Source organism: Astyanax mexicanus, chromosome 12 (genome assembly GCF_023375975.1).
Source record: "Astyanax mexicanus isolate ESR-SI-001 chromosome 12, AstMex3_surface, whole genome shotgun sequence".
Taxonomy (NCBI): domain Eukaryota; kingdom Metazoa; phylum Chordata; class Actinopteri; order Characiformes; family Acestrorhamphidae; genus Astyanax; species Astyanax mexicanus.
Window position 1 is genome coordinate 8,665,498 of NC_064419.1, and position 144,179 is coordinate 8,809,676.

The window sequence follows — 144,179 nt, forward strand, 5'->3', positions numbered from 1 at the left end:
ATAGCTTGAAATCTAAATTGGGAATAAGCGAAGATGGTAACATTAGGAGCGTGAAATAACGCTAATACTCTCCTCTCCTGCTCTGTGGAGTCGTCTTCAGGTGAAAGCTGTGCATTTTTTGAGCATTTCTGCTTGTTTTGCTGGGTGGTGTTGGTTTTAGCTAGCCGGCTGGACTGTGGTTAGGTTAGCGTAGCTTGCTCAGCATTAACTTAGCTTAGCCTAGCCTGGCTGTCAGACGGCATTAGCCGAGCTAGCTAAACGCTAGTCTGTGCTAAGCTAACGCTGCTGCGGGTGTCCTGTGTATATACGCCGTTACTCGGGAACGTATCATGGAGTGATACAGATTTAGTTTGAGAAGGCCGTGATGTTATCACATATATCAGCACGGCTAGAACACTTCTCAACCAATCAGATTGTGAGGTCGGAACTAACTGTTGTATATAATAAAACAATACATATAAAATATATATCTCACAAATAAATAAATACATGCTTTCATGATTTTTACATGATTTTCCTTTAGATATTATTTTCTATGTGTTTCATTATTTCATTTTGTTCCATTACGTTCTTTAAAAACTCAGCACTCCCTGTTTCAGTTACAACAGCGTGCAGTAATGGTGAATGATGTCTGAAGCTTTAAGCCACGCCTACACAGAACGTTATTATTATTAAAGTTATTACATCAGATATGTATGAGTACACTGCCTGATTTACAGTTTTACCAGAGTTCTGAGAAGATTTTGAGAAGTTTTTTGTTTTTAAAAAAAGCACATATTATATATCCCTTGTGTGGTGTTCGGGTCTGTGGGACCCGTTTTCATTTTTCATCAAATGATACTAAAAAAATATTTTTTCTAACTCAAACTCATTGGCATTGGCTCATTTCTTGTGAAAAACATATATCAAAACACATTTTCGATAAACACAAACAGTATGTTTGGCCAAGGGCTAATAAACATTGCTTCATTTGTAAATTTGAAACTAAACAAATTTTCTACTCATATCTTGAGTTTAATTCATTGTCTTTTACATTTTATTAAAAAACTAATAATAAAAGAGTAGCACTTTTTGAAAGAAATGTAACATAAGAAAGGTAAAGGGCAAATATTAACCATGTAAGCTGTTTATATTGCTTGCAATTTAGGTGAAGCAAGCATGTGTAAAGCATTTTAATGAAAAATTGCTTAATTTAGCTGAATTAAATACAAGTATCAAAGTAAATGAGTAACAAAAATATGAACACCACACAGGGTTAAAATGGTGGCAAGATACATGTTTCAGGGTGTGGTGCTGCAAGAAAGTTGTCCATAAAGAGAATTGCACTAGATCTATTGCAATAGATGTTCCCCTATATTACCATCATCATTATCATCATCATCATTACTGGACTGGTGGGTTTGGACAGTAAATAAACTCTAATATATTAATTACATGTTATTTATGTTACACTTGGGTGTATTATAAACTGTGCAGTGTTGATAGCTCTGGCTGTGGCTCTGCTGAATTACCAATGAAACCAATGAAGCAGCAAATAAACACATTAGTAATATGTGCTCTGGCGAATTACCCAGAACCCGCCCAAAGGTCACTCACATGAGGTAATCTAGTGAGAGAACGTCTCCAGACATTTAGGCAGTAAGACCGAACAGCTGGTGTTTTCACTGGATGCAGTAGCACCCCAGAGGCCTCACTACGGGAAATATTAGTCAGTCAGTGATCCAACTGGTCGAGCCCGACTCCAGGCTCCAGGCTCTGTGCTGAGGGTTCTAAGAGTCAAAAGCATTTCTCAGCTTTTTGCAGCTCCACTGATAATATGTTAAAATATGTAAAATGTTCTGCAGTGTAGATTATTACTAAAGACATCCAAACTATGCAGCACCTCCTGCTTAGATGACAGCTTTGCACATCTTGGCTAGATTTACTCAGTCAGCTTTATGAGGCATTTACCTGGAATTCAGGCTTTCAGTTAACAGCTGTGCTGCTGAACTCATCAAGAGTTAATTACTTGAATGTATTGCCTCTTAATAAATGTGTTTGAGAGCATCAGTTGTAAAGTTATGAAGAGGTAGAGCTACAGGGATACAGTTAATAACCCTATTTGAGTAATGTTCTAATCCATATTATGGCAAGAAATACTCAACTAAGTAAAGAAAAAAATACTTAGTATTTACCTAGTATTTACCAAAAAAGTCACAAAGGTCATCAAAAACGTTACGATGAAACTGACTGTCATCAGAGTAACCAGTCAACAGAACCCCAGATAAGAGCACCTAAACACTTCTTTACAGAGTGTTTTGGTTTGTTTAACACTTTTAAGTTACTACATTATTCCATATGTGTTCCTTATATAACCTGGATGACCTTAGTGTTGATTTATACAGTCACTAAAACTACCTTCAGGCAGCCTGTACCTGTTTTACCTAATCTTTATTAATCTTTATTACCTACTCTTAATTAATTTTGAACTTTTATTTTTTTATTTTAGTTCTTCTCTTAGTTATTTATTTCCTATTCATTTATTTCCTTATTTTACTTTTTATTTATATGTTTTATAGTTTTACACTATTGCTTTTCAACTTATTTTGATTTTCTTTTATTATTATTATTATTATTATTATTATTATTATTATTATTATTATTATTATTATTATTATTATTATTATTATTTTTCTGATGCAGTGACTTCCATTGAGAAATAAGAATGTTTTTACTTGTTTCTGTAAAGCTGCTGTTTTGATACGATTTGGTGTGTCAGTTTTTTTTTTAATTGTGTGTGTGTGTGTTCGTTTGTCTGTGAGTGAGTGGACATTATTTTTGTTTTAGCATGAACAGAGTATTTTCTTTATTTTTCGCTTTAAGCTTTACTCCAGTTGTTAAACTGTACTGATTTTATAATAAAAATAAACCTAGTTTTTATTTCCTATTTATTTCTTTCCTTATTTTACTTTTTATTTTTATTTTTTATAGTTTTACACTATTGCTTTTCAACCTCTTTTGATTTACTTTTATTATAATTTTCTTTTTCATTTCATCTTCTTTCATCTTTTTTTAATGTTATTTTAAAATGATGAAATGTCCCTGTTTTTGGAAATGCTCAGCTACATTGTAAATGAGGATTTGCCCTCAAGGTACTTCCGAGTCAAAATAAGGGTTAATTGATTGATTGATTGATTGATTGATTGATCTGTTTCTCTGTATACTTTATTATTATCCTCCAAACCATCACAGAGCTTTACATCTACAGGTCTGTCAGGAATAGGTGAATAAGTATCTGAATGCTGTAGTTTAATATGATGGTTCTTGTGCTGGATGGTGGGAGTGTGAGGAGAGATGTGTGAGGAGGGGTGTGTGGGGGGTGAATTCTGTTTCTGATGATAGTGGTTGACACTTCTGGTGACCCTGGTGATACAGCTGCACCTGGGACAGTTATAGCAGTTATACACATTTATGTAAACCCCCTATATCCCCCTGTAACCATCCTCTCTCTCTCTCTCTCTCTCTCTCTAAGAGTGGGCGGGTATGATAAGAGGGACCGACTCCACACTCATGCCTATGGGTTTAGTACTTTATAGAGAGCTTATAAACATTAGTATAGTTTTGTTGCTATATGAAGCCAGATTCTATCAGATTTTATTTAAATATACAGCTCCTTAAAAAAATAAGAGACCACTTAAAAATGATGAGTTACTTTGATTTTACCTTATTGAAAACCTCTGGAATAATAATTATCAAGAAGAAGATGGATGATAACAAGCCATCAAACCAAACTGAACTGCTCATTTTTTTTTGCACCAGGAGTAAATAGTATATAGTTATCCAAAAGCAGTGTGTAAGACTGGTGGAGGAGAACATGCCAAGATGCATGAAGTAAAAACTGTGATTAAAAACCAGAGTTATTCCACCAAATATTGATTTCTGATCTCTGATTTCTTAAAACTTAAAAACAAAATAAAAAAAAAAATGTTATTTCAGCTATTTCTCATTTTATGCAAATAAATGCTCTAAATGACAATATTTTTATTTGGAATTTGGGAGAAATGTTGTCTGTAGTTTATAGAATAAAACGATAATGTTAATTTTACTCAAACATATACCTATAAATAGCAAAATCAGAGAAACTGATTCAGAAACTGAAGTGATCTCTTGATGTTTTTTCAGAGCTGTGTTTAAAATATGTTGTTGAAGTGCTGCTGTAGGTGGAATGTGGACATAATTTTAAATCATTTTGCCAGATTAAAATCACTTAGGATTAAATTTAAGATTAAAGTTTTAAAGTTTAACCCACAATATTTCAGCATGGTGGTGTTTGTATGTGGTGTTGTGTGGGTGAGAGTGTTGTGGTGGAGAGGGTGGTGGGGGGCTGTTGTGTTGCTAAGTGGTTTCTGTGGTGCTCAATAGTGGTTGCTATAGTGTGGAAAACAGGGTATTATAATTAAAGAAACACTTTTTTCTCTTTATATCAGCTGTTGCTCTTTGACTGTTATCACTTAGTTTACATGAGAGTCTTCCTCTTGAGTATAATGATTTAAATTATGTCTTTATAATTACCAGTCTATATTCTACGTATTGGCTTTGTTACATTGTAAAGGAAGGCCACATACAATGCACTCCATGTATAAATATGGTTGACTGAAAAAGCGCTGACTGCGCCCATTACTGAAAGTGTAGAAGCCTTAAAGACGGAGACTGTGTGCATGTTTTTTCTGTATGTTTTGTATGATGTTTGAACTAGATAGACTAGATAAACTACATTGTCAAAAGAGTTCGCTCATCTGTGTTCACATGCTCATGAACTTGAGTAACTTCCCATTCATATTCTATAAAGTGTAAAATGGTGAAACAACTTCTTCTCCTCTGGGAAGGCTTTTTACAAGGTTTAGGAATGTGTTTATTTTTTAATTTTTTTGAGCATTCTTCTAAAAGTACATTTGTGAGGTCAGACACTGCTGTTGGACAAAAAAGCCTTCGCTCGCAGTCTCTGCTCTAATGTCAGGACAAGTTTTTCCACCAATTTTCCAGCACCTGCTGCGCTCATGCAGCCCCAGACCATGGCATTCCCACCACCATGCTTGACTGGACATAAGGACATGGTGCCAGTAATCCATGTCCTTTGTTGACATGTCTTCAGTAAACTGTTTGCAGGCTTTCGTGTTTACAGACTTCAGAAGAGGCTACCTTCTGGGGTGACAGCCACGTAGACCCCCCACCTCTTCAATCTCTGCAGCAAAGCTGACAGCACTGCTGCGCCTATCTTTCAAAAGTGGAGCTATGTATTATAGCTTAGTTTTGGGAATTGATCCAAGCCCTCACTCCTCTCACTTCCTTCTCTTATTAAACCGTCACTTCCTCTGTACCTGCTCGTTGAACAACCTTGCACCCACCTCCTCCCCATCTTCCTCCTTCTTTAATTTAATTATTTTTCCTCATGTTTCTCTTCGTGTGGGGGGGGGGGGGGGGGTGGGTTCTTCGGCTTCACTCTTTACAGCGAAGCTGCCCTGAACTCCACCCCAAATACTCTTAGTTCGCTCCCCCTGTTTTCTTCTTCTCTGCCCAGTCAAGAGCGTGGGTCAATACTAGCAAAGACAGCATTTGGATGTAATGCTGAGCATGTGTACCAATGCGAGGTCTGTTCTGAGTGGACCCTGCTCTTTTAAAACACTGGATGATCTTGGCCACTGTACTGCAGATCAGTTTCAGGGTTGTTGGCCATCTTCTTGTAGCCTTGGCCATCTTCATGTAACGCAACAATTCTTCTTTTAAGATCTCTATAAAGTTCTTTGCCATGAGGTGCCATGTTCGAACTTTCAGTGAACAAAACTGAACACTCCTGCTCCCTATGCACACCTGAGACGTAGTAACACTAATGAGTCACATGACATTTTGGAGGGAAAATGACAAGCAGTGCTCAATTTGGACATTTAGGCGTGTAGTCTCTTAAGGGTGTACTCACTTTTGTTGCTGGTGGTTTAGACATTAATGGCTGTATATTGAGTTATTTTGAGGGGAGAATAAATGTACACTGTTATATGAGCTGCACACAGGCTACTTTTCATTGTGTCAAAGTGTCATTTTGCCAGTGTTGTCCTGTGAAATTATATACTTAAATACGGATCTGCAGAAATGATACATTGTATGTCCAAAAATCTTGGTTTTCCTTTCAATAGAATTAAGAGGCCAAACCCAACCATTATTCCCCCTCCACCAAACTTTACAAGTACTGTTCTCCTGGAAACTGCCAAACCTATGTGGCGCCCCCTTACTACTTATGCCAGACTACGCCACCCCTTGGTTTAACCCTAGAGCAAAGGGGAGCTCCGAAAGAAACAGAATTGATACACAATTTTTAGCAAAAATACATAAATCTTTATTCTGAGGATTACAACAAAACCGGGAACACTGTCAGTTGTTTGGTAAGGTGTTTGTTTCAAAAGCTTGAAAGTTAAGAATGTTGGGGAACCAACTAGGGATACAATTACACACGTGATTATATTCTAAAAAAAACACAGCAACCCCCACACGATATTACACTGCACAATATCATTAGTGAGCAAACAAAATATATCCCACTCTAATTGGTACTACCAAACGTTACAAAAAACCCCAAGCCTGAATACAAAAGATAAAAGAATTAAAATAAAATAAAATAGAAAAGGCTTCTAGCAAACAGGCTGCCCTAATCAAACATTAGTTTTAATAGAAACAGGGCCCAAATGTACCGTAAACTGTAAGTCAACACACTCAAGTTAAAAATGGCTCAAGCCGCAGCATTAGGGGAAGTTGACAAAAAAAAATAAATAAAATAAATAAAATAAAAAAAATAAAATATAAGTAGAGAAAAGCAGCCAGCAACCCAGTCGCTGAAACAATCTAAAACACACAAAAAACAGTTTACTCTCAATATAAATACAATAAACATTAGCCTTGAAATTAACATAGGAACATACCACTCAGTTTACAGGGTAAGGGGACAAGAGTCAGAAGAAAGCACAGTGGTAGGCCTAAATTACAAACAAACACACCAGTTAGTACACAGTTTACATTGTTTTATAATGCCTTACCCCAAAACAGTGCTTTAGATTACACCCTTTTAACCGCAATCTAATGTCCCATAACTGGTTAACCATGATTTGACCAAAGATCAGTCTAACCAATCCCAATATTGGCCATGCCTGCTAAGAGGCTAAATGGGCTAGCAGACCAAGCTAAAAGAAAACTACACAAAGCTAGCAGGCTAGGCTAGAGAGCTACAAGGGCTAGCAGGCTGGGCTAGAGAGCTACAGGGGCTAGCAGGCTGGGCTAGAAGGCTACAGGGGCTAGCAGGCTGGGCTAGAAGGCTACAGGGGCTAGCAGGCTGGGCTAGAAGGCTACAGGGGCTAGCAGGCTAGAGGCTACAGGGGCTAGCAGGCTAGGCTAGAGAGCTACAAGGGCTAGCAGGCTGGGCTAGAGAGCTACAAAAGCTAGCAGGCTAGGCTAGAGAGCCAACAGAGGCTAGCAGGCTGGACTAGAGGGCTACAGAGGCCTAACTTAGCAGTATATAAAAACTGATGTTTTAAAATAAACATACCTGCTCTTTACCAAGTCACCAACACCAAGGAAAGACTGGGTCTATTTGTGTTGACTCCCAGCTACACAAATAGTGGCCTTCTAATAAAAGAGAAAATTTCCATAACTAGCAGGCACACCTTGTACACTCCAGTTAAAACCAAATAAGCAACACAATACCTTAACATGTGGTTCACCATAAACACACTGCTTAAATGGGTACTTCAAACAACTCTGCCGCCTAGAACCCAGCAAGAAAACCACTTAGTGCTAGCTACAAGTTAGACATTAAAACAAAATATTTATCAGAAGGCACATACCTTAAAATCACAAACTCTCAGGGAACTAGGCCCCACGCTCCAAGCAGTCACACACCCAGCTTAGGCTCACCTTGTCTAGCTCTGAGGACTCTGGGTGGCCATAAATATACCTGACTTAACCCATCAGCTGACCTCATAATTGCCTGACCCCTCCCATACACACAGATCTTCTAACCAGAACAGAAATCTAAACCAGGGCTACAATCCACCCCCCCCAAATGAATCGGCGGCCCGACGATGGCAACCTGCACCACTGCAAAGTTACAACTGCTGCCCAGTCTCTTCGTCAGTACAAGCCACAACTGTTTTTGGGAGTCTGTAAAGGTTGGAATGCTGGCCTGCTGTGGCCCTTGCTGAACGTCGTAAGGGAACTTGTAAGGGAAGAGCCTCTGCTTCATCAGGATTGTGGGGTTCTGAGGGCTCATGCACCTCCTTGGGCTCTTCTCCCAAACAGAGAACTACAGAATCTCCCAAATCTTCTGAAGAGATTTGTGATCCGGGTGAATCAGGTACCAGTGCCATCGGGGTCTGTTCTTCCAGTTCTAGCTGTTGTGGTTCTGGGACCGCCCTTAACTCGACCCGGTGTACCTGGCGAACTGGTCCTTCTCCATCAGCTGGTGTCACAGAATACACTACTCCTGTGCCCGTTGGCCTCTGCACAACACGATGGATATCAGGTTTCCAATGGTCCTGAATCTTATTTCTCCCGGGGACATGATTTCTTACATAGACCAACTGTCCTTCCTCGAACCCAGCATCTGTCAGTTGCTCATTGTGACTCCGATTCCTCCTCTGCGCCTGTTCTTCTGATCTCTGCCTCACATGACCATAGACCAACTGAAGACTTTGTTGATGCTTCTGCACCCATTCTTCGAGAGGTTCTGTACTCGCTGTGACTTCTCCAGTTCCCAACAAGAAGTCCACTGGCAATCTCGGATGATAGCCAAACATCAGAAAGTGGGGAGTCTGTCCAGTTGTTTGATGAGGAGTGGCATTGTATGCAAAGGTTAGCTGAGGGAGGTGACGTGGCCAATGTCTCTTTTCCTCTACAGGCAGTGTTCGCAGCAGGTCATGCAGAGTACGGTTAAACCGTTCACACTGTCCATTCCCTTGAGGCCGATATGAGGTAGTCCTACTTTTCTGAATGCTGTATACTTTGCAGAGTTGTTTGATCAGAAGACTTTCAAAGTTCCGTCCTTGATCAGAGTGAATGCGGACCGGTGGGCCAAAACGATGGAACCAATGTTGTACCAATGCCCATGCTACTGTACTTGCTCTCTGATCTTTAGTGGCAATAGCTTGAGTATACTTAGTAAAAATGTCTGTTAGAATTAGCACGTTTTCCTTACCATCACTGGCAGGCTCTAAGATGGTAAAGTCAATGGCCAGGATCTCATTTGGATGAGCGGCCTGTAGAGTCCCCTGGAATGCCCGCACTTTGGGCTGAACAGCCTTTCCCAGTGTGCACCTCTGGCACTGTTGGCACCACCGTTCTACATCTTGGGTCATGTTAGGCCAAAAACACCGGTCCCGTAACAGCTGTAATGTTCTTTCCGTGCCCTGGTGGCCATGGTCATCATGAACACTATGAAGGACCTCTTTTTGCAAACACTGTGGCAGAAGGAGCTGGAAATACTCTGATCCCCTCCCTGAAGGATAGGCACGGCGATACAGCACACCCTCACGCTCGACCAGCCGGTCCCACTGTCGGATCAGCACTTTACTGAGGTTGCATAGGGTGTCTCTCTCCTCTGTCCTGGGACGACGCCCCTCGCTACGGAACTTCCAGACTGGCCCAATTACTGGGTCTGCTCTTTGTAGCACCCCCAGATCACTGGGAGAACGCCCTGGAAAAGCCACCACTTGCCTGCATTGGTTCTCGAGAGCACTTCGTTCTTCATGCACAGCCTCCATCACAAGGGGTGGTACCTTTGTCCCCACAGCAAAACGCTCCAAATATTGCCTAGAAAGGGCATCAGCATTTTGATTATGCTTTCCTGGACGATATTTGATGGTGAAATTAAAAGATGCCAGTTGTGAAGCCCACCTTTGCTCCACAGCTCCAAGCTTGGCAGTCTGCAAGTGACTTAAGGGGTTGTTGTCCGTGTAGATAGTGAATTGGTGGCCCAGAAGGTACTCCCTAAATTTTTCTGTCACCGCCCATTTTACTGCCAAGAGCTCAAGCTTCATGGAACTGTAGTTTTCCATGTTCCTTTCCGTAGGCCTTAAGCCTCGACTAGCAAAAGCAATAGGGCGCACCTTCCCTTCTTGTTCCTGAGAGAGGACAGCTCCAAGTCCTCCATGGCTGGCATCCACTTCTACAATAAAAGGTTTGTTAAAATCAGCATATGCCAAGACTGGAGTGGAGGTAAGTCTATCTTTCAAAGATTGGAATGCTTGCTCACATTCTGCATCCCAGAATGCTGCCAATGAAGTCTTGGGAGTCTTTCCTTTCCGCCTGGGCCCACTTAGCCCCCCTACCAAACGGTGCAGAGGTGCTGCCAACTTTGAGAAGCCTTCTACAAAGCGCCGATAGTAGCTTGCAAAACCAAGGAAGGAACGAAGTTCTGCCAGATGACTAGGGCTCTTCCACTCCTTGACAACTTCAATCTTAGCTGGATCCGTTGTCACCCCCTCAGCTGAAACCACGTGGCCCAGATAACTTACTTGATGTTGAAAGAACTGACATTTGGACAATTTGACCTTTAGATTTTGTTTCTGGAGTCTTGAAAACACCTCTTCCAGCCTTTCCAGATGTTCCTCGACTGTTTGTGAGAACACAATGACGTCATCCAGGTATAAGAGTACAGATTGATAGCGGCAGTCACCAAAAATGCGCTCCATGAGGCGCTGGAATGTACCTGGGGCATTGCAAAGTCCAAAAGGCATACGATTAAATTCGAACAGTCCGAATGGAGTGCAGAATGCTGTCTTAGACTTGTCTTTCTCTTCTACCGGCACCTGATTGTATCCACTAGCCAGGTCAAGAGTAGAGAACCATTTTGCCCCACACAGGGCATCAAGGGACTCTTCTATTCGTGGGAGAGGGTAGGAATCACGTCGGGTCTTTGCGTTAAGCTGCCGATAATCCACACAAAGCCGAAGGCTTCCATCCTTCTTAGTCACCAATACAATCGGAGAAGAGAAGGGACTGCTGCTTTCTCGAATCACACGACTATCCAGGAGCTGTTGAATGTGAGCCTTCACGGTACTATATTGGGATGGGGGAATGCGGCGATAGGGTTGCCGCACAGGGACCTCATCCAGCAATGGGATTTCATGAGAAATCAATGATGTGCAACCCAAATCTCCCTCACTCTTAGCAAAAATGTTACTATACTTTTGGAATAGGGCCCTTGCTCGCTGAGCCTGTAGGTCGGTCAACCCCTCAAAGTCAGAAGTTACATATTCAGTAGGGCTAGTACACTGAATGTCTTGTGTGGATATGATAGCCACACAGTCCTCCCAACAGGATTCCACAGAAACAGGTGCCAATCTTGAAGAAACCACTGTAACAGCCTGCACTGTGCCAAGGACACGTCGCGGTGGAAGCCACACATCAACATTACTGACGTTTACCACTGGGGCATAAAACTGACCCTGCTTTGCAGACACAAGAGTAGGAGACACCAAGAGACCTTCTGGAAGGTGCCCATCTTCGAAGCCTAAAGGCTCCAGCAAGAACTCCATGGCTTCGAGCAGGGGACAAGTAACAGGAACCATGGAAATGGTGCCAGCCTCAACACGAACAGCAGATCTACCTTGTACCTTGGCCTTAAACGGTGTAGCAGCATTCAAAATGGCTTCCATCTTCTCACAGTGGTGCAAGGCACGCCGAACCCCTGGGGCCGCCGACTGCACTGGAGGAGAGTTAAAGAGCTGAGATCCATGCTGTTCAAATAGCACCTGGTAGCAATCCCTGAGCACATTCATTCCTAAAAGCCCTGGTGTTCTTACCTTACTACTCTGTAGTGCTGGGTTCTCTGGGTCTTTAACCACCAAAATTCCCCTTTTGGGAATGCACTGCCCCAAAACAACCACATCCAACTCAAGGTAACCTATGTAGGGTATATCAAGGCCATTTGCTGCTTTTAAACCCAACCACCTACAGTCTCCTGTTTGTAAGTGTGAAAAATATTTAGCAAAGAAACTCTCAGTAATGGTGGTAACCATTGACCCAGTGTCAATTAAGCAAGGAACTGAAATGCCTCCTAGGGACACATGCAGAATAGGACAATTTCCAATCAGCTGATTATAAAATGGAAGATCCTGAGACCTTGAGCCAGAACTATTCTGTCCCAGTGTGTGGCTCTGCACACTGGGGAGTTCTAGTTTTCCGACGGGCTAGAACTGTGACTTCGGACTTGATGAACTGGACCATTGTCCCTGGTAGGAGGGGCGGCTTGGCAGTAACGGGCTATATGACCTGGGTTGTTACACTTAATACAGATGGGTTGCCCGTCAGGAGTACGTTTAAAACGACTAGCTCGTGGTACAGATGAAGTAGGGAAATTTGAATTAACAGGACCTAGACGTCTGACCAACATATCCAACTGGGCTTGCTGTTTCAAGACCAAGTCTCTTAACTCAGCAAGCCCAGCTGGCTGTACCACTGTAGCCTCGCATTGAGAGGCAATCTCACTGTTGTACCCAATTAAACGCTGCCCCCGGTCACGCCCTGGCTGGCCCTCCTCAATCCATCTAATGGCTTCTCGCCGTACATCTAAAAGAGTGACCCCCTCATCTGTGCGTACCAGCCGCTTAAGTTCTCGACGTAAAGCAGAGTCTCTCACATTCTCACAAAATTGATCCCTTAAAACCCCATCCGGATTAACAATGGCATCCCTCTTACATTGTTTAACCCTATCCATTAGCTCCATTAGGGCATGGGAAAAATCAAACAGAGATTCACCGTCCCTCTGCTTTCGGTCAAAGAACCGCTGCTGCCAGTACACATAAGATTTTGCACACCCATAGACTTCTTTTAAAACCGAAATAATTTCCCTTGGGTCTTCTCTAACCATAGCAGATCTGTACTTGATCTCATTACGAGCCCCACCCTCTAAGTGATCATATAAAAACAATGCTTTATCTAAATCAGAAATGCATCTAGATCGCGTACAGCTTTGAACCTCTTCTACCCACTCTTCTACAGACAAGGCCCCTGTAGCTGTGGAGCCAGAGAACTTTGGGCACTTTCTTTCCCTGGGCAAATAAAAGGCCTGCTCTCGTCGTGCAGGTTGGACATGAACTCCTCTACTGTTGTCCCCAGTACCCCCATTTTGTGACACAGAAAGTCTCTCGTTCTCTGTTTGAAGCTGCTCCACCTGCTCCCGCAACCGCTGTAACTCGTTGTCCATGGTGGGGATCTTCAAGATCTTCTTGCTAGGAGTACCAGCTGCTTTTCTCTTTTAAAAAAAAAGAAAACCTACCCCAATGCTGCTCAATCACACTACTCGACACCAAACTGACAGTGTTACAACCTCAGAATTTGTTCGGATCCTGCCGACTACGCCAGAATGTGGCGCCCCCTTACTACTTATGCCAGACTACGCCACCCCTTGGTTTAACCCTAGAGCAAAGGGGAGCTCCGAAAGAAACAGAATTGATACACAATTTTTAGCAAAAATACATAAATCTTTATTCTGAGGATTACAACAAAACCGGGAACACTGTCAGTTGTTTGGTAAGGTGTTTGTTTCAAAAGCTTGAAAGTTAAGAATGTTGGGGAACCAACTAGGGATACAATTACACACGTGATTATATTCTAAAAAAAACACAGCAACCCCCACACGATATTACACTGCACAATATCATTAGTGAGCAAACAAAATATATCCCACTCTAATTGGTACTACCAAACGTTACAAAAAACCCCAAGCCTGAATACAAAAGATAAAAGAATTAAAATAAAATAAAATAGAAAAGGCTTCTAGCAAACAGGCTGCCCTAATCAAACATTAGTTTTAATAGAAACAGGGCCCAAATGTACCGTAAACTGTAAGTCAACACACTCAAGTTAAAAATGGCTCAAGCCGCAGCATTAGGGGAAGTTGACAAAAAAAAATAAATAAAATAAAAAAAATAAAATATAAGTAGAGAAAAGCAGCCAGCAACCCAGTCGCTGAAACAATCTAAAACACACAAAAAACAGTTTACTCTCAATATAAATACAATAAACATTAGCCTTGAAATTAACATAGGAACATACCACTCAGTTTACAGGGTAAGGGGACAAGAGTCAGAAGAAAGCACAGTGGTAGGCCTAAATTACAAACAAACACACCAGTTAGTACACAGTTTACATTGTTTTATAATGCCTTACCCCAAAACAGTGCTTTAGATTACACCCTTTTAACCGCAATCTAATGTCCCATAACTGGTTAACCATGATTTGACCAAAGATCAGTCTAACCAATCCCAATATTGGCCATGCCTGCTAAGAGGCTAAATGGGCTAGCAGACCAAGCTAAAAGAAAACTACACAAAGCTAGCAGGCTAGGCTAGAGAGCTACAAGGGCTAGCAGGCTGGGCTAGAGAGCTACAGGGGCTAGCAGGCTGGGCTAGAAGGCTACAGGGGCTAGCAGGCTGGGCTAGAAGGCTACAGGGGCTAGCAGGCTGGGCTAGAAGGCTACAGGGGCTAGCAGGCTAGAGGCTACAGGGGCTAGCAGGCTAGGCTAGAGAGCTACAAGGGCTAGCAGGCTGGGCTAGAGAGCTACAAAAGCTAGCAGGCTAGGCTAGAGAGCCAACAGAGGCTAGCAGGCTGGACTAGAGGGCTACAGAGGCCTAACTTAGCAGTATATAAAAACTGATGTTTTAAAATAAACATACCTGCTCTTTACCAAGTCACCAACACCAAGGAAAGACTGGGTCTATTTGTGTTGACTCCCAGCTACACAAATAGTGGCCTTCTAATAAAAGAGAAAATTTCCATAACTAGCAGGCACACCTTGTACACTCCAGTTAAAACCAAATAAGCAACACAATACCTTAACATGTGGTTCACCATAAACACACTGCTTAAATGGGTACTTCAAACAACTCTGCCGCCTAGAACCCAGCAAGAAAACCACTTAGTGCTAGCTACAAGTTAGACATTAAAACAAAATATTTATCAGAAGGCACATACCTTAAAATCACAAACTCTCAGGGAACTAGGCCCCACGCTCCAAGCAGTCACACACCCAGCTTAGGCTCACCTTGTCTAGCTCTGAGGACTCTGGGTGGCCATAAATATACCTGACTTAACCCATCAGCTGACCTCATAATTGCCTGACCCCTCCCATACACACAGATCTTCTAACCAGAACAGAAATCTAAACCAGGGCTACACCTAGACATATCCAATAGCTCACCAGACTAAAACACCAGAAAGTTGGTGACCTCTGCTCACTACGATCATTCACAACCACTTCCACTTTGTTATAAAACCACTACCAGTTGGCTGCATCCTATCACAACAGCTCCTGGGAGCAACCAGTTCTTTCACTAATGTTTGCTTTTTCCTAGATAAATTCGGTAAAACACTAAACACACCTGTGCTCCACTCACAGCATCCTGTTTCATGTTGTTGCTTCACAGTACAAATAAAAAGATTACCTCAGATGTCTGTTTCCTGTAGGCTGTGAGGACAATGGGCCTCATTGTTCAATATTCTCCTGAGAAATTCCTTAAAAAGGTATATGATACATTTTGTAACAGATAGGGCCCTATCATACACCCTGTGCAGGGTGTATCGTGATGCTCATCGCTATTTTACAAATCCATCTGCATCATGATGCTTACAAATATAATTATGATGATGGGCATGGTGGTCTGAAAGGTGTGAGATATATTCATGTAAATTTCTTGTGTATTGCTATCTTGGCAACAGAAAACACAGGTGCTTCACTGACTGAACACAACCTAGACAGACATCAACAATCAGTCAAACAGTTCATTGCTATCTTGACAACTCAGCTGAGTTTAACCCAGTCACACCACATGGACATTATTTACTTAATTATTTACACTAACACTTCCACAACCTCACTTACATTCAAGTACACTCTACTCATGATTGGGTATTCACATATTTACTTTCCAGGACTATATTTGTTACGTATGCATATTTATATTCATATTTATATTTATATGGCACATCAGTCACTTTCATAATAAATGTCATTGCACCTTGCCCTTTGCTCTGTTAATTATTTAACGACCATTAGCAACATCTACTGCACTGCTTCATTTACAGATAGATCTTTACCTTGTATAGAAAGTTTTTATGCCCTTACATATATTTTTCTATTCGTCTGTGTTTTTTTTTATGTTTGAATATGTTTCTTGTTGTGTTGTTGTGTTATTGCTGGATGCCTAAATTTTCTTTGGGATAAATAAAGTATCTATCTATCTATCTATCTATCTATCTATCTATCTATCTATCTATCTATCTATCTATCTATCTATCTATCTATCTATCTATCTATCTATCTATCTATCTATCTATCTATCTATCTAACAGCGTGAACAAGCAGGTCAGTTTCCTCTGTTGAATAGCACAGAAGCTCTGCACCATCAAAATACCAATCCACCAAAGTCAGAGCGCACCTGGCTTTTAAAGGCAATGAAAAGTGACACGCTAAATGGTTTATTTCATGTTACGCCCAAAACACATCTGTAATTAATTACAGTTTTTCTCAATTGGTTTGGCTCATTTCTTGAAACTGAGATGACACTCCTATAACTATAAGGTAAATTGGCCAAATGCTTAGATGTTTTGTCTTTATGGCAGAGTTCTAGCTAAATGAATACAATGTACACACCACACACACACTGCACTCATTCTGCTGAGGAAATTGTAACTATTTTTATTTATAAGTGCATCTTTACACATATACTATACTATGCCATCCTCTACACTGATCGCCACAGGACTATATATCATCGTTAAATCATCACAGGACTAGCATCAAATTACTAGCACCAGGCCAAGCTGTATATATACAGCAATGCCAGCATTCAAAATCATAGACAACACCTGTCAGGTAACTTAACAAACTGATGGATTGGTCACCTATAATGTGGGACACTCCTTCTCGTCAAAACCTGCTTTCACCTGTTACCTACTCACCTGACTGTCATGAATTTATGAAATGTTCCAAAATATGTGTTCTGTATTGTATTACAATTTCTTAACAATTATGTACTAAGTGCTTACAGTTTTTCTCCATTGGTTTGGCTCATTTCTTGAAACTGAGATGACATTCTCAAAATAACATGGACAAATTCCCAAACTAACTTGCAGTTTCTCATAACAGAATGGCATTTCTCATTGCTTTCATCACATTTCAAATGCTTTGTACATGTCTCAAGCACTTAGTACATCTTTGCAAATGGTTTTGTACAAGTAGCCTACACTTAACACAATCATCCTACATTTAGTACATTTTCCAAAAGAATGCATCTTGTTGATCTATCTTAATTGGTTAGTTCTCAGTGTAATGGTTGTTCTCTTCAAAACATGTCAGCACAATTTCATCATATAAGTCATCATCTGCAGAATAGTCTGCTCAATTCTCAAAATGAATTAAGAAATTGTAATACAATACAGAACACATATTTTGGAACATTTCATAAATTCATTACAATCAGGTGAGTAGGTAACAGGTGAAAGCAGGTTTTGACGAAAATGAGTGTCCCACATTACTGGTGACCAATGGTGACAAAAAGCAAGACAAATAATTTCATAACTTTTTTCACATTTACTGTGACCTATAACCTGTACAATGCAATTGAAAAACAAACATAAATCTTTACAGCGAAAAAATATAAAACAAAAAACTTAAAATCACCTGGTTAAATACATATAACTAATACTTTGTTACAACATCTTTTGCATTTATTACAGCACTCAGTCTTTTTGGGTAGGAACCTATCAGCGTGACACATCTTGATGTGGCAAAATTGGCCCACTCTTCTTTGCATAACCGCTCAAAATCTGACAAAATGTGAGGGCATCTCCTGTGCCCAGCCCTCTTCAGATTACCCCACAGATGTTCAATGGGATTCAGGTCTGGATTCAGGCTGGGCCATTCTTTTGTTGATTTAGATGTGTCCTTTGTGTCATTGTTGTGCTGAAAGATGAAGTTCTTTTTCATCTTCAGTTTTCTACCAGAGGCCGAAGGTTTTTGCCAATACTGACTGGTATTTGGAACTGTTCAAAATTCCGTCCACCCTGAATAAAGCCCCAGTTCCAGCTGAAGAAAAACAGCCCCAAAGTATGATGCTGCCACCACCATGCTTCACTGTAGGTATGCTGTTCTTTTGGTGACGAGCAGTGTTGCTTTTGCGCCTAATATACCTTTTGGAATTATGTCCAAAACGTTTAACCTTGGTTTCATTAAACCATAACACATTTTCCCACATGCGTTTGGTAGATATCAGATTAATTTTTGGAAAATTAAGTAGAGCTTAGATGTTTTCTGGATGTTTGTTTTGCACAGACATATGAAGAAGTCGGCAGATTGTTGTCACATGTACTACACAGCCAGTACTTGCCAGAAATTCTTGCAGCTCCTTCAGTGCTGCTGTCGGCCTCTTGGCAGCCTCCTTGACCAATTTTCCTCTTGTCTTATCATCAATTTTTGTCAAATGTCTTGTTCTTGGTAATGTCTTGTTGTGCCATGTTTTCTCCACTTGATGATGACAGTCTTCAAAGTGTTCCATGGTATATTTAATGACTTTTGTAGCCTTCACTTGACTGATATCTATGAATAATGAGATACCTCTGATGCTCTGGCATCACTTTGTGGACCATGGCTTGTGCTGAAAGATGTGGCTACAAAAATATCAGGACAAGCCTACTAGAACAGTTAAACTTTATTTGGAGTTGATCAGAGGCACTTTAATTGTTGACAGGTGTGTGCTGACTCCAATTTAAAGTGAGTTTGAAGGTTATTGGTTAAATTTGAACACAGCAACACCCCTAGTTATAAAAGGGTGTGCACACTTATGCAACCTCAATATCTCAGTTGTTTATTTTTACTTCACCTCCCTGAAAGATTTCTGTTTGTTTTTCAATTGCATTGTACAGGTTATAGGTCACATTATAGGTAGAAATTATTTGTCTTATTGTAATTTTTTTTTACATCACAAAAACCTACCATTTGAACAGGGGTGTGTAGACTTTTTCTATCCACTGTATACATCTTGGCCTGGTGCTAGTTCTTTGATGCTAGTCCTGTGATTATATAACGATGATATAGTCCTGTGATGATATAATGATTATATAGTCCTGTGGCGATCAGTGTAGAGGATGGCTCAGGCATTCTTCCCACAGTGCATTGCTAAAGAACATATCAGATGCAATGTTGATGAGAATTTATGGCCAAACAGACTGCAGCGGATGGATGGCCAGGAAGGTGATGGAGAGAGGGGAGTGACACAGAGTAGTCAGAATGTTACTGTATTGCATTTGTGATGCTTGACTATTTTTTTACCTACTGTAATGTATTTTGTTTTGTTTTTGCAGGTTTTTGTAATTTGTATACATAGTATATTTGATACATTTTCCTTAGTATTTTCTTTTCTTTCTACCTACAGTAATGTGTAAAAATGTACTTGTAAATAAAAATAGTTACAATTTCCTCAGCAGAATGAGTGCAGTGTGTGTGGTGTGAACATTGTATTCCTTTAGCTAGACCTCTGCCATAAAGACAAAACATCTAAGCATTTTGACTTGCAGTACTCACACAATGCCAAAGGGACAATGCATTTTGGGGGCACTGATGATTTGTTTGAGAAAGGAAATCAGTTTTGACACGTGGGTAAACTGTTTTTGGAGCGATATGAGCAGTGATGAGGATCCATGTAGTTGTGCTGCACCGTCCAGTTTATTTTGACAGATGGACAAAATTAATGAAAATGTGCCAAAGCAATTGAGAAGGATCTATGCCATTTTTATGGTACTGACTATTTATATGGGAGAAAGACTTCATTTTGAAGCAAGAATGAACGTTTTGGGAGACATATGACATTTTGCTGGTTATCTGAAGTGTTGTGAAGAACTGTAAGTCTGTTTGGCCAATTTACCTTTTAGTTATAGGAATGTCATCTCAGTTTCAAGAAATGAGCCAAACCAATTGAGAAAAACTGTAAGACATGTACAAAGCATTTGAAATGTGATGAAAGCAATGAGAAATGCCATTCTGTTGTGAGGAACCGCAGGTTAGTTTAGGGATTCGTCCATGTTATTTTGAGAATGTCATCTTAGTTTCAAGAAATGAGCCAAACCAATTGAGAAAAACTGTAAGAGAATTAGTACATGCCTTTTGTGTATTACTTTCCCCATCGTTATGATAGCAAAGACACAATGACACGCCCTAAATTAAGCTGAGTGGTGCACAGTTGACGGCTCGTCTATAGATCGCTAAAATGGTCTAAACTACCATAGATTAAATGGATTGGAATAAATTGCTATAGGCTAAATGCGTGCAAAAAAATTGCAGTGAAGGCTAAACTGTCGTCAAATCAGTTGGTGAGGTTAAAATTACGGGAAGCTCACTTGGCCACTGTGAACCAGAAGTCTCATTTTGTAATAGTGAACTGAACTGGTGAAAGTGGAACGTGAAAGCCGCACACAGTGCACTTCCCGTTTTTTTTTTCTGTTTCAGATTCAGTGATGTGTTAGAAATGAGCTAAAGAGCGTCCAGATTTGATATCGTTGTTAAATGATCATGTATTGTAACTGTATCTGCATCTGGCGAGAGATGTGGAAGAGCTGGTTGTTGACAATATAGTACCAAACACAACGAGGAGGAGAAACAGATATCTACCCAGACTGTTTAATATGAAAAGGATTAAAGATGCTTATCATAGTTCCAGTGCCCTCGCGATTGTAGTCTCTCAGAGACAGCTTTAAAGGGCAGATATGATATGATCACATACTTTTCTCATTCAGAAATATGTAAAGTTGAATCAACTTTTTTTGTCTCATTTGTTTAACTGGATTCTCTTCATCTACAGGGGTTGGACAATGAAACTGAAACACCTGGTTTTTCAGACCACAATAATTTATTGTCCCGATGGACAGTTCTGGTGGAAACAGGAGAGCTAAGATGCACATTGAATTCTGCCGTGATTTGATCATTCGTGGTTTTATGTGTTTTGGATACAATCCGGGTTAGCACCCGAACATCCCTTTCAGACAGCTTCCTCTTACAGCGTCCACAGTTAATCCTGTTGGATGTGGTTGGTCCTTCCTGGTGGTATGCTGACATTACCCTGGATACCGTGGCTCTTGATACATCACAAAGACTTGCTGTCTTGGTCACAGATGCGCCAGCAAGACGTGCACCAACAATTTGTCCTCTTTTAAACTCTTTTGAACCCTGCTAATTGAACCTTCATACTCTGCTCTTACTGGTGCAATGTGCAATTAATGAAGATTGGCCACCAGGCTGCTCCAATTTAGCCATGAAAGCTCCCACACTAAAATGACAGGTGTTTCAGTTTCATTGTCCAACCCCTGTACTTTTAGGACTGTTAAAATCTGATGATGTTTGAGGTCATATTTATGTGCAAATATAAAAAAGTCAAGTCAAGTAGTTTTGTTGTCGATGCTGCATTTAAAGTCTATACATTCAAAAATAAGTAAAAAAAAAACAAACAAAAAAACAGGCGCTTGGTAAAATGTTGACCAAAACATGATAAGTTTCAGGAAAAAAATAACAATTCTGCTTCCTTTAACATTTTAAATGATTATATTTTTGAGCAGCTGTATGTCTTCTGAAGTAAAAGAGATCAGGGCATGTGTCTGTCTGATATAATTACTGTGTTATGAGACCTCAAAAAAGAGGAACTGACAAAAATGAAGAAAAAACACCCCAAAATAGCCCAGGGTTCAAAGGGTTAACTTATTTTCAGTGCAATATTATTTGTCAGTATGTCTGTAGTGTAAGTTATTGTGTGTATTGTTATTGTGTGTATTGTGTATGTTGTTTATACTGTAAAGTTATCTGTACATTCTATTCTATTCCACTATTTTTACGTGCCGTAAATACTGTTCTCTGCACAGTTGTGGGAAGCTGCACAACAAAATTGACAGTGTCAAATTAACTCTGGTAGAGTTTAAGTTAACACTGTCCTAGATAACATATGGTCCCACTCACTATAGTGTTAAAATAACTCTTATCACAAGATTTAACATTTTAGAGTTAATTCAACACCGGATGGATTTATATATTAACCCTATGTAACCCTCATCAGTATTAATATTTAACACTGTAGGGTTAATTTAACACTGCAGGGTTGTAAAACAGGGTACAACAACAATTGTTGATTAAATTTTTTTAAGCTGGTTTGAATGTATTTTTATGTATTTTCTGACGTTCATCCAAAAAACTATATACCATAGTATCTATAAAACATTAAAAAAGTGAGCTATACCACAGAATAAATTACCTTTTTATAGTATCTAAGCTTTGTTTAGAACAAAAGATATCATCAAAAACAGCCAAAAAAAAGCAGTGGTTCTCCCATAATAACAATAATAATAACTCTTGTGTGAAGACCCTTATCCATCATTCAACACAACACCAAGAGTGTGAATGACATAAATGACGCTCCATCAGTGGGAACCACCACAACTAAGCTAAACCACACACACACACACACACACACACACACACACACACACACACAGCAGAATCAAGAGGCGGAGCCTGTTAGATTGTTTATCACTTTGAACTCCCAGAGAGTTAAAACATGTTTAAAACACTGTGATTTTAACACTGTGGATTTTACTGTGTGCACCTGTGCGCACCTGAACTTTCAAGCACCATTATATATATATAAATGCTCATACAGTACATACATTGAATGCGTTGATTGCGTCCAGTCTCTATTAGCATGACCTCATTAATCTTCATTTGCGCAGTAGGGCTGTGGAGCAGTGCGAGCGACGGAACTGGCTCAACAAGCTCTGTCAAACCCTTCAAAGCTCAGAGAAACAGGTCTTTGTGCAGAGAAATACCTGTCAAATAAACATGTCAAAAGTCTGAGGAATGCAGCTCAACAGAATAAGATCTAAAGAGCTAAAGAGAAGACTGGGTGAGTCCCAACACTCCTAGTCCTCCCACAGAGGAACACAGAGCCTGCGGTAATTATACTAGCATAGCAACAAAACAATACAGCAAAAACTGCTTAAAAAAAATATTCAGCGGATTAAAAAAGCAGCAGATCTGAAACTGATGAACTTTAAAAAAAAACATCTAGAACACAGGGGAGCTTCACAGAGTCCATCCAGCACGACTGAGTCCATCCTCTTACAACACAAACTCATGTTCTCAATGTCTTCAAACTATAAAATATACTAGGAAAGAAAATTGACGAAATGTATTATTTATTACCATAAGTAAAGGAAAAGAAAAATAGTGAGAGAGAAAGTGAGAAAAAGAGAGAGAGAGAGAGAGAGAGAGAGAGTTTGTGAGGGTTAGTTATGAGATTTAATCCATATTTCAGCATTAATTAAAAAAATTAAACATCTTCTACATCTTCTAGGCACTTCCGACACCTTGTTGGCGCCATGCTTGTTTGTTTAACAAACTGCTAATCCTTCTCCAGGCTCCATTCACAAGTTCTTTCACATCAAACTCGCTTCTTCATGTTCTTTTGGACCTTGCTTTGTGCTCTGCTGTGCAGTCAGGTTGAAACAGGGAGGGGCCATGCCCATCTCAAAATCTTTTGTTACGCTGAACCATTAAGATTTCCTTTCACTGGTGACCGAGCCCAACTCCTGACAAACAATGCCACACCTTAATCCCCCCTCCACCAAACATTGCACATGGCACGATGCAGTCAGACACAGTGATGGTATAGTTACTTTGAAAATGCAATCCGATTACTGATTACTCCTTTAAAAAGTAACTTAGTTACTTTATGGATTACTTGATTTTAAAAGTAACTAAGTTACTTTACAAGTTACTTTATTAGTTACTTTAAGCAGCTGCAGACACCACCTCCCGCCGCCTTAACATAAACATTATAACCAGTTTTGCCAAAACTCCCTTTATTGGAAAATGCATTTTTAACAGCAACAATGTATCTCTATTAAGTTGACCTATTTCCTAAAAAAATATATATTTTTAATAAAAAAAAAAAAAAATTTAACATATAAAAAAAAAATACAATAAAATATGGTCTTTCTTGATTTTACTAAACATAAATACTTGTTTTTATAAAAAATATATAAAATAAAGAAAGTCTTTCTTGACCTGACATATTTAACACTGTAAAACTGAACATTGAACTTGTTGTTCTCTGCAGGGCAGCAAGGAGTGGTTTTATAAAACAGAACCGTGTATATGGTCTAGACCAGGGATCACATATTTGCAGACTGCGGTCCGGGTCCGGACCCAGACGTTGTCCAATACGGACCCATACCGGACCCAACTACTGAGAAGGATTTAATTCTGACAGTGTTCATTTAAAGCACCGGAACTTTTCTTGTCTTTACGGTGTGTGCGCTCTGCGCCACAGTGAACTTCCAATCACGTGTGGTGTAAAATCTTTAAATGCTCTCCTCTGCCAATCAAATTTGTGACAGACCGCTGCCCTGGCTAGTGAATTGGGACGCGGCTGCAAAAAACGCCTTTATAAAGAGATAGGGAGCCCGAGAACTGGCGAAAAACAAAAACGGGCGGAAACTTAAGACAGGGGAGAAAGCGAGACGCGTGTGATTGGGGAAGAGCGGAGGGGGAATGGGTAAGGGCCATTGCTATGCTTTAACTGATATTTACATGTTTATTCAACATTCAAGCAGATTGTTTAATGTTCCCAATAAAAAACTAAAGGAATTATCATTAAAAACAAGAAATCATCAAAAAATGGTTGGCGCATGCGCAGTGCCGTAAAGAAGCACATATCAATGGGTAGCATAACTCGACAGAACACCGGTTCCCCCGAGCCGCGCACACAGAGCCCAGGCTACACAGCTGATTCACACAGCTTCTCTCCCGCTAACCGAAATAAACACTGCATGGACAATTTTTTTTTTATTCGTTTTTTTTCCCCAGCGTTTCATTTTTTACTCAGTAACAGGGAGTTTTCCAATGTAGCGAAGTAAACTACTTGTGTCAAAATGTACTTGAGCAAAAGTAAAATTACCTCATTTAAAAACTACTTTAAAAATTACAAATTATTCATGAAATCTACTCAATTACAGTAATGTGAGTAAATGTAACTCATTACTTTTCACCTCTGGGTGGTGTATGAGGTGTTAGTGTGTCTTGTGCTGATGGTACAGTAAGTAGATCAGATACAGCTGTGCTGCTGGAGTTTTTAAACACTCTGTTTATTACACACTCCCACCCACAGCTGCTCCAAATTATATTTGTAAGAAAAAGAAACAGAAGGTCATGTGTTGCTGCACAGTTTGTGGGTCATCTTCCTGCCCTTCTAAACGGTCACAAGGCGCTGCCCACATGACTCCACCCACCCACCCAAGACATTTCCTACAGGATGCCACCCACAGGAGATTGATGCTGAATCTTTCTGACTGGTGGACTATTTTTAGTCAATCAAACCTAATCAAAGAAACTATACTATAAATCTATAAATCCATTTGATTTCATTGCCAAAACTATATTTTCTTTAATAATTGAGCATAATTGATTCCGAACTGATTCAGTTGAACCTTTACTTCTGAGTCACAGTGCAGTGACTTCAGTCATACTGCGAGCGTTGGGTGTTACCGTGCCACACTCTGTTACACCACATTTCCTCCCTCAGACAGTGTGGGATTTCGCAACCGTGGAAACGTGCTGGGAGGTTTGGAAACCAGTTTCCTAACGAACTAAAATACATGCCATAATACCGAAATTACAGTCAAATAACAGGAAATAGTATCGTGTCCCATGACTTTTGTCCTTGCGTCATGTAAGCTAAAAAAAAAAGCTGCACTGACATAAAATGCAGTTTATTGCTGGGTTTTTTTGTAAATAAATTAACATTATTTGTGAGTCAGAGGGGATTAAATCTGATATTGGTTAAAAATAGGATTTGTAATTTACAGAAACATATTTAAAAATGTTTTGTCTTCCTGGGCAGTAAAGTATAGAAAGTATATTAAGTTTTTACACTGTAAAAAACAATTAGTTGACTAAATTTTAAAACTCTTGCTGCAACCGATTACCTCATAAAATTCAAGTTTATGTAATATCATTTTTAAGTACAAATACAAATATATATATATATATATATATATATATATATATATATATATATATATATATATATATATATATAAAATAAGATTTTCCTGAACTCATATATTTTATTTACTCAAGTACTGCATACTACATCGTTTTGTTTTATAAAAATGACATAATTCATATAATTTCCGCCAACTTAACCAGAACACAAAATATATGATAGTATATTATTTTTTCAATATTTATGTCAATTGCTTTGCATAATAATTCTACTTTGATTGTGATGGACAGGTGAATAAAAATTAGTATGCAGATGAAGATTTGTATTTAGTCTTCTTTTATTATTTCATTCAACTTTTTTTTAATACTCAAAGAAAGTAGATGAAGAAATAAAAAACAGTAAAGAATTAACTGTAATGGGAGCACAGCCAACACAGAGTTACTGCAGCTCATAAAATAAAATGTTGCTTGTTCTTACAGCCTACAACACAGAGTTTAAGCAGTTAATCATAATTAAAATATGATCTAAAAATGTACCTAATGTAACCCAGGGGGGATGGACTACACACTGATGGTGAGTGTCTGTCAGAAACTGTTGGACACACCCAGTATGCAAATAGATTGTGACAGAGGCCAATAGAAAAGAAGTTGCCAATGGCAACTAACAGACTAAACTCAGTTATTTTAATCTGGTTCAACTCAAAGATCTCTGTTTGAATGTAAATGTGGCGACAAATGTTCAGCAAACTCAAAATAGTTGAATATTGTTTAGAAATATCTTTTTTTGTATTTTTGAAAAACAGACTTAATTTATTTGAGTTCAAACAACTTCTGGGTTTACAGTGTACTTAAGTGAGGTAATGAAGTTTTTGTATTTAAGGGACACATAAAATCACGTAGTAAACAGTAAAAAAGTTTTTGTCCTCCACATTAATCCCCTGATCTAAACCTGATCAACTAAGATGGTGATTTGGGATGAAGGAAAAGCAGCAACTATTGTTCAGCACCTTCAGAAACTCCTTCAAGACGCTGAGAAAACTATATATATAGTCCTGTCCTCAAAGGTAAGTATGAAACTTAGAAGAATCTAAAGTATAAAATATATTCTGGTTTGTTTAACACTTTTTGTTTACAGAATAATTCCTCAAAATAGTTGAGTATTGTTTAGAAATATTTTTTTTGTATTTTTGTAAAACAGACTTAATTTATTTAAGTTCAAACTACTTCTGGGTTTACAGTGTACTTAAGTGAGGTAATGAAGTTTTTGTATTTCGTTACTTGACACCTCTGAGCGTGGGAAACATATTTTATGTACAGCAGTTAAACTGGTTACAATGAAAGTCTACAATGCTTTCACTTAAATACAGCAGCACTGCTGTGTCTGATAGACTCGTACCAGCAGCACAACACACACTAACACCATATAACCCACACAATGCTTATCATAATGATAATCACTGCTGTGCTGAGAATAAATCACCCACCACCCAAATAATAATAACAGCTGCTGTGTGGTGGTTTTAATATTAAAGAACAGGGTGAAAGAAGGATAATAATAAATTATACAGAGAAACAGATAAAGTCTGAAATTATTATACAACTATTACACAAGTGTCCTATATGATCAGTAGAGCTAAAAAATTGTTAGAAACAGGTGCAGACGGGCGCCGAGTGGTCCAGCGGCCTAAAGCGCTGCCACTATGAGCGGGAGGTCGCAGGTTCCAACCCCAGCTCATGCAGCTTTGCCATCAAGCTGCCGCCGTTTAGAGGGAGCAAAATTGGCCCTGCTCCCTCCGGGTGGGTAGATGGTGCTCTCTCCCCACATCACTCCTAGGGTGATGTCCACAGCACAGGGCAGCTGTAAGCTGATGTATCGGAACCAAGCTGCTGCGCTTTCCTCCGAGTGCGCTGTGATGCTGCTCGGTAATGCTGCATCAGCAGCAGCTCGAAAAGAAGCGGTGGCTGACTTCACATGTATCAGAGGAAGCATGTGTTAGTCTTCACCCTCCTGGTGTGTTGGGGCATCACTAGTGATAGGGGGAGTCCTAATGAGTGGGTTGGATAATTGGCCGTGTAAATTGGGGAGAAAATGGGAAAAATTAGAAATAAAATTATAAAAAAAGCAAAAGAAAAAAGAAACAGGTGCAGAAACAAAGAAATTGGTTATAAAGTTTTGGCTTGATTGTTGTGTATCTTTTTTCCAGCTCCTGTGGCAGATGACTGATTACACAACCCCGACTCATCCTGAATCTAAATATTTTAAAGGTTAATTCCAAACGGCTGGAATGCCACGATACCGGATCTCTTACTGGTACATGTTACTGATTTACTGAGCTAAAAGTCAAAGAAAACAGAGCTGAGAATGAGAGCGGGCACAGCTGTACCAGCGGCATGACTGCCTCTCCCTAAACACAGGCCACTTTCTGTTTCCGGGCTCTCTGTGAGTTTGAAAGTAATTATTGATCTTAATAAGCTATTTAACATTGTTTAATCTGCTAATAGCAGTCTTACTTGTATTAATTACTACAATTACATTTTGTTATTTTATGTATTGTTTATGTACACTGTAATGAACTGCTGTAAATTTACTGTGGATTTTTATTCAGCATCACACCTCACATAGAGGTTACAATAACTGTAATGCGGTCGTTAATCAATAATAACTGTATAGTAATAAATGAAGTTTATCAGCCTAATCAAAGTTATGAAAGTCCTCATAATGAATATAATACAAATCAATTGTTTAACATTTACATGAAAAATACTTAAGTAAGCAACTGCAGGGAGAATGTTGGGTACCTAATATTCAGCAGTAACATATCCTAAATTTCACACAACTATAGACAGTAATCAATTCAATACATCTGAAGCAACAGTTTTACTTGCATTGTTTTAATAGTTTAAGAGTTCAACTCATATTTAGATTCCCTACTACTGTATTTCTTGGGCTATAAGATGCACCGGATTATAAGGCGTACTTTATTAAAAGTAAAAACTCACAAAGCTTAACATATATATATATATGAAAAACCAAATAACCAAATAATAACAACAGTTTAATTGTATATATTCTGTCTGAATTGCTTCTTTTTATTTATCACTGTTATTCACCTTTCCCCAATTTCCTAAAAACAGTCATTAATTGTTCATAATTTTTAATATATAATTACTACAATATGTTTATGATAATCTCCAGCTGGTTTCCTGGTGTCAACAACAACAAAAAAAAAAACATGAAACAAGAGAAAAGTAAATATTCCAGTTCTTTACTGATCAACAGACAAGAAACATATATATAAACATATATATATATATATATATATATATATATATATATATATATATATATATATATATATATATATATATATATATATATATATATACATATATAAACACAGTGTACAATCATATGAATCCCCCACTATACCAAATAACAGTTTGTTCAGTTAATAAAATAAATGTATTTGTTTGACAGTGTGGGCCTTACTGGTTTGTGTTCTACAGAAGAAAAAAAATATGCAGGCATGTTAAATAATAACATATAGAGTACCAGTCTGGACACACCTTAGTTTGGACACACCTTATCATTCAATGTTTTTCTTTAATTCTTTATTTAATATATTTTCTATATTGAAACAATTAAGGGACACATATAAAACCACGTAGTAAAGAGTAAAAAAGTTTTTGTCCTCCACATTAATCCCCTAATCCTAAACCTTAACAAATTAGATGGTGATCTTCATATATGAAATGAAATGAAATGAAAACAATACAATTGTGCAACATAGAATATACATTCTACTGTATACTGTTGTCTTAAGTTCCAAGACAACACACGTACTGTACATTCATGAATCGCTTTGGGTTATTGGAGCAAAGTCATTAGTTCTGTTCATTTTCAGTTTAGTAACTTTCAGATCTTTCCAATCAGCTCACATGCAATCAGTTTCCACATTTAGGTTACTTTCATTCCTGCCATTTTTTGGTTCAGACTTTCTGACTTTTGGTCTAGTTTGGTGCAAACAGAAATACCAAGTATGAGAAGTGTGAAAATTTGGTCCGCTCAAAAGAGGTGGTCTCTGTTAGGGTTAGCAGAACCATGGTCTGGTTAACTTCTGCAGTGTGAACACACTTTTTTTGCACGGTTTTAAATTTCAGACCAATTAGAGAATTACAGGAAGTTAAGGCAGGCTATGGTCACTCATTAAACAAAAGATTAAAAAATAAGCAGTGCTGTTATGTGCCATGACTTGCTATTACAACATGTGCATTAACTGAAGTGTAAAAACAAAAGCTAAAACTTTATTTTTACGAAGAATTTTCCCAGCTGCCATGTGCTTCAGCATGACTTTGTGACTTGTTTGTGTTATACTCAATTTTATAACCTTTTATAATCCTTTTACAAAGTCATAAAAACGTGGTCCCTAAAAAAAACAGTATGCCGAAGCTTTAACATACATAGTTAAAGGAGAACTCAGATGTAAAAAAATATTATCTTTGTTGAATAGCACACCTCCACTCTCCTACAGCTTTCTGAGGTCCAGTTATTTTGTGCTTTTTGCCCAACAATCTGCACAACGGCTGTATCGTGGCAAGTTTTGCCCCAATAAATCACTCTTTACACCGACATCCAGGCTCAAAGTAGCTCCACACCTCCTTGCTAGAATCCAGAGAGCCCTGACGTTTAAATTGAGGAATTAATAACTTTAAAAATGAGCAAGAAGCTTATTAAAAGCATTGTTTACATCCCATAGTGCAGGTAAATCTTTGGGCGCTGTCATCTTTGTACTGATAATAACATAGACATATACACATATAGACTTCACATAGCGTAGTAGCCGCCGACGCTGGGAGGCAGGCTATGCGGAATCTATGTATATATGTCAATGTCATTATCAGTACAGTGATGACGGTTCCCAGAGCTACAAAGAAGCAATATGGGATGTAAATAGTATTTTTTAATAAGCTTTTTGTGCACTTTTTAAGTTACTATTGCCTCAATGTAACAATCAGGGCTCTCCGGATTCTAACAAGGAGGTGTGGAGCTACTTTGAGCCTGGATACTTGGAGTCTGTATGGCTGTTGTACAGAGTGCTGGGCAAAAAGCACAAAATTACTGTATCTCAGAAAGCTATAGGAGAGCGAAGGTAAGTACTTTTTATCATGTTTTACTACACCCAAAGTCAATTTTACACCGGAGTTCTCCTTTAACTAAGAAGGGCTGTGGAGATGAAAGGTCTGGTTCTGGGAAAACAATAAGAAGTGACCCAATTGGTAACCAGCAGAACTTTACGGTTCTGGGTTGAAGTTTGCTTTGTTCCTTTTTTGGGGGAGAGTACTTCATACCAGCCTCTCGGATGCATTTGTTTTAAGCTTTACATTACACCTCCCTCCCCCTCACAAAAAAAAAAAAAAGGGAACCTAAACTTCCGAGTTTGCTTTATTAACAGTGCAAATGATAAAATATAAATAAATAGTTTGACACTTACCTACAGCTTGGCTTGGCAGCCATTTCACTTACTAGTTACAGTAGCTTAAATATACTTCAATGATACGCTGATATAGTGATTAAACCACTAGTTCCATATTCCTCACTTACACACTCACTTGAACGTCTAAAGTTACACAGAATTGTGTCAATTGAGTCAAGCATAGTGTCCGTTATAATCTAAAAATATGTGCACTTGTTCTGCAAAGGCTTAAAAGTTTGCTAACTAGTTTGCATTTTACAGAGAATTTTAAAGTTGCAAAATGATCCTTTGAAAAATAGCAAACTATAAATTATCACATTCTTCCAGTTAACATTCTTGACTACATACTTGGCTCTTAATGATGATATCTTCACCAGGAAGCATCAAGAATTTGCTCAATCATCACTGGCTTCACTGTAAATTTGATTATTACTCTGTTAATAGTAAAAAATATAGGTACCACTTTAAAATATGACTACCTTTATAAAGGGTTTATAAATGGTTTACAATTAGTTTATTAATGGTTACTAAATAGGTTGTAAATGCCTTAAAAATCATTAATAATAAGTTATAACACATACGTAGAAAGGGAAACAATGACCTGTTGTTTGTCAAAAAGTGAACCCACAGCCATCTATATTGTTGCCCTTTTGACGTATGTGTTATAACTGATTATTAATGATTTTTAAGGCATTTACAACCTAATTAGTAACCATTAATAAACTAATTGTAAACCATTTATAAATCCTTTATAAAGGTAGTCTTATTTTAAAGTGGTACCAATATATATATATATATATATATATATATATATATATATATATATATATATATATATATATATATATATATATATATATAACATATAACTGGTAGGGTATTGGTGGACTGGTGGCCAATGAAATAAGCCCACGCTCTTAAAAATAAAGTTGCAACTTTATTTTTGAGGGTTCTTTCTTTAAGCTTTGCCATTAAAGACAATTTTTTATGTTCCATAAAGAAAAAACTATTAAGTATGAAGTAGAGATGTTCACAAGCTGCAAAGCGTCCATGTCACAAGGGGCAAAGGCTAGAGTCAAATTCAAGTTCTAAGTCTTTAGGCTGGAATTCAAGTTAAGTCATTGGTTTTTAGACTAGAATCCAAGTCAAGGCACAAGTGTTTGGCTAAAGTACAAGTCAAGGCACAAATCTGAGTCAAGTTACGAGTCTTTAGAGTGGAGTCTCGATCAAGGTACAAAGTCTTTTGACTGTAAATTCACTTAAGTCACAAGTCTGCAAACAAGAATCCAAGTTAAGTTTCAAGTCTTCAGTTTAAAATCCAAGTCAAGACACAAGTTCTTAAGCTAGAATCCAAGTCAAGTCACAAGTCTTTTAGGTTGGAGTCCATCATTGGCGAGGTTAAGATGTATTGGGGCATTATGCATGGTGCCAACAGCTTCATGCTCATCTCTTTTTCAAACATTCTTCTTTATGAAACTTTTTTATATGGCATCAATCAAAAAACCCAATGTATCACCTTTATTTTTAAGAGCTTCTACTTTTAAGCTTCTACTCAAGTAGTCTTTTTGAAAATTAAGTATTTTTTACCTTTTTACAGCAGGGAAGTTTTACTGCATCTTACATGTATAACTTGGGTACACTGCACCCCCCTCACCACTAAATATATTAATGCGAGTTTATCCCACTCTAAACAGAAATCATATTCTTCCCACAGATCAGGTCTGGTTGGTGGACTTCGTGCCACATGATGTAGATCTGATGAGGCACGAATCTGTGTACTAGGATTACCTCTCGATAATAGCAAGGGTCGTATGGGTCTGCCAGTTTGGAGGGAACGTGTAGGCCGGCGGTCCGCACACCCATGTGGGACGACGGTTTCAACCCGGCCTTTTCCAGACACATTCCCATGTAAACATCATCTATCGGCAGTATGGTGATGGATTTAGACATGTTATAGATGGTGCTGGCAGTGAAACCTGAAAGCAGAAAGCCTCCGCCGCCGCAATACGGAGGATAAGATTCAGACTCTTGCACTTGAACTGGGATGTAATATTTGCTGGCCCTTTCTCGAATTGGTCCGACATACTGGATCAGGTGCCCAACAAACAAGTGTTTGCTGCCGTCGTTACCGTCTAATCCTTGCAGATACACCACCATGTTATCTGTGTTGGCGAAAATGTCATCGTCACCATTGAGAAGGAAGTGGGCATTGGGGCACCACTTCTCCATCCATTCCAAGAACATGATCTGCTTTAGCGTGAGGTTAAAGAAGGTATCATCAAAGTCCCACTGCAGAATGTCCTTGTGTTCATTGTTCTCTGTTATCAGGAGCTTGTTCAACCTTTGCTTTTCAAACCCTCGTCCAGTAGTCCCGGATATGAACACTGTACGGATATTCTTGCCATTCTGAAGCCTCTCTGCAGCCCACGTTTTTCGCAAGACCTCTCTTCTCTCATAATTGTGTGGAGAGCTTTTGATGACCAACAAAAGGAACACGTCCCCAGACTTCTCGGGACCGCCGCACTTGTCAGGAACATTAAGCAACATTGGGAATTGGCGACAGTGGCGATAATACAGGAAGTCCTGGATGTGTCTCGGCAAAGTGGAAAATCCTGCAATGTCGGAAGCCGATAGATTCCGTTCACATTCGGGTAGAAGTCTTGGGAGATGCTTTTGTGTTTCAACTTTAATGTCCTGGTTCTTTATGTCTCTTCTTTCTACACTCTCCTTTTGATCATAGTTCTCAATGTCTGACCTCAGCAGTATGAACAAACACAGAACACTAGCAATGAACAGGGCTGCTGTCTCCAGCCTCCGCCTCTTCATCCTGTTGTCTGGAGAAAAAGAGGAGACAGATAGCAAGTTAGTTTTTTTAGAAAAAGAGAAAAGGTTTGATTAAGTTGAATTGAGTTGGATTGCCTGAATCTGAAGTGGTGACTGTTCATTACTATTTCCAAGTTAGTTTACTCAACCTAAGCTAGTCCTAAAAATAAAGGTTTTTTTTTTGTTGCAAAAAAACACTTTGAGGTGTTATCCCCAGACAGTCATTGAGCTTAGTCCACTACTATGCAGCACTATATATGGAAGTTCCCCAATAAAATGAAAATAGAGTCCAGACTTAATCCTGTCTGGGAAACTGTCCCTTAAAATTTTAAGAAGTTTAAACAAGGCAATGAATGATTGAAGATAGGTATTAATGGTTTGGAGATTAGGTGGCAATAATTGAAGATAGGTGGCCATGATTGAAGATAGGTATCAATAGTTTGGAGATAGGTGGCAATGATTGAAGATAGTATCAATGGTTTGGAGATAGGTGGCAATGATTGAAGATAGTATCAATGGTTTGGAGATAGTTGCCAATGATTGAAGAGAGGTATCAATGGTTTAGAGATAGTTGCCCATGATTAAAGATAGGTAATAATGGTTTGGAGATAAGTGGCAATGACTGAAGATAGTATCAATGATTTGGAGATATAGAAAGTGGACTGGCAACATGGAGAAAGGCAAAAAAGGCAAAAAGTCATGTTTTTTATAGTATACTGTAATTTGTGTTATAAAGAAGCCTGAACTCCAGTCAACTCCAGTCCTTTACTTTTTAGTTATCTTGGTTGGTGTCATTCATGACTATGAGCCTTTTCCGATTATTATGAAAAAAATGTAACCTTAGGATAATGAAAGGAGCTCTGTCTTCCCCTCTTTAGGATATCCTGTTCCTCTCTAGGATCCTCTGGTGTACATAGCTGTTCACAGGGTTGACAGGGTTTGTGAGCATTTTTTCCAGTGAAGTGAGCTACGCACCAAGTGAGTAAACATACTGTGGCTTGAAAAAGTATTCATACCCCTATTTTGCAACCTTACAAGTACAAACTTAAATATATTTTATTAAGACAAAGTAGAACATTACCAGAAAGTGGAGCAAAAATGAACATGGTTTTCAAAATTCTGATAAAAAACAATTCTTAAAAGTCAAAAAATGTGACAAAATATGATATGAAAAAATGATAAAAATATATCAAAATATGATAAGAGATTTTTTTTGTTTTCTTTTGTATTATAAACTGTAGTGAATTTAAATTTGCAGTAGTTAATTTGAACACATCTAGTCTCATCAAAAAAAAAAAGAATTTAATTCAGAATGATGTTTGAAATTTCCTTAATGGAGGTACAGGCACATGTGGGACGATAGTGAACGTTTCCTGGCCAGATTTTATCAGGTTGGGCACTACTTATGCAAATAGCGTGACTAAAAGCTGTTTCATTGATAAGAGGTAGATAAGTGAATGCAATTTTGCAGCGTTTTCAGCAGGACAGCTACGGTTTGTCGCTGTTTTGACTGGGAAATGTACGTGACTGAAGAAGGAACTGTGTCTTTCTGTTATTTAATACTGTTCTGTTGTTTTAGCAGCGGATATGGCGGATATGATTATGTTTTGTGGAATCAAGCTGCCGTCAAACAGTACTGTACACATTCTTTAAAACAGAAGAAAACCAACAGAGCTCTTTGAGTGGCAGTCAATATACTACCACCAGTTTCATTTCATTTAAAAAAACATTTACATAGGAGATTAAAGGTTCTTTACACTTAAACACATTTACACAACATTTTACACTTGGGCAACGCAAGTGTTTTGATAGTTAGGCAGGAGTGTGTGTGTCTTTGCCATGGGCAAAGTTGTTAACATGTTGGGCGTTTGTTTTGCTTGGGTCACGTCAGCTAGACCGATTTTAATATCAGAGGTTTCATTTACATAAGCATTTGAATCTGTGTGTGTGTGTGTGTGTGTTTTGTAACTGGGTGAGGTCAGTTGGCAAAATGTCTAAAAAAAGGAAAGTAGAGAGAAGAGATTTCTCTTTAGAACTTAACTTTATTATTTAACTTTCGATTCAATTCATGCAATTTATATGTTCATATTACGTAATTGTAACTGTTTTATTATTGTAAAGTGTCTTGGAGTTTTATTAAAAGTTCTGACAAAAATAATCTATAATTATTAAGATATTTTTCAAGCACCGGAAGTACGTAAAACCCTATTGTTTTTGCTCAGATTTTTCTTCTTTCTCTTGTAAAAGTGACACTGCAGAGTAGACTGTAAGACATAGATACACTAAACTTGGTAGGTACATGTAGGTTGACACTGATTGGCCAATTGTTTGAAGACCTACTCTCAAAAAAAAATGTATGTGATCCTTTAAGTCAAATTTTTTTTAAATAAGTCAAAAAGATTTTTTGTTAATTTACATACATACGCAAGTTTTGCGAACTAGTCCTAGGAGACAAATTTGGTCTCAAAATACTTGGTAGAGTATTGTATTTATATTTATATATAACATATATTTAAACATAGTTGTGTCTATGAGATTTCTGTTCATTACAACTTTGCATTTAAATGTGTCTAGACTGTAATATTATACATATTTTAGACTTCATAAAGCTTTAAAGTGTAGGGTAGATATCACAGCACTGTTTAAGCTGTTCGGCATCCTGTGGGTGGCTGAATTTATCTAGCTATGAGTGTGTAATAGAGTAGAAAACAGTGGGTGATTAAACACAGCGTTTAAAAACTCCAGCAGCACTGCTGTATCCGATCCACTCATACCAGCACAACACACACTATTACACCACCATATTTGACAGGTGATGTGGTATCACTTCAGATTAAGAACACTTCAATCTCTTCTCTATAATCAAGTTAGTAACTTGGTGTCATCTGTTTAGATAATTTTTTCCTTGATCTGATCGGGGTGTTTTTATATTTATATACCTTATGTCATAACAATGAGTGAACAGGCCACACCTTGTCAGATGCTTATCAGTTAATTTCACACCTGACTTCACTTCAGATTCACTAAGGTGGTGCCCACAGTCAACATTACAAACACTGAGTAATCTATTATGTATTTTTTACTATATGTGTCACTGTTTAAATACTTATGCGCCTGACTAAATGTGTTAATAGGTCACAACACAATTAGTTGAGACGATGCTTACATGTTTTTACCCATGCTGCTTCATGAACTAGATGGATTGGCATTAATTTCCACACAAAATAACACTGTTATTTTAAAAATACTAAAAAAAAAAACATTAAAAATACATTTTGTTTTGATTTATGAATCACGATGATCCCTCAAATATTTGGTGCCTCTTTACTAATTGTTCCTTAAAGCAGGACAAAACTTTCAGCCATTACTCTCTAAAACAATGGAGCTAAGAGGAGGTTAAAATATTAATATCTTTAAAATAAATAAAACATAACTTTTTGTAGAGTTTTATAATTTTAAAATGAAGACTACGTTTTTAAATAACCGAAATATGAGTGGACAGTAGAAAAACCTCAGTTTTATAAAATATTTTTAATATCTGGAGACATCTGGACAGGAAATACAGATGGTAAACTAATTAAAAGGTATCAGTATATGTGTAAACAGGAGACCAAAATATGTACAAAAGCCACATTTTTGAAAAAATGTCTGAATACATGTGGGCATGCCAATAAACTCACAAAATTGACAAAGACTTGTGTGGGCGGGGCCTGAGGCTGTGATTGGGGGGATTTGTTAGTTAGTTCTGAATCTGTTGGATCGGGTCGGACCGAGTAGTCTGAGTATGGCGGCTCAGTACTGTGAAGGTTTAGAGTATAGCTGGCGTCATACTGAAGAAATTTGAGAGGTGTGAATGGTGTGTGCGTGTGTTTTTTTAAGAGAGTGTGTGTGTGTGTATGTGTTACTGCAAGGCTGCAGTGTATATAATTAAGCGGTCAAGCGCACTATAGTTTAGTAGTCTAACACTAACACACTTGAATAGGCTTCCATGATGTCAGCATTTTCCATTTACACTGACCCAGTCATTAAAGTTTAGCTGAAAAGTAAGACTTTGGCTGTTGAGCACTGGCAGACTCAAGGGATGGGACAGGCGGGGGGTGGGTGGGGGTGCTAGTACCCTCCCTAGCGACCATGCAGTTGAAAATGGGTCGCCTAAGTGCCCTGTAGAATGGCAAAAACAAGACAAAATGCCCTATTGGCTGCCCTTTCCATTGTAAAAAATGATTGCGTGCCCCTTCTTGCAAAAAATTAATTCGTTAATTGTTCAAAAATTAAAGCTTATTTAAATTCAAATATTAGTGCCTTTGTTTTAGCTTTTTTTTTTTCATTAAAAGCCTTTTTTACATTGATAAATAAAATCATTATTTAAAAACTGCTAATTTTATTAACTCAGAATATTGTCTGATATATGTTTGATAATCTGGAAAGTCTAAGTATGAGAAAAAAGCAAAAACAAAAGAAATTTGTAAAGGAGAAAATACACTCACAGTGTGTTCAAAGAAAGCTGTTTTAATGTGTTAATGTGTGATTATGAGAAATCTTTAAAAAACACAATGTTCTTCTCTAATCTTCCTCTATTTTCACATCTCTTTTACAAAATAAGTTCTTTAGGGAAGTGAAAGTGGTTCACTGTTCTTATTTTCATTTTTTGGGGTGCAGCTTCTTGCTGGTCTCAGGGGAAGCTGTGTTGTTTTAGGTAGGTGTGGTAAGGGGATTTTGAGCTGGTGGGTTCCCACTGAACATTAGATGTCTTATTGCATGTGCAGATTATGTCTATATTGAGTTTGATGGTCCAAGACCAATTCTAGACTTCTAAACAACATAAACATATGTAATAAAAGGTCCCGTATTTGGACAGATAACTATGATCCTACTTTTCATGTCAATATGCAGTTAAACATTTGAATGTGGTACTAAGCAACTTTTGTGGTGCAGGAAATTGACATTATGAATATAAAAAAGATGTTGTCTGGTGTCAGTGTCTGCACTTTCAAGGGACCAAAAATGGGCATGCACAAAATATCTATATAAGACATTGTTTCGCAAGATGCACTAGAAATAAGGTCTTGGGTTTGAATGCCAACAGAGACAGTGTTTTGATATTCTTTCCATGTCTGGATGGGAAACTTCATAGACTGCGGATTCTGAACTGGTTCAAATTAAATTGGCCTGATATGCGAAGTGTGAGTATATGCCAGTATGCCCAGATATGAATTGCCACTCTGCCCTGGGAAAATAACCTTTCCAGGTGTTGTGCCGAATTCTGCATCCCTGCCAGTCCCCAATTTCTTGTGCAGGCACGTCAGGGTTAATCTACAGTTAAAGTAGATACGGGAATCCCCAGCGTAATTTTTCCACCCATACTTCTGTTTGACGTGCCTGCGCAGTAAGAGGAGACGGATTTTGGCACAACACCATTTAATTTTCTTCTTCTATTGTTTAATGGGTGTCAATAGCCTGACTCAACTTCCTGAAATTGTTGAAATAAGTGCAAACTTGTTCAAAAAATGCGTTTTCACACTGTAGACCAACTGCACTGGTGTGTGACACCTTTCACACAAGTCTGAAAAACACTGTTCTGCTGAATGAGTTACCAGTATATCGGAAATTAAATTTTCAAAAACTGAAACTGAACTGTTACATTCTGCCTATCTAATAACACAGGCTTTACAAAACCAGCTATGTGGAAAAACATGTTTGGAGAACCAAAAGCAGAAGTGTGACATTACTCACTGCAAAACTCCATGATCAGCTGGCGTCACCTGAGAAATAAAAACAAGAAACAAGGTCATTAAACTCGAATGAGAAAACAAGGTCACATAAGAGGAAATTCAGGGCATAAAATGAATAAATAAGGCACATTTTAACTCACACCAGTACTTTCAAGTGTTTGTTTATTACAGTGTTTCCACAGCATTTCTATCCTATAATGAACACATTCTTACTTTAGAACATTTATACAGCATGACACTGTAGATCCTGTGCATCATGATCAAAATTCAGTGAAGGGTGTATTCTACAGTAAATATGATTTTTTAGAGCGGGTTTCCCTCTAAAAACTTTACTAATCCCTCTTTAATGATACATTATATTCTAGTTTTTATCATAAAGCAGACAGTAACAGTTGATATATCTTTATATCCTCCATAACTGTATAACAGACTCAGAAAGCTGCAGCAGGTTAGATTAGTCTTTTAGTTTAGCAGACGTATGCTAGTGCTCATTTACCTCAGCGTGCTAACGCTAAGCTAACCTTTTCAGTTCTTAACTTTTTCTCGTAAACAGTCAGTCTGTGTCTGCAAAGACGTAGTAACTGATATTAAGCGTGAAAAGTGAAGTGTAAAGCTTTATTTCTTCAGTTTATTTGAGTAGAGTTTATTAATTTCCTTTAACTTGGTGTTTTTTGGCTCCCTGACGCCGTTCTGTGGTGCTGCTCTGTGTAGCTACATAGCTAACGCTAACTACACTGCACTGGAAGAAACTCTGGAAAGAAGCTCCTTCCTTAACCAGTAAGCAAATTATTACCAAAATAAACTATTTATACATAAACATTTTTATAGATTTTATTATATGGAGACATTTAGTTAATAACATCATAGGTTTTTTGTAGGAGTTACAAGTTTGGTCTAGTGTTTAACTATTTAATTATGTCTCCTACCAGATTAATATATCCCTGCTAAAAAATCCAGCTGGTTCTCCAGAGAAAACATACCATTTGCTAGTTAACAAACTAGTTAAAGAGTTATTTAAAGACATAATTAACAAGCCAGTCAACTTATTAGTTAAAGAGCTAGTTAACAAACTAGTTAAAGAGATATTTTAAAAGTTAGTTAACAAGCCAGTTAACTAATTAGTTAAAGAGCTAGTTAAAAAAAACTTGTTAAAGAGCTTTTTATTTTAAAGTATATAATTATTTTACAGTTCATAATTTACAGGTGGTAAATAAATGCAGTACTGCATTTTTTATTAGTCTATTATTAACAATATTAAAAATACAACAGCCTGCTATAATAATAAGAGCACTGTGATTATTACCTTAATAAAATAACTAACTACAGTAACTTACTAACTAGAAACTAACTGCTATAATTATTCTACCCTGATCTTTTTACATTGTGTATACAGTGCTCTTAAAGTATTTCCCCCCTTACAGATTTCTTTTGTTTTTGCTTTTTTTAAATCATAGTTACATTTTTAGGTTAGTACATTTTAATATCAGACAAAGATATAATAAAGTAAAATATAATAAGTTTTTATCCCTTAATATTATCCCTTAATAAGATCTTAGTTTTTGTTGTGACACAGGGAGTGCTGCTGGATCTGGTAGACCCATTTTGGGGCTTTTAATTCAAAATAATAAACTTGTTAAAATACTCAGCAGAGGTTTTATTTTATCCCATTTGCAAACAATATAAAAAAACACACATGTTAAAGTTGTTCCCTTTACCTTTGTTAAATTACATTAAGATATGCCTCTTGTTTTTTTTTTGTTTTTTTTTGTTTTTTTTCTAAACAAAAAAACAGCTAATGTTCAAGTGTAGCAAGTTTTTCCCAGAACTATAATGTATTATTTACCTAAATTTCATTACAAATTGTACCTGCTCAGGTCAGTTTACATGAAACAACATGTTAGCCCCACTGAACACGGTCATTTTTATATTTGGTTCTCATATTCTGAAACTTCTTCTACTGTATCACCATCAAAGTTTTCACTCTTCCAGTATCTACTGTAATTCAGTCTGAACAGAGAATTGCTTTGCCATCATGACCAGTTATGGTATGTATCCATGCTGACAGAGCTATTTTTAGTGTCAGGTCCCCAAGATTGGCTTCCACAAGAAAGAGGACCCTATCATACACCCTGCGCAAGGGTGCATGATACAGCATACAGCACTGCCACATGAGTACTAGAAATATGTATGTTCTTAAACTTTTTACCGGTAGTGTATACCAAGCTATGAATATTTTTTCTATTCAATTACTGTTCAATTGTGTTTGTGTTTTGTCTAAATACCTTATGAAATGGTTTTATGTGTTGTTTCAGAGTCCGAGTGTTGTGAGTATGGATGAGGGGAAGGGGTGAAGATGTACAGCGTGAAGCTATAATCGTTAGGTACAGGATATTATCATCCTTTAGTATTTCCTGTGTGTTAAACATCAAGAAATGTTCAGAAGGTCACAGAAAAGCCACTGATCAAATCAGAAACACAAACAGCTAGAGCAGCACAGTATTTTTTAAGAGATTATAACAACAGTGGCTTTTATTCAGGAGCCGACCCAGATTTTTCCAAATGTAATGCATTAAAACAGTGTTGATCTCCAATTTTAGAAATTATTTATTCACACATATTGAATTTAGGTTGATTCAATATTGATTCGCTGTTTTATTTATTCGGTTTTATTTGTGGTTTTACACATATTTTTTGGTAACACTTTGCAAAAGTTTAAATCAATTAACTGTGCTATAACCATAATAAACACTTTTAAATGCTTAAGTACTGTCTTAAATAATTATTAGTTGACTAACATGAATTAGTTACTATCTTATTAAACGTAAGAATGTTGTACATAATTACATATTTTCTGAGCCTGTCCGTCACGTTTCATTCCTGTTGGTTGATTCCTTCTGATTGCAACATTTTTTTTTATTATATGTGTAAATTAAATATAATATTCTAATACTTAAATTTAGGATTTGTCACATATAGACACCCCTTTTTGTATTTAAACATATTCAATCATACGGACATGACGGCTTAATTTGAACAATACTGAGATATATATAACGAAACAAATAAAACTTATAAAAAAAAATACCGTTAAACATATGTTGTAAAATGCAAAACTAAAAATGTATTGTGTGGGAAATGTTTTGAAACCTTGTGTCCTAATAGCATTGTAATGTGGTAGTTCTCTCTTTGTCTAAAATAACCTCAAATAGACATTTACTATAACCATCTATCTGTCTCCGACATCGACTAAAAGAAAGGGTTTCCCACTCCTCCATACAGAATTCTTTCAAGCTTTGTGATTCTTTCTTTTTTAGTGATTGTATTGATAGTCTCATAGCTTCCTTAAACTTTATCTGTTACAATAAAAAAAAAAACTTGCCAGGCCCTACTGTCGCAAGGCGGCCCTAAACCCTAACATTTCAACCTCTATGCTTCACAGTAGATGTGGGTTCTATTGTGAATATTTGGTTAATAATCCAACTCTGGGTTCATCTGTGCACCAAAGAAAACCAGAAGTCCTGGTCTTTGTCTAGGTGTTCTCTGACAAACTGGTTCTCCTGTGTTTTTTGACAGCAAAGTGACCTTCAGCACACCTTCATTAAAAAAAAGGAAACTTGTTTGGTCTCTTTCTGATTGAAGATGCTGTACCATGGCATCAACGGTGGCAGGAGCTACCTGTTGATCCTACAGTGACATTTTAAGATAGTTGAAGACTTCTGTGCTCAGCCTTTTTCCTCACCGCAAAAATGTGATTCTGCTAATGATGTTTCAAAAATGATTGACATTTCTTTAGTTTTTTTATTTTTATTTTTATATAATACCTCCTCTCAAAAGGAGGTATGCAATAAATATGTCCAAATGTCCATATGCTGAAATATGTAAAAAAAAAAAAAAAAAAAAAAAGACAAAATTTAATAAGGGGTGTTCTTACTTTTTACAGAACTGTATGTTTAATATTGTTCCATATTTTTCAAAATAAATGTATTTAAAATGTATTTGGTATATGCGCAATATATCTTATGGTGTATATAATCTGTGGTGTGTGAAATGTATTTAGGACATAATACAGTGCATTTTTATATGGGTATTTAAATACATCAGCTGTTTAAAGTGACAACACATTTTAATATGTTTAGTAATAACATTTTTATCATGCGTTTTATTCAGTCTCAGAAACACAGCGTCCCTCAGAACTTTAGCTCACTATGATCTCACTAGCATTTGCACACTACACAGTTATGATGTTTGTTTTGCTGAAGGACTACTTTGGTTAATATCATTAATGTACAACTAAATATGATGTCATAATATTAACTAGGGTGACCTGATCTCTTTATGTCTGGATGTGAAAAACGTGTCTGACTCGTCAGTGTTGGATTTTTACAATCACCTCATTTTCAACAAACAGATTTATTTAACTTCTCCTCCTCAGTTAGAAGGTATTGAGAACATTGACAAAATACACAATTCAGTCATAAAACCAGGAAGATCAAATATTCTGAAATGTCCAAATCACCAAATCACTAATCAGATCAATGTCACATACAGTTAGAGCCAGTTGCTCAGACATGTGTAAAGTGCATGGTTTAAAATATATGTATATTATTATATATTTTAAAACACTATACAAACACTCACAATTTACTCACACATTGCATAAACACTACTAAAACACCATAAAACACAACTCAAACACTACCCTACACTAACAGCACAAACACCACAGAAAAATCCATAAAACACAACTCAAACACAACACAAACTATACTCAAACACTATACAAACACTAACAACACAAACACTACTGAAACACCATAACACAACTCAACACTGAGAGCACAAACACTACTGAAACACCCATAAAACATAAACCAAACACTACACAAACTATACTCAAACACTATACAAACACTAACAACACAAACACTACAGTAACAGTATAAAACACAATTCAAACACTACACAAACAGCATAAAATACAACTCAAACACAACACAAACTATTCTCAAACACTATACAAACATCACAAACACTACTGAAACACCATTACGCAATTCAAACACTACTCAACACTAAGAGCACAAACACTACTGAAACACCCATAAAACATAACTCAAACACAACACAAACTATACTCAAACACTAACAACATAAATACTACTGAAACACCCATAGAACGCAACCCAAACACTTCACAAACTATACTCAAACACTATACAAATATTACACAAATATTACACAAAGACTTACCAAACACTATTCAAATATTACCCAAAGACTAAACAAACACTACTCAAATTTTACACAAACCCTACCAAACACTACTTAAATATTACACAATGACTAATCAAACACTACTCAAATATTAAACAAAGGCTAACCAAACCCTACTCAAATATTTCACAAACCCTACCAAACACTACACAAATATTACATAAACCCTACCAAACACTACTCAAATATTACACAAACCCTACCAAACACTACTCAAATATTACACATAAGCCCTACCAAACACTACTTAAATATTACACATAAACCCTACCTAACACTACACAAATATTACATAAACCCTACCAAACACTACTCAAATAATACACAAAGCCTACCAAACACTACTCAAATATTACACAAACAATTCTCAAATATTAAACATAAGCCCTACCAAACACTACTTAAATATTACACATAAACCCTACCAAACACTACGCAAATATTACACAAACCCTACCAAACACTACTCAAATAATACACAAACACTTCTTAAATATTACACATAAGCCCTACCAAACACTACTTAAATGTTACACATAAACCCTACCAAACACAACACAAATATTACACAAACCCTACCAAACACTACTCAAATATTACACAAACAATTCTCAAATATTAAACATAAGCCCTACCAAACACTACTTAAATATTACACATAAACCCTACCAAACACTACACAAATATTACACAAACCCTACTAAACACTGCTCAAATATTACACAAACACTTCTTAAATATTACACATAAGCCCTACCAAACACTACTTAAATGTTACACATAAACCCTACCTAACACTACACAAATATTACACAAACCCTACTAAACACTACTCAAATATTACACAAACAATTCTCAAATATTAAACATAAGCCCTACCAAACACTACTTAAATATTACACAAACACTTCTTAAATATTACACATAAACCCTACCAAACACTACTTAAATATTACAAAAACACTACTTAAATATTACACAAAGACTAACTAAATGCTTGCAAAATTATGATTATAATGAAGACACTGCCCAAGCTATTCGCAAATACTACTCCAAAAACACACAATCAATCAAACCACTACTAAATAAACACAGTCTAAACACACACAACCCGAACACTGAAAACTAAAACTAAACACCGCACAAACAATGCTCCAACAATACCTACACACAAACAAAAAAAGACTTAAACACTAGACACCACAGACGCTAATTAAAATGTACCTAAATTAATCCAACACCACATAGACACTACAAAAACTACTCCCAAATTACTCAAATACCACAAAAATCTACTCAAACACTACCCAAACTACCCCATTACCACACAAACCCCCCCCCCACACCCCCCCCCCCCCCAACACACAAAAAGATACTCAAACGCAGCACAAACTGGCACTGTGAAAATGACCAGGTAAAATGACCCAACAGTTAAGATTAGGCAACAGACTGAAGAATACGCTTTGAGTTAATGAATTACAAATTAACTCCAGACTGTGAAAAATGTACAATAACATTGAACAAAAAATAAATAACTGTTACTAGATATAAAAAGTTAGTAAAAATGAGGGTAGTGAGTGGTGTACAGAGTTTTGGTATATTTGTGTACCAATATTTTGTTTGCTGAATAATTAAATAATCATAAGTTAGTAAAAAATAATTACATGTTAAAAAATAATACATGTTAAGATGAAAAAGGAGTTATTTATAAGTCAGCAGCAGTTTGTATAAGTTGTGTTAAGTTTACTGAAATTATGTTGTGTATGTGTGTTTTAAGTATGATAAGAATGTACTGACACAAAAAAACTGAAAAAAAAAAAAATTAATGAATTAAAACTAGAATTTACCATCACCTTCTTCAGCATCAGGGGCAGACCCAGGTTAAAAAGAGCAGTATTCACTCCCATTACTCCACTTTCAATGACATTACTTTAAATTACATTAAATACACATCTCTTACCTCTCCCCAGAGCTCACAACCACACACTGCAGCATAATCTCAGAACTGCTGACTGACAGACCAAGTGTGTATGCACTGCTTTCACATCTCTCCCTCTCTGTCTCTCAAACACACTCACTTAGCACACTCCCCTCACTGTGCTGAAAAAGGAGGGGGGAGAAAACACAGAAAGAGAGAGAGGCAAAAAGTGTGTGGAGGTAAGAGAGAGAGAGAGAGAGAGAGAGAGAGGGAAAGAGGGAGGGGGGAATGGGTGTATGGGGGAAGGTGTTGTGAGAGAGAGGAAGAGAGAGACCAAAAAATACAAGGAAACAAAAAAAAAACAGAAACAACAACAAACAACAACAAACACGTGTAAACAGGGATACACAGAATATTTGGCAACCATAATGATTTAATAATGATGGCAAAAAAAAAAAGACACATTGGACAAATATTTGTAAAATATATAAAAGAAATATATGCACCATTCCACTAAAGGGGTGGCATTTGCTTGATGTTTTCTTTTTTCAACTCTAATCTTATAACACATATAATTAACTATTCAAAACATGTACTGGTCAAAGGTTTCTAAGCCAAAGATGGTTACTTGTTTTTTTCATTACTGTTATCAAAACTCATGTGACATTTAAAAAGTCCACTAATTTCTTTGATTTTCTCTCAGATAAGTGTTTATTTTAAATAAATGGTTGACTGCATGTTCAAATAATTGATATTTTAGACAAAAAAAACCACTATATATGTATGCACATTGTACTTTTCTAAAATATGCAAAGCCATTTTTATCTTTTCAAGAAGAACCAAAACTAAAACTGATTTGTTAGCGTGCAATTTATTAAACAAATAAATGATGAACCAAACAGAATTGGAAAAAGTTGTTTACATTAACTAATATTCACATTAATAAATCAATAAACCAGGGGAAAATACTCACTCCTGTTACTGGCACTCATTCCTGTTACTGGAACTCACTCCTGTTACTGGCACTCATTCCTGTTACTTTTTATGTTTTGAGTAACACGAATGAAAGTAACAGGAATGCATTTTAGCATAGAACTAGCAAAAACATGAAAAATAGCTAAATGGCGTCTATGCTAATAGCATGAGGACACTGAACACATTCTAGTGATTTTCCCAAAATATGTACTTAAAAAAATAAACAAACAATATCTAAGAATTAATTTAGATAACAGGAACGAGTGTTGAGATTGAGCTCCTCAGTCATAATTAAAATAAGATCAAATATAAAGAAAAACAATCGAGGGAACTTAATTTTGGTCCTCACGTGAACTTCAGAAGAACCAGCTGATGTAACTTCCTGTTGTAGGTGTGACTTGTCGAAAGTTCGGATGTTTCAGATGTAGTAATGTGTTACGCTAACAGGACTGAGTGAAACCCAGGGACACAGCTAAAATGTGTGTTTTAACTTAAAAATTATGGATTTATTTCAAAAATATTTTTTAAAGCATAGCTGGGATTTGGAGACACACAACAATGCAAAAAAAAATCTTTTAATTATTAAATTACATGGTAAATGTATAGTTAGAGAGTGTGGACAGGTAACAAAAGCTATTTTTTAGTGTTCAAAGTAGTTTTAATTCACGTTTTTAATTATACGTCTTACTTTTGCAGTCAGGTCAGTGTACAAGACACTATGCTTTATAATAAATGTATATTAAAGTTATTTTTTGTGCACATGAATACATGTAATTTCCTGGGGACAGAAATGGCAACGATTTAGCAGAATACGCCATATATTGTTGGTAGGTCAACTTGCAAGGGAAGAGAAAATACATTAGGGCTATTTAATGGACACAAGTGTACAATTTATTTAAACCCTACTTTGATATTCGGCCATATGTGTCATTTTGTTTGCCGTCTGTCAATTATTTCCAATGCATCTCTAACAAGACCAATAACAGTAATAAAATACACAGAGAATCAGTAACAGAGAGATTACAGCTTTATTTCACTCCACACTTTCATTTACAATAAAGATAAATAAATGTTCCCCGTTTCTCTAACAGTTAACACAACGCTGATACTCAACACACACCCCCCCACACACACACACACACTGCACAAACCAGTTCCCATCTTTAAAAAAAAAAAAAAACTATTATGATTCCTGATTCATCACTTAAATAAACACTGTCACTGTGAGCACCTATAATGACTCTGATTCAGAGTCAAATTCAAGCTAATGAATCAGTATAAATCAGTAGCTAAACAGAAGCTTCAGCAGGAAGGTTCCGATTCATACACATTCAAAAGAGTCAAACATAAAGATCCAGGATCATCCTAAACAATACAGACTGTGTACAAAGGATTCATCAACACAAACTAAAACGATTAAATCAGAACAAACAATGTTTAACCACATGATTCATTTAAAGAGTCAATATCTTTCTTTTTCCACAAAAGATTTATTTAAGCAGATTGCTCTCCAATTCATATTCAAGAATGAAAACAAGAGAAAGATTAATGTAAATAAAGGCATTAATTTCAAATAAAATATTAAATCATAAGCTAAAGAAAATCATTATCACATTGTCACTACGTGACTAATTAAAATAACTATTTTGATCCCACAATAGGGGGAAAAAGACTCAAATACAAAAAATAAATATTTTCTCAATTTTGCAAAGAAGACTTGGAGATTAGAGAGAAGATTCAAATTCATTCCAAACCAAAATGAACTCAAATATAAATAATTCATTTACACACATGACTTCCTCAAGATTGACTTAAACTGATCCATTTAAAAGTTTACTGAATGTTTTTAACCTTTTAGCCCAAAGGTAATGAATAGAAATGACTATGATTCAGATTCAAATGAATTTCAGAACATTCGGAGTCAAATATACAGTAGATCAAACATACAGAATGACTTCCATTAAGCTTCAATGAACGTATCAAAAACTGAAGGAAAAAATGATTTTGCAGTGTTGCATGAGTCAAATTCAGATTCATTCAAATGAAAAAAAAGAGTGTAATATAGGTAGTTGCAAACACTTTTTTACAAGTGATTTTTTTTGTGATGGCTGAATCAGATTCACAAATCACTTTTACAGAAAAGATGACCTTGATGAAACAAATGAGATAAATAAACTCATGAGGCTCCGCCCACTTCAGTGTCTCGATCACCAGCAGGAAGTGGTGAGCAGTGACCACACACACACACACCCATACACACACACACACACACACACACACACACACAAAGTTTCCAAGAGTGAAAGGTACGTTAGCTTTTGTTTCCTCTGATGGGGAGGAGGAATTTCCTGTATCAGACCGCTAAATCATTGTGTGTTCCATCCTGCAACAAAAAAAACATTACATTAATACTGACAGCACTGCACACTACAAACCCACAGTTTACCATTTGTTTTTTCTTTACTAAATTATTTTATATAAGTATTTAATAAATACTACTTACTTTAAAATAAAAATAAAAATGGTTTATCACAGTACCAGAAATTTGATTGTCCAAATTTAAAAAACTACTGAAAAAAATAAACCAATAAAATAAATGTATTTTAACAAGTGACTACAAAAATAACACGGCACAACTTATTTTAAAACTGAATTCACAACAGAGGTCTGGCGCCTCTGCTGGCTGGTTGCAGTATGATGTGTAGCTCTGCCTATTCCCCTATACATCGTTTTAATGAGGGAAAACAATAGCAAAGCTACTGCGCATGTCTATTCCTTTGCCGCTTCCGGTGGCGCTATTTTCAAATATTCAGCTGTCAAAATAACGAAAAAAACTTCCTTCGCTCATGAATATTCATCTGAAACGGTCTATATTTCAACAAAAAAACAGCCACACCAATATTCCCATCTCATTTTCACCTCTACACTGCCTTTCCATCACCAGTATCTAATTCCAGCAGTTAGTTTCTCCTGTGTTCATTCAATTTAATACAGTAAATCCGTCTTTAAACCTTATTCTAATACAGTGGTTTGCTAAAATATTCATACCCCTTGAACATTTCCAAATTTTGTCACCTAACAGCCACAAACTTAAATTATTTTTTACATTTTATTGAGATTTAAAGTGATAGACAAACACAAAGTAGCACATATGTGTGAAGTGGAACGAAAATGATACATGGTTTTGAAAATTGTTATGTTAAATAAAAATCCGAAAAGTGTAACATGAAAAAGAGCACAGATTAGAGTAGTAGTAGTAGTAGTAGTAGTAGTAGTAGTAGTGTGTGTGGTTCAGTGTGTTTCAGGCTCAAGTCTTATACTGCTAGTCCTAGTCAAGTAACCAAATGTATTGCCATTTGCTGATTAGTAGCATATTAAACAGTGGTGTCAATCCATTAAAAAGCGGATTATTCACAATTAATCACTACTAATCCTTTAGTATATTTAAATGGAAACAAAATAATTAGAGTTAAATATTTGACATTACGTTAATTTTAGCAATGCTAATTATTTTAAACAATAATTAAATTGTTAATCACAATAATTATCTGATTTTAAATACTTGTACTTCCCTGTATTTTTAGGAAATAGGAAAACATAAAAAAATAGGATTTTTTTTAGGAAATAAGGAAACAGTAATAATTGTGTAATGCATGGCCTCCCAAAAAAACTCTAATACACACTCTAATATTTGGTTGGACCACCTTTAGCTTTGATTACAGCATTCATTCTCTGTGACATTGTTTTAATAAGCTTCTGCAATGTCACAAGATTTATTATTTCAATCCATGGTTGCATTAATTTTTCACCAAGATCTTGCAGCAGCATTGATGATGGTAGAATCTGACCAACTGCTGCACAAAGCAGCTCTTCTCCATCCAGCACATCTCAAAGATTCTCAATGAGGTTAAGCTCTGGACTCTGTGGTGAACTCTCTCAATCCATGTGTGAAAATGATGATCTCATGCTCCCTGGATCACTGAATTTCACAATTCCAGCACCATGAATCCTGGCATTGTCATCTTGGAATATGGTCGTGTTCATCAGGAAAGAAAAAATCCATTGATGGAATAACCTGGTTTATATTCAGTATATTCAGGTAGTCAGCTGACCTCATTCTTTCTGCACATACTGTTGCTGAACCTAGACCTGCAGACCAACTGCAGCATCATTAACCCCTCATCATTTACTTACTTAAATCCAGGTGGTGAATTTTTTTTAAGGGGCCTAACAGTGTATAATCTTTAGTTAAACCTCTCAATCTCTTCCGCTGCTTTCTAAAAGCACTGCAGAAACTCCTTAGCGAGTTCCTGATTACCAAACTGGTTACCAAACCAGTCATACGAGGCGAGAGGCTGAGCCAGTGAGCCAGGCTGAGCCGCAAGCCTTGGTAGGTGGAATGTAGAGCCTTTTAGGTTCATTTGCATAAAAAGCACTAATATTAAACTTATCAACAATAAATAAAGCATAAAAATAGGTACTATTGTGCAAATAGTTTTAAATAAGCTTATTTCTTGCTTTCCAACAGCTTTAGAAAACATTTGTATCATACAACAACAACCTTTTTTTTTGGACAGGCAGGGTGGATTCTTTATTTACATATTTTCTAAAAATAAGAAATATGAAAAAAACTTAAACAAGATCAGAGGTTGCACTCTGCAATGCTGCTGCTACACTCTAATATGCAACTGTTTGATGAAATGGTTATTGGCCTATAGACTGTACAATCTGTACTAGTACAGATAGTACTGATCTAATTCTGTATTATTTCTGTAAACAAAAAAAAACAGAATGCTGTATTCCAACTCATATTTTTGCGCTTTGCTCATGCAGTCAATGTAATACTATGTGCATCTAAAGTTAATTAATATCAGGTCGTATTGCGCTTTTAAAAGCAGTCTATTAGTTACTGTGAAGCTTTAGATAGATTAATTCCAGGGACGTGCACAGGAATCTTGAAGGGCAGTTGCTCTAACCTGAAGAAAGGGCGCCCCCCCTCTCTCTGTCTCCTGTATTCGTCTCTTTTCTGTGGGGATTTTGAATTTTCTGCATTAACACAACGTGCATGTGAATAATTCGAATAGTGTTTTATGTCCGTCATTCCTCTTGCTTGATAAAATGAAATGTTATCAGCTGCATGTAACTTAGTTTGGTTAGCCTTCCACAAAACAACCTGAGCCATGTAAAACGTTGACTGCAAGCTAGCTGGCTGTCGGGGTTTTTTGCTACCTAAACGTGGCACAGTAGGTGGCTGTCAGATTATTTAGGATCACTAAACTTCCTCAACTTGACGACATCGGATTTTAGAGAAGTTGATTGTGATCATGTCTTGTAATACTGTGAAGGCTACATTTCAAGCTCACCTTCAGGGCAGTCGCTCTACTCTCACGGCATCTTCAAATTCCTCTATGCTAGTCGGCTGAAGCGCCGCCCGGTCGTGTGCTGCTCTTTTTTTTTTTTTTCTAGTGAAGCATGCTGCGTGTCCCCCGCTACGCCCGCGCCCCTCCCTTTTGCCTCTCGAGGTTTCTGAATCTGAATGATTGACTCAAAAAAAACTTTTTTTTACGAAACTTCAATCAAAATTACGAATTATAAAGAAAATCTTGTTGAAATATGAAATCATATTTGCCTATATTATTTTTTCCCCTCCCTCGGAAGGGCAATATCAGCCAAGGACGGCAAAAGGGCAGTTGCTCAAGCACATTGGGCCATAGCGTCTGCACGTCACTGTTTAGTTCTATATATTTGCGGATTATATATGTGCACTGAATATAAGGTATTGTAGTAGTTTTTTTTGCTACATTTTTGTTACATTATTATTATTTTATACAGAATCAGACTCTTGGTAAGTTACTGTTTGTAAAATAGACAAAAGTTTACAGATTTTTGAAACATTTACTACTTAAATACCAAAACTTCTATTTTGTTGCAGTAGTATAGTAGTTTTGACATGAATAATTTTTTTTTTCAGTGTTTTCTCATATTGCCAAGTATATCACTATCGCAATACGCTGGAGTATCGTGATATTAATTTAAGGCCGTATCGTCTAGTCACTGAATGTAAAGTCAAAGCTGAGTTGCAAGTAATGTGACTCAAGTAAAGTCCACATGTCTGTTTGTGTGTGTGTGTGTGTGTAAGTGAACGTACTTTGTCTGGGTGTGAGTCGGAGTGTGTAGATGGTACGAGTGGGTCCTGAGATTCCTTCAGTGAAGCAGCTGTAAAGGCAGTTAAAGAGGAAGACGAAGAGCTATCGGTTCTCCACCAACACGACAGGAGAACAGCCAACACCACACACAGGAACACTGCGGGGACACACACACACACAAACACACACACAATTAAAACTCCATAAATCTTGAGTTGAATTCGCATTTAACGGTCTAAATATCATCTAAATGAAAACAAAACAAAAAAACAAATTGTAAACCAACCAATCAGAGAGAGGATCCATGGGACAACAGTATCAGCAGCCTCAGCCTGATTCGGAGACAGAACAGCACCTGAGAAAAAACAAGACAACAAAGCAATGAATGAACACTGTATATAAATTAAGAGACCACTTCAGTTTCTGAATTAGTTTGTCTGATTTTGCTATTTATAGGTATATGTTTGAGTAAAATGAACACTGTTATTTTATTCTACAAACTACAAACAACATTTCTCCCAAATTCCAAATAAAAACATTGTCATTTTAGAGCATTTACTTGCAGAAAATTAGAAATGGCTGAAATAACAAAAAAAAGGTTTAGAGTTTTCAGACCTCAAATAATGCAAAGAAAACAAGTTCAAATTGAAAACCTTTGGAATATAATCAAGAGGAAGATGGATGATCACAAGCCATCAAACCAAACGGAACTGCTTGAATGTTTGCAGCAGGAGTAAAGGCATAAAGTTATCCAAAAGCAGTGTGTAAGACTGGTGGAGGAGAACATGATGCCAAGATGCATGAAAACTGTGATTAAAAACCAGCAGGGTTATTCAACCAAATATTGATTTCTGAACTCTTAAAACTTTATGAATATGAACTTGTTTTCTTTGCATTATTTGAGGTATGAAAGCTCTGCATCAACAACAACATTTATTTTACTCAAACATTTAATAGCTACATTTAAAACATTAAAAAACTCATTTAGAAATCAGTAATTGAAGTCCTCTCTTAATTTCTTTCAGAGCTGTGTATTCATGCTCTCTGTGGCATCGTAGTTATTGCATTGTCGCAACATTTATTTCTGACTAGAGCTTCATTAATTCACCCCAAGATCTTGTATTGCTGATGGGAGCAGAGGCGGTCTTTGCATAGAGGCATTGCTAGGCAACTGCCTTGGGCCCCTCCCACTGCAGCCCACTGTAGGGGCCCCCTGACTAGCTGCAAACTTTCCATAGGCCTACAGCTGGTAATTGGGGCCCTTTGGACAGTAATTCACAGATAGTGCGTTCAGAAATTGTGATTCTTGTATGTTTAAAATGGAAACAAAGACAACACAATAAATTACAAAGAAATACAGTTCAGTCCACACCCCCTCTCTTTCGTGTTAAAATGGAATATTCCATCCATGCCATGTGGCCATGCCGTGAACCACGAACCAGCGGAATTAAGGAGAAATTAAGTGTACAAGTGGGTTTTGAGCGAAGCCATGAAGCACCACTTGCTACAAAAAGAAAAAAAAGAAGGAAGAGGCTAAACTAAAAACAGATTCTCTTCCAAAACTGATAACCTTTTTTTTTATAAATAAAATACTAAAAATATTTAAAATTAATAAAAAGTAATTAATATAAAATAAAAACTCACTTAAAACACAATCAAAAGTTATCTAATAGTGCACAGAATAATATAAGTTTCAGTTAGTTTCAGTTTCAAATAATTGAACCAGCTCCCCAAACCCTCAACCTGTACTTTATATTTGACAATATTTACTTACTTTACAGGTCCTCACCCATCTTAATTTTAGTTGTTATATTATTTTTAGCCTCGCGCTGAATGTAGCTCCGTGCTGCGGGAGGGAGGGGGAGAGAGAGAGCGCAGCGCGGCTCATTTTGCCTGATTTCTCTTGATTAAATATCAATAAACATGTGAATTTAATACCTTTTAATACCATATATTTTTATTCACTTGATAGGACCTTATTTATTAAAACTTTTTTTTTTTTTATCGCAATGCCGCGTGCGCTTTCCTTTTGACTGACACGCCCGTTCCTTATGACTGACGCTAAACTGTTTGATCCAGTTGTTATATTATATTATATTAATACCATTTTAACGTTTTTCGTTTCTATGTTTTGAAATTCGTTAGATTCTATTTTTGTCAACATTTTGGGTTTATTTTCGTTTGTTATTTTTCTAATAATAATAGAATTTACATAATTTATTTTCAAAGTACCGTGCCCAACACTGGCTGACAATGAGCAAGTTTCCTGGCACAACCAGCATGAATGACATGAAATGTTTAAAATGAATACAGACATGTAGAAAAACAAAGACGAAAACAAGCTGTAACCTAGATATAAATAATAATAGGATAATAATAGAATAATAATAGAATAATAATAAATAATAGAATAATAAGCTAATTAGGCATATTTGTAGCAGTAGGGTATTTTAATTTTCATCCCTGACTCTAATTCATTTAAGTTATATTTGATCTTTTTCTGTACAATCCCTGCTAAAGTTTTAGGTGAAGGAGACCTAAAGAAGGTCAGTGCATGTTTCTGGGGAAAAAAAAAAAAAAACCAGTGGGTGTTGCATCGCAATGGTAACCATCCATCGCGATGTTGGGTCATAAATGAGAATGGACGATGATATCATCCATCGGCACAACCCTATTTCTCGCATATTAATGTTGATGGGCCCCCTAGCTAAATTCGCCTTGAGCCCCCAAATTGCTAAGTTCGCCACTGGATGGGAGATTTGGGCCACTGTGCAAAGTCTTCTCCAGCTCATCCTAATGCTTCTGAATGGGGTTCAGTTCTGTGGTGGCCGGTCCATGTGTAAAAAAATAATGATCTTGTGCTTGCTGAATGTCTAATGCAAGGTTGCTGAGCTGTTCACACTACACGACTGGTTGTGCTAATCATAAGTCATTTTAATGTTGTGGCTTTCACACTTCGTGACTGATCTGCGACAGAGAGTCACAAATAACACATTTTATCGTGGGAAATAACTGACTCATCAGGCCACTGTCAAAAAACACATCTTGTAACAAGAACAGCCAAGCACTACATGCATGTGAGAACTAGCGATGCCCTGCAGAAGATATGTTGGTGGACATGTGGTTCTCTCTAACCATTCTGGTTCTCTTTATCCCATTGGCTGTAGGTGCTCTTGACTCTCAGTTGCCAACTGGTCCAGATATTAAACCAGCTAGATGTTTACCGGGTGATTTTTGTCAGCAATCTGCCAGCAAACAGGCGTGAAAACAACAGGCTAAAACTGTCTAGTGTGAACCAGGCATTATCCAGTAAGAGTTTTGCAGCTGTGAAAGCAGCCATTAGTTAATTTCTTTGCCATTATTATATTATTTAAAAAAAAAAAAACTTTAAACTCTAATATTGTTGATATTTTAGAAGTAAGCTTCTCCCAGCACACTGAGAGTGACTGACAAAACCAAAAATAAAGCATAAAAGTCCCTAATAAATCACAAAACGGAGACAGTATCAGGTGCATGTGGTTTCTATTTCCAAGGAGTCTGTTTGTTTTACTGTATACTTGACTTTCCAACCATTTCTGTGTGATTTTTGAAGTATGTTTGGGGGTCATTGTCTTGCTGGAAGACCCATGACCTAGAACACAAACCCAGCTTTATGACACTGGGCTCTACATTGAGACTCAAAACCCTTTGGTAATCTTCAAATTTCAAAAGTCTAGCTAGTCTATACTCTGTCAGCAGTGTCAGTCCTGGATCTTCTGCCATAGCGTTTCTTTTCATTCAAATGTGAATGCTTTGTTTGCGCTGATACTGATGCACCCTGAGCCTGCAGGACAACTTGATTTCTTTGGAACTTTTTAGGGCTGCTTATCCACCATCCAAGCTATCCTTTGTTGCAACCTTTCATCATTTTTTCTCTTCTGTCCACGTCCAGGGAGCTTAGCTATAGTGCCCTGGGTTGTAAACTTCTTAAATATGTTGCACACTGTGGACAAAGAAACATCAAGATCTCTGGAGATAAACTTGTATCCTTAAGATACACAGTTTCCACAGTCTCAGTTCTCAAGTCCTTAGATAGTTCTCTTCTCCTCTTTCTGTTCTCCATGCTTAGTGTGGTCCACACAGATGCACAAGGCAAAAAAGAGCCAGCAGACCCAAAATGGAACTATTGAATAGAACTACTGGTCAGTCTGTTCAGAGCAGTAAATAATATAATAATATGCAATAAACATGTAAGCTTATCAGAAGCTTTTTGTAATAAAATATAAATCAGTGTGATCCCTGGGAGCCAGCTTTGTCATGACTATCTCTAATGGCCACACTAGGGCTGGGCGATATGGAAAAAAATCTTATTACGATATAGTTTTTCATATCAGCCGATATCGATATGTATCACGATATAAATCAAATCACTTTCTGTTACACTTAAAGGTTTCTATTTTTACTCAGAAGTGACAGAATAAGGGAGTTATGGACAAAATCACTAGCAGGCTCAGAGCCTTGTGGACAGACACTAGGATGTTAACATCTTGCCAGGTGGGTACAGCTTTTAAATTAATTTTAAAAAGGGGACAAATATATAAACTAAAAAATATGTAAGACCCTTTACATTATATGTCTGTTTAATTTAAATTGCAATAACACTTTATTTATTTTTATAAAATTATATTTAATCAAAAGATCATTCCCCTCCCTGAATGCAGGCAACTACATAAAGCAAAATACAAGAGTATATCACAGTGTTCATTTTGACAGGTGATTTTGATACAGTCTTAGTCTTTTCACTAAAATGTATAATAGTTTTAGTTACATTTTAGTCTATCGGATATTATTAGTTTTAGTCAGATTTCAGTCTAGTTTAATTTTGGTCATATAAAAAGTATGTATTACATATGTTTTACTGTTTTTCTATTTTCTATTTGTTGTAATTTTAGATAATTTACTGCTTATGTTTTTTTTTAAATAAGAGCCTTTAGTTTTTTTTTCATTTAAATTAAGCTAACATTTAAATATTTAAAAAAAAAAGTGGCCTATAATGGAGGTGGGAGGAATAAAGTCAAGTTTCTAAAATGATCCACTTCTACTGCAGTACAGATTTATACTAACATTACTGGCTTTCAGTAGACTAGACTTACATTACTTAAGTGTATTTAAAACTCCAGTTCAGTAACAGCAATGTTTAGCTCAGTTCAAATACAGCTAGACAGATTATATAATCTTCTGTATTTAGTAAAATATCCAGCATAACAGACTCTCTATCTGTTAAAAACTATAAAACACAAAGACAGAGGAGAATGCTGCCCTCAGGGTTTTCTAACAGAAACAGTGAGAGTTAGGAAAAAAGATGGAAAGTGCTTCCTTTCTGTGTGTTTATATACTAACCCCTCACTCGTGCTGAAGTTAACCTTAATTTACACGAAACGTGGATTAACACGGCTAACGTGCGTTACCCATTAGTTTATTAGAATGTAAAAAGCAGTGAAAGCATCTTAGCTAATGATGACAGATTGCACAGATCCCTTTTACACCTAAACATCGCTAACTTTAAACTGGAGACAAGCTAATCTAACTAGCAGCAAACAGAGCAGCGTTTACCTGCCTTCAGAAATCTGAACAAGCTCACCTCTCTAAATATCTTGGAGACGCATGCCTCATATTTAAAAGGTGAGTTTTCCAGTGTAGCGCCGCTGAATAGTATAAATGAAGTTTATCCAGTAAATGGGAGAGAAGGAGCCGCTATGTGAGGAGTTCAGAGTGGAGGGGCTCGGGGGGTGGGGCGGAGGGGGATGGTGGAGAGGGGAGGGGAGGGGTTGTACTGGGCTGAGCAGCAGTTCAGCGTGCTGCCTGATCTCGTGCTGCGCCTTTTCACAACGCTACTTAAACGGGAAATAGAAAATTTAGTTTATCGAATTTCTCGCCCCGACTTATCGCGATATATAGTTTCCTCGATAACTATCGATATCGTTTTATCGCCCAGCACTAGGCCACACTAAAACTTTTAAATACAATTTTATGTCTAAACCAATCAAGGAAAGCCGGCGGTATCTTCTGTCTTTATTTAGGGACTTTATTCTTTTTAAAAGATAAAAAAATAAGAGATCGCTTAAAAATGATGAGTTTCTTTGATTTTACCAAATTGAAAACCTCTGGAATATAATCAAGAGGAAGATGGATGATCACAAGTCATCAAACCGCTAAGCTGAACTGCTTACATTTTTGTACCAGGAGTGGAATAAAGGTAAGTTCCAGTAATTCACAGATAGTGCGTTCAGAAATTGTGATTCTTGTATGTTTAAAATGGAAACAAAGACAACACAATAAATTACAAAGAAATACAGTTCAGTCCACACCCAGTCTCTTTCGTGTTAAAATGGAATATTCCATCCATGCCATGTGGCCATGCCGTGAACCACGAACCAGCGGAATTAAGGTGAAATTAAGTGTACAAGTGGGTTTTGAGCGAAGCCATGAAGCACCACTTGCTACAAAAAGAAAAAAAGAAGGAAGAGGCTAAACTAAAAACAGATTCTCTTCCAAAACTGATAAGCTTTTTTTTTTTATAAATAAAATACTAAAAATATTTAAAATTAATAAAAAGTAATTAATATAAAATAAAAACTCATTTAAAACACAATCAAAAGTTATCTAATAGTGCACAGAATAATATAAGTTTCAGTTAGTTTCAGTTTCAAATAATTGAACCAGCTCCCCAAACCCTCAACCTGTACTTTATATTTGACAATATTTACTTACTTTACAGGTCCTCACCCATCTTAATTTTAGTTGTTATATTATTTTTAGCCTCGCGCTGAATGTAGCTCCGTGCTGCGGGAGGGAGGGGGAGAGAGAGAGCGCAGCGCGGCTCATTTTGCCTGATTTCTCTTGATTAAATATCAATAAACATGTGAATTTAATACCTTTTAATACCATATATTTTTATTCACTTGATAGGACCTTATTTATTAAAACTTTTTTTTTTTTATCGCAATGCCGCGTGCGCTTTCCTTTTGACTGACACGCCCGTTCCTTATGACTGACGCTAAACTGTTTGATCCAGTTGTTATATTATATTATATTAATACCATTTTAACGTTTTTCGTTTCTATGTTTTGAAATTCGTTAGATTCTATTTTTGTCAACATTTTGGGTTTATTTTCGTTTGTTATTTTTCTAATAATAATAGAATTTACATAATTTATTTTCAAAGTACCGTGCCCAACACTGGCTGACAATGAGCAAGTTTCCTGGCACAACCAGCATGAATGACATGAAATGTTTAAAATGAATACAGACATGTAGAAAAACAAAGACGAAGACAAGCTGTTACCTAGATATAAATAATAATAGGATAATAATAGAATAATAATAGAATAATAATAAATAATAGAATAATATGCTAATTAGGCATATTTGTAGCAGTAGGGTATTTTAATTTTCATCCCTGACTCTAATTCATTTAAGTTATATTTGATCTTTTTCTGTACAATCCCTGCTAAAGTTTTAGGTGAAGGAGACCTGAAGAAGGTCAGTGCATGTTTCTGGAAAAAAACACAAAACAGTGGGTGTTGCATCGCAATGGTAACCATCCATCGCGATGTTGGGTCATAAATGAGAATGGACGATGATATCATCCATCGGCACAACCCTATTTCTCGCATATTAATGTTGATGGGCCCCCTAGCTAAGTTCGCCACTGGATGGGAGATTTGGGCCACTGTGCAAAGTCTTCTCCAGCTCATCCTAATGCTTCTGAATGGGGTTCAGTTCTGTGGTGGCCGGTCCATGTGTAAAAAAATAATGATCTTGTGCTTGCTGAATGTCTAATGCAAGGTTGCTGAGCTGTTCACACTACACGACTGGTTGTGCTAATCATAAGTCATTTTAATGTTGTGGCTTTCACACTTCGTGACTGATCTGCGACAGTGTGGACACTGGACATGTGGTTCTCTCTAACCATTCTGGTTCTCTTTATCCCATTGGCTGTAGGTGCTCTTGACTCTCAGTTGCCAACTGGTCCAGATATTAAACCGGCTAGATGTTTACCGGGCGATTTTTGTCAGCAATCTGCCAGCAAACAGGCGTGAAAACAACAGGCTAAAACTGTCTAGTGTGAACCAGGCATTATCCAGTAAGCAGCCATTAGTTAATTTCTTTGCCATTATTATATTATTTAAAAAAAAAAAAACTTTAAACTCTAATATTGTTGATATTTTAGAAGTAAGATTCTCCCAGCACACTGACAGTGACTGACAAAACCAAAAATAAAGCATAAAAGTCCCTAATAAATCACAAAAATCACAATTTTTTTTGTACCATTTTGTACCTTTATCCACCAAAACATAGAAGCTGATTAGTGTTCCCTAAACACATCAACTGAAAACTATGCGTGTAAATGGATGCACTGTCTGAGTCACTCTGCATAGATATTATGCAAATAAGTTTCCTGGAACCACCTCAAAGTTTGACATATCCAAAAGAAGGAAGAATAGAAACAGTGCTGTAGTGTGTGTTATTACACGCATTAATATCTTCTTTAAAGTGTGATTTCTGAATTAAATCTGAGTCAATCTTCTTCCTTGTCAGCAAATCTAAGCAGCTTGCATGCTTATGGGGATCGTTTAGGCCAGGGGTGTCCAAACTATGGCCCGCGGGCCATTTGCGGCCCATTTCCTTTTTTGAAAACGCCCCGGGAGTTATTTTAGAAATAGAATGAAAGTTGGCCCGTTGTTAAGCAGGTTTTTATAATGTGAGATTCAAAGTTTGAACGCTAGGTGTCAGAAACGGAGAGGGTGCGCATTTCTAGCGCAGAAAAACGGGCCAAAGAGTCTGAAAGCGGAGAGGGTGCGCATTTCTAGCGCAGAAAAACGGGCCAAAGAGTCTGAAAGCAGAGAGAGCGCACGTCTCTAGCGCAGAAAAACGGGGCAAAGAGTCTAAAAGTTGCTGTAATTAAGGAGTTTAATATTAAGAGACATCATGAAATTAAACATCAATTTGAAAAATCTTAGTTTACACAACAATGTCAAAGATAAAGATAGTAAGTCAAGTAAAATGGTGTGTAAATGAAATAATCAGGAAAAAAGTATTATTTAAAGTGGTATATTTCATTATTTGTTTTATTACGGAGTGTGGCCCATGACTTCAAATATATTTCTCCTTCTGGCCCCCAACAAAAAAAGTTTGGACACCCCTGGTTTAGGCCATAAATCCTGGAGGGGGAGTTCTGTATATCTGCATGCAGTAACATAATCGCCCCTTAATCACAATATTTTATTTAACATTATTATTTAAAGTAATAGCTTTTAACTTTTTTTTTTCTAGATAAACTAAAAACAAACATCAGATATCAAAATGTTTTTACTGATGGACTGAAATTTACTCTGATGTTTCACTGAACTAATCCTTTAAACCAGGGATGGGAACCTCTGATCCTGCACTGGATGGACTGGATCACACCGGATTTAACTCACCTGGGCGGTCAGGATTTGTCTAACTGACTCTGGCCCTTCGCCCCACCCTTCCTTGAGCACATCCCTAACAAGGAATGTTAGTAAGGTCTTCAAAGGAACTTGAATTCCGAGATGTCAATCTCAAAAGGCTCTTTTCACATTTATTTAAACAGGTTCTCCCAGTCGTCACTAAACTATTTTAACTGAGATAAATGCACTTCTCAGCACTCATATATCTTACATTAGCTCTTAAAACAACCAAGATTTCACAATTGTTGTTTGGATAGCGGGGTAGGGTGTGCTGATTCTTGTTGGGATAGAGGGGTAGGGTGTGATGATTCTTGTTGGGATAGAGGGGTAGGGTGTGCTGATTCTTGTTGGGATAGAGGGGTAGGGTGTGCTGATTCTTGTTGGGATAGAGGGGTAGGTTGTGCTAATTCTTGTTTAGATAGAGGAGTAGGGTGTTTTGGTTCTTGTTGGGATAGAGGTGTAGGGTGTGCTGATTCTTGTTGGGATAGAGAAGTAGGGTGTGCTGATTCTTGTTGGGATAGAGGGGTAGAGTGTAACTGATTCTTGTTAGGACAGAGGGGTAGGGTGTGCTGATTCTTGTTGGGATAGAGGGGTAGGGTGTGATGATTCTTGTTGGGATAGAGGGGTAGGGTGTGCTGATTCTTGTTGGGATAGAGGGGTAGGGTGTTTTGGTTCTTGTTGGGATAGAGGAGTAGGGTGTGCTGATTCTTGTTGGGATAGAGGGGTAGGGTGTGCTGATTCTTGTTGGGATAGAGGGGTAGGGTGTGCTGATTCTTGTTGGGATAGAGGGGTAGGGTGTGCTGATTCTTGTTGGGATAGAGAAGTAGGGTGTGCTGATTCTTGTTGGGATAGAGGGGTAGGGTGTGCTGATTCTTGTTGGGATAGAGGGGTAGGGTGTGCTGATTCTTGTTGGGATAGAGAAGTAGGGTGTGCTGATTCTTGTTGGGATAGAGGGGTAGGGTGTGCTGATTCTTGTTGGGATAGAGAAGTAGGGTGTGCTGATTCTTGTTGGGATAGAGGGGTAGGGTGTTTTGGTTCTTGTTGGGATAGAGGAGTAGGGTGTGCTGATTCTTGTTGGGATAGAGGGGTAGGGTGTAACTGATTCTTGTTGGGATAGAGGGGTAGGGTGTTTTGGTTCTTGTTGGGATAGAGGGGTAGGGTGTGCTGATTCTTGTTGGGATAGAGGGGTAGGGTGTTTTGGTTCTTGTTGGGATAGAGGGGTAGGGTGCGTTGATTCTTGTTGGGATAGAGGGGTAGGGTGTAACTGATTCTTGTTGGGATAGAGGGGTAGGGTGTAACTGATTCTTGTTGGGATAGAGGGGTAGGGTGTGCTGATTTTTGTTGGGATAGAGGAGTAGAGTGCGCTGATTCATGTGGGGATAGAGGGGTAGGTGTTAGGGTTACACGGCCTTCACGAAAAGGGTTATGAAAAATCACAAGAAAGGTGGCTGCACATGTGACCAAAGAAACTTACAAGAGTATTTTCTTGCATTATCTTAATCTGAATCGCTACCATTTTCCAAAAAAGAGATCAGTAAGTTCCTCCATGCTATAATAATTGCTCCTGCAGCAGAATAAGAAATCACTGTACTAAAATGTTATTAAACCCACGAATATCTTCTTTAAAGTGTGATTTCTGAATTAAATCTGAATCAATCCTCTTTCTTGTCAGCAAATCTAAGCAGCTCGCATGCTTATGGGGATTGTTTAGGCCAATCACTAGAATTTTTTCATGTTTTTGGTATAGTTCTATGCTAAAAACTAATTCCTGTTGCTTTAATTCCTGTTACACAAAACATAAAAAGTAACAGGAGTGAGTGCCAGTAACAGCATTGATGTTTTGTCATAAATATCAATTATTTGATATGCAGGCAACAATTTATTTAAAATAAACACTTTCTTGAGAGAAAATCAGATGAATTAGTGGACTTGCTTTTAAAAATGCTTTTTAAACGTCACGAGTTTTGGAATCACATAAAGCTTAGAAACCTTGTACAAAATTAAGTAAAGCTGCCTGAGATTGATTAGTACATGTTTGAAATAGTTATAATACTGTTATAATACTGTTATAATACTGTGTTATTAGATAAAATGATTTAAAAAAAAAGATTAAAAAAAATGGAATGGCTCAATTACATTCCAACACTTTAACTAACTTCTTACTGTGTTATAATTTTTTTTTGTTGCTAAATTTATAATCCTCATAAAAAATAAACATTTCTTTTATGGTCGCAGCAGGCAGCCCCCACAAACCCCACTTTGCCCTACTCTATATAGAAAACCTCAGCTCTTCTCGGTAACTGACCGCAACCTGCTTTCGTTCTGACAGAGAGAACACTGTCCTAACCCACAGACATCTTCACCCATTAAACAGAACAACAGGTGTAGGTTTCTATAGTATATACTAGTGCTGGGCTGTATGACCAAAAATGTATATCACAGGTTTTTTATTTTATCTTATTTATTTTTTGGCATGACTGGGCTTTTATATAGGTTTATGACTTTCTTTACTGTTATACATATAATATCAAACATTAAGTCTTTAAATAAAGGCTTTGATTACTATTGTATTTCCTTTGTCACAAAATTAATTAAATCAAACTTCATTAGCAGAAAAACAGCTGAAGAATGTAAGATAGGGCAACAACTTTACAGGGCTTCCTTTTTAAATTGTTCCATAAACACTATAAATGGACCTAAAATACTAAATTTTTAAATACTCAATATTTAAAAGATATATTTTTTAAAAGCTCTATTATACAAGTCTGACACACGTTTAATATCAATTTATAATGTTTTGCTTAGACATTAAATGCATTACAGTATTAAATTAAACATTATTAATATATATATTCAAAAGGACTATAACTTAGTTACTTCCTCATTTTCAGAGTTTTAGGGAGTTTAATTTCTTGTGCTGAATAAATGACCGTTTCTGGGCTCGTCTGGGGCACGAGAGGAATATTTCACAGAGCTTTTCCACGTAACTCCAGTATGTTAGCTTGTTATGCTAACTGGCTAGCTAGTTATCTAGAGAGCTGTGTGTCTTCTTTGGGGGTGCTGATCTACACTGTGTGCTTCTGCACAGCGCTCTGCAGCGCCTCTAGTGGTATGGCAGTATGGGAAAAATCCATACCGGTTCAAAAGTCTCCTCCCGTATACCGTGTGAACCGGTAAGTTATACCGCTACACCACTACTATATACTATACTTTCTCTAGATAATTAAAAAAAAAAAAAAAATATATATATATATATATATATATATATATATATATATATATATATATATATATATATATATATATATATCAGTATCAGTGAATGTGTCTACATGTAATTATTTCCTCAATATGACATTAGAATAAACCCAGTCAGTGATCATATGGTGTATTTATAGAATTCTAAATAAAACAAACTATATAAACTCTATATTTCCAGATTTCCAGATTTTTCCTGTAATGTCAGAAGCATTATTAAGCTTGACATTTTGATTCCCTCCTTGTTTCTACACCCATTATCCATGTTTCTCTGCATATTCTTTATTATTATCCTCCTTTCACCCTGTTTTTTATACTCAGGAACCCACAGGATAGATCACCACAGAGCAGATATTATTATTATTATTATTATTATTATTATTTGGGTGGTAGGTCATTATTCTCAGCACTGCTTTGATTATCACTGATTAGCATGGTGGTGGTGTATGAGATGTTAATGTGTGTTAGGCTGGTACAATTGGATCAGAAACAGCAGTGCTGCTGGAGTTTTTAAACACCTGGTCTCTTCAGTGGGGTCCTAACCATTGAAGAACAGGGTGGAAGGAGGATAATAAAGTATGCAGAGAAACAGAAGGATTGCAGTCAGTAATTAACACAACTACAAATGAATATATTTTCTTTAATAAGATCAATAATGTATACATCTAGTTATCCATCTATGATCAGTAGAAGCTGGATACAGAAACGAGCAGGTGGTCATAATGTTATATATAATCAGTGTGTCTGTGAACTGTAATGTGTATGCGATTACTACTCCTATAGAAATGTCTGCGACTGTGTATACAACTCTGCAGCCTGTGGTCTAGGAGGCGGAGGAGAGATGGGGGGTTTCATGCTTTAGTTAACACATCCTTCTTTCTGAATACATATGTAAAATATATATTTAAATTTAAATTTGTTTTGTTCCAACCACATACAAAAATAATCACATACATATATATATATATATATACTTACGAGATCTCAGACTGTCTGTAAGTGTTTAGGATCCCCTGTGCACATCCAGTCATAAACATATTACTTTAACTATTTCTATTTTTATTTATTATTACAATATTATTCATCATGATTATTTAGCATTTATAATTTAGCATCAAAGAATATTTATAGCATTTATATTACACTTGCTAATAATTATCATTTAGTTTAACGTTATTGTCTTTATATTTATTTATTTATTTATTTTTACTTGTCTATTTCTGTACGTGAGAAACAAAACCACAGCATCTCTTCTCAACCAGAACACACCCCTCATGTAAGGACTGCCCTGTTGTGTGTGTAAGTGGGTGAGATTGTGTGTGTGTGTGTGTGTGTGAGAGTGAAAGAGAGAGAGACACTGTGTGTGAGATTGTATGTATGTTTGTGTGTGTGTGTGTAAGGTCTGAGAGATTGTGTGTTTGTGTGGGTGTGTGTAAGTGTGTGTGTGATTAAGAGATGGTGTAAAAGTGTGCGAGATTGTGTGAGTGTGTTTGAGAGAGAGAGTGTGTGATATTGTGTAGGTGTAAGTTTATGTGTGATGGAGAAAGTGTGTGTATGTGTGTGTGTGTGATAGAGAGATTATGTAAGTATGTGAGAGATTGTGTGTTTGTGTGGGTGTGTGTAAGTGTGTGTGTGATTAAGAGATGGTGTAAAAGTGTGCGAGATTGTGTGAGTGTGTGTTTGAGAGAGAGAGTGTGTGATATTGTGTAGGTGTAAGTTTATGTGTGATGGAGAAAGTGTGTGTATGTGTGTGTGTGTGATAGAGAGATTATGTAAGTATGTGAGAGATTGTGTGAGTGTGTTTGAGAGAAAGTGAGAAAGGGACTGTGTGCGAATGTGTAAGTTTGTTTGTGATGGAGAAATTGTGTGTGAGTGTGTAGGAGATTGTGTGTGTGTGTGTGTGTGTGTATGAGATGGAGAGATTGAGTAAGTGTGTGTTTGAGAGAGAGGGACTGTGTGTGTGAGGAGAGAATGTGTGTGAGAGATTGTGTGTGTAAGTTTGTGTGATGGAGAAATTGTGTAAACGTGTGAGAGATTGTGTGTGTGAGATGGAGAGATTGTGTGTGTAAGTGTGTGAGAGATTGTGTGTGTGTGTGTGTGTGTGTGTGATTGAGAAATTGTGTGTGTGTGTGTTGGAGAGTTTGTGTGCATACGTGAGTGTGAAAGTGTGTGTGTGTGTGATGGAGAGATTGTGTGTGGGTGTGTGAGAGATTTGTGTATGTGTGTGTGTGTGTGTGTATGTGTGTAATAGAGAGATTGAGTAAGTGTGTATTTGAGAGAGAGAGTGAGCAACAGAGGGACTATGTTGTGTGTGTGTGATGGAGAGATTGTGTGTGTAAGTGATTTAGAGACTGTGTGTAAGTGTGTGAGAGTGTGTGAGAGTGTGTGTCCCTGTGTGTGTGTCCAAAAGCTCTTAAGAAACATCAATGTAATTGTGTATTAACTCTGCTGGACATCCCAATATCCATTAAACTTGATCATTTAGGATGCTAATTTAATTTCAGAGGCTCTCAGAGGTTTTTGGTTTGGCTGTACTAATTTTTCCCAGGATAAGAAGCAGTTTTGTGTGCGGACTTCACTGTGGACCTCAACCCTGTTATGCCTCACCATGTCTTGCTTTACCTCACTCTACCTCTCTCTGCTTTACTGTAGCTTGCCCTCTCTCAATCTGTCTCAATCTGGATGACTCTGCTTTGCTTTTCCTCACTCTGCCTCCAGCCTTATAATGTAGCCTGATCACAGTCTAAAGCAGAGACTGTAAAAAAGATGGACGCCGTGTCGTCGTTCCCATTCATTCAATGAAAATGAAGCCAAAATCTTCCGGCATGTTGGCGATCCTGAAACCCGAGTCTGCGCAGTAGAGACCAGAGGAGGGAGAAAGACTGTGGAGAGCAGCCTACTCATTTAAATAACCCCGCCCCTGAGGGCTGCCTCGAGGTCACAGGCTGCAGAGCAGAGCAGAGCTGACGGTCTGTTATTGGTCCCGCCCATAACCAGCCCTTTTACAATAACCACACCTTTTTTGAATAGAGCTGAATAACAATTTAAAAAACAAATTCTGTGGGGATATAAAAATTTGACAATATAAGCAGAGGTAACACTAGCTGTTGCATTTAAATAAAGGAGGTAGAATTATAGTTTATTAGAAAATAACGTGATTGAAAGTTGTCTGTTTTGCCATTGATACCTATGGGAATGGGTGGGGTTACACACAGCTTTCTGAAACCGAACAGCAGGGGGCGCCCGACCTGTGGTGGCTTCACTTTTGTCACTCTGTCTAGCTATATACAGTCTATGGTCTAAAGTGTGAAGAGCTCCCTCTGTTGCTGGATGACCGAAATGCAGTGCGAATATTATTGCAGCTCTTTCAATGTGTTTATTGTAAAAATGTAATTTAGGGAAAAGGTTAAAAATAGTTTTCATGTTTCAAGTCAGAACTGTGTGGAATTTGATCATTAAAGCCGAAACCACAATGGTGTCATCTCTTTACAGTACAGGATACCAAGAGGGGGAAATGGACACGTTTATTAAAAGTAAATAGGAAGTACAGTTCTACACCACAGACAGTGTGTACACTGTCTCCCACTCTATTAACCCTCCAAATATAGACATATGCAAAATGATGAGCCCTGTTCAAATGACAGGTTCTATTGATGTTCTGAGTGCTTCTTCACACTATAACCATACTTTAACCGCAGCAAATTAAAGCAGTCCCCCCATCTCTCCTCCGCCTCCTCTCACCAGATGCTTTAGACCACAGGCTGCAGAGTTGTATACACAGTCGCAGACATTTCTATAGGAGTAGTAATCGCATACACATTACAGTTCCCAGACACACTGATTATATATAACATTATGACCACCTGCTTGTTTCTATATCCAGTTTCTACTGATCATAGATGGAAAATTTGATGTATACATTATTGTTCTTAATAATGGAAATTTATCCATTTGTAGTTCATTCACCCTGTTCTTTAATGATCAGGACCCCACTGAAGAGACCAGGTGTTTAAAAACTCCAGCAGCACTGCTGTGTCTGATCCACCTGTACCAGCACAACACACACTAACACCTCATACGCCACCACCATGCTGCACCATGCTCTCTGCTAAGCCGCACACACAACATTAAACAGCGCACTTTATTCTGTTCTGTCCCACTCCTGATATGGCCTGTGTGTGTCCACGAGCACGTGTGTATGTTGTTACAGTCAAATGAACTGTGAGTGCCCTGTAGTTTAAACATTTGAAATAATATCAACAATATGATATTCAAACTTTTGACTTCTTTCTGTAATAATCACACAACACAGTACTTGTACTTTTACTTTCAGAACTAAAATAAAATAAAATATACTACTTGTACTTGCTGCAAGTACAAAACATGTTGAATACTTTAGTACTCAACATACTAACAGTACTGACAGTATAGTTCTTAAACAACACTTTAACTTTTACTTAAGTCACTTTTTTGACTTTTTTGAGTCCTACTACTTTTATTTAAGTCTGAATCTCTAGTAATTTATACATGCCTGGCAGTCCTTACGAAAGCAGTAGTATGTCTAAATAAGGAAAAGCCAAAATATTATGCTAACAGCCCAAGTGGCCCGAACACACTCACAACAGACAAAGTTGGGATGATGTGGCAAAAGAGTAGGAGGTCCAAATGCATGCCTGTTACGAATATCACAGTGTCTCTCAGACATATCCGCATGGATGAAGGAACATCACCTCCAACTAAACCTCTCAAAGACTGAACTTCTGGTCATACCAGCAAAACCTTCTATTCAACACAACTTTGCCATAACCATCGACTCTCTCCCTCTCTCACCGACAAAGGTTGCTAGGAACCTGGGTGTCATGGTTGATGACCAGCTTCTCTTCACGCACCATGTGGCCTCAGTTGCTCAATCCTGCCGCTTTGCGCTTTACAACATCGGAAAAATTCGACCGTTTCTGACGCAACAGGCCACCCAACTCCTGGTGCAAGCTGTGGTAATCTCACGCCTCGACTACTGCAATGCCGTACTAACTGGCCTCCCGGCCTGTGTAGTAAAACCACTACAGACGATTCAGAATGCAGCAGCACGTCTGGTCTTCAACCAACCAAAACGGGCACATGTCACTCCGCTGCTCATTGAGCTCCACTGGCTACCGGTTGCTGCTCGCATCAAATTTAAAGTGCTTACAATCGCCTACAAGGTGATGACAGTACAGGCTCCTTCCTACCTGCACTCGCTCCTGAAGGTTTACGCTACCTCCCGGCCGCTGCGCTCCTCCAGTGAACGTCGCCTCGCTTTGCCAAACAAACATTCACACAAAGCAATCCAGACTGTTCTCATACAGAGTTCCCCAATGGTGGAACAAACTACCTTCCACTACCAGATCAGGAGAATCTCTCGCTATCTTTAAGAAACTCCTGAAGACAGAGCTCTTCAAAGAGCACTTACTATCCTAACACCTCTAACAAACTAACTAATTCTAACCTCATCTCCTTCTTCCTCTTCTCTACTCCTCTATCCCATTATTTCCCTCTGACCTCCTTAAGGCCCTATCTATAGATGCTTTATTTTTAACTTCTATTTTTTTTGTACTTAACCTCTTCTATTATTTGCACTTCAATATTGTAAGTCGCTTTGGACAAAAGCGTCTGCCAAATGTAATGTAATGTAATGTAATGTAAAATGTTATTCAGAATGTGCACATGTTGGAGCCATAAATCACTCAAAACATGTTAATTGCATTTGCTGAAACATTTAAAGGCAAACATAAAGTTCAGCATATTTTAAAGCATGTTTAAAGGTTTTAATGAATGGAGTAATGCAACTTAAACTTACACAACATGCACTTTCTTATTATTGCTTTGTATTTGTGGACTGGGTCCTGGTTTTACCACAAAGGGTCATCTGATATTTTTCATTGAGGTGTATATTTAAAAAAATATGGGGGCTTTAAAAAGGTTTATTGGTGAGGAATTTAAAGGGTTAACCTCACTAACCGGATATCCCTCTCCAGAGTGCATCTTTTAACTTATACAGTGAGAAAACTATTAGCAGCTGCAGAACTACAAACACTGCTAACCACACTGACAACCAGCAAACAGTGAAGAGCACATTTACCCAACACCTAAATACAGCAGCAGCAGCCGGAAAGCTTTTTAAACTCATTCAAAAAAGAGAATTTAGTGCTGGATAAACAGCTTTTTTTGGTTATAATGTAGCATCTGGGCATTCCCTCTATAAGTATCGGCGATCAACCAATGTAACTAAAGGCTAATCTGTGATTAAAATCTTCCCCAAAACACTGATTTGTCCATCTTTAATTCAAACTCAACTAACTTTTAAAACTTTTAGCACAACAAGCAGCAGCAGAACTAACAAACACTGCTAACCACAAAAAACAGCAAACAGTGAAGAGCACATTTACCCAACACCAAAATAAAGCAGCAGCAGCTGGAAAGCTTTTTAAACTCATTCAAAAAAGAGAACTTAGTGCTGTATAAACAGCTCTTTTCGGTTGTATTGTGGCATTTGGGCATGCCCTTAATCAGTATCGGCGATCGAATAATGGAACTAAAGGTCAAATCTCTCACAAAATTAAATCAAAACCTCCAGAAAAAAGTAAACACACTGGTAAAGTTAATGGATTTATGGTTTATTTTATGTTATTGTGTTGAACTATCAGTGACTCTGTCATCGCAATAGTAATTATGTGTTTGGTGCCCACCTGTGTGCTGGAGTAGTGGGTGGTAGATGAACAGTCCAGCAGCAGAATGTGTCCTAATGTTTTGGATCACTCTCAGAGATTTCCCGCTGTGTTTATCTGCACTACAGACGGAACCCGTCAACTGGTCAGTCCAGTACACACGATCCTGCACACACACACAGACACACATTAAGGAAACTGCAGAATGAATGATGTGCTGATGAAGACCACCTTCAATATCTCTTATTTCAATTTATACAAAACTCGTATTTTCATGGTGACTAATAATAATAAAAAAAAAATGAATAAGAAACATTTGAAAGAATGAAAGCTAAAGTGAACTGATAGAGAACATGAACGGTTTTGTTCTGATGATAAATCATCCCAGAAATAACTGCAATAAACGCATTTTGGTATGATTTTAAGACCTTATGCCACTGATGTAATTAATAATAATAATAATAATAATAATAACAACAATAATAATAATCATAATATATATATATATATATATATATATATATATATATACATATATATTAACAAAACAATGCAATAATACTTTAAAAGTACAATGAAATTTTAATTATTAACAATAGACATCCGCACTAGCAAATAAAATTGTTTAAATATCTTAAATAAAACATAAATAAATTTGATCCACTGTTTTTTTTTAAACAAAAGTTTTTTTTTTTATCATTTATAAACCTTGCTAATAAAGGCATTATATTATACATAGGCATTTCGAAAAAAAAAAAATAGAAAAATACTAGACGAAAGCTTTAAATACTGTACAATAAGTCAATAATGTAATGAATAAAACAGACCTAACAGAGAACATCAAATCCATGAGGGAGTCTGTAGCTATTACGTTATTCCTCAGCTGTATTTCCCTGCTTTTCACTGGGTTTTAGTTTGTTTCCTCAATAAAAAGCTCCCAGTTTATTGCACATTACAATATTCTAAATTCTTAAAAGCATCAGCAGGCCTGATATATTATAATACAGTAAAAAACAAGACTGTAACTATATTATATACTTAATACTTTATTTATATACAGATCAGCCATAACATTAAAAGCAGCTCCTGATCAGCCTCAACATTATAATCACCTTTCCCTGTAGCTGCTTTTAATATTACCCTGAAACATTAATAATTCATTTTTGCATTAATCATTTGAGTAATTACATATTTTCGAGTACATAGAACTAGTGTCAAAGAGCCTATTAAATATACTTTACTTTAAAGAAACAAGTAGTCATGAAATGATAAAAAAGAAATCCTGTGTAGAAGAAAAAGATGCATCAAGACCCTCCATAATCATTTTATAATTACATTGCAGACTCCTAATTATAATCTAATCGAAAGCTGCCTACAGATTCTCACCCCTACATTTGGGTATTCGAGTTTACTCTTTACTTTAATGCAAATGTAGAGGAAGTGGAACAGACACAGCAGAAAATGTGTTTTGAATGAGGAACATTTACATGGAACTGAATTACAGCATATAGCCTGAACAGTCAGCACTGTTAGAGAGAATTCCAACTCTAATATTTTGGACCAGTGTTCAAATTTGTATTTTAAACTTGACAGACATACTGAAATTGACAACTGTATTTGAAACAATATTAAATGTATCAACCTTTCAAAATAACCAACAATTATTTAAAATATATATATATATATATTGATTTTCCAACTTTCAAAAAATATTCAGTAAATGTCTTGTTGGTCATTTACTATGCACTTTTAATATAGAAAAAAAAAACTTTGGAAGCAGTTAAAAATTACAAAAACTAATATGAGGGGTCGGAGTCTCACTAATCGGTTAGCTATATTAATGTCATAGCCTCAGCTGTAATTTGAGAAAATTACCACCGTATTTTTCACACTATAAGACGCACACGATTATAAGGTACACTATCAATAAACATATATTGTCTATTTTCATACATAAATCGCACCAGATTATAAGGCACATAAAGTGACATTAATAAGGAACAGGGGTGTCGCCATGTTTTAAGCTAATTTCAGTAAAGGGAAAAAAAAACACATTTTCTTTCAAACAAGTGGTGAATGTTAATCCACACAGATTTATCTTATGAAACTGTTTATTTGGGTGAGTAAAGCACTTCTCTTTATTTACACTAAGCTTGGATTTCCAGATTTTTCCACTAAGGCTAGCTGCAGTTAGCGGCTAATGCCACCCAGTGTTGGGAAGGTTACTTTTAAAATGTAATCCCTTACAGATTACTGATTACATCACTCAAAATGTAATTTGTAACGTAATCAGTTACATTACTTCAAGTGAGTAACGTAATCTGATTACTTTGGATTACTTACAATATTGTCGTTTTTTTAAGCCTGAATGAATGTAGCAACCACATATTGCATATTATCCTTTTATTTTTCTTTCCAGTTAACAAATAGATAAACAAATAAAAAGCCTTTTCAATCACTCTATAAACATACTTATGAAACCATTTCATCAAACAATTTTATGAAACACTTCTACAAATTGATAATAAAACAATTTAAAACCAAACAATGTAACAACAACTGTAAGCTATCTATTTGCAGGTTTGCCACCAGTGTTAATTTTGACAACAAATTTTGATTTAGTCTTAGTTATAGTCTTGTGACGAAAATAGCATTTAGTTTTAGTCACAATTTAGTAATTTAGTCAACTTAGTTTTAGTCGACTTAATGTCATAAGAATATAGTCGACTAAAATTACAGTAAATTTAGTCGACTAAAATGTAAAGGGTGTAAATGTAAATGCTTTTTCATCAGTTCCCTTGAATTATTAACTCTACACTTATACGAAATGAAACGTTTAATAACCACTTGAGTAATATTGTTAATGTTTGAATGTGAAATATATTTATATATGATTTAATGTATATTATTATTATTATAGGTGTGTGACTATATATATTTTACATTTAAAATTTTGCTCTAGAAATCAGGTCATAAAACAACTGAATAGTTAAATTATAGTTTAAACAGAGCTGTAGATGCAAAAACAGCTTTTAAATGATCTAGTTTTATCTCCAGCAGTAACCCAGCACACCTACTGTAGCTACAGTCTATAAATGAGATCAAAAACACACATTCACACACTGTCCTGTAGAGATGCTCTCAGGATGTACTGAGAGACTTCATGAGTTAATGTGAGAAACTTATGAGAAAGTGCTGTAAGGAACTTTACACAGACTTTTGGGTTCATAGATTGACTTATTTTATTGTTTTATTTTGGATATATTATTGAGTTCCTTTCTGACCTGCTGCTGATTTATCACTAGCTATATCTTTCCCACTGTGAGACTAAGCAGATGATCTGATCTTAATGAGTGAGTTCTGTATCAGTTCTGTGTTTTAGTGCACTGCCGAGTTAAACACCCCATCAGCTCATGAAATAACATCAGTATTAAAACGCGGATCTCTGCATGGAGATCTGTGTGACTCTGGTCTGCAGAAGCTGAAAGATTAGTGGTGTTTTTACCGGAGATGGAGTCTCTGTTTACACATTATCTTGTTTTTCGCGACGTCAAAGGAGAAATATATTGCCTCTCCCCTCTCTCTCTCCCTGCTGAACACTGTCGAGTTAACTTCCAGTCGAGCTCCGTAACGACAGTTTAATTCCCGGGTTTGTAACTGAGCGCGCGGCGCTACTGCAGGAGAGGCGGGTACTGATTGGATGAGTACCCCGCTTATCCCGCCTCTCCACCTTCGCTAAAGTAGCAGTGATTGGATCTCTTCCTAACTGGTCCCTACCTTTCACAGAACTAAATCAGTTCTGATTGGATTTCGTCCCTGCCAAACATTTTCGTCTTGTTTTTATTCGTTGACCAAAATGTCAGTTAATTTCGTCTCGTTGTGTGTGCGGAGCCGCTGTCTGCCCCTCCTCCCTGTGTGTGTGTGTGTGTGTGTGTGTGTGTGTGTGTGCAGCGAGATGGGACGAGGGGCAGACAGTTCCCTTTCATATCAGAGCGATTTCACCGCAAAATGTTATTTGCGTTTTGTCAGTGTTGGAAGAGCAAAAATAGGAAAGTACCGCAATGTAATCCTTTAATTTTAGCAGAGTAACTGTAATCTGATTACCATTTATTGAAGCAGTAACTGTAACGGATTACAGTTACTTATAATTTGTAATCTGATTACGTAACGCCATTACATGTAATCTGTTACTTCCCAACACTGATGCCACCCAACAGCGCTACACTGAGGAACCCTTAGTGTCCCGGTAAGCCAGGCTGATATTAGCTAGCGGTTCGTCCCTTGTGGGTTGTTTTAAAACAGTAAACATGCAAGCTGCAGTCTGATATACTCCCCTCTAAACGGTGAAAAAGCTAGCGCTTAGCTCTGTAATTGACTAATGCTAATACTGCTCCAGCAGTGCTAGTTCAGGTCAGCACTGTTATTAGAGTGAGGTTTAATGCAAATGTCGTGAAAGTCAAACAGCCACAGCACAAAATGTGTTATAAATGAGGAACATTTACATTGATTTGAATTCCAGCAAATAATCAGCTCCTCTGACCTGAACACAGTCAGCACTGTTAGAGGAAAATAAATACAGAATTCCTATTCCAACTCTATAATATTTTGGACCAGTGTTAACTTTTTATTTTAAAGTTGACAAAAATACTTTTAAAGTAAATTCCAAAGCTGTACACGAAACAATATCTAATTAATCAACCTTCCAAAATAATCAACTAACATTTAAATTAGGAAAAAAATATGCATTTTCCCACTTTCAAAAAATATTGAGTAAATGTCTTACTTTGTAACTTTGTAAGCAGTTAAAAATTACAAAAACTAATTTGAGGTGTACAAGCTTCACTAATTTGTTAGATATATTAATGTCATGGCTTCTGCCTTAGTTTGAGGGGTATAACATCCTATTACTAGTTAGCTACATTAGCATTGTAGCTCCACTGCGAATTTAAGGACTACTTGTGTCCATAACATCTCAGCTACTTTAGCATTGTAATTCCAGTGTTAAATTGAGGGCTTTATGTGTACATAACCTCTTAGCTACATTAGTATTGTAGTATCCAGTGTTAAATGAAGGGCTGTATGTGCCCATAACTTTTTATTTACATTAGCATTGTAGCTCCAGTGTTAAATTGAGGGCTGTATGTGCCCATAACTTTTTATTTACATTAGCATTGTAGCTCCAGGGTTAATTTGAGGGCTATATTCGCCCATAACCTGTTAGCTACATTAGCATTGTAGCTACAGTGGTGATTTGAGGGCTGTATGCTCCCATAACCTGTTAGCAACATTAGCATTGTAGCTCCAGGGTTAATTTGAGGGCTGTATGCTCCCATAACCTGTTAGCTACATTAGCATTGTAGTTCCAGTGTTAAATTAATGGCCGTATGTGCTTATAACCTGTTAGCTACATTAGCATTGTAGCTACAGTGGTGATTTGAGGGCTGTATGCTCCCATAACCTGTTATCTACATTAGCATTGTAGCTCCAGTGTTAAATTGAGATGTAAAGTAAGACAGAAGCTTAACTGTTGTGTTGATCATCCCCTAGTCCTTCATCAGTTGTTACAGGATGCCACAACAAGACACTGTCCACAGGATGCTGTGAGTGGACTATTTTCAGTCCAGCAGTGACAATGAGGTGTTTAAAAACTCCAGCAGCACTGCTGTATCTGATCCACTCATACCAGCACAACACATACAGACACCTCATACACCACCATCATGCTAATCAGTGCTAATCACCAAGAAAATATGCAGAGAAACAGATACAGAACTACAGTCTGTAATTGTTATGCAACTACAAAGGGTCATATAATTACTGGAGGTGGAAAATTTAAAATGTATAAAATAGATGTTGCATACCTCAAACACAGACAGTCCAAATGGCTTGTCCAGAAAACCGTTTGACTCCACCACCGTCTTCCGATGCTGGCCATCGTATCTGACCCGTGAGATGGTGTGGAGTCCGGAGTCAGCCCAGTACAGCAGCCCACGAGGAAGATCTGATTACAGGGGTAAAGAAATGTTTATAATCAATCAAGACGTTTAACAGTTAATCACATAATCATTCATCATTCAAGCTCTATGTATAGTTTATGTTGTAAGTACAATTAATATTGTTTAATTACTGTTAATTTAATGTATGCTACATGTTACAAAGTAAAGTTTATTAAATAAACAAATATCAAAAAAATTGAAATAAAATATTGTATTGATGTTTATTAACCCTTGTGTGGTGTTCATATTTCTGTTACTTGTTTACTTTGTTACTTGTATTTAATTCAGCAAAATTAAGCAATTTTACATTAAAATGCTTTACACATGCTTGCTTCACCTAAATTGCAAGCAATATAAACAGCTTACATGGTTAATATTTGTCCTTCACCTTTCTTATGTTACATTTCTTTCAAAAAGTGCTACTCTTTTTTTTTCCATTAGTTTTTTAATAAAATGTAAAAGAAAATGAAAATTTGTTTAGTTTCAAATTTACAAATGAAGCAATGCTTATTAGCCCTTGGCCAAACAGACTGTATGTAATATAAATGTGTAGAGTGTGGGGGGGGAGGAGGATTTGTCAACTTCTTTACACTAAACATATTTGATATATAATTGGACCACAAAATGACTGGTGCACAAACTTTAACATAAGTCTAAATATATAAATATCAATATGCAATCAATTTTTTCTATATAATATCTGAAGATTGTGAAATAATGCTGTACATCATCACTGTACAGCATCTCTAAAGAGTGTTCAGAACTTTTAGTTCTGACCTAAACAGATGGAGACCGGGTTCTGTATGACTGAGGTAATCAGAGCTGTTCTGTCAGTTCCGTCTAGTCTGGACCTCTCAATCTTTGGCAAAGCCCCTCCGTCCGCCCAGAACAGCAGCCTGAGAAGAAAAATGGCAAGTTACATTTCTATAACAGTGATACAGAAACAGAAAGACACCAAAAAAAACAAAAACATCCAGCAACACTACAGCATCCACCTGGGATACCTTAGCAACCACCTAAGATATCAGCATAAGTATAGCAGCTACCTACTAACCTAGCAACCTAGCACAGTAACTTACATGCAACAATATAGCATTGCTATAAAACATAGCCCCCACCTATTATATTACAGCACCTGCCTAGCAACCATCTAACAATAACCACCTAGTAATAACACAGTTGAAGCCACTTGAAATATCACAGTAAGTAGAGAAGCAGTGACTGACCCCAGTAAAGGGTGTACAGCGACGGCGGTGGGTCGGGTCAGGCCGGTGATGAGCGGTGTGTGTTCTGATCCTTTCAGAGAGGAAGAGTGTACAGCCCGAGTGCTGTTACTGGTCCAGTAGAGGAGTTTATTCACCCAGTCCACAGCCAGCCCCAAAATCCCACTGGTGTTTTTAAACAGTAGCGTGGGGGTCTGATCTTCCCCAGCCAGAGACAACCTGAAACAAAGTGCAGAACATCAGGCTTTCTGCATCATTCAGAAGTGGTTTAATCCCTCAGCGCGTTTCTCTGTTCATGTTTACAACTGATGAACGCTAATTATAATAGTAATTTATACAATATATGAAGCTCTGGAAAAAATGAACCACCTCAGTTTTTGATTCAGTTTCTCTGATTTTTTTTAAGTATAGATATATGTTTGAGTAAATTGAACATTGTTGTTTTATTTTATAAACTACAAACAAACAACATTTCTCTCAAATTCCAAATAAAAATATTGTCATTTAGAGCATTTATTTGCAGAAAATGAGGGGAAATGGCTGAAATAACAAAAAAGATACAGAGCTTTAAGACCTCAAATAATACAAAGAAAACTAAATCATAATCATAAAGTTTAAGAGTTCAGAAATCAATATTTGGTGGAGTAACCCTGGTTTTTAATAACAGTTATTTAATGCATCTTGGCATGTTCTCCTCCACCAGTCTTACACACTGCTTTTGGATAACTTTATGCTGCTTTACTCCTGGTGCAAAAATTCAAGCAGTTCACTTTGGTTTGATGGCTTGTGATCATCCTCTTCCTCTTGATTATATTCCAGAGGTTTCTTATTTTTTCCAGAGCGGTATATATGTCCATGTCCAGTAGGAGGATGACGTTGTGGTGAAACTGGCTAAGAGTTATGAGCCTCAGAAACTGCAATTATGTGTTTCTTTTTGTTATTCTATTACTGCAAATCTCAGTAGAATATATTTCAGTTTGTGGTTGTAATATAACAAAATGTGAAAACGTTCAAGGGGGATAAATACTTTTGCAATAAATAAAAACAGTGAGTGAGAAGGTCTGTCTAAACCTTTGATTGGTATTGTATTAGAAGTTGATGATAAATGAATGTACCAATAGAAATGCTTAAAAAATACTTGTAATAAAATCTTTTTTGCACGGACTTTCACTAAATATTGGCATTTTGGAAATACAAAAATACTGTGCATCAATGATGATCTATATGTCAATAATATATAATGACAGTACATAATCTCTATTGCAACTAAATATACATTAATTTATTACATTTTATTGTTCATACTGTGCACAAATTAAGTAAAAAGGTCTGGGTACAAAAAAGGTTTAAGAATAAAAACGAACAAATAAATGAACAAATCCTCTACAGCATTAAATTACTAAATAAGATGATTAAATTATGAAATACTTAAAAAAAATGTTTTTTTCAAATTTTGGAATTTATATTTATTCACTGAATTACATAGATTCTGTATTAAAACGTAGTGTTAGTGTACCTGTAGAGGAGGTGAATATGTGCGGTACCTGTAGATTCCTGCATGTTCAGGATTGCTCCAGTAGATGGTGCTGTTTTCCATGAACGCTGCTAAAGGTCCAGGAGATCCTGTACTGTCTGAGATGGTCCTCTGATCTGAACCAGCAGTGCTCATCCAGCTGATCCCAGAACTGCTGGAGAACACCAATCCTGCAGCGCCACCTACAGGTGTATAGAAGCCACAAAAATATATATAGATACTTTATATATATATATATATATATATATATATATATATATATATATATATATATATATATATATATATATATATATAATGATACTTAATAAGAACACTCTACAACATAAATATAATGAATGCCTAAGCTGTATATATGCAATTAGCCCTTAAATCACATTCGGTAAAATTTATAATAAAATAAATCGGTACCACTTTAAAATAAGACTACCTTCATAAAGGGTTTATAAATGGTTTACAATTAGTTTAATAATGGTTACTAATTAGGTTGTAAATCCCTTAAAAATAATTAATAATCAGTTATAACACATACGTAGAAAGGGCCACAATGACCTGTTGTTTGCCAAATAGTGAACCCACAGCCGTCTATATTGTTGCCCTTTCTACGTATGTGTTATAACTGATTATTAATGATCTTAAGGCATTTACAACCTAATTAGTAACCATTAATAAACTAATTGTAAACCATTTATAAACCCTTTATAAAGGTAGTCTTATTTTAAAGTGGTAATAAATAATAATAAATAATAATAATAATAAATCTGTTCAGACAAACTGCGGTATCTCCAAAAGTTCCAGTGTGAGTTCAAAATCCTCACCTGTAGCGAGGCACCGCCCACTCTCTTGACTCTTCAGGTAACCATCGACACACTCGCACGTAAAAGAGCTGTTAGACTGGACACACAGCTGGTCACATATATCTGCATCCAGACAGGCATCCACCTCTGAGAGAAACAACATAGGGGAGATCTTATTAAAATATATATAACAATTAAATACAATATTTTTTTTAACAATTTCTGTTTTTTTTGTTTAAACATTTACATAACATATGTATTAGAGGTTCTTCTAAGGCGAACTGGACTTGGAAATGGACTTGGGTTGTATTAAAACATAATAAAAAGTGCAAACTTTTGTAGAATATTTTATCCTTGTTCGTCCTCAGCATTCCCAAATATAGAGCTTTTAGCTGAAACTCCCAACAGGTTTAGAATTTAAGCGATAGGGACATAGAGTTTCCCTTGCAAGCTACTTAAGAGCTACTGAGCTTGTTAATGGTGTAGTGATTTAAATTAGTGATTTCTTTGCATGGTCAACGCTATGCCCCTATCACTAGCATTGTAAGTCTGTTGGGAGCATCAGCAAAAGTTTTAGAATGCTGGAGGAAAATGGAGGTGGGCTGTTCCACAAAAGTTTGTACTCGTTTTCATGTTTCACTACAACTCAAGTCCAATTCACATCAGAGTTCTCCTTTAAGGTTTTTTTTAGGAAGTGGTTAAATGAGAACTCATAGAACCACCTAAAATTCTACAATTTAATCGAAATCCTAATAATAACAACAATATCTTTGGACCAACGAACTTTTGCATAAAAGTTTTGGCACCCCACATTTCATCCAAAAATATCTGGACACAATTTTATTAGCCAAATGCATGTATATTCTAACACTTAGCCGAATGTTTTTTTACACAGCTTTTTTTGCATTCCACCACCTTAACCAATACCTGTCACAGCAACACTTGCTGTAGCCCCCATGTCCTGAAATATACCCTCAGCCTAATCCCAGACTGGCTGTTGTTTGTGTTCTAAAACCTGCCTGTATATTTTATTTGGTTGCAGAGCGCCATCTATGAGGGGGGAAAGCATTAGAAATAAATTTATATAAAAAAAATATATTTTTTTGATTAAAAACATAGTTTCTAATCATTTCAAACCATCTTTAAGAAGATTTCGACCACGAAGATGTAACATTTCATCATTCATAGGGCTCTTTGAGTACACTCATACTGCTGCTAGTTCTAATCTTATTCTGTTACTAAAGAACCCTTAAAGAACCTCCTTTTGGAGCTTTAGATTAACTTTATCCAAATACCAATAAATGTTAATCCAGATTCATTCACTGATTAAAAAATGTAATCTTTTGTGGTAACTCCATCCATTTGGTCATTCACAATCTCTGGTCTAGAGTACATATATAGAGTGAACTTCAAGTTTTAGATGATCAGAGTAAACAAAAGCACCTTCACAGTGTGTGTCCTGTACCAGCCGCATGCCGGGGGGGCAATCACACATGAAGCCCAGCTTCAGATCCAAGCACAGATGGGAACAACCTCCATTATTCACCTTGCACTCGTTCTCTTCTACATACAGAGAAAGAGAGAGAGAGAGAGAGAGAGAGAGAGAGAGAACAAGCACAGGGGTCTTAGGTCCAATCCCATTTCTCCCCTTGGTCCTACCACCTACCCCAGCCCCTTCTTTTTCAGTGTACCCCTCCCTTTGGAACAGAGTTATACATCATCAGGAGCACTAAAGTTCAGTAACCTAGCTGCTGCTGCTGGTTAACTAGATAACTTTAGGGCTTTATTGTATGTTTTCAGAAAGGGGGCGGGTGGTACAGAAATTAATTATTATTGTCCATTCCTTATTTCCTCTATGATGGGGAGCTGAAATTAGCTTTAATTAGCTTTTATTTTATTTTATTTTTCCGTTCCACCCTAAATGCTGCAGTTTCTGCCGTCTTTTGCACCGTTTAAGGTGGAACGTGGAATGGGAAAGTTAGCTAACTAGCTACTGAGACAAACTACTAGTGATCTTTTGTATGCGTGTTATGAAGAATTTGATTATAAAACATTGAAACGGCACATTAAACTCTGGTAAAATAGTGCTAATTGTCACTTTGTGTTGCCATTTAACTAGTGATTCTCATACCACTTCCTTTGAAGTGTGCCTCTAAAAACTCTGTATGAAGGGCTAACAAGCCCTATCCCTTCCCCTAACTTACCCCTTCAGCCTAACAAGAATCGGGACACCCCTACCCCTTGGTGCGAACGTGCAAAACAGTGGGGTAGGGCCAAGGGGTGAAATGGGATTGGGCCATATTGTCACACATTTTCTGCTCTTTTACATTTGCGACTTTCAGCTGACACTTCTATATTTAGAGTGACTCCTATTTCAGAGGTATAGTGTAGAAAGTTCATGTAGTTGTGTGAAAATGTAAAGAGTAGAAGTAAAAAGTAAAAAAAAAAGTCATTACTCCAGTAAAGTATAGAGAACCACAACTACATCCACTTAAGTAAGGTAACCAAATTTTTGTATTTCATTACTTGTTACCTGGAAAAATAAAGTTTAAAACTTTATTTATCTTGGCAAAAAAGTGAAAAACTAAAAATCTTTTTACAGTAACAATACTCTTAGAGTAGTAATAGCTGTGTAATGCCCGCAGTTTGCTTAATATGATTATGAAAAAATAGCAAACAAACTAATAAACAGGCCTGATTTACCGCAGTTTTCCTCGTCACTTCCATCCCTGCAGTCCAACGAATTGTCACAGCGCCACGACTTTGGTACACACTGTCCATTAGAACAGCTGAACTCAAAACTGCTGCAGGACTCCGTTCTCCCTACACCTACACCTGCACACACACACACAGACAGACACACACACGATATGTTAAATATAAAACATTTATATATAGCAATATTATGTTTTGCAATCCTGTATCAAATCTCAGAGACAGTACTGATATTAATGAACAGTGTGTGTGTGTGTGTGTGTGAAGGCTGGAGGCAGACAGTGGTTCATTAAGGCTACATTCACAAAGCAGGTAAAAAAAAGGGACTGATTTCCTCACAAAAGCTAATATTTATTTTTGTCTGTTCACACTATGTTTTTAATGTGATCTAGATTAAATTATATTTAACTTTATGGATCCCACATCGGGGAAATTGACTTGTTACAGCAGCACAAACAATTTTAAGCATATAGAAAAAGTAATGTAAACATTGTCCAAATAAACAATAAATACGAGTATAAAAAGAACGAGTAGAAGATGGACAAAAGAACATAAAAAAAAACAAGAAAAAATTTGAAAAAATAGATCTAAACACCTCAAGACCGTAAACACTGGCAACTTTTAACTTTTATCACTGTAACTTTTAGTGTTTTATTAAATACTATTACAGCTGTCCTAAACCCTAAAAAAAAATCATATATATGATGTTACCTTGCTTACAGTTAACCTGTCAAAAGAACATTGATTTTGTTGAGGATATATCGGCCCAGAAAGTATTGCAATAAACAATATAACTTTAAATGATCATTTTAAGATCATTAAATGCCACTGAAATAATGTTTATAGAATCGAAAAAAACATTTTAAAGACAACAACATTTTAAATAATTATATTTATATTATATGTATTGAAATATATATATAGTTTATTCTTCACCTACTGCCGTCACTGCATGCTGTGTGTATGAAGGCACAGATGTTGAAGCATTGGTCTGGTGTTGCATGATTGCCTAAAACACTGATCACTGTTGTATATTTGTTTAAAAAAAAACTAATAATCACAATAGACAATATCATGATTATCAAAAATGATTAAGATTGCCCATTTATTGTACAATAAGTCGAGTTGCCAATACGCAACCCTAACACATTCACACACACTCACGCAGTGTTTTGACTCATTAACCCACACAAACAGCCTCTCTAAATCCCTCAGTTCATACAAACTCCTTCTCCTTCTCCACAGAGCTCAGGCTAATCTACTTTATACTGCTCTGATTTAGGATTAACCAGTCAGTGAGTTCATTATAATAATATTTATAATTACTTTATTAAAGTGTTTCTGGTCCTAATACATTTTATATGTATTTTTATTTACATTTTATTCGTTTTTGACATCTTTGTATTTTTCTCCTAATTTAATCTTCTATTAACATTTAAATTTCCTGTGTATGAGACCCCATATGGATAAAAGTATTGGGACCCCTACACATTCCACCTACAGGAGGTTTTTATGAGGTCACATTCTAAACCCATAGGAATTAGAAGTATTGGGACACCTACTGGAGCTTTTGTGATGTCTCTTTTACTTTTAGACATAAGTCTATGTTCAGTCAGTTGTTCTTCATATTGTATCGGAGTTTGATTATGAACGTTCTTTAAAAAATGCTCCAAAATGACGAGTAAAAATTATAAAATAAATCACTTTGAATTCTATTAAAGGTTAAGAAGGTTGTATGTTTTTTTTCCACAGAATACAGTGCTAGTCACAAGTTTGGTCACCCCTCTTCTCACTAAATGTTTTTTAAATACTTTTTTAAAATAACTTTTTTGTTTGCTATATACGTTTTTTTTCCACTTTTTCTGCCAATCACTGAAAGTTTTTTTTAAACATATATTTGGTGCATCCCTACTTTATATCCAATCAGAACAGTTGAATCTGAAGACAGAGTACAACAGAGAGTTTAAACACAACACTGAATGAACCACTGCCAGCACCAATCTAAGTATCTAAGTTGGAGTGTAAGATATAAATATTGAAATTGTGTTTATTCATATGCAATATTGTGTTTTGTGTCAATACTCTTTCGATTTTCAAAAGCACATAATATATATATATATATATATATATATATATATATATATATATATATATATATATATATATATATATATATACAATATATATATACAGTATGTTTACTTTACATTTTATTTCAAAATATTTTTTTAATAGCAGACTTTATATTAAACAAAGTGCAATGATAAACTGAATCTAATGGTTTAAAGGGCCCTTGCGGATGTCTGTCTATAAAACGTATTAACCTATTTATTTTATAGTGTTATTAATAATAAGTTAACACCTTAGATAACAATTTAACAATGTTTATTACTGTTGTTAGCTCTGTAAATTGATGTAGCCTTTATGTAAAGTGTTACCAGATGTTAGAATATCAGACTTCATCTCTATAAACATGATTTAAATGTAAGAGCTGAAGACAAAAATCAGCACACTCCATAGACCCAGCCTGGGTCACCTGGACAAGGTCAGGGAGCAGGTCGGGTGCACTGCAGCTGTCCCAGTACTCCCAGTAGAAAACATGAAGGCAGGTAAACAGAAACAACACAGGTTATCAGTTCTACCTGCACGTGCACCCATCCGTAATGGGACAGTGCCATGTGCAGCTGAATGACAGCCCACCTCCCACTCAGCCCCGGTCCACCCCTAACCCGGCGCTGAATACACACTCGCGGTGTGTGTGCGTGTGTGTGTTTCTGTGTGTGTGTGCGTTTGTTTACCTGCTGCTGCAGAAGTGTATGACAGCAGTATCCCAGAACACACTAACAGACAGAACTTCAGCTCCATGCTTCATTCAATACAGCGACCTCTGCTGCTGCAGCTATCGCGAGAATATGACGCAACGAGAGGGCTCACCTGGGCGCGTCTCAAACTGAGTGCTAGTGCCCTACACAGGGGATAATTTTCTAGGGAAGGAAACCAAAGCAGGCGGTTGCATCCATACATTTTTGCCTTTCCTCCTCACCTCCTTCCTCCTCCTCCTTCTCTCTTCATACTTCTCCTCTCCTTTTCATCCTCCCTTCCTACTCCTACTCTCCCCCTCCTTTTCTACTCCTTCTCTTCTCTTTCTTCTCTTCCTCTCCTTCATCCTCCTCCCTTCATACTGCTCCTCTCCTCTGCCTCCTCATCTCCTCTTTTTCCTCCCTTACTCCTCCTCCGTCCTTTCTACTCATATTCTTTTCATCCCTTCATACTCTTCTTCCTTCTCCCTTCCTTTTCTTCTTCCTCCTCTCTTCATACTCCTCTCCTCCTCCTTTTCCTCACTTTCTGCGCCTCTTCTTCTCTTTCTCCCCTTACTATTCCTCTTCACCTCCTCCCTTCCTACTCTTCCTCTCCTCCTCCTCCCTTCCTACTCCTCTTGTCCTCCTGCATTCCTATACTTCAGAACACATTTACCAACATTGGTTACTATTCCTGAAATATAATAATAATAATAATAATAATAATAATAATAATAATAATAATAATAATAATAATAATAATAATAATAATAATAATAATTTATTATTATTATTATTATTATTATTATTATTATTATTATTATGAAAACAACGATTATTATTATTATTACTATTTGAATTTGTCTTAACACCAACCACAGAATGAGAAATGTACAGTAATACCAGAAACCACTGCTGTGGCTCCCCCTGCTGTTTATATTTTCAGAACAACACGTTTCATAATATAATCAATGAGTAACGAACTGCTTTCATAATAATTACCTAATTTCAATAATATTCAACTCATGTTTACAGTAAAGAAGCTGTCATATAGGATATAACAAAACCTGTTCTGATCAGATTAAACTACACGTACAGACCCACAGCTCTGATTAGAAATATCTCTATGTTATGGCTATATGGCATTCACACCTGATTTAAATTAAGTTAGGCCTAAATCATTCTCTAATTTCAAGTCTAATTTCATCTCATTGTTTGTTATTTTAAAGTATAAAATATTATTGGTGCTGTCAAGTGGTTAAAACTCTACATCTACATTAGTTGCGTATCACTTTTTGCTGTAAAATAATTTCAAATTGTGCAATTCAAATCAATGAATGAAATAATTGTCAAATTCCACACATTTTTATTTCAGATGCATAAAATATCAGACATCTTGAGGTCACAATTAAAACCTGAATTAAAAATTTATTAACACTCTTTGTACATGTCAAAACTAAAATGCCAAACCAAAATCAGGTAGCATATGGTATTGTTATTTTTTAGCAATTAACATTATAATTATATTTTGAACAGACCTGGAAAATCAAATTCATGTATTTCTGAACTATACTTAATTAATGTCAGACAAGTAACAGTTTCTGAAATGTTTGTTATTCACTTACACATCTCTCTCTCTCTTTCTGGAATAGAGACTTATTAAACAAAAAGTTGAATGAACTAAAATAAACTGTCATTCCACTTATGCTGTTTGTGTAATAGACAGACCCACACTGTTAACATTGTTAAAGCTTGTAAAGGCTTGAAAGCTTGGTGGTTCCTTTACAAGGCACCTCGACGTTTCTAAGCAATGCTGCTCTGTCCAAACATGTTACTTAACTTTAGAGTAGTATTTAATTCCCCTTCAGTTTCAAACAGTGTAAAAAAACAGCAGTAAAAACAGTAAATAATAAATACATGTTAAAAGGGAGAGTGCATGAGTCAGTTATGTTATGTAAAAAGAAATAAAGGCAAGTATGTTATATGACTGTTTTGTAAGAGCCGGTTACAATAAAATGACATAACTGGGACTGTTGGTGAGGGAGGTCATTAGGGGTCAATCTGGGACTTTCTGCACCCTCACATTATACACTAACATTATAAACCCTGAATAAAAGCAAAGAGTAAGAAATCCAGAGAGAAGAAGCCGCAGAGTCTATATTTATTACAAACAAATAATCTGGACTGATCTGTGTTTTGCAATTTGACCTAAATGTTACATGACTCTCATTCCAGTGCTCTCATAACTCAGGAGCTGGGAGTTGAATGCGCATGCGCAGACACACTGCCCTAAAACAAACCCGGACCTTTTTTCGTTTGTTTCACTGCCTTAAAAATCACCGTTTATTACGGATTAAAGTTCCCGCTGATGAAATAAAATAAATATCAGCCAAAATCGCCGACATGTTCCTCACATAGCTGTTTTTTTTTTTTTTTTGCGTTTTCGCCGACTAACACTCACGTGTCTGTGTTGCTATGGGACGCTTAGCCTGGTGCTGCTAAGCTAACGCTTGTTGTGCTAATGTTTTGACAGGAATAAAAGAAGAAAAAATATTCATTTTCTTTTAACTTAAAATAAAAAAAAATAAGAAGGTTTAATTTTATAAACTTAAAGTTAAGAAAAAAGGTTTCAATGAACATTATGTTAATTTATGTTTTTTTTTTTAGTTTAACTGTATTCATTTAAATTTCTGAATAAAATTGTTTACTTTTATTATCTAAATTTCATGTTGAATTATATGTATTCCTCTGACAGTTTGTTGACACTTATAAAAATTTTTATATACAGCTCTGGAAGCAATTTACAGACCACTTCAGTTTCTGCATCAGTTTCTCTGATTTTGCTATTTATAGGTGTGTTTGAGTAAATAAACATTGTTGTTTTATTCTATAAACTACTGACAACATTTCTCACATTTCTCTCCAAATAAAATGTTGTCATTTGGAGCATTATTTGCAGAAAATAAGAAATGGCTGAAATAACAAAAAAGATGCAGAGCTTTCAGACCTCAAATAATGCAAAGTGAACAAGTTCATATTCATAAAGTTTTAAGAGTTCAGAACTCAATATTTGGTGAAATAACCCTGGTTTTTAATCACAGTTTTCATGCATCTTGGCATGTTCTCCTTCACCAGTCTTACACACTGCTTTTGGATGACTTTATGCCACTCCTGGTGCAAAAATTCAAGCAGTTTAGCTTGGTTTGATGGCTTGTGGTTATTCTTTCTCTTGATAATATTCCAGAGGTTTACAATTTGGTAAAATCAAAGAAACTCATTTTAATTATAACACAATTATTGTAAGAACATCAAGAAATGCAACAAAACTGTGCACTTGCATACGTAAATGTAATAAACACTATTAATGTAAACAAACTACCTTCCACTACCAGATCAGGAACATCACTCTCTATCTTTCAGAAACTCCTGAAGACAGAGCTCTTCAAAGAGCACTTACTCTCTTATATCCCATTATTTCCCTTTGGCCTCTTTTAGGCCCAGTCTTAAATGTTTTTTTTTTAACTTGATCTTCTATGTCTTTTACTACTTAATGTACATCATTATTGTACATCGCTTTGGACGAAAGCGTCTGCCCAATGTAATATAATGTAATATAATTAATGAATGAGTATTTGTGATGGGAAGGCTAACCAAGGTATTTTGTGGTTGTCTCAAATATTGCTGAAACAGCCACAGCCACAGCAATTCAGGTGTTAGGTGTCAGATCTTCATGTGTGGTTAAGTGTTGCTGATTGGATCAAAAAGCTACTTAAGAGATGAGATTAGAGTATAGGGGAAGGGAATGGGCCCTATGAGTAACCTCAGATGTTAGGTGCATCAGTCATCATTTTCCTCTATTATGTTACTTACTACATAATGTAACTGTAGTATAACACTAATAAAATGTCAAATGTAATGTGTGCTAATTATACAACGACGCATTACAACATTATTGAATATGTGACATGTTTTCAAGTTGATGATTTGTAATAGCTCGCCTATTAGATTATTGTGCTTTATTTAACCTTTTGGCTGAGTTAAGTGAAAAGTTACACTTTGTGACAGGTCGGTAACTCTGTTATCTGTATAACTCTGTGATGTTGTGGGATTTGTCAGGGTCTGGTTGTACTTCAGTGTCCCGGTACACCGTGCCGTCTGTCTATTGTGTGACGCCTCATTTCCAGAGTTACAAAACTCACCGAGCGCACGTTTTGTAATCGTCGAGTTCTGACCAATAGGAGCGCAGGAATCTGCCCTCACGTGACCGTGTTTTTTATGTAACTCGCTTTCAGCGCTTGTTCTCGCGCTGGGCAAGGATGGCTGTGATACTATTAACAGTTATTATATCTCTGTGCTGAAGTTATTACGGTGATAATACTAGAGTTATAACACTAATACGCGGGCTGACCGCTCCAGCATGTCGGTGGAGAAACGCAGCGGGGCGCAGGCGACGGAGGCCCGGGCAGCAGGCTTCTACATAGCGGCGCAGGGAGAGGCGGAGTGGGGCGAGGACTCCAGCGTGGACCCGCAAAGCGTGATACTGCGGAAAGCGGACTCACTGGCGTCCCAGAACCGCCTGAAAGAGGCGATAGACATGTTCTGCGCGGCACTGAGGCACGACCCCATCCGGCCGGAGCAGCTGGGCGCGCTGGTGGACTGTATCCTGCGGAACTACAAGCAGGGGAACGCCGGGGAGACTGTAGCGACTCTGCTGACCCAGGGGAACCGGGGACAGGTGGGGGACTCGGGCTGTATGTTTGACTGTCCCGGGTGTGGCAGGTTCATGTGGGAACCTGTGACCGCGGCATGTGGACATTCCTACTGCAGAGGCTGTTTACAGCGGATACTGGTGCCCCGGTGCCAGGTGTGTAGCGAGAACATGGACCGGAGCCCTTCAGAACACAAACCCAACGTGGTTCTGAGCGGACTGCTGGAGAAGTGTTTCCCGGAGGAGGTGAGGAAAGCCCGGCGGGTTGGAGAGGCTGAGGGGCTGATGAGGAGTAAACACTGGGAGGAGGCTGCAGCGCTGGCCAGTGAGCTTTTAAAAAGCGGTGAGCTGTGTTTTTAACTTATTTCGTCTTTATCCTTCGCCCTAAACAAATTATGATATAAAACAGCACTGTTGTCCTTTATTACTGACAAAAGTGGAGAACCCCCACACAGTTTGGGCTTTTCCAGGCTAAACGATTACATAATTTATTCACATCGCCCGAGTTCTACTGACCAACATTTCAGAGAACCGGCCCCGCCCACGTCGTTCCTGGATTCACGTGACTCCGCCCACCAGCCTTACGAAACGCGTTTTTACGCGCGCATGCGTGGAGAGATGAAGGTTGTGTAAGGTTAAGTGTTGAGTTTTGTAATGTGACATGAGGTGAAGAGAAAGTGAGGCCTTTATTAATGGTAGTAATAACAATAATACGACGTATGAATAATGCTGATACTAATATTTTACTCATAATAGTTTACATGCTTACTTGTATGTAGGTATGCTTTATATAATTATAATGTATATCCAAATGCCATTACATAAATAGAATATATACACTCACTAGCATTTTGACAACTTTATTAGAAACACCTGCTCACAACCTTGTGCTTAAACTCACTAACCACTTTATTAGAAACACCTTGTGCTTCCACTAAGGATAAACTGAAATTAATTTTCTCAGGCTGAAACTGAACAAAATGACTGAAATGTTTCATTAATGTTGCCAATTCTTTCACCTTTACATACATTTGTCTGGATTTTTTAAAAGAATCACCTAGAACAATTTCTAGCTACAGTGTAAAGTATTTATGGAACTGTCAACATTTTTAACATCCCAGCAGATGCAGCACAATACAACAATATGACACAATATACAGTACCAGTCAAACGTTTGGATACACCTTTTCACATTCAATTAGTTTTCTTTCTTTTTATGATTTATTTTTACACTGTACATTTAATATTGAATTAAGTAAAGCCATACAGGAATATATGCAGAACTATACTGTGAACTAAAAGTGTTAAACAAACCAGAAGATGATTTATACTTTTTTTTTTTTAAACAGCATATTTAGTTTTGAGGACAGATCTGCACACATTTGGTATTTTAATCTCAGTGTCTTCATGAGGGAGAGTCACCTGAAATAGTTTTCTCAGTGTCTTGAAGGAGTTCCTGGAGGTGCTGAACAATAGCTGCTGCTTTTCCTTCACGCTGTGAAGCTCCAGCTCATCCATCCCAGTTGATCAGGTTTAGGTTAGGGGATTGTGGACAAACACTTTTTTTTTTTACCATTTACTGCGTAATTCCATATGTTTCCTTAATTATATTTATGTCTTTAATTATAATATACAGTATAAAAAAATAAATGAAAGATATAGGAAAAGCATTGAAGAAGCATAGAAGGTGTGTCCAAACTTTTGACTAGTACCGTAAATTAGTCAGAGTTTAGTATTAATTGTTTTTTTTTCACATATTTTGAACTCAAAAAGTGCTTTTTTTGGACATTTTTGGATCAAAACCTTTGGTTGCCAAATATTTGGCGCACCCTAGCTTCCACTCACTGACCACATGTAGAGAGAAAGCACATTGTAACACTTTATAGGTCAGTTATCGGTCATCTTCAGGGTCACCACACTGCGTGTACACCGAGAAACAGGCCACGGGGCACTTCAGGTCAAACCTACTGGCCAAGGTTTCCTTGCATTAGAGTCATGTAATCACATAATTATTTTATTATGCAATTAATTATATGTATTCCTCTCTGCATGTTTTCAGCAATGGTATAATGTTGCTGTAAATGATCAGAATCATGACTCATGGAGTGAGTGGTGTGTCACTGCCACTGCCAGCTTCTGTGAGTGTGTGTGGGTGGGTGAGCAAGCTGCATTATCAAGGTGTCCTAGTCTGCCCTCTGTTTTGGGCGCTTTTGAATAAATGTATGTTTTTTTTTTTAATCTGAAGGCTGACGCTTAAATTCCTCAACTCTGTTTCTGAACATGAGGGCTGACAAGGACACCCTTAGACTGCAGCACACACACACAGACCAAACACATCAAAAAATGTTAAATAACAGCAAGGTAAACTGCATTGCCTGCGTGCAACAACAGAGGTAGCTCTTTACACTGCAGAGTGGGCTCTTGTAGCATCATGAGGCTGGAGGCAGAGTGAGGTACAGTAAGAGAGTGAGGTAGTGTGTGGTAATACAAGGAACAGTCTATGTATCTATCTGTTTGTCCATGTATTTACATTACATTAAGTAATATTATTAGTATATTAAGTTGTCATTATTGTTAATATTATTATAAATTCTCTCTCTTCTGTCTCTTTTCCAGACCCTGGCAATGTTAGACTGCGAGTATGTCGAGCAGAGGTGTATCAGAGTCTGCAGCTCTATCAGCTGGCGCTGGATGACTGGGAGGTGTGTTTAAGCGCTTCACCCTCACTAGAGGTGAGCATGATTGGTTGTTTGATTGACTGATTGATTTTTGATAATTAGGTAATTAACTGAGGTACAGAATGCTGGGCAACACTAGGAAGGAACTGTGGCTGCTTTTGGTTTCCTGAGTGAGTGACTGATGGTGAATGATAACAGGCTGGACTGTGATTTGTCCTCTCTATTGTATGCTAGGTGTTTAGCTAATATAACTGACTACAGTACTGACAAGAGGTCAATTGTAAGTTAACTGATTTAAGTATTTACTGAAGGATTTGATGTCCAAACTCTTACATACAGAATTAAAAATATGATTAAGGGCGTTTTTAAACCTGAAAGTTCAAATTTGAGTCTGCACCAAGGTTTGTGTGTTGCTCGTAACAGATTCCCCTCGTATTCCTTTTATTTCTATTATATATAAATGTAAATCTAGAGTTACAGTAGATACAGAATCACTAGTTTATTCTGTTGTACCCATACTACTGCATGATGCACCTGCACCCCAAGGGGAGTCAAATTTCAACACAGCACCACTTCTTTTTCTTCTTCTATTGTTTGTTGGGTGACAATAGACTGCCTCACCTTCCTATAATTAACAAAAAGTTCAAACCACCCACAAAAGTGTTTTCAAACTGCAAACAAATTAGTCCATGATTCAGCTGATCCGGAATGAGACCCCCTCTTTATGTCCCTTTTCACACATGCTATTTTAAATTAGACCAAACAAGGTAGGTGTGAAAGCATCCTAAATATGTGCTATAGGCTTCAGATGTTTGCAGATCATCTTTTGAGCTGCTATCTAGTGCCCATTTCCCCCAGTTTTAGCTTGAAGCTAATGTGAACGAAAAGCGTAAGAAAGTTGGCACGCCTCTGCCATGTCTGACTGGTGGTGTCATGTGTCCCTCATCTTCCTCTTATTTCTTATTGGTTTATTCACTCTATGTTTAGTGTGTAACTGACAAATAGACACTCAGTAAAACAATAAGGACACGCCCACCATGTTGGAAACCTGTCAATCTTCATCAGAGAGAGTTAAGTTTAAATACTGTTTAAAGAGTTTTTGCGTTGACAGTATTGATACATTGATATATAAGATATCAGTTAATTTAAACTATGCTAGAATAATTCTTAACCATGCTTGTTCTCTCTCCCGGTCTCTCTCTTTCTCTCTCTCTTTCTCTCAGGGTTATTTCTATAAGGGGAAGGTTCTGCAGGAAATGGGTCAGGTGGATGAATCACTACAGCTTTTCCTGCAATGCCTGGCTGTGGATGAGAACTTCCTGCAGGCCAAACAGGAAGTGGAAAAGGTGATTATTATATATATGGCATTTTTTTACAGTTTTAAAAAATAACTGAGTGCAGCACTGTTTAAAATAACAATCACCGCCCAAAAAATAGCTGAAATGAACAAGTAATAGAAGCTTATACTCCACCAATTAGCCTGATGCTAATGCATGTTGTGTGGAGGTGTTTACTAACCTCTAATAGACTCAGTTATATGGGGATAGTTGGAGCTGTGTTCTTTGCCTGGCTGGGGCTCTCTTCTTGTCCAGGATGGAGGACTGTTATTGGCCTGGTTGACCCAATTTTTTGCTTTGGGTCTGTTTTGTTTGAAAATGTAAAATTAATACTGATTAAAATAGTAAAGTAGTGTGTGATCGTTACCTTTTTAGATTTAGATTTAGTCCTACAAAACTCTTTGTAAAGTGGTGTTCTGTATAGAAACGCTCAGTGCTGCAGTGGATAATCATATTATACTGGTTAGTTCTTGTGTGTAAGCCTTTTGACTGAGTATGTGTGTGTGTTATATGGGCTGAAAGCGCTCTTTTCATCCTGCTTTGATCTAGTTAAATGTGGAACACACATATGCCTTAAATAGACTGGGCTGTTTACACATACATGCTGTTGATTAGTGATGTAACACTGAGATCCAACAGAGATCCACACGCTGAGGCTGCCATGATTAGTTGACATATTTGACAATTTGTTGACTTGAAATTTCAGTGTTAACCAATCATTAATTTGTAACTGCAATGCAATAATATTTTGGATTAGACATGAGTGGATCAGACGTAGCATACGGTCCGCCAACAAAATCCTATAGGCAGACCCTGTGAGCAGTGTCCAGTGTGAGCACTGATGAGTTTAAAAACTCAAGCAGCACTGCTGTATCTGATCCACTTGTACCAGCACAACACACACTAACACCTCATACCACCAACATGCTCTTTGGTGGTTTTCTCTCTTATGGGGTCCTGAGTATTGGGTGAAAGGAGGATATTAACCATATGTTTTGCAGAGAAACAGATACAGGACTACAGCCTGTAATTAAAGAACTACAAAGTGTCCTATATGATCAATGGAGCTGAAGAAAAGGATGGATGCTGGGTGAAACAATGAGATGTTCATAATGTTTTGCTTTATCGCTTTATAATGAAAATATAATTCTATCCCTGAAACTAACGCAAGAGTGGGCCTGGAAAAGTGTTCTTTGCTGCCCTCTGTAGGCAGATATTAATTAGCACACAGCTAATTGACACAATACGCTCTTATATTAATATGTGAATGAGATATTTATGTAATAAATGTAGGTCATTTCCTGTTTAAAGCTGTAGCTGTTTTCCCTAAACTAATCCTCTCCTCTTACGGCAGATTTTGCATGACCTGCTGTCCCCGGCCTGTGAGAGCATGCAGGCCAGCCTGAGGGAAACGACCCACAAGCCCTCAGCTCACCTGCGCAGTAAATCTACGCTGCTGGACACTCACCTGGACACTACCACTCGCTCTGCTTCTGTAGACTGCCCGTCAGGACCCAGTGAGGTAATCACACAGTTAAAGAGCAGATTTTATCTCTACTGGCTGTAGCCAGGACTCCTCAGAGCTAACAGAACTTTTCCTGTTTCCCGTCGGTTCCGCAGGTCTCCTCGGATGAGAAGCTTGGCCGCTCCGAGAGTTTGGAACGGTCGGGTTTGAGTAGAGCTCACTCTCTGCGGGCTCACCTACCAGGCGGGGCCAGGGAGGAGGGGCTAAAGAGAGTGTGCTCTGCCCCACAGCTTGGGGATCAGGAGAAAGGGGCGTTGCTGAAGAGGAAACTGTCCGGCTCGGAGGCGGGGCCAGGCGTGGTCAACATGCACAGCAGCAAACACAAAAAACAAGGAGGTTAGTCTCACACTGATGAAAATGATTGTGCATAACGCTGGACACTAATTCTGTTATAGAATTATAAGGCGAAAGCTGCACCAGATTAACAGTTTCTTCTCCCTCGCTTTCTGTTCTGTAGCTGCTGCCTCCACAGCCCCAGCGGTCAGTGAGGAAACTGGACCCGGTCTCACCCTCCCAAGAGACCTGCTGGATCCCAACGACTTTGAATGCCCGCTATGTATGAGGTATGAACACACACACACATACACACACACACACACTGTATTTATTTACACATTAATTCATACAGTTTTAATGAAGGAAGCTCTTTATTAGTGTAATTGCAATATTATTATAAAGACCACAGGCTATGATTCACAGACATAGAATAAATCATAATTGGACATTAACAGTTCTCTTTCTAATTACTTGTGTTGTCTTGGTTCTAGACTGTTCTATGAACCAGTGACTACCCCCTGCGGACACACGTTCTGTAAGAACTGTCTGGAGCGCTGTCTGGACCACAGCCCCCAGTGCCCACTCTGCAAAGAGAGCCTCAAAATGGTGAGAATCCACCACTACACACTCCTACATTAAAATTAATAATATTTCAGACCTTAGGATGGCTGTGATATAAGCTTCTATTTTTTAAAGAAAAAAAAATATATATTGTGATTTCATAATAATAATATAATAATAGTAAGTATTAGTAAGAGGACTATAACATGTTTTATACTGCTGTTTTATACATCAAGCTCCACATTTCCACACAATGTGAAATATAAGGATGTGTAAGTCAAACATAAAAAATATGTATTTCAGGCAGGGGTTATTGGAAATTGGATTGTTACAAAATTATTCCTTTAATAATATTTGTAGAAGGTAATTTTTCTGTAAACCTGCCCGAAGGTGCAATGTGATTTTAGGTTTAGTTAATAAGAAAGTTTAATTAATTCTCTCTCTCTCTCTCTCTCTCTCTCTGCAGTACCTCGCCACTAGGAAATATTCTATTACGCAGGTTTTGGATGACATTATAAAGCAGTACCTGTCTGATGAACATGCTGGGAGACAAAAAGTCCACATTGAGGAAACTAAAGAGCTGTCAGAGTAAGCAAACACACACACACACACACACACACCCCTTCTCACTCCCAATGTCACAGAGAGAAAGATCCTTATTAGATATTTTTTTCTTTAGTTAAACATCCTTCATTTTCCAGCAGAACTGAGTACTGTACTAAGACTAGACTTTACTCAATAACTATCAGATACACTCACAAAAAAGTCTTTAAAATACATTAATGTCACAAAATCCACCTTCATAGTTGAAAACATTTTAGCCTAGAGATATCAATCATAGATCATTTTTTCAGTTTAGTTGGTTTGATTGTCGATACTGATCAAGGATGTTGCCAGGTGCCACAATAACCTTTCCAGGCAAACTTGTATCCGAGCATTTTTACACATTCTACCAATGTGTGAATTTACTAATTCCATCTAGTGGTTGAAGATTCTTAAATCCCCAGAAATCTTTCATCTTTTGGCTAAAAGTCGGACAATTTCCATCTATGGTTTAGCCACACCCATTCACATTGATGTTTTGTGTTTTTGGTATATAAAAGCCCACAGATAAACAAATAAAAGAATGCCTTTATGCCTTTTTTAATGATTATGTTGTGTTTCTGTTCCAGTCTGCAGAACAATGTCCCGATCTTCGTGTGCACTATGGCCTATCCCACTGTGCCTTGCCCGCTGCATGTGTTTGAGCCGCGGTACCGCCTCATGATCCGCCGCTGCATGGAAACGGGCACACGCCAGTTTGGCATGTGCATTAACGATGCCCAGAAAGGGTGAGTGTGTATGTGTGTGTGTGTGTGTGTACAATACTTAAATTTAGGACATCCTGCAGTTTAGCCCCACCTGCTCAGGCTATAGTAGAATATGTATATGTGATTGTGTACAGGTGTGTGTAAGTATTATAAAAGTGTTTATTACTCCTCAGCTTTGCAGATTATGGCTGTATGCTCTATATCCGGAGCGTCCACTTCCTGCCGGATGGCCGGTCTGTAGTGGACACTGTTGGAGGGAAGAGGTTCCGGGTTCTGAGCCGCAACATGAGGGACGGGTACTGCATCGCCAACATCGAGTACCTACAGGACCAGCGGGTAAGAAAACCATAACCATCACACTGCCTTATTGAAGAGATAGTCCAGTCTAATATTCACCAGTTCTCCCATTATCACCAGTACAGGCCATCAGTCAGGGCAGGGTTAGGTATAGGTCTGATATTTTGGGTAGTATAATCAGGGATATTTTTCGCACTATAAGGCACACATAAAATCCTTTAATTTTCCCAAAAATCATCAGTGCGCCTTTTAATCCAGTGCACCTTATGTATGAATTTTAACAATTTTGAATTTTAAAGCCACTCCGTTGAAGTACAGAATTATACAGGAGTTCCAGTTTAGTTCTCCAGCACCGGTGCTGGAGTAGCATTAGCATTAGCCGCTAAACGGTATTTCCTCGTACAGAAGTGAGTATTTTCGGCCTGTAGCCTGCTCTTAACCTCTGCTAGAGGTTAGCCGCTAATGCTAATGCTCCAGCCTTAGTGCTGGAGAAATTTGAGAATCTAAGCTTACTGTAAATAAATGAAAGCGCTTTACACTTTAAAAAATAATCTTTTTTAATTACAGTTTTGTTTACTTAGTTTAGCTTTTTAATTTAACTTTACCCCCACCACCACCCAGCGGCAAGACCTGCTGAATTAGAAGTTCCTTATAGTGTCTCTTAAAGTGCGCCTTATAATCCGGTGTGCCTTATGTATGAAAATAGACCAGAAAATAGACTTATTGATAGTGCTCTTTATAGTGCAAGAAAATTTTCAGTATAGTTAGTGTGAGTGTGGTTAGGTTTATAGCTTGTACGATCAATTTTAGGATTAATAATAAATCTGTGTGTGTGTGTGTGTATGTGTGTGTGTTCAGGTGGCAGATGAGGATGAACTGGGCCGTCTGCAGGATCTGTATGATCAGGTCTACAATCAGGCCAAGGTTTGGTTCCACACGCTGGAGAACCGCTTCAGGAACCAGATCCTTCAGCACTTCGGCCCCATGCCTGAGAGGGAGGCGGACATACAGGTAATACACACACATTATGATCATTATTAGGGCTGGGCATCAATACCAAAAAGGCACTGATCTAAATGTCTCTGCATTACTAAGTATTAAAAAAAAAACAACAACACTATTTTCAATACTTTGCATGAAACGCACATAAACGTGCCAAACGTGGAGAATGCACACGGCGAGGTAAACATGTTGAAGTGCTCTAAAGTCTTGCTCTACTTTGAAAGATTCACCCGCACTTCATTGCACTTCACTATATCTCTCTTTCTGTATCTTTCTCTCTTTCTGGTGACAGTATGAGAATGAGATTACTCAGTTCAGCTGTTAAATAAATACAATTAAATGTGTGAGAATATAATAAAACCACAATTAAGAATTCAAAGTATCGTATCAGTATCGAATTGTTCTATTCTACTGCTCTAGTCATTTTTGTCATTTTAAAACAAGTTAAAATGCATGAAAAAATCATAAGGTAACTATAGGTTATTTATTCTTCTCCAGGCGACCCCTAATGGTCCGGCGTGTTGCTGGTGGCTGCTGGCTGTGCTGCCGGTGGACCCTCGGTACCAGCTGTCACTGCTCTCCATGACCACCCTGAAAGAGAGACTCGTCAAGATCCAGCACATCCTCACTTACCTGCAGAACACACACACAGAGTAGAGCCCTCACACACACACACACACACACATATACACACCTACATATCTGACCACGGTGTGGGCCAGCAGCCTCGCCCATACTGTGGGCTTGACCTGAGAGATGAGCTAATGAAGTGGAAGAAGCACCAGCAAAGCACCCAAGAGACTACCAGCCCCCCTCCACACACAGACTGATATGCATCAATGAACTTTTCATTAACATTGCTTTTGTCTCACTGACTCTCTCACTTTCTAAAGCTCTGTGACCTGCAGAGAGAGAGTGTGTGTGTGTGTGTGTGTGTGTGTGTGTGTATATATGTGTGTGTCTGAATCACAATCCTAAATGCTGAAGTGACTCTGAGGGAGTGTGTTTATTGTATTTTCCTTATTTAATGTGAAGAAGCTGCAGCAGACTGAGAGGGAACACACTGATTGTGTGTGTGTGTGTGCGTGTGTTTCAGCGCACTCATACTCAATCTGTGTAAAAAGAAAAAAACACGCACAATCCTGCTCTCCATCACCTCCATCAGTTCTGCACTTCTCAGAACTTCCACAAGTAGGCGCTGTGTGTTCCTCCTGGTCTGAGTGTGGAACTATAGCTCTGAACTACAACAATGCTAGTGTTAACTGTTTAAAAGGGGATCTCAGAGTTAGGTTGGGATGGACATGTTCACAGTGGAGGTTTGGTGTGAAATTGTGCTGCACTGTAGATAATTTTACTGATTATACCAATTGATTCGTTCTGTACAGTGGGGGTGAATTTGAGCAGGCATCAGTCACATGAAACAAATATAGCCATTTTAATGGTATGCGATTTTAAAACACATCAGCTGTTGGCAGTTAGAGGGAGCAAAATTGGCCTCGCTCTCCCCACATCACTAAAGGGTGATGTTCACAGCACAAGGCGTCTGTGAGCTGATGTATCGGAACTGAGTCGCTGCACTTTCATCCGAGTGCGCTGTTATGCTACTTGGCAATTAAAGTTTTAAAAGAAGCGGTGGTTGACTTCACATTTAGAGAAAATGAAAAAAAAAACACCAGTTGATTTTACACCTAAAAGTCTGAACCAAGATTGATTGTTTGTAACATTGTTTTCTGTACATTTAGTTCAGTTAGTTTTGTTTTTACGCTGCACTTTAGTGAGTTTAGTGACTTATTCACTAAACTGTTCCTGTAAATTCTGAACCGTCCAAAAATGTGTTTTTACACCGCAAACAGACCAGACCTTGGATTTTCTCAGAATTGCCGTAAAACAGTGTGCCAGGCACCAGGCAGTGTATTCACAACCATTGGTGTATAAATTCATTCCATTTTCCTCCACTGTGAACAGTTCTAACTGCACCAACCCCACTCTGAAAGGACTTTTACAAAAATGACTAGATTTCTCCTGTAACTTTTGTAAGCCACAAGATCCAATTTGTATCCAGGACTTTATGACCGAAATCACTTTTCAGACAGAATATGTATTATAAACATAATAAATATATATTTTGGCAGAATGTTGGGAGCAGTACTCTGTGATCTCGCTGTGCGCTGGCTCGGCGTGCGACGCACTAACTTTGCCTTATTAAAATCTCTGCATTCTGCTTATGTGGCATAATGCACTAGCTTGGAGGTTTTTGCATTTGTTTTTTATTATTCCTGAATAATAATTCAGTGTTTTAATTTCTTCCGTCGCCTTGCGGCCAAATTCCTGTGTGTATGTGTTTGTGTGTGTGTGCGCGTGTGTGTGTGTGTGGAGTTTGTGAAAGAATGACTCAGCTGTATGAAGTCAGTTTGTCTTTGGGGCGATTATTGTTATTGTTTTTTGTTTTTTACACAACTGTGCTCTTTGCTTGAATATTTATGTTGTCAATTTTAAATTAAAAAAATAAAACTGAATTGAAAATTAATTAAATGCCCCACTCACTGACTCACACCCTGCGCTACTGGATCTGTCCACCGGGCGCTGCCAGAATTAAACTTTTCATCTCCTGCTGATTCTATACAAAGCAAACTCAACACTTTCCATTTTAAGTTTTAAGCACTTTATCAACTTTATTTCATAAACATTCATCATTAATTATACACAGCAAATGAATAGTAAATGCACACTATAGTCAATATATTCTCAGCACATTAAAGATTAAAGCTTAATATAAGTGATTGTTTTAAAGCAGGAGGCCTCTGGCACGCGGCTATCGGGCCAACAGCATCATCACAAACTCTGCAAGAAAACAGAACATGCAGTTTAGTCCCAATAAAATGTGCACACACAGATATTAATATTTTTAAATAATATTGAGAAATATTTTATTCACTTATTACAGAAGCTGTGAAAACTTTCCACCATTGTGCTTACTCGTATTCTTTAAATCATAATTAATTGTCGCATTTTGTACCCTTAAATATACTGCATTTGTTTTTTGTTTTTTAAGTGTTAATTAAAAGTTGCACAAGTATGTAGAATAATGCGATAATTATCCTGTAGTATTTATACATATTTTTGCATGTGTTATATTTATGCCTATTTATGACTATTTTTAAACATAATGCATAAAGCAGTTTTAGGTTTTCTTTTTAAATACCCTACAATTTCAAAAGTTTAGCAGCATTAAGGTATCAGACATAGATAGAAGATATACAGTATATCCTCCATAGAAAAAAACACAAACCACTAGAACAGGACACTTTAGAGCAGCCATGATCACATGACCCTCTGAAGTGATGATGGTGGTCCATTTTCTACTTTCAGGATGAGCTAAAGGTCAGAACTAATCACCTTGCATCAAAACCTGACCTTGCTAATGCTCTCGCTTTCTTGGGACTGAGTGCAATCAAATCCTCCTCACATAATTGTTCTAATATCTAACATAAAGCCTTCCCAGAGAAGTAAAGCCTGTTACTGCAGAAACTTCCTACACTGAAAAAAATGAGTAAAATTTACTTCAAAAAAGTTTAAGTTTTTTAAGTAAATGTAATTTCAGATAAATTTAAGAAACTTCAACTTGCTTTCAAGACTTAAATGTTACATAAAGTAAATAAGTAACCTTTACTTAATTTCTGCATACAATATTACCTAATTGCAATTACTTAATTTATACAATATTACTCAAATAATTAAATTAATATATATTATATATATATATTAATATATATTATATAATATATATATATATATATATTTTTTTTTTTTTTATACTTTAGTTATTTATTTTGTAAACAGACCAGGTCTCACTGTCTCAAACCATGGATGGCATGTAATACATTCATTTTAGTATACTGTAATATGTGTGTTTTAACAACAGGAATTATAATATATTATGTATCATAAATTATTTGAGTATTATTGTATAAATGAAGTAATTGTAATTAGGTAATATTGTACGTAGAAACTAAGTAAAGGTTACTAAAAGAAAGGATTGATTCAGCAAAAATAAATGAAGTAAAGTTTATTAAAAGAAAGGATTGACTGAAGTTCAGTTCACTTTTTTACTCTATGCAACATTTAAGTCATAAAACCGAGTTAAAATTTTATTTAAAAAAAAGGAAATGCAAAAAGTTATGAAACTATTTTAAAGTAAATTTTACTCATCATTTTTTCCAGTGTATTGATGCCCTTAATTTCAGAAGGAACATGTTTTGGACATATGGGTTGTTGATCTGTGGTCAGGGACGACCTCTCGGTTTGGAGCAGCGTAGTCTCAGGGTTTGGGTTCGGGCGCTGTTTTGGGTTTAGTCAGTCTGCTTTCAGGGTGGACTGACCTCAGCTCGCCTGTCCATCACTGTCTCTTTAGCTTAGCGTCATGTTTGGGGTCAATTCCTCACCCACTGCAAGTCTGCCCTGACCTTAAAGCGATAGTTTAGCTAAAAACTAGCACAAAGACTTTCTCCTGACATTACCTTTAATATAGTCAATCAGCTGAGCAGGGTTTCCGCGGGTCCTTAAAACGTCTTAAAAATTAAAATTTGAATAATTAAGATCTTAAATTGTCTCAAATTTACTGTAAATTTGCTGTAGGTATTACATTTTTAGATGGTGCGTTTAATGCCAGTGGAAAAGCACATACTAACATTAGCGGTGAGTTACTGTGGAGAGAACTAAGATTGGCGGAGAGCTAGCTAATATTAGCCGCGACCTAGCTAATGTTTTTGGGGAGAAAACTAATGTAAGCATATGTAGCTAACATTAGCCGTGAGCTAGCTAATGTTACTGGGGAAAGAACTAATGTTAGTGTCTAGTTAGCTACATTATCGGAGAGAAAACTAGAGTAAACGGAGAGCTCTGTAACATTAGCGGTGAGCTAGCTAATGTTACTGGGGAAAGAACTAATGTTAGTGTCTAGTTAGCTACATTATCGGAGAGAAAACTAGAGTAAACAGAGAGCTCTGTAACATTAGCGGTGAGCTAGCTAAGATGCTAACATGTTCTGCACCACAATGGAACAAAATTGAAAAAGAAAATTTATAAATTGTAAATGTTAAGTTTAAATTTTCAATACAATAAATTATTTTCTACTTAAGGCAAGGCAAGTTTACTTTATTTACTTATATTTTATTTTATTTATTAAGAAGTATGTAGTTATGACTACATTTTTGTGCATTCAATTATATTTATTGAGGTCTTAAAAAGGTCTTAAGATGCATTACATTTGGCAAGACGTTGGCTGAGATGTTGCTTTGTGTGTTGTTTTAGCTAAAGTTGGATTTTAGGTGCTAGGCTAATGTGGTGGACCATATTTTGCTTTTCTAGAAAGAAGACTGTCTGAACATGCTGGTTAGGTGTTGATAGGTGATTCCAACTGGTGTTGCTAGGTGGTTGCAAAGGTGTTGCTATGAAACTGCTAAAGTCTTACTTGGTGGTTGCGCAGGTATTGCTATAGTATTGCTATAGGTTTTTAGAACTTTACTATGTGGTTGCCAATATGTTGCTAAAATTGCATAGCTGTTGGGTGCTAAGGTGCTAAGATATTCTGTAATATTCTGTAGTATTCATTAAACTGTCTAAAATTGCAAGTGTGATAGTAGCTCAGCAGTGTTGCTGTGATATTGGTGTTGCTAAGTGGTTGATTGCAATGATATTCCTTATCAATCACCTATAGCCACACATTAGCAATCAATAGCTATGCAATAGCAATATGTTAGCAAAGCCTTAGCAACCACATACCAATACCTTAGCAATCATGTTAGTTTTAAACAGCTATAGTATGTATGTTTAGGTTGTGCTGGAAACCAATCAGAAAGCAGGTTTGCACTCCATCGGAACCCCACCTAGTGACATTAGTTTTTACTCAAGATTTGTTTCTTTTGCAAAATTCAGCAAATCCTTCCACTACTTGTTAGCTACATCCAAGCTGACAGAAAATATTATAACATCTATTGCAGCCACATTACCAGAAGGTTTAAATACATTAGATGAAAAATGTTGTAAGAACATCCAAAAACTTGACCGATTGAACGTTCTAAGAATGTTAATGGTAACATTCAGAAAACCTTCTGCTTAAGGACTGAGGGGACTTTATGTTCTGTTCAGATTGTTGATTTAATGTGTTGCTCGTGTTCCTGATTCTGCAGCTCACCATCAAAATCGACGGTTCCGTCTCCGTTCAGGTCGATATCAGACAGAATCTCCTCCAGCTCGCCCTTCTTCAGCTTCTCCCCCAGCAGAGTCTTCATCGACTCCTTCAGCTCATCAAAACTGATTCGCCCATCACCGTTACAGTCAAACTGAGAGAGAGAGAGAGAGAGAGAGAGAGAGATGACCAAAGAGCCACTAAACACCAGATAAATGCAGACCAAAGACCCCCCAAATACTGATTAAACACAAGGCAAATGCAGACTAAACACTAACAAAGAGCCACCAAACACCTGACAAATGCAGACTAAACACTAACAAAGAGCCACCAAACACCTGACAAATGCAGACTAAACACTAACAAAGAGCCACCAAACACCTGACAAATGCAGACTAAACACTAAATAAAGAGCCACCAAACACCAGACAAATACAGACCAAACATTAACAAAGAGCCACCAAACACCTGACAAATGCAGACTAAACACTAAATAAAGAGCCAACAAACACCAGACAAATGCAGACCAAACATTAACAAAAAGCCACCAAACACGTGACAAATGCAGACTAAATATTAACAAAGAGCCACCAAACACCAGACAAATGCAGACCAATCACCCACCAAAAAGCCACCAAACACCGGACAAATGCAGACCAAAGACCCCCACAAACACTGATTAAACACATGCTCAACATTGGCCAATCACAGGCGTTTTGCTTACCAAGCACAAAACACTGTCCAAAGAGCCACCAACCACTGACCAAACACAGAACACTCATAAAACATTCACTAAACATGCACCAAATACCACCCAAACATAGATCAAACACTGACCAAACACAGATCAAGCGCAGGCAGAACACCGATCAAACAATGAGCAAAAACTAACAAACACACACTGACAAAGAACAAAATCACACACGAGACAAACACTGCGAAATCAATGACCGAATACTGATGATACAATAACCAAACACTTACCAAGCCTTTCTCAAAGCCTGCCAAACAGCAACCGACCTTTCCATCTCTATTTCTAAACAGTGCACACAAATCTGTTAGAAATAAGTGTGCAAACTCCCCCTGCTTTTTAATACACACCTATATAGAATAGTGCTAGGTAGTGCACACTTGCAGACTCTGTGCTAGGTAGTGCTAAGTAGTACCTGTTTAAAAGCACACTGAAGCTCCCTCAGCCCCACCATGTGCGCCGTCTCCATCAGCATCCGGGGACCCATCAGCTCACAGAAATCATCAAAATCTACATGACCACCCCCTGCACACACACACACACACACACACACACACACACACACAAATAAATAAATAAAAGTGTATAAAAATGATATCATGAAAGCTAAGATATGAGATTACACAAGGAACACATTTATCCATTCGTTCACTGATGTAGAGAGAGGAAGAACTGCCATTATCTGAAATTAAAATCTTCACACACACACACACATGCACGCACACACACACTTACACATGCACACACTCACACTTCATCTTAATTTGCTGAATGATCTCGATCAGCTCCATCTCAGTGGGCATGTAGCCCATGGTCCTCATGCAGTCGGCCACGTCCTTATAGTGCAGGTATCCATCCTGGTCATAGTCGAACTCTTTAAAGGCCAGCTGAAGCTCTGTATACACACACACACACACACACACACACACACACACACACACACACACACACACACACACACACAAAAACAGGGTCACAATTAACTACAACAGTAGGTTGCTTTTTATTTTCTGTATTTTTTATTACTATTGTTTATGATTCTTTTGATCTTTCTTAATTATCTTTCTTAGTAGATCTTTCTTTCTTAGTTAACAATGCAGTTCTTTGTGGAAAATTTGAACACACACAAAAGGGTGTGACTTAATTCTCTGCTCAGTATGCTTTTACTATAGAGCATCTTTACTTTACAATAACTGTTGACTTTGATATCAATGTTTAAATAATCACATTTAGGTCCTTTATGTATTTTAATGAATTAAAAAAAAACAAAAAACTTTTTTTTAATTGTATGTGTTTTGTAATATTACATCCATCTTTCACTATACTGTTGTGTAGCATAAGGACCTAAAGGTTGATTATATAAGTCACTGACTGTGATCTACATTCTGCGGCCTATAGCCTTTAAAAGTAGCTCAGTTAAAGGGCTGCGCATACATAATTTCATCAGATTACAGCGCACGGCTCATCTCATAGGACACATCTATTGAACGATTAGGGCAAAATTATCATTTCCTGAATGGGAATGTCCTGACCACTGGCCTTCTTCAAAGGTCTTGGTGTCCACGAGTTACAGTCATCCTGTAGATTACTGCTGCTCTAATTAAACAGAGCATATTAGTAATGATATTAATATTAATAATAACATTTATATATCGTTTCAGCATTCAACATCACTTTCAGATACCTTGTGCTTACACTCACTGGCCAATTTATTAGAAACACCTATCAAACTTGTGCTTCCACTCACTGGCCACTTTATTAGAAACACTTACCAAATGTGTGTTTCCACTCACTGGCCACTTTATTAGAAACACTTACTAAACGTGTGCTTCCACTCACTGGCCACTTTATTAGAAACACTTACTAAACGTGTGCTTCCACTCACTGGCCACTTTATTAAAACACCTACCAAAATTGTGCTTCCACTCACTGGCCACTTTATTAGAAACACCTACAAAACTTGTGCTTCCACTCACTGGCCACTTTATTAGAAACACTTCCAGATACCATGTGCTTACACTCACTGGCCACTTTATTAGAAACGCTTACCAAATGTGTGCTTCCACTCACTGGCCACTTTATTAGAAACACTTATCAAATGTGTGCTTCCACTCACTGGCCACTTTATTAGAAACATCTACCAAACTTGTGCTTCCACTCACTGGCCACTTTATTTGAAACACTTTCAGATACCTTGTGCTTCTACTCACTGGCCACTTTATTAGAAACACCTACCGAACTTCCATTCACCAGTGCCCAGTAAGTGTGTGTGCTCTGTCTATTACTCAGTGTTCAGATAAACACCTCACTCGTTATATAAACCCAGTAAACGTCACTCAAAGCTTTAAAACCAGCATCCGTTCTCCCAGTGACTCATGGGATTGTGTTTCCAGATTAATATTTACGACAGGATTAGCAGCGTTCCTGCTGTGAGAGATGTGTGAGGGTGTTCATAAGATATTAAAGTGATAGTTTGTTAAAAAAAACAAATGTGCACATTCTCCCCCAATACAAATGTGGTCCACATGTTTTGGGCATGAAAATGACTCTTCATAAACCTGGATTTGATTCTAAGATAAGCTAAAAATGTTTGTCATGTTGTTGAATTTTCAGCTACAGTCTGTGCATTAGAGACTTGAGGCAGAGACACCCCTACCCCTGTCCCTCAGACCAAGCATCTCAGACCGCCTTCACTGAGTTTTACATTTTACAACACAGACTAAAGCACCAGAAACAGAGCAGATATTTCCCTTTTTTCCCAGTTTATCCAGTAAGTGTAATGTCCCAACAGTGCCAAAGCTGCTATGGTCCAGTTTAAAGATGTCATCACACACCACTGACCATTAAAAGAAGAAAAGAATGTTTTATTTTTTTATTTTATTTTTTTTTCAGATTTTTCCCATTTTCTTCCAATTTGGCTATCTAATTGTCCCTCCCCTTTGTGCATCCCCATCACCATTGGCGCCTGCAACCCTGATGAGGATAGAGCACCATCTACCCAACCAGAGGAAGCAAGGTCAATTTAGCTCCCTCTGGGCGCCAGCAGCTGATGGCAGAACTACATGAACAGGATTTGAACCTGCAACCTCCCGTTTATAATAGGAGCACATGAGACCACTGGTACAAATCCAACATTTAATGTCTAAAGTCTAACTACAGTAACATTAGCTGACTGGCTAAAAAACGGTCTAATAATGGAACCAACAGCTCAACAGAATCATATTAATCAACCAATCAATGGCTCAATAATAGTGTGATTAACTAGGAAGTTGCCTGAGAGCTCGACTACAACTCAGCTACTCCATGTAGTGCCAAGTGTAGCCTCACCTTCTTACAATATAGCAGAATAAAGTTTATTATTTATAACTGACTTCTGGGGGAAAATAAAAACGTGGCAATATTAGCAAAGGGAAAACTAACTGCTGAAATGAGGAACTAGAAATAAAAAAAAAGACTGGAGGAGAAAAATAAGATGGAAAATGAGTGGGGCTGTTTTGTCATTAAAACATGGTAATGGGCGGAGCTAGACATTATACTGCAACCAGCCAGCAGAGGCTCTACACCTGTGGTGGCTTTACTGAGAGATACTGTAGTCAGTGGTGTGTAAAGTTAGTTTTTAAGATTTTTAAGATTTTGAAGACTTTTTTTAAGATTTATTTTAAATTTTCTACCATTTTTCTCTTAATTTAGCTAGGCCAATTGTCCCACCCATTCAGTTGCTACTCAGACACAAGTGATTCCACAACACCAGGAGGGTGAAAACTAACACATGCCTCCTCTGATACATGTGAAGTCAGCCACCGCCTCTTTTTAAACTGCTGCTGATGCAGCATTAGCGAATAGCATCACAGCGCACTCGGGGGAAAGCGCAGCGACTCGGTTCTGATACATCAGCTCACAGACACCTTGCACTGATCGACATCACCCTAGGAGTGATGAGGGGAGAGAGCATCATCTACCCACCCAGAGAGAGCAAGGCCAATTGAGCTCTCTCTCAGGGCTCCGGCAGCTGATGGCAAGCTGCATGACGGGGATTCGAACCAGCGATCTCCTGATCATAGTGGCAGCGCTTTAGATCGGCTTGGAGGCTTTTTAAACTGAGATACTCACCATCCAACTCCTCCGGCATCAGCTCCCTGTCCTACAGACAGTGAAAGAGAGAGAGAGAAAGAGAGAGCGAGAGTTTAATGGGATTTATACTGTAACAGGTTGAACTGTCCCTTTTGTCAGTGTAAACACACACACACACCCACAAACAACCAACTGTGACTAATGTGATGACAAGAAGAAATAATGAGGCATGCTACAGTATAAACACACACACACACTCACACACACACACACACATACTTCCACTGCTCACATTTTAGCACAAATTTATACAAACGTCAAGCTACGAACACAGATGTTGATACCCGTACATATACATACTATTCAAAATAATATTAATAACAATATTATTATTAATAATAATCATACACTGCAATGCCACATCATGGGACAGGAATTAGCATTGTGTCCCGTGACTTTAGACATGTACCATGCAGAAGCTAAAGAACCTTGCACTGAGCGTTGGGATACGTGGGCGGGGTCTCTGTTTCGAATGTAAGCTTGATTTCTGCTAGACACTCTGAGCAGACTTACAAGATAACACCTCACAACGTATACACATGAGGAGGTTTTAAAGCAGTAGGCTGGGGTAACACTTCATCAACACATCAATTTACAAACCATGCTGTCCCATGACTTTTGGCATTGTCAGTACATTATTACAATTGCTTGTTGTTATTATCATTAATATTATTATCACAGCACATTTCATACAGCTTCATACAGGAACCCCCTCATCCATGTAGAGAAACTATGTCAATTTAAATAAAATAATGATGTTACATAACACGCACACACACACACACACACCACACACACACACACACACACAGGCAGGCACACACACACATTTTCTCATCACATTAAGGTGTTATTTCCTGTTTGCGATGTTATTGTTGCTGGGTGAAGAGTGTGACAGTGATTCATCAGTGGTGCAGGTTATTAATACTGTCATAATCCTCTTATCATTCATCGTAGAGGACAGGTGACTGTCAACAGACACACACGCACACACACACACACACACACTGTGTGAGTGCATTCATGGTGATGTAATTCAAAGTCTCCTCTATTTCACTAATTGCACGTTTCTGTTTATTGAGACGTAATAAAATAATAATTAACGTCCCGTAGCCAAATCAAAAACACGATTTTAATCCGTTTCTATTAAAATGAGTCACATATCCATAAATAACCTCCATCAGACCACACACACTAATGCATTCTGGCGCAGCACCCACTGTATAAACCTCAGAGCCCATAGTTCTGCCCTGTTCTTGCCTGCTTTCACACAGGTATAAATACAAATAGATATATCAATGTAATAAATCGTTATTATTTGTGTGAATATAATGATGACATATGTAAGTTTTATATTTTATATAGTTTTATATTTCGATATTAGAGTGAAAGGAGTGAAAAATAAGTTTACTGGAGAAAACTGTACGCCTCTAGCCTGGATACAAGATGAGATACGGTGGGGCATTGAGGCATACAGGTTCTGTATGGTATCCTGAAGCACATGTACCTACAGATGTTGCTACAGCTGGGCCTGTAGATCCTGCACAACACTATGTTTTAAGGAGCGCAGGTTGAATTTTTTGCGTTCTTATGATACCAAAGACACACTGACACGCTCTCTGACGCAATCCAGCTGCACGATGCGTGGTTAATGACTCGCCTGTAGATCGATAATATAGGGACCTCAGTGCCTAATATATATATCTGCCTGATACGTAAAAGAATGGTGAGTTTTGCAGCAATCTGTTTTTTTTTAATGAGTGTATGCCCAACAACCCAATCATAGGCCTCTATTGGACCATGACTTCTTCGACTTCTAGATGTTTAAAGAAAGATAGTTGGTGAGTGCAGAGACTGTAAAAAAAGATGGACGCCGTGTCGTCGTTCCCATTCATTCACTGAAAATGAAGCCAAAATCTTCCGCCATGTTGGTGATCCTGATACCCGAGTCTGCGCAGTAGAGACCAGAGGAGGGAGAAAGACTGTGGAGAGAGGCCTACTCATTTAAATAACCCCGCCCCTGAGGGCTGCCTTGCGGTCACAGCCTGCAGAGCGGAGCGAAGAGAAGCTGACGGTCTGTTATTGGTCCCGCCCATAACCAGCTCTTTTACAATAACCACACCTTTTTGAATAGAGCTGAATAACGTTTTAAAAAACGAATTCTGTGGGGATATAAAATTTGACAATATAAGCAGAGGTTACACTAGCTGCTGCATTTAAATAATGGAGGTAGAATTACAGTATATTAGAAAAAAAACGTGATTGAGAGTTGTCTGTTTTGCCATTGAAACCTATGGGAATGGGTGGAGTTACACAGCTTTCTGAAACCGAACAGCAGGGGGCGCCCGACCTGTGGTGGCTTCACTTTTGAGAGATGATGCTCTGTCCAGCTATACACAGTCTATGGGTGAGTGTAAGTGTAAAAAACAATTTACTGTTAATAGTATTATTACCAACTAATACTAATACTAGAGCTTAGATTCTCTGCCCGAATCCGACCTGACCCGAGGCCCGACCCGAAATCGGGTTTGTTCGGGCCGAGATTTCCCACCACATTCCTCGGGCCGGGTCGGGTCAGGCTCCAGAAAATAGTCTTAGATGTAGGCGTCTGTTTTTTAATTTTATTTTTATTTTTAAATAAAATAACGAAAACTGAAAGTGAAACTAAACTAATTTATTTATAAGCGCTGTTTTCACTCCCGCAGTTGTACAGCGGGGGGTGTTGTGCCGATTCTGTCCGCGAAGCGGGAGTCGGATTCAGCAGGGAGTCGGATTCGGCACACCAGTGGCAGCGTGGGGGCACCTCGCGGTCCGCGGTATTAGTTGTAAGCGCTCGCGCTAGCCGCAAAATATGACAGAAAACACTGAGAGAGCTGCAGAATTATGTATGGGATTAGAATATGAGCACGAGGAGATAAAAGAGAACCTTTACCTGTGAGTAGCTCACATCAGAACAAGCAAATCTCTCTCTCTCTGTGTCTCTCTCTCTCTCTCTCTCTCTCTCTCTCTCTCGCACGTGAACTCCTCCGCGTTTGACTTGCAGCATTGTGTTTAGCTGTTCTTAAAAATCATTTAAATTCAATAATAGTTCTATGCTTCTATGTTACAGAGTTAATTAACATAATTCTGATCATATTTCGCTCATTCAATCAGCCCGAAAACAGCCAGTTTATGGGGCGGGGCGGGTCGGGTTGGGCTCGGGCTCATGATGACAGTTTATGGTTCGGGTCAGGTCGGGCTCGGGGAGAACGTGCACGGGCTCGGGCTGGGTCAGGTCGGATTTTTTGGGCCCGATGTAACCTCTAACTAATGCACTATTAATCATGGGATAGCATAAAAAAAATATCATGATAATTTTTATATAATGAAGTTTTGACAATCCAATGCTGATATTTCTTAAAAAGAACTCAAACACTGAAATGCATCCAGTAATATGCTTAGGAAAAAATATTTGTAGCATGCTTAACGCTGTTTATGCTGCTGTTTTTGTTCTTAATAAAGCGCCACAATCATGATTAATGTTTGTTTGTTCCAACAAGATCCAAAACCCTGACTGCAAGTATTTAATAAAAGGTGCTCGAGGCTGTTACAATATTCCATCCCCCAAAATTAAACACGGTTATAATGAAGATTCATTGTTATTATGAAGTTAATAAAGGTGAGGATATACAGAATGCCTCACCCTTATTAACTTCATAATACATAAGGCAAGGTGTGAACTGAACCGTGAATTTTCTGTACTGTTAACTTCCTTTTTATACTGTGTGTGTGTGTGTGTGTGTGTGTTTTTGTGTGTGTTTGTGTGTGTACAGTGTGTTGTAGCTGACCTGTCCGAACAATGCATTGAGGTAGGGCAGGTAGACAGAACCCTGGGTTAGGCTGCGGCGGCGGCGGGAGCCTTTAGAGTCTTTAGAGTCCTTTGAGTCTTTAGAGCCGTGCTTCAGAGCCGAGCGCAGCGGGGGGTTGTCCGAGGCAGAGGAGGGGCGAGAGGAAGAGCTGAGAGAGGACAAACACATCTGTCATCACTGATCACCCATATCTCACACACACTGTTCACTGAGTCGTTTCATACCTTTAAAATCAAAATCAAGGCCAAACACAATCACCTGACCTCACCCCTGACAGCAGATTTACAGATGTTCCAAGTTGCAAAAATTAATTTCTGAGAGGTTCCCCCAGACCTGGACTTGGACTCTCCTTACATTAACTCACCTCAACATGCCTTTTGCAATAATTTAGTCCCCCATGGGCAATGCTAAAGGCCTTCATTGTTTTTTACTTTTGACAGAAATGGATATACTTTAGAGTAGTCAGAGGTAAAATGAGTTTTGATGGGAGCCATGATGCTCTTGAACGCATCCCAACCAGGAGGGGAAAAAAAACACTGCTCGCTCACACTATAATCTAATTGGACTCAGAGACTCTTTGCAGAGAACAGGCCAATCAGAACACTCTCTGTTTTGCATGCTCTTCATAAATATGCACATGAGGGGAACACGTTTTTCTCTCCCTGTTTCTCTTTCACACATGCAAAATGTGTGTTTGTGGCTCGTTCTAAATTCTGGGATATTTTATCTGACTTGCGGTCATCAGGTGTAGTTATTGATATGCGGTAGACTCCCGCAACTTCCAGGAGACTTGGGAAGTCTGGATTTAGCTTTACTATCCTGAGTGTTATCATGTCACTTGACTTGTTAGCCTACCTACAGTTGCAATCAAATGTAATTATCTCTGATTGCAAGTTAGGTTTATTAGCAATATGTACAAACTTTCAACAATAGTTGCTCCCAGTAGGAAGTTTGGGATTGCAATGCTAATGGGAAAGAAGATAGAAATTCCAAGAAACAATGAAGATTAAACTATTGTGACTGATACAGGCAATATTTATTGAGCTACACACATAAGTAGAAGTATTGTGTAACGCATGTGTAATGCATATGCAACTACAAAACATGCCAGATGTCTCAGCATGGAGTTTCCTAATGGGATCCAATGATAATTCCAGCAGATTTGTTGGTAGGGCTGGAGTATTGATAGCACATCCAATAGCATCCCACACATTTTTAATGTTAAATTTGGGGCTTTTTCAAGTGCCACTCCATGACAGTCTTGCATGACTAGCCACCAAGTTTCACTCATGTCGATAGATTCCTTCTGGGTGCAACTAAATAAATTATATATATGTTTACAGAAATGTGTGTGTTACTAATGCTACTACATACCTCTGACTTGAGGATGCTTTGCTCCTCTGAGACATGCTGAGAGAGAGAGAGAGAGAGAGAGAGAGAGAGAGAGAGAGCAATCAGTAAGACATTGACAGAGTGAATATATATTGGACAGAATGACAGAGTGAGAGAGTGATATTGGATGGTGTAAACAGGAGGGAGAATGAAACAGTGAATTAGATGTTGATATTTGCAGTAGGATCACACACTCACCGGCCACTTTATTAGAAACACCTACAGTACCTACAGTACCTTGTGCTTCCACTCACAGGCCACTTTATTAGAAACACCTACCTACCTTGTGCTTTAAATGACTGGCCACTTTATTAGAAACACTTACTTACCTTGTGTTTACATTGACTGGCTACTTTGTTGGAAACACCTACTTACTACCTTGTGCTTTCACTCACTATCCACTTTATTAGAAACACAGACAGTAGCTTGTACTTCCACTCACTGGACACTTTATTAGAAACACCTATCTACCTGTTGCTTACTCTTACTGGCCACTTTCTTAGAAACACCTCATACCTTGTGCTTCCTCTTACTGGCCACTTTATAAGCAACACCTACAGTACCTTGTGCTTTCACTGACTGGCCACTTTATTAGAAACACCTACTTACTACCTTGTGCTTCCTCTTACTGGCCACTTTCTTAGAAACAGTTTTCTAACTTGTGCTTTCACTCACTGGCCACTTTATTAGAAGGACCTACCTAACTTGTGCTTTTACTCATTGGCCACTTTATTAGAAACACCTCCAACCTTGTGCTTCCAATCACTGGCCACTTTATTATAAACACCTCCAACCTTGTGCTTCCAATCACTGGCCACTTTATTAGAACACCCCCCTTCCCTTCCCCCTGTATGATCTATTATAGTCAATACAACTAGACAGGATGCCTATTCAGCTGATTTATATCCTTGGGAACACACACACACACACACACACACAAATGCATTTAATGAACTCAGCAGCAGAGCTAAACCCACTGCAGGCCGGAGCTGATCAGAATAGGAGTAGACAGTCCCGTCACAGACAGCCGATAAATTACAATCAGCGCTTCAGTACAATCCTCCACCCATCACACCAGCCATTACAAATGTCAGCAGCTTCACACACACACACACACACACACAGGCATAGTGACAAATAAACTGACTGTTGGACAGAGAAAGCGTTTAGCTGCGTGTGATTGGATTGGAGTGATTGGATACTTTGGTCTGATCTGATCAGTCTGCTTCAGTCTGTCTCTTATGTAATGGACTTTTGTTCCTAGTAGAAAGTCCTCTCTGGTTAGGAGAGACAGTTACTCAAACAAAAGCAGGATTAACTGAATTTAATAGCTTTGATTTCAGAAGAAATAATGAATGATCAGGTGTTCCATTAATCAGATCCAGACATTATCCAGAGTCATCCTTTCATTAAATCACTCGACTCAATTTGATTCAGATTCACTCATCCACGTGAGTGAATCTGAATCAAAAGCTTTTAAAAGGAAGAATTGGAAGCAAAAACAAAGTAGCCAGAATCTCCCAACTCCACAATTTATATATGAATCAGGATTTTCTACACATACAAATACAGATCCTGTCTCACTGTACAAGATCATTTGCAACTGTTCCTGAGCCACTAAGTTACATGTGGACAACCTAAATGACTTGAAGGGAATGACTTGTTTGTTTATTTAAATTCACACTGAATAATTGTTCCTTAAATGTCAAGATTTTGACCCCCATGTGAATTTAGGCCTCTAGAAATTTTAGGCTGCACAAAAACCTATTTTTTATAATATTAATTTAATTTCATATACCTGCAATATTTTTGATGCTAGCATTACTATTAATTTAGTTTTATATACCTGCAATTTTTTGATGCTAGCATTACTGCTACTGTGAGTGGACTAGCTGGTGAACTAATGCTGGAGTTACAGCCAGAATTTAAATGTTTTGTGTTGAGAAAATGAATGCATTTTTGAGGTCAGTTTGAGGTCAGGCTGAGGTCAGTTTAAGGTCAGTCTGAGGTCAGGCTGAGGTCAGTTTAAGGTCAGTCTGAGGTCAGGCTGAGGTGAGTCTGGGGTCAGGTTGAGGTCAGGATAAGTGAGTCTGAGGTCAGAATAAGGTCAGGCGGAGGTGAGTCTTAAATGAGTCTGAGGTCAGTTTGAGGTCAGTTTGAGGTCAGGATGAGGTGAGTCTGAGATCAGCTTGAGGTCAGTTTGAGGTCAGGTTGAGGTCAGGATGTGGTGAGTCTGAGGTAAGTCTGGGGTCAGGTTGAAGTCAGCTTGAGGTAAGGATGAGGTGAGTCTGAGGTCAGGTTGAGGTCAGGATGAGGTGAGTCTGAGGTGAGTCTGAGGTCGGGTTGAAGTCAGCTTGAGGTAAGGATGAGGTGAGTCTGAGGTCAGGTTGAGGTCAGGATGAATTGAGTCTGAGATCAGGTTAAGGTCAGCTTGAAATCAGGCTGAAATGAGTCTGAGGTCATTTTGAGGTCAACTTGAGGTCAGTGAGCAAAGTAAAATGATATTTTATTTTTGATCGGTTCTGAAACCCCAGGCTAATGCTGCTCAGTCAGGGATGCTAACGTGGCTAACGGTGGAGTGTAGCAGGAGGGTTTGGACAGAGCGCATATGTTTGGTCTCATCGTGTTTAATAGGATGGGCTCATTTTGAGGACGCTCGCCGCAGGACGTGCACACGCTAATCTACAAGATTCATTAAACTAAAAGGCCAATCACTGCCAATCACCAGGACGACACAGGCAATTTCAGCTGCTAATAGCGCTAACTGGGATAGCATATCAGAGGATAAAGAAGATAATTATAAAGCAAACTGCTAAAAAACCCCAGAGATGCTCCGAGCTGTTCTGTTTTCTATCTGATAGAGAACACCGCAGCCCCTTTAACTGCAGCGCTGCAGCCGACAGTGTTCAGGTGATATAACACAGACCTCAGGCTTTTAAAAACATATTGATTACACTATTTAACATGTTAACACTATCATACTAACAAACTTGTATGCCTGTAAGCTACACCATATCAACCACCTGACAAAACCATTGTAACCTTCTCCTTTGCATGACTTTTGCATCACTTTTAATAACACATTTTTAAGAATCACTTTCAGCATTGAGTTTCTTAACCTTGTTGAGTAACCCTGCTGTATTGAGCAAAATACACTAGTAACATTAAACCAAACACATGGTGTACCATTTGGCAACACCTTAGCAACCACCTCCATTCGTCTGTTAGAGAAGGCACTTCTATAAGACAAATAATAAACAATAATAAATTCGATTTCAATCAGCTCCCAGATGTTTTGCGCTGATTGACATCACCCTTTTGAGTGATTAGGGGAAAGAGAGCGCCATCTACCCACCCAGAGAGAGCAAGGCCAGTTGTGTCTCTCTCAGGGCTCTGGCAGCTGCATAACCAGGATTCAATCCAGTGGTCTCCCAATCAGAGTGACAGTGCTTTAGACAACTGGAACACTCGGAGCCCCCATATAATCAAAATTCTAATTTTAAAATAGTTAATAAGAAAAATCTTGTTCTATTAATGATGATTTTATTATGATATTAACATTTATTAGATTCTAATTATTATTAGTATTGTCACTTCTACTTATTATTAATTAATGTCATTCAAGTTAGAACTGTCTGAAAGAACACCATCTACTCACTCCGAGAGAGCAAGGCCAGTTGTGTCTCTCAGGGCTCTGGCAGCTGCTGGTAAGCTGCATGACCAGGATTTGAACCAGCGATCTCCCGATCAGAGGGGCAGTGCCTTAGACTGCTGGACCACTTGGAGGCCCCAAATAATCACAATTCTAATCTTAAAACTGTTGATAAGAAAAATCTTTAAAAATCTATTAATGCTTATTTTTTTATTACCTTTCATTATAATATTAATGCTTAAAAGATTCAAATTAGTATTACTATTGTCAAATCTACTTATTATTACTTTAATGTCATTCAAGTCAGAATTGTCTGAAAGAACACCATCTACCCACCCAGAGAGTGCATGGCCAGTTGTGTCAAGCTGATGGCAAGCTGCATGACCAGGATTCGAGCCAGCGATCTCGCAATCATAGTGGCAGTGCTTTAGACTGCTGGACCACTAGGAGCCCCTATTTTTTTTCAAAGAGCACTTACTCTCTTAACACCTCTAACACACTATCTACTTCTAAACTCATTTCCTTCTTCCCCTCCTTCACTCCTCTATCCCTTTTTTCCCTTCGACCTCCTTTAAGCCCTATCTAAAAAATGTTTTACCTTTAACTTCTATTACTTTTGTACTATTGTAAGTCGCTTTGGACAAAAGAGTCTGCCAAATGTAATGTAATTTAATGTAATGTAAAAGCCCCCATATAATCAAAATTCTAATCTTAAAATAGTTAATAAGAAAAATCTTGTACTATTAATGTTTATAATTAACAAATTACCTTTTTATTGTAAGTACGTTTGATAGATTCAAATTATTATTACTATTGTCAATTCTACTTATTGTTACTAAATGACATTCAAGACAGAACTGTCTGAACTGAGCTATAAGCATCTAACTGCATGCAGAGTTCTGGCCTGATACAGGATTCAGGATCAGCGTGATAACCCAGCCCAGCTCTGCTGGAGGTCCACGCTGCTCGGCCTCGCTGAAAAGATGCTAATTTCTCACAGATAACATCAAATGAGCTGCAGATACCTATCTGACACACACACACACACACACACACACACACAAAATACACACACACACACACACACACACACACACAGTGGCCAAGGGCACCAGACTGCAGCCCTCAGCGCCGCTCTGAGTTATTGTTGGACTTCTGAGTTCTGAGGTTCTTATTGGACGGTTTTGACTGTGGGTGACTTTGCTCAGGTTTTCTATATCTGTTTAGAAAATGCAAAGTCAGACTGTAAACCCCGCCCACTTACTCAGACTAAAGCCTCTTAATCAATACTGCATATACTGCAATCTATTATTTATCAGCGTGAGATTGGATCTCTGTTTATTACTGTTTCTTTACAGCTCTGCATGTTTAAAACTCTTTTTATACACTGTTAAAAGAACATACTGTAGTAAAATGTGCAGTAACTTACCCTCAGCAATGCAGTGCAGTTTAATGCACACATTCACATTAATATAGGTTCTTTCTTTGTATGATTTACTGTATTGTAGATTAATATTAACCCTTTCAGACTCTGCATCCATTACAATGGACATCATGTATTTTCTTTAATTTTAATTAAATGTTTTGTTGCACATAAAACACTACTGGAGAGCTGTTGTCCAATAAGAGTAGACCAATGAACAAGTTTATTAACCAACGAAACAGTACCTTGGCTTTGCACTAGAAAAACAGTAGTACTGGAACCACTGAGGCAAAGCAACAGCTAATTTCTACTAATTTATTGTGATTAAAAAAAACACTTTTTAATCATGTTTTTTGGGATGGTTTATGTTTATGTTAATGTTTGTCAATTTTTATTTTTCTGCAAAATATAAACACATAAACTGTCCCTTACTCTGTATAAAAAAATCTTAATGAACGGACCAATATAAATCTTCCAAAATTACATAAAATTAACTCTTTTTATATTGACATTTATTAAAAGTTAAGAAGATTTTTTCTTTCTCTTCTAAAGTTACTTGCTTTTTTATTGGATAGCGATAATATACGCTTTGTATTCTAAAACCTTTATATACTCTAAATATTCTATAGTCCTTCCATACTTCCCTTTTTCTCCAATGTATTATATACCTTCTATATAGGTTAAACAATGGGATGTCCCAATAGTCTTGAGTCTAAGCCTGGGTGAATAAAGCTTATAGATTATGAAAGAGAGAGAAGGAGCGGTCATTCGAGGTGCCCTCCAGCAGGTCAGCATACACTGATCTGTCCAGGTTATTCAGATTAACAGTGATACTCATGTATTCATATACTCTTGCATTATCAGTACTATGCTGTGTTACGTTCCAAAGAATCGGGACACCTCCTCTACTGAGAGAGTTCAGCTGCTTTAAGATGCAGCATTCAGTCGAGCTAACACAGCTTCCAGGAAAAAAAACACTGACCAATAGAACAGGACGCTCCAGAGAATATTATGACCCTGAGGTCACCAAGCCAAGTGCTGAGTGTGGGCTAGAGGGGCATAAGCTGCCTGGGAACTGGGCGATGAACCATTCAATAGCTCTTAAAATACAAAGAAAACCTCAGAAGAAAAATAGAAGCTTCTCTATTTACACTGGATGTCTAAATGACACCCAAACACTTGTTTAGACCCTTTAAGGTTTTGAGATACTGTCAATAGAATAGGACTAGTTAAACAAACATGAACCTATAGGCACCATTCCTAATGCCGTACATGGGCTAGAGAGGTTTAAAGCCCCCAGAATTGTGCTGTAGAGCTGTGGAACTGTGCTCTCTGGAATGATGAAGATCTCCAATACTTATGAATGGGATGAGTTGGGGAGATGGGGATGAGTTGGAGTGTTGGGGAGTTGGGGATGAGATGGGGAGTTTAGGGTGAGATTGGGAGTTGGGGAAGAATTAGACAGTTGGGGTTGAGTTGGATAGTTGGGGATGAGTTGGAGAGTTGGGGGTTAGATGTTGAGTTGGGAATAAGTTGGGAAGTTGGGGATAAGTTGGGGAGTTGTGGATGAGACAAGGAATTTGGGATAAGTAGAGGAGTTGGAGATCAGTTGAGGAGTTGGAGATGAGTTAGGCAGTTGGGGATGTGTTGGGGAGTTGGGGATTGAGTTGGAAAGTTGGGGATGAATTGGGGAGTTGGGGATGAAGTGGGGAGTAGGGGATGAGTTGGAGATTTGGTGATGAGATGAAGAGTTGGGGGTTAGATGTTGAGTTGGGAATGAGTTTGGGATTGAGTTGGAAAGTTGGGGATGAGTTGGGGTTGTTGGGGATGAGATGGAGAGTTGGGGATGAGATGGGGAATTGAGGGTGAGATGGGGAGTCTGGGATGAGTTAGAGAGTTGAGGGTGAGATGGGGAGTTGAGAATGAGTTAGAGAGTTGAGGATGAGATGGGGATTCGGGGATGAGTTAAAGAGTTGAGGATGAGTTGGGGATGAGTTGAGGTGGTTATCATCCAAAATCCGACATTTTTTATTCTTATCTCATGGCTGGATGCTGATTAACAGGTGTCACAGTCCAGAACAATTGAGATGATCTCAGCCTGGATCAACTGAACCATGATCCAGTTTGTTTGCAGTGTGAAAACACTTTTTTGGATGGTTCAGAATTTCAGATCAATTCCAAGTTGCGGCAAATACTTCTTATCTATGAAGTTGAGAAGTTGTCTATCATTAAACAATAGAAGAGGAAAAAAAAGCGGTGTGCCGAACCTTGTCTTGGTGTGCACCAGTATGTGTATTGTAGTACTGTAGTATGTATCTACTGTAACTGTAGATTAACCCTTATTTATAAACACAAATAAAAGTAATCTGAGTGGAAACTGTTATGCTCATCTGCATTTAAAGGTAGTCGGTTTCTGGTAGAGAGGCAGAATTCAGCACAACACCTAGAAAAAATACTCGCTGAACTGAAAGCTGTCTACAATCCAATCAATGTGGAGTATAAAGAGACTATGTCCACGTAGGTGATGAAGACTGGATGTAAAGAAAGCTCTTTAGTGGTTTCTTTAGGGAAACCAAAACTAACTGAACTAAATGTACAGTATACAATATAACACACACATAAACCTTGGTTCAGCCTCTGGTTTGGACTTTCAGATATAAAAACTTCTGGCTTCAAGATGTACCTTTAGACGAGTGTCAGTACTCACCCTCAGAGTAAAGTTGTCGCTTTAGATGTTTGAGGTGTGAACTGGCTTCAGTAGATGCTCTTCTTCACTGCTGGACTTCACTGCCCTCCTCCTCCTCTGTAATTCTCAGAGCTGATGATAATCTGTCTAACTATGGACGGATTAGCAGATGAAGTATGAAGCACGTGTTGATGAAGAGCTGGGATTAAGACATGTGACTGTTCTTCTGCTGAATGTGACTCCATGCAGCAGACACGTTGCTTTCTTCACCAAATTTAGAGAAAAATGTATTGATTTCTTTTTTTTTTACATTTCACTTTCTGCCTACATCAGTCTATATTCTAGAGTCAAACAGAGTCGTTCTCCAGGGGGAAGTGGTTGAGAAGGTTATCCAAGGTAAAGGCTTTTGAGAGCACTTTCAAGGTGAAGAGTGTTCTCAAAACCCTTTAGAGAATGTTCTCCTCCACTCTGCACATTCTAACAGTCTAATGTTACAGTGTAATTTATGCTGTTGATAACATTGGTGTAGTCTTTGTTGTGGATACATCAATACCATTTATATATAATTTAGAATACAAGTTTGAGGACGTGTTTTTGTATTTGCTAATCCCAATACCAACTTAGAATTAAGTCATCATGGGCATTATGTCGTAAAGCAGATGTTAGTGTAAAACAGGGGTGTCCAAACTTTTTTTGCTGGGGGCCAGAAGAAGAAATATATTTGAAGTCACAGGCCACACTCTGTAATAAAACAAATAATGAAATATACCACTTTAAATAATACATTTTCCTGATTATTTAATTTACACACCATTTTACTTGACTTACTATCTTTATCTTTGACAGTGTTGTGTAAACTAAGATTTTTCAAATTGATGTTTCATTTCATGATGTCTCTTAATACTAAACTCCTTAATTACGGCAACTTTTAGACTCTTTTTCTCCGTTTTTCTGCGCTAGAAATGCGCACTCTCTCCGCTTTTAGACTCTTTGCCCCGTTTTTCTGTGCTAGAAATGCGCACCCTCTCCGCTTTTAGACTCTTTTTCCCCGTTTTTCTGCGCTAGAACTGCGCACTCTTTCCGCTTTTAGACTCTTTTGCCACGTTTTTCTGCACTAGAAATGCACACTCTCTCCGCTTTTAGACTCTTTGCCACGTTTTTCTGCGCTAGAAATGCGGACCCTCTCCGCTTTTAGACTCTTTGCCCCGTTTTTCTGCACTAGAAATGTGCACTCTCTCTGCGTTTAGACTTTTTGGCCCGTTTTTCTGCACTAGAAATGCGCACCCTCTCCGCTTTTAGACTCTTTGGCTCGTTTCTGACACCTAGCGTTCAAACTTTGAATCTCACATTATAAAAACCTGCTTAACAGCGGGCCAACTTTCATTCTATTTCTAAAATACCTCGCGGGCCGCTCCAAAAAAGGAAACGGGCCGCAAATGGCCCACAGGCCGTAGTTTGGACACCCCTGGTGTAAAACAAGTGTGCAATACAACAGTTAATTTCTTAATTTTTTTGAAGCTGTTGTTGTTGTGTGTCACTTTATATTTTCACTAAAATGAAAAACATGTATCTCCAAAACTTTACAGGAGAGAGATAAAACCTTCTTAACTTTTAATGCAAGTCAATGTAAAAAGAGTTGATTTCAAGTAATTTTGGAGAATTTCCATTGGTTCATTCATCAAGATATTCTGACACAGTGTGTAGAAAAGTTTGTGTGTTTAAATTATGTACTAAAGTAAAAATCAGCAAAAACAGAGATACTTGTTTTTTATTGAACAGCAACAGTAAACACATTATTATTTTACTTTCTCATAGAGTACTTCATAAATTACGGTTTGCTGAGCTCCTGTGTTTAGACAGTTGTGCTCTCTCTCTCTCTCTCTCTCTCTCTCTCTCTCTTTCTCTCTCTACGAATAATTTATTAATAAGAATACTTTGTTACTAATATATACTCAGTCCAATTGTGCTACTGTTGTATAATAAAAACAATTAGTCTGGTATTTGCCATTTGACCAAATGTCTCATTTTGTTTGGTGTCAGTTTTGGTAAGGCTTTTCAGGTGAGCTGCTGCTGATTGCTCTGTTCATGTATTTTTAATGACAGGCTGAACTGATGGGGGAATATGCAGTGGAGGAGCAATAAGGATTTAATGATGGCTTGTCACAAAGACAATATGAAATTAAAGGAACATCAATGCTTATGTCATGATTGAGCAGGTCTCAGACACATGCAGATGCAAATCAAAGAATACTTTATTATATATATATTTACAGGGGTCGGACAATGAAACTCAAACACCTGTCATTTTAGTGTAGGAGGTTTCATGGCTAAATTGGACCAACCTGGTGGCCAATCTTTATTTATTGCTCATTGCACCATTAAGAGCAGAGTGTGAAGGTTCAATTAGCAGGGCAAGAGCACAGTTTTGCTCACAATATTGCAATGCACACAAAATTATGGGTGCCATACCAGAGTTCAAAAGAGGACAAACAGTTAGTGCACGTCTTGCTGGTGCATCTGTGACCAAGACAGCAAGTCTTTGTGATGTATCAAGAGACACGGTATCCAGGGTAATGTCAGCATACCACCAAGAAGGACGAACCACATCCAACAGGATTAACTGTGGACGCTGTAAGAGGAAGCTGTCTGAAAGGGATGTTCAGGTGCTAACCCGGATTGTATCCAAAAAAACATAAAACCACGGCTGATCAAATCACGGCAGAATTCAATGTGCATCTTAGCTCTCCTGTTTCCACCAGAACTGTCCGTTGGGACAATATATTTCAGTTTCATTGTCCAACTCCTGTATGTATATGTATATATATACAAGGTCGGAAATACAAAAACAAGGTCAAAAAGAGAAAGTAACACAACGCTCAGCACTACTCAGCACAGTAGGGCCTAACACACCTGATTAGAAATCAGGTGATTTGCTTCCTGGAGATGTGCAGTGTCATGTGATCTGGAACGGGTGTGATGTCAGTGATGTCTGTGGTGCATTCTGGGTAATGTAGTATGGAGACTGGAGATCGCAGACAGTGCTGAGTGTGGGAGAGACATGCTGGTTACCAGCCTTGTTCACAATCACTACTGCGCTGTTAGCATTTTCTTTACTGGAAATATAAAGACACATATATTGTGGTACAGGAGCCAATCAGCAGATTCCTAAATTATTAAGCCCTCCCACTAAATGGTTCTGTGGTTCCAAGTACAGTAGCTAACCTTGCTGAGAAAACTGTACTCAATCCACGATCTTCCTGGGAAATCGGCTCAGAAGAGCTCAACCCTGCAGTGGAACAGAGGCCTGAGGGTTCTGTAGCAGGAGGAGCAGCGAGTGAGTGACAGACAGACAGATGGATGAACAGATAGATGGACAGACCAACGGATGGATGAACAGATAGATGGACAGACAGATGGATGAATGTGTCTGTTGCTCACAATGTGGCCGAGACAAGAGCGCAGATCGTTACTGATGTTTACTGACATCTGTCCTCTCCATCCATCTATCAACAGAGAGAGAGAGAGAGAAGGAAAAAAGAATGAGAGAAAGGAAAGAGAGAGAGAGAGAGAGAGAGAAAGAAAGGAGAAAGAGAGAAAGAAAGAAAAAGGAGGAATAAATAGATTTTTGTCCGATTGCTTAGTAGTATCCCACTTCAGTCTTATTCTTACTTCACTACGCCACACACACACACACACACACACACACACACACACTCACACAGACACACACACACACACACACACACACTCACACAGACACACAGACACACACACACACACACACACACACCTGATCCAGCATTTTACATTTCTCTCTATACCGGAGAGCCAGAAGCCGAGCGAGCAATACTGAAAACCTCTCTGTAAGCTCCCAACAGACTCCACTCTCCTCATACACACACACACACACACACACTCACACACACACACACACACACACAAACGATTAGACTGTTCTGCTGATCTGTCGATAATATAAAGCCATATTTTGCTTATGACTTTTGTTCTGTTGATCGAGAGCCTGATACACACTTTTACTCTGAACCAAATGACACTCAGCAAGTTCTAAAAGCACACACACACACACACACACACACACACACACAGCATGCAGTGGAGTTATTCCATCCAGGTAACACTTAACACTAAACCATGCCTTGATCCAGGTAACTATACACCGTCCACTTGGGGTTAGTGAAGGAGTTTAGGGGCATCACAGTGTGAACACTGCAGGGGGTTAATGAGGCGATACACAGAGATGATAGCCTCGTTCTGCCTCATTACCTCGTCTACCGTCACTGCAGATACAGGTGTATCTGCTGGATGATCCACCCTCTGTCAGGTTTCTTTTACTCCACTCAATGTTTTATTCTATAGGTTCTATAGAACGATTTTCTTTGTTCAAAACAAAAGGTCTAATGATAATGTGAAAAAAAAACAAGCAAATAACCAAATTGTTATTGGTTCAAATAAAAATATATAACAGCTTTAGTGTTGCAGCACAAAATGTGTTACAATACAGTATAATACAATATACAAAAATATGGTAACAATATAAGGTTTCTTTATAAAAGAGTTTGGTAATGTTATTAATTAGGTTATAAATACTTTGTAAAACAGTAATAAGCAGTTACAACACATACATAAAAAGGACAGCAATGGCCTGTTGTTTGTCAAATTGTAATTTCACATTTATTTATACTGTTAAAGCTCAGATCTTTCTAAATGCTTTTCTTAATTTGTCTGTTTCATCAATCAGCAATCATTAACATATCTGTTATTAACTTTAACTACCCAGATAAAATAACATTAAATAAATAAACTGACTTTCTATGTCTTTTTATTACATATGTTAATGCTGACTGATTGAAAAAAAAAAGTAGGATACGTTTATGTGTTAATTATTAACCATTAAAAAACTCCTTCATAGAATATTTGTAAACCCATTATAAATGAGCCTTATTTTAAAGTGGTACCCAAAACATTTACTCTGAATTAATACATTATTACACATATAAAGAAATACAGTTTTTATTTTTTGATGTGTGCTGTCATGTTTTTTGCCATGTCTGCAGGTGAATATTTTTTTTTATATTTTTGTGTGTTTTATATAATGTCAGTATTAAAATGTATCATTTATCTACTTTCATAAAAATATCAAGCAATTTAAATCTATCTTAGACTTCCCTGTCCAACCGTTTCTCTTTAGATAACTCCGCCCTTTTAAGAAATTAACTTTTGACATCATCAGTGATGTCACAACCTTCATACTGTTTTATTTTCAAGTGACTGAGGACATTTACAGCTACGTGTTCAGAAATGAACAATATTAATTTCCTTTAATATTTCGGTAACACTTTTTAATCATTTTCATTAATATACCATTAACTAATGATTAATAACTGTTTTTTTTATTAAGTTGCTATCACATTTGTAAATACTAATGAACGCATTGGCAACATGAACTGCAATTGATAAACATTTGCCTGGTTTAAAATTCGTATTAACTAGCGATTTATTAATGCTCAAATACTGACGAGTTAATGATTTGCTAACATTTTTAATATAAATATCAATGTTGATAAATAAGTGTCATGTGTGAGCATTTGTTCATATTCAAATTCAAATGAACTACTGCTTTGTTCACATCTACTGATCATTAGTTAAAAATATATTTATTATAAACTTATTATAAAGTGTTACCAATATTTCCTATATTGAATTCATACTTAGCTGAGGTAAAATATGTTTTGGTAAAATATAATAGTAATTCAAATTTTCCAATTTTAGAAAATCTAAATCTTTGAAACTGAACATGATCACTATGGAAACCATTCCCTAAATCTGCAACTCTAGCTTAACCATGTTTAAGTATCTTAAAAATAATATTATAAATTGCCAAAAGGCACTAAATTGATGTAGAACTGGTACTGTACCAGGGCTGTGTTCCAATCCATACACTACCATAATACACAGTCAGTAGTACACTTTAGAGTAGAGGTGTGCCAAATAATGCACAATAATATTGCCCAAAATACAGACATGATATAAACCAGTCTATATCGTGATAGCACAATATTCCTTTGTATTTGTTTTGCTATATAGTTATTCAAATGCATGCATTAAATATGTTGCACTTTAGATTTGTGGTTTGTTGAGTTTTTTTTTCACGTTACTTTAGTAAGTTATTGTTCACAAACAAGGCATTTATTTATAGATATTTTTTTGTTTATACCGAATGTATAAAAATCATTTATACTAAATAAAATGCTAAACTTTAATATTATATATATATTGTTGCAGTAGTATATGCTCGATTTTTTTCTTTTTTAAATGCCTTGTTTTTTCATATTACCCTGAAATATTGTGATAATATCATACAATCCATATCAAACACCCCTATTACACAATGTGTAGTACAGTGACGTGGGATTTGGGACACAGCCTATAGTCACAGCCACTCTTGCCCCAGGAGGCATGCTGTTGTGTAGGGGGAGCCTTGGCTCTCGAACATCTCCAGCAGTAAATCCAGATGAAGAAGATCAGAGTCTTCCTCTCTAGTCTCCCCTCTATCAGCTCTTCATCACAAATCCCCAAAAGCCCACTGTGAATTCCAGAAAATCCATCTAAGCCCCTCCCCCGGCTCCTGCACTATACTACCACTGCTCTGATAACCCCTCCACTTCAGCTCTACACCTGTCTCTCTCACTCTCTTTCTGTCTCTCTCTCTCACTCTCTCTCTGTCTCTCTCTCTCTCTTTTTTTCTTGCTCTGTCTCTCACTCTCTGTCTCTCACCTTTTTCTCTCTCACTCTCTCTCTGTCTCTCTCTCTCTTTTTTTTTCTTGCTCTGTCTCTCACTCTCTGTCTCTCACCTTTTTCTCTCTCACTCTCTCTCTGTCTCTCTCACTCTCTCTCTGTCTCTCTCATTCTCTTTGTCTCTGTCTCTCTCTCTTTTTCTCTCTCTCTCTCTCTCTCACTCTCTCTCTCTGTCTCTCTCTCTCATTCTCTCTCTCACTCCCTCTCTCTCCCTCTTTTTTTCTTGCTCTGTCTCTCACTCTCTGTCTCTCACCTTTTTCTCACTCTCTCTCTGTCTCTCTCATTCTCTCTCTGTCTCTCTCTCTCTTTTTCTCGCTCTGTCTCTCTCACTCTCTCTCTCTCTCATTCTCTCCCTCTTTTTCTTGCTCTGTCTCTCACTCTCTGTCTCTCACCCTTTTCTCTCTCACTCTCTCTCTGTCATTCTCTCTATTTCTCTCTCTCTCTCTCTTTTTCTCTCTCTGCAGTGTCCTTGTATTTCTTTCCATGCTCTTCTATCTGGGCTCTGTTTCAATTCTAAATTTCGACTCTCCCTTTTCACCCCTTCTCTCTCTCTCTCTCTCTCTCTCTCTCTCTCTCTCTCTCTCTCACTCTCTCACTATATCTCTCTCTCTCTTTTCTTTTACTTCCCTCGTGTTTTACACCAAACATGGTCTCCAGAAGCATTACTGCTGTTTGTTTGTAACAATAGACTGAAGGTGATCTTCCAAACTTCTTTACTCCAGTTCATCCAGTGCTCGACAGCAGGAAAGTCTAAGGGCTCAAAAAAAACCTAGCAGATATAAAAGCGAACAAAAGGATTAGCAAAAACCAGATCAGCAGTACAAGGACACACACACACACACATCACAATGAGTAACGAAGCTAAAGCGCCCAAAAACGGACAGAAAAAGAGCTGAGACATAAACTGTGAGAAAGCACAGGTTCAAAAGCCAGAAAAGAAGTCAAACCCTATCAAAACAGAGTATCAAAAACAGATCTAATAGATTTAAGTCTAAAGGTAGAGAAACAGTAAACAAACAATGATCTGTAATAGGCAGGCAATACACAGGCAATAATGCTTGGAATGCAATGAGAGATGTTGGCAATACTTCGCAAAGTCAACGACAAAACAGACATGTATTCATGCAAAGGGAACTAATGACAGGGAAATGTAATTTAATATGCACACAACTGAAGGCAAACACATGACATTGTTTCTTTCCATTGTTCTCTTTTTGTATATTTCTTTCTCTTCTTTTCATCTAGCTTTCTCTTTTTTCTTCTCCCTCTTGCTTTTCTATCTTATTCCACTACTATGCCCTGTTCTTTCTCTCTTTCTTTCATTCTCTCTATCTATCGTTTCTCTCACTCTCCTTTCCTTCATTCACCTCTCCTTTTCGTCAAATCTCATCTCTTTCTCTTTCTTTTGCTATGTCTGCCCTATTCTTTTTCCCTTATTCTCTTACTTCTCTTTCTCTTTTATTATTATTATTATTGTTTTTCTCTCTTCTCTATTAGTCTAGCCTTCTTTCTACTCCCTTTTACTTTCTCTCTCTCACTCTCTCTCCTTTTCTTTCATTCCTCTCTCTCCTCTCTCCTTCTCTTCTCTTTTCATCTATCCTTCTCTTTTTCCTTTTCCCTCTTGATTGTCTATCTCTCCCACTACTATGCCCTCTATTTCCCTTATATCTATTCTCTCTCTCTCTCTCTCTCTCTCTCTCTCTCTCTCTCTCTCTCTCTCTCTCTCTCTCTCTCTGTTGCATGCTGGGAGTGTGTGTGTGAGAGGGTGTTGTGAGGTGGGGGGGCTGCCGGTGAGAGTGGAGTGTTTGATCACTTTTTTCTTCTTTTGAACTGCATGATTAGGTGAGTACTGAGCGCTGGTCTAAGTTTATAGTGTGTAAAGTTTTGGTGGGGAGATGGAGCCTCCAGAGGTCTCCTTATCGCCCCGCCACGGGTTTAGATGTGTACCGGGAGATAAAGTTACGGTGGAGGATGTCCTGCTTGCGGTGGGAGAGCAGGTGGGTTATGAGTGTATTGATTCAGCGTCTCGTATGAATAAGGCAGTGGTGGTGTTTCTCACAGAGATACCGCTGGTGAACAGACTGATAGAGAGTGGTCTGGTGATAAATGACACGTTTACACCGGTAATGCCGCTGTTTTCTCCGTCTACCAGAGTTATTGTTTCTAACGTGCCTTCGTATATAAACAATGACGAGCTGCAGCGCGAGCTGCTGAGGTTTGGTAAGATGGCCGGTTCAATTTCTCGAGTTCCTCTGGGATGTAAAAGTCAGCCGCTAAAGAGAGTTAAGTCTTTTAGACGGCAGTTTTTTATGTATTTTGATTCTCCTGAGCAAGCGCTGGATGTCTCTTTCCGGGTAAAGCATGAGGGGCGGAGCTACATGGTGTACGCAAGCACAGGTAACCTGCGCTGCTTTGAGTGTGGAGATGTTGGACACAAGCGGCTGGCATGTCCACATAAGAGACAGGGAGAGGACACAGACCCTCCCGCTGTTGCTGAGGTGAGAAATGATGGTCTTACTGAAGCTACAGTAAGTTACGCTGGTGCTGTAAAAAATAATGCTGGTGTTTCTGGCTCTGTAAAGAGAAGTTTTGGTGTAACTGGTTCTGTAAGAAGCGATGCTGGTGTCACTGGCTCTGTAAAGAGCAGTATTGGTGTAAGAAATACTGCTGGTGTTTTTGATACAGATGTGAGTGTTACTGGTTCTGAAGTGAGTGAGGCTGGTGTTTCTGTCTCTAGGGTAAGTGCAGCTGGTGTTATTGTTGCTGATGTGAGTGAAGCTGATGTTACTGTTGCTGATGTGAGTGAAGCTGGTACTACCGATGCTAATGTGAGTGAAGCTGGTGTTACTGGTGCTGATGAGAGTGGCACTGAGCAGGGGAAGGCCGATGAGCCTGTTGAAGTGAGACAGGCTGTGGTTGTGACAGAGCTGCCCAGTGAGATGCCCAGTATTAGTGGTGTTACACTGCTGAAGAGCAGGTGTGATGGTCAGATTGAAGGTGACTTGAGGATGGAGGAGTCACTCTCTGATGATGATGATGATGTTGATGAGGATGATGATGATGGTTCTGGTATACAGGACAACATGGACGATCTTGGAGCCTCACAGGAGGCCCTCTGCAGTGAGCTTGAGGTTAGTTCTCAAGAAACTGCACAGGCAGATCAGTCCATGTACTCCTTAGAAGAAGTTAACAGCTTCCTGGATGAGACTTTTGGGAAAAGGGTTAAAGTTCAAGATTTTTTTCCTGATATGGAGAAGTTTGTTAAGTCAGTCGAGACGCTTCAGAAGACAGTTGGTCTGGATCGTTTGACTAGAAAAAAACGTTACAGACTAAAGAAACATGTTGCTGTGCTTAGAAAAGCTGGTAAATTGTGGGAAAAGAAATCTTGTAGTCAGTAGAAATGATTATAATCATGCTTCACGTGGTGACTTTTCTATCTCTATTGTTGTTTTTTCTGCCTACTTTTCTTCCATGCATTTTTTATGGATAGTCTTAGATTAGCTTCTCTTAACATTAATGGGGGGAGGACTAGTTATAGACGTGCACAAATTTCAGATACAATACAGCAAAAACAATTACATGTTATATTTCTTCAGGAAACACACAGTGATGCAGATAATGAAGCTGAGTGGGCTATGTGGTGGGAAGGACAGCAGGTACTGTCTCATGGTACCAATTTAACAGCTGGGGTGGCAGTTCTCTTTTGTCCTTCTCTAGGAGCTAAGATACTGCATTCAGAGGAGGTTGTGAAAGGCCGTCTTCTTGTAGTAAAGGCTGAAATTAAAGCCATGCAGTATTACTTTATCAATGTTTACTCCCCCAATGTGGGACATGAGCGTGTTGTTTTTTTCAACACTTTACGCAGCACCCTGAGGAAGTGTATAGATAGCCATATTGTTATTGGTGGTGACTGGAACTGTACAGTGGATTTCACTGTAGACCGTAATACAGCAGAACCTCACATACAGTCTTCTGAATGCCTGTCAAAGTTCCTACAGGAGTTCAGACTAGTAGATATATGGAGAGTTAAAAATCCTGTAGACAGACAGTACACATGGGTTAAAGTTCTAGAAAACCGAGTCAGTGCTGCTCGGTTAGACAGATTTTATGTGTCTGAACATCTTAATAATAGGATCACTGAGGCTTCCATTTCTCCTGTGGGGTTTTCTGATCACCATATGGTGTCTGCTATGGTGTTTTTATCACAGGGTGTAAGAACATCTTCATATTGGCACTTCAACACAAAATTACTTCATGATGCAGTTTTTTGTAATAGTTTTCTTTGTTTCTGGGAACAGTGGAGAAATAGAAAGGGCTGGTTTGAAAATCTGAGACAATGGTGGGAAGTTGGCAAAACACAAATAAAAATGTTTTGTCAACAACACACTGCTCAATCAAGCTCAAGGATTAAGATGACTGTGCACAACCTTGAGAAGGACATACAAGCTCTGGAGCTCAGATTGGCTGCTGATTGTGACCAGGTTTTGGTGCAGAGTCTGCAACAGAAGAAGAAGGAGCTCAGCAGCTATTTGAATGAGAGGGTGAAGGGGGCTCTGGTGAGGTCCCGCTTCACTACCGTAGCTGACATGGACGCTCCAAGTGCTTTCTTTTTCAATCTGGAGCGCTCAGTAGCACAGCACAAACAGATGTTTTGTCTTCGTCTACCGGATGGACGTCTGTCTACTGACATAGCAGAAATGCGCAAACACGCAGTGGATTTTTACTCTGCTCTTTATGCTGCGGATTATTGTGACTCTGATTCTACTGAACATATTCTTCAAGGTCTTCCTCAACTGGATTCTGAGTCCAGTGCGGTTTTAGACTCTCCACTGACTTTGCAGGAACTTACTGCTGCAGTTGGACAGCTCAGCACAGGGCGGTCTCCAGGCATAGATGGATTATCATCAGACTTTTATAAACATTTCTGGAGCTGCATTGGCAAAGATTTGCATGATGTTTTTAGTGAATGTGTCAGAGATGGGGTTTTACCTGGATCATGTTGTCGTGCTGTTTTATCATTACTGCCAAAAAAAGGAGATCTTTGTCTTTTAAAAAATTGGAGGCCTGTTGCTCTCTTAACCACAGACTATAAGATTGTATCTAAATGTTTAGCCAATAGACTTAAAACTTGCCTTTCTTTTTTAGTCCATAAAGATCAGTCTTATTGCATTCCTCAAAGATCCATTATGGATAATTTATTTCTTGTGAGAGATGTAATAGATTGCTGTAAAAGGTACAATAGATGTGTTGGGCTGGTTTGTCTCGATCAAGAAAAGGCTTTTGATCGAGTAGATCATCAGTATCTCTTTAAAACACTGAAGGCTTTTGGTATTGGGGATGGCTTTTTAAGTTTTATCCAGCTGTTATACACTGAAGCTGTTTGTATGGTGAAGGTGGGTGGTGGGCTAAGCAGACCAATTCCAGTTAGAAGAGGAATTAGGCAAGGCTGCCCTCTCTCAGGTCAACTCTATAGCTTAGCTATTGAACCCCTACTAGTTCAGCTGAGGGAGAGGTTAGCTGGTTTTCAGGCAGTGCAGAGACTTGGGGTGCCAGGGGTGGTGTTATCTGCTTACGCCGATGATGTCACTGTTTTTATTGAACGCGGGCATGATGTTCAGGTTTTATCTGAGTTATTAACCCTGTATGCAAAGGCATCCTCAGCTAAAGTCAACTGGAACAAAAGTGAGGCATTGTGGGTAGGACAGGTTCCAGTAGAAGGGCTACCAAAGCTGCCAGAGACCATGAGATGGGGTAGAGAAGGTCTGAAGGTTTTGGGGGTTTTTCTGGGAACTGATGATTTTGAGAAACAGAACTGGGAGGGTGTAGTGGAGAGAGTGTGCACCAAATTGTCTCGGTGGAAATGGTTGCTTCCACAGCTGTCCTACAGGGGAAGGGTGTTGGTGGCCAACAACTTGGTAGCATCCACCTTGTGGCACAAGTTCACTGTTTTACAGCCACCTGCAGGCCTAGTACTGGAAATACAGAGAAAGCTGGTGTCCTTTTTCTGGTCAGGCCAACATTGGCTTCGGTCGGCTGTTCTGTATCTGCCAGTACAGGAAGGAGGACAAGGACTCATAGACATTAAGTCTAGGATCATGACTTTTCGTCTTCAAGCTGCTCAGAGACTGTTATGCTGTGGAGCACCTACATGGACTTACTTTGCTTGTGTTCTTTTACAGCAGGCTGGAGGAATGGGTTTTGATAAACACCTCTTTCTCATGTCTACACCAGAGGAGGGGTTGATGGGACTTACACCCTTTTATAAGTCCATGCTGGAGGCCTGGAAGGTTTTCTCAGTGTCAAGGGCTGCTGATACACCTGCTGGTGTGTGGCTGCTGGAGGAACCGCTCTTTTTTAATCCTACTTTATTTTCGCTGACTTCATCATCAGAAGCTCTACGCTCTCGGCTGATGGCTGCAGGCTGTGTGAAGCTGGGTGACCTCATGACCGTCAGTGTGGCAGAGATGAGTGAACGGATTGGTTTTAGATCGAGACGTCTGCTGGAACACCTGAGGGCAGAGGTACAGCGGGCACTGTCAGCTGACTACCTGAGTGTCCTGGATGATCAGGCAGCCGTTACCCAGTGGAGAGAAGGGTGTCGGTATGACTTCCCTGAGGTGTGTGTCAGCCCTGCTGTGGAGTGGGAAGAGGATGAGCAGAGTCTCTTGTCCTTCACTACTCCAGTACTGAGCACCTTTTCCACAGTTGAGAAGAAGGCCCTGTATCTGGTGTGTGTGAAGGTGTCTCAGTCGCAGATTCTCCATGGAGTAAAAGCTACAAGGTGGTCTGAGTTTTTTGGTGCTACTTCCTCCCCTAAAGGCTGTTGGCGGGTCCTGTACAAGCGTCCAGTTGAAAAGCGGACAGCTGATCTCCAGTGGAGGATAGTACATGGCATAATAGCTACAAACAGACATCGGGTGCACCTCGATCCAAGTGTCAGTGAGGGTTGTCTGTTCTGTTCAGAGTCTGAGTCCCTGTTTCACCTGGTGGTACAGTGTCCTCGGCTTGGTCCTATGTTCAGGCTGTTAGCTGAGTGGTTTTATCAACTTGGGGAGAATTTCTCACTTCAGCTGCTAATTTTTGGGCCAAAGTATAATGTTCAGAGAAAGAACGTTTTTGTTTTACTGAACTATTTATCAGGTACGGCCAAACTGGCGATTTGGAAAACCAGAAAGAACCGTATGTTGGGCCAGGGGTCGGTGGATGTGGTGGCCATGTTCTCAGGTTTGGTAGCAGCAAGGCTGAAAATGGAGTTTGCTTATTACAAGCTTGTGGGGAATCTGTCAGTGTTTATGAACATTTGGGGTATTAATGAGGTTTTATGCACAGTTGATGAAGGAGTTTTGCGGCTGAATGTGTGATCGTGATTGGACACTAAGTGTTTTTATCTGTTTTTATTTAGTTTTTTTAACCTCTGTATAAATAAAGGTATTTTCTAAATTCAAATTCTCTCTCTCTCTCTCTCTCTCTCTCTCCTGGTCGTGTCCTGCCCCGCAGCGTTTTCCTGGCCCTCTCTCTCTCTTTCTGTGTTTATTTATGGGAATATGCTGATGGGGCTAACACAGGTACACCCCATATATAATACCTGCGAGAGTGGGGCGATCGAGAAAGCGAGAAAGAGCGCGCGAGAGAAAGAACCCAAGCTATTCATCATTAACATGCCATCCATCATACATGGAACAGAAAAGGAAAGAGCAAGCATTCGGGGATTTCCGAAAAATAAAGAGAGAGAGAAGAGAGAGAGAGAGGTAGAGTAGAGAGGTATCTGTGATTATTACTGGTCATTACTGAGGTCATACACACTTTATAAATCATGAATAATAATCAGTAATAACACATTTATAAAAGATCCTCAGTGATCTGTCTCTAATCCTCTGACCCACATTCACCCGTACTGGTAAACCTCTCTGCTTCAGCTCAAACACTGTATGGAAAAAAAGTGTTGGGACTTCTCATTCACTGTTTCTTCTGAAATCAAAGGAATTAAAAAGAGTTTATTCAGCTTTTGTTGGAGTAACTGTCTCTACTGTCCAAAGAGGACTTTCTACTTGATTTTGGACTCACGCTCCTCTTAGGATTTGACTTCATTCAGCCACAATATAATTAATGAGGTCAGTGTGATGGATGATGTTCACCACCTAACTAAACCTAAAGTATTGGTTGGAGCTCCATCATTCCAGAGAACACAGTTCCACTGCTTCACAGCTCAATACTGGGGATTTATACCACTCTAGCCAATGTCCTCTGCCTAACCTGAACTTGGGTCGGGCTGAGATTTCCCATCAATTAACTTGTGCCTGGTTGGGTCAGGCTAAAGAAAATGGTCTGGGATGTAGGCATACGTTTTTAATTCTATTTTTGTTGGATGTAAAGCTATGGCATGATAATCACAATATAGCAAAGTAATAAATCACTCTGTGATCATGTGTTTGTATACATTTGCAAAAAAAGTATGTGAACCCTTTGGGATTACTTGGATTTCTGCAAAAAATGGTCATTAAATGTGTTCTGATCTTCATCTAAGTCACAACAACAGACAAACACAATCTGCTTAAACTAATACCACACAGAAAAAATATATGTTTGCGTGTTTTTTTATTGAACACAACATGTTAACATTCACAGTGAGGGTGAAAAAAGTATCTGAACCCCTAGACTAATGACTATTCTAAGAGCTAATTGGAGCCAGGATATGATGAGATTGGATGTGTTGGTTAAAGCTGCCCTGCCCTATAAAAAAACACACACTCACCAGTTTTGAGTTTGCTGTTCTTAAGAAGCATTGCTTGATGTGAATCATGCCTCATACTAAAGAGCTCTCAGAAGACCTACGCTCAAGAATAGCTGACTTGCATGAAGCCGGAAAGGCTTTGGTCTACAAATGTAGAAAGTTCAGCACTGTCGCTACTCTCCCTAGGCGTGGTAAAGTCCTGTAAAGATGACTGCAAGAGCACAGCGCAGAATGTTTAGATCAATGAGGTGAGGAAGAATCCTAGAGTGTCAGCTGAAGACTTACAGAAATCTCCGGCACATGATAACATTTTTGTTGACAAATCTAGAATAAGGAAAACATTAAACATGAATGGAGTTCATGGATGGGAGGACACCACGAAGGAAGCCATTGCTGTCCAAAAAAAAAAAACATTGCTGCATCTTTGAAGTTTACAAAAGAGCACCTGGATGTTCCACAGCAGTACTGGATAAATATACTGTGCACAGATTAAAACAAAATTTTGTTGTTTTGAAGGGACACAACACAACAATATGTGTGGAAAAAAGGCACAGCACACCATCATAAAAACCTCATCCCAACTGTGAAACATGGTGGAGGGAGCATCATGGTTTGGTGCTGCTTTGCTTTGATAACTTAGGGCCTGGACTGATTGCCGTCATCAACGGAAAAATGAATTCCCAAGTTTACCAAGACATTTTGCAGGAAAACTTAAGACCATCTGACAGACTGTGTTTGTCTATTGTTGTGACGTAGATCAGAACACATTTAATTACCAATTTATGCAGAAATCCAAGTAATTCCAAAGGGTTCACATACTTTTTCTGTAACTGTAACTAACTGTAACTAACCCCAAAGTAACTGTAACTAACTGTAACTAAACTCAAAGTATTGAATGGAGCTGCATCATTCCAGAGAACACAGTTCCACTGCTCCACAGCTCAGTACTGAGGCTTTATACCACTCTGCCTAACCTGACCTCGAGTCGGGCCGAGATTTCCCACCAATTACCGCGTGCGATGTTGGGTCACGTTAAAGGAAACTGTCTGTTTTTTTTAATGCTATTTTTTATTGTATATGAAGCTATTGCGTGATAATCACAATATAACAATGTAATAAATCACACTGTGATCATGTGTGTGTATATGTGTGTGTCTGCCCACAGTGATGGGCACTGTGCTAATGGGAGCTGTCCGGCGCTGAAAGGAGGGATGAGAGAGGAGAGATGTAAATTTATCACAGACAGAGAAGGTGAGCGACAAAACGGAAAGTCCTCAGAGACAGAGAAAATCAAGGAGAACATCACACACACACACACACACACACAGAGACAGACACACACACACGCACATGCAATAACAGTGTAAAATCCAGTTTGTCTCTTGAAGCCATTTCAAAACGACTGCAGAGATTCATCCAACAACATCAGTTGAAACAATCCTACATACTGTACACTATCTGTTCAAATGCTCCATTCAGCTACTTTAAGTTGCATCTATTACTGACACAGATATGCCACTGCACAAACTTAATAAGAGGCTTAATAACTGCAGGCTTAATAAGAGTTCATGAAATGTGTTTTACAGCAATGATATCCCCATCATTCTGGAACACCAGTTGGAACATTAGCTAGTACATCTGGAACATTATCTAGAACATTATCTAGAACAACAACTGGAACATCAGCGTTGAAGATTTTGAGTTCATCCTGTTTTTTATTCTAATTAAAGCTGCAGTTTTGGGAGAAGAAAATACTTTTTTTTTTTCATAATGGAGAGCAGCCAAACGTCTCCCACCCACATAATGCTCATGTTTTCATCAGACCAGGGGATAAACACAAAGACACACACATATACAAACAAACACACACACACACACATACACACAGACATACACAGGTCTTTGTCTCCTAATGCAGTGTGTAATAATCTGTTAGAAATAAGCTGTCCTCCTCTATTACAGCAGCCAG

General features: G+C 37.9%; 4 protein-coding genes across 5 annotated transcripts; 1 reads left to right on the plus strand and 3 right to left on the minus strand.

The window, feature by feature from the left end:
* Window positions 1–29,446: 29,446 nt before the first annotated feature.
* Window positions 29,447–47,439, minus strand: LOC103026573 (N-acetyllactosaminide beta-1,3-N-acetylglucosaminyltransferase 3). The gene is made up of 3 exons (XM_007236966.4): window positions 47,323–47,439; window positions 40,090–40,118; window positions 29,447–34,367 (listed from the first exon to the last, which is right to left on the minus strand). The coding sequence occupies exons 2-3, from the start codon at window positions 40,100–40,102 to the stop codon at window positions 33,220–33,222; spliced, it is 1,161 nt and encodes a 386-aa protein (XP_007237028.2). The 5' UTR covers window positions 40,103–40,118; window positions 47,323–47,439; the 3' UTR covers window positions 29,447–33,219.
* A 1,825-nt stretch (window positions 47,440–49,264) lies between these two features.
* Window positions 49,265–89,472, minus strand: LOC103027051 (very low-density lipoprotein receptor). Of its 2 annotated transcripts, XM_049485786.1 has the most exons (13): window positions 88,900–89,472; window positions 86,090–86,221; window positions 84,830–84,949; window positions 83,408–83,533; window positions 82,600–82,771; window positions 81,059–81,274; window positions 80,610–80,728; window positions 79,698–79,837; window positions 73,858–74,002; window positions 54,688–54,756; window positions 54,404–54,558; window positions 53,232–53,281; window positions 49,265–50,638 (listed from the first exon to the last, which is right to left on the minus strand). In XM_049485786.1, exons 1-13 carry the CDS (start codon window positions 88,964–88,966, stop codon window positions 50,617–50,619), a joined length of 1,533 nt encoding a protein of 510 aa, XP_049341743.1. In that variant the 5' UTR covers window positions 88,967–89,472; the 3' UTR covers window positions 49,265–50,616. The 2 variants fall into 2 exon arrangements, with proteins under 2 accessions (XP_049341743.1, XP_022526559.2); XM_022670838.2 differs by lacking the exon at window positions 53,232–53,281 and having other exon boundaries at window positions 88,900–89,470.
* A 3,752-nt stretch (window positions 89,473–93,224) lies between these two features.
* lonrf1l (LON peptidase N-terminal domain and ring finger 1, like) lies at window positions 93,225–103,255 on the plus strand. Its single transcript, XM_007236965.4, has 12 exons — window positions 93,225–93,950; window positions 96,224–96,339; window positions 97,509–97,631; window positions 98,977–99,144; window positions 99,243–99,483; window positions 99,605–99,710; window positions 99,915–100,029; window positions 100,451–100,572; window positions 101,157–101,315; window positions 101,468–101,630; window positions 102,450–102,602; window positions 103,092–103,255. The coding sequence occupies exons 1-12, from the start codon at window positions 93,317–93,319 to the stop codon at window positions 103,248–103,250; spliced, it is 2,259 nt and encodes a 752-aa protein (XP_007237027.3). The 5' UTR covers window positions 93,225–93,316; the 3' UTR covers window positions 103,251–103,255.
* A 2,009-nt stretch (window positions 103,256–105,264) lies between these two features.
* Window positions 105,265–126,772, minus strand: cabp4 (calcium binding protein 4). The gene is made up of 8 exons (XM_007236964.4): window positions 126,685–126,772; window positions 118,885–118,920; window positions 117,490–117,658; window positions 113,642–113,672; window positions 110,283–110,426; window positions 109,947–110,056; window positions 108,787–108,934; window positions 105,265–105,434 (listed from the first exon to the last, which is right to left on the minus strand). Exons 2-8 carry the CDS (start codon window positions 118,917–118,919, stop codon window positions 105,406–105,408), a joined length of 666 nt encoding a protein of 221 aa, XP_007237026.1. The 5' UTR covers window position 118,920; window positions 126,685–126,772; the 3' UTR covers window positions 105,265–105,405.
* Window positions 126,773–144,179: the final 17,407 nt, after the last annotated feature.

Excerpts from the sequence above, each read along its gene's own strand:
- LOC103027051 (XM_049485786.1), bottom strand. The coding sequence starts at position 88,966 with ATGGAGCTGAAGTTCTGTCTGTTAGTGTGTTCTGGGATACTGCTGTCA. Across the intron at positions 79,838-80,609 it reads CCCGGTCTCCATCTGTTTAG|ATCTTCCTCGTGGGCTGCTG; the intron begins GTCAGAACTAAA and ends CCCTGTAATCAG. Across the intron at positions 53,282-54,403 it reads CCGACTCACACCCAGACAAA|AAAAGAGACGAATACAGGAG; the intron begins GTACGTTCACTT and ends AAATCCCCACAG.
- lonrf1l (XM_007236965.4), top strand. The coding sequence starts at position 93,317 with ATGTCGGTGGAGAAACGCAGCGGGGCGCAGGCGACGGAGGCCCGGGCA. Across the intron at positions 99,145-99,242 it reads GCCCGTCAGGACCCAGTGAG|GTCTCCTCGGATGAGAAGCT; the intron begins GTAATCACACAG and ends TCGGTTCCGCAG. Across the intron at positions 99,711-99,914 it reads GAATGCCCGCTATGTATGAG|ACTGTTCTATGAACCAGTGA; the intron begins GTATGAACACAC and ends TCTTGGTTCTAG.
- cabp4 (XM_007236964.4), bottom strand. The coding sequence starts at position 118,919 with ATGTCTCAGAGGAGCAAAGCATCCTCAAGTCAGAG. Across the intron at positions 110,427-113,641 it reads GATGCCGGAGGAGTTGGATG|AGCTTCAGCTGGCCTTTAAA; the intron begins GTGAGTATCTCA and ends GTGTGTATACAG. Across the intron at positions 105,435-108,786 it reads CGGAACCGTCGATTTTGATG|AGTTTGTGATGATGCTGTTG; the intron begins GTGAGCTGCAGA and ends GTTTTCTTGCAG.